At 41.4% G+C, this 128,526-nt stretch overlaps 3 protein-coding genes and 2 long non-coding RNA genes across 9 annotated transcripts; 3 read left to right on the top strand and 2 right to left on the bottom strand.

Moving 5' to 3' along the window:
- The first annotated feature begins 410 nt into the window (after nucleotides 1-410).
- LOC310836854 lies at nucleotides 411-3,729 on the top strand. The gene is made up of 2 exons (XR_014560270.1): nucleotides 411-1,638; nucleotides 1,761-3,729. It is a non-coding gene; the product is annotated as an uncharacterized lncRNA (long non-coding RNA).
- A 3,558-nt stretch (nucleotides 3,730-7,287) lies between these two features.
- On the bottom strand, nucleotides 7,288-13,051 carry LOC310836800. 2 transcript variants are annotated; one of them, XR_014560197.1, is made up of 3 exons: nucleotides 12,913-13,051; nucleotides 8,748-9,131; nucleotides 7,288-8,191 (listed from the first exon to the last, which is right to left on the bottom strand). It is a non-coding gene; the product is annotated as an uncharacterized lncRNA (long non-coding RNA). The 2 variants fall into 2 exon arrangements; XR_014560198.1 differs by having other exon boundaries at nucleotides 8,967-9,131.
- Nucleotides 13,052-13,238: 187 nt separating this feature from the next.
- Nucleotides 13,239-44,862, top strand: LOC310836770 (cysteine-rich hydrophobic domain-containing protein 2-like). 2 transcript variants are annotated; one of them, XM_083722629.1, is made up of 6 exons: nucleotides 13,239-13,409; nucleotides 32,336-32,390; nucleotides 34,556-34,711; nucleotides 37,329-37,385; nucleotides 37,669-37,728; nucleotides 39,764-44,862. In XM_083722629.1, exons 1-6 carry the CDS (start codon nucleotides 13,240-13,242, stop codon nucleotides 39,812-39,814), a joined length of 549 nt encoding a protein of 182 aa, XP_083578755.1. In that variant the 5' UTR covers nucleotide 13,239; the 3' UTR covers nucleotides 39,815-44,862. The 2 variants fall into 2 exon arrangements, with proteins under 2 accessions (XP_083578755.1, XP_083578756.1); XM_083722630.1 differs by lacking the exon at nucleotides 37,669-37,728.
- Nucleotides 44,863-50,629: 5,767 nt separating this feature from the next.
- Nucleotides 50,630-77,413, top strand: LOC310837135 (uncharacterized protein; the record flags this gene model as incomplete). Its single annotated transcript, XM_083723201.1, has 16 exons — nucleotides 50,630-50,818; nucleotides 55,813-55,916; nucleotides 57,400-57,458; nucleotides 58,900-59,010; nucleotides 63,257-63,387; nucleotides 65,458-65,561; nucleotides 65,619-65,942; nucleotides 66,926-67,031; nucleotides 67,796-67,974; nucleotides 68,496-68,522; nucleotides 69,719-69,776; nucleotides 70,546-70,603; nucleotides 71,274-71,387; nucleotides 73,680-73,824; nucleotides 76,450-76,551; nucleotides 77,271-77,413. Coding segments are annotated over 16 exons (1,878 nt in total), but the record flags the coding sequence as incomplete, so codon positions are not given.
- Nucleotides 77,414-77,652: 239 nt separating this feature from the next.
- On the bottom strand, nucleotides 77,653-119,942 carry LOC310836638 (ligand of Numb protein X 2-like). 3 transcript variants are annotated; one of them, XM_083722250.1, is made up of 10 exons: nucleotides 119,560-119,942; nucleotides 101,022-101,482; nucleotides 97,443-97,669; nucleotides 96,157-96,353; nucleotides 91,605-91,973; nucleotides 89,890-90,066; nucleotides 86,380-86,554; nucleotides 85,442-85,670; nucleotides 81,989-82,147; nucleotides 77,653-81,440 (listed from the first exon to the last, which is right to left on the bottom strand). In XM_083722250.1, the coding sequence occupies exons 2-10, from the start codon at nucleotides 101,420-101,422 to the stop codon at nucleotides 81,305-81,307; spliced, it is 2,070 nt and encodes a 689-aa protein (XP_083578376.1). In that variant the 5' UTR covers nucleotides 101,423-101,482; nucleotides 119,560-119,942; the 3' UTR covers nucleotides 77,653-81,304. The 3 variants fall into 3 exon arrangements, with proteins under 3 accessions (XP_083578376.1, XP_083578377.1, XP_083578375.1); XM_083722251.1 differs by lacking the exon at nucleotides 119,560-119,942 and adding an exon at nucleotides 103,481-103,530; XM_083722249.1 differs by lacking the exon at nucleotides 119,560-119,942 and adding an exon at nucleotides 102,197-102,215.
- Between the last annotated feature and the right edge of the window lie 8,584 nt (nucleotides 119,943-128,526).

The raw sequence follows: 128,526 nt of genomic DNA, 5'->3' as shown, positions 1-128,526 counted from the left end.
CTAAAATATGTCTAATCTATTGACAGCCGTGATTAAAATATATTGCTATAAAATTGAACAATGCCTTATCTATCATTAGCCTAGTAGTTATATAGTGTTATGAGTCTGTGGATGCCAGGTTCCTCTAAATCCCTGGAACCAGTAAGTGTTAGAATTTAATCAAATACTGCTAATTTCAGAAAACTACCAGACAACTACAATCCCCAGATCCAGCAAAGTATTAGAATCTAATTAAGGTTTGGGGTGCTAAGAGGTGTACTAGCCATCTCTAATCCTTGGATCAGTAAGTGTTAAAAGATAATTAAGCTTAGCTAGTTTCCTTTTGAGGTGATAGGCAGGTTATGGGCCATTCAGAAAACATGGGCTCCAAGGGACTTAGTGAGACAGCCAAATGGGTGAGGCCCCTCTCACAACCAATAAAGCCAGAATTTAAAATAAAGAGTTAGAAACAATGTGAGTTAGAAGTTTAGGGTAGAGGCAGTAATGTGACCTAGAAGTAAAGCAGGAACAGGAGATTCAGAGCAATTTTCTGAGAGCAAGGTTTGAGAGCTTATTTGCATTCAAGGCTTTGGCTGTGAGAAAAGCAAGGCCTGCTTGGAGTGTTAATGCTGTGAACACCTTCACTGGAGGCTCAGGTTGTATATATGTGTAAATACACTATATATCCTACGAATACCACAGTCTCTGATGTGCCACATTTCCAAAAGAAAATACGGACCCTGAGTGAGAGACTGAAACCCCTGGAATCTTACATTAGCTCAAAGACAGGAGTGGCATACAACAACAGTGATTATTTAACATCAGTTTGACTCATTTGAAACCATGCAGGAAGTTTGATTCAGTAAGTATTTTGTTAACTGTAACAAAGAAAAAGCTATTTTATGCAATAAATGTTTGTGAAATACATTTGTACAAGTGGAAAGCCAGAACATTTTGCAGGTGTGTTTTTACTTCACAACACTTTGTTTCCTTTCCCCCATTTGCACACATCCTTTCATAAACAAAGAGAACTCGAGCAGCAGCCAGAGTGGCCAGAGTGTTTGTACAAGAGTGGTCATTTTGTTGACTGAAATTCTTGCATTTCCTATGGAGAAAGAGATGGACCAGGGATCAGAGAAACTGTTGGCATGTGGGGAAAGAATGTATGTCCACCTGCCTGCCTTCCAGACATCTTGTCCCTGAATTTGGGAAAGAAGCCAATTATTCCTCATGCCCTCAACATTTCTTTCCTGAGTGCCAAACCTTCTTTCTTCCATGGAACAGAAGGCTTGACCAAGACATTTCGGTGGCTGAAATATCTAAACAACAATTATCCCATCTGTTAATATAGGGCACAATACATCATGAAAGATTCCTGCACATGCTCCATTACAATAATCAGAAACTACTGTACTCTTATGCAGTTTATTTTATTTCAATAAGGATTGTGCAGGAACTGATGGTGGATTGTGAGTGACAAGTCACTGGCCACTTCATTTTGCCTTTCCTTTCCAAACCTGGTATCCTTCTGGTGTTTTGGGGAACAGCCATGCAAGCTAGGGTTGATATGAGTCATAGTTCAAAATATCTGGAAGGGCAGCTTTTCCTGCATTTAGGTGAGATTCCTGGGTGTACCAGCGCCAGCTTCCATGCTGTTAGGTACCATCTATATATATATATATATATATATTTTAATAAATTTTTTATTACATTTTCAATTTACAAAAAAGGAAAAAAGAACAAACCAGAAAAAAGAAAGAAGAAAAATAATCCATCTATAGGTACCATCTATAGATAAGTTTCAGAATGAGTTCTCTTATGTACTTTTCCGTGTTTGTTTGTTTGTTTTGTAACACAAGAAAATCTTTAATAAAAACTACAGTGGTACCTCAGGTTACGTACTTAATTCGTTCTGGAGGTCCGTTCTTAACCTGAAACTGTTCTTAACCTGAAGCACCACTTTAGCCAATGGGGCCTCCTGCTGCTGCTGCGCCGCCACTGCACAATTTCTGTTCTCAACCTGAAGCAAAGTTCTTAACCCAAGGTAATATTTCTGGGTTAGCAGAGTCTGTAACCTGAAGCGTATGTAAGCTGAAGCGTATGTAACCTGAGGTACCACTGTAATAATAATAATAATAATAATAATAATAATAATAATAATAATAATAATACATCTGGAGGGAAACCAGGTTGGAGAAGGTTGCCTTACAGTTTGGAGCCGTCTCTGTTCCCAACTAATCCCCAGATACTGACTGAAATGTCCATTTCTTGCTTAATGCTATCAAAATCTGAACATATTACAAAGGAAATGAAACAAGTGAAGGAGTGAGGAACCTTTTCTATCCCAAGACTACATTGCCTGCTAGACAATCTTCTGAGGATGACATGTCATTTGTGGGGAGGGCCAGAGGCAAAGTGGGAAGAACAACAGCTGTAAATTTTACCCTTGTAGAGTAGCATCTACAATCAACTCCCACACCCCTCTCCATCTTTCATCCAGGAAACAAGAGGCATGGTCAGAGTTCAAGGGCACATTCCAGACAGGCAAAAACACTCAAAGAGGGTACAAGGCAGGGCTAGTGGGGATGTGTGGCCCGTGGAGACTTCTGAGGGCTAGATATGGGTCCTGGAGAGTCACATTTTGTCATTGTGCCTGAATTTCCCCACTTCTGAAAATGAGAGTTAAACTTTCCACTTCTAGATACTGAACTTTCCTTCACCTTCACTTGTTAGAGAAACTGTCTTGCTTGCCTTTTACCCATCTCTCTGATGGTCACAGCTTCCCTCTTTCCTGGAATTAGTATGGATGTACTAGTCTGAATGGTGTCAAGGTGTAAAGAGCTCTGAAAGAATCCACCTATCTGAAAAGCTAAAGGTCTCATAATATCTCATAATACGTCACATCTCTTTTGCAAGGACATCCTTTGACAAATACCTTAGTGTTTAGTTATATATGATCTAGGATTTTATTTTTATTTTTTAAATGTAAACAAAGAGAGCAAGACAGAGCTAGCAGAAAGGTGGGGTTGCTTGGATGTGTCAGCTCTTCATTTGAATGGACATGCACTTAGAGAATAGGCAGACCTTTTCCTAAACCATGACTACCAGAAGCATGGTAACACAATGACTGTTAATTCAAAATAGAGTAATAGATTCAATCAGATTGTGATGTGTTCCAAAGACCAGCAATAACTTATATTTCACCTTAAATAGGAAGAAAGTAACCAACAAGCAGGATGTCAAAAAAAATCCACCAGTCACTGATATCACATATGTAAGCCATCTTTTAGAAAGAAAAAGAAACCAGGATCCCTAAGGAGCAACAATAACCATCTAACAATACAAAACTCTGCCTCCACAGCACCATATACAGATTGCATGGCTTATTGTCATCTGCCAAGTATGGAAAACCATGGACTGGTAAACCAGTCTTTGGGGAGCTGGGGTTCTCATGATGACCTAGAAAGGGAAGATTGGCATTCTTACGACCAAGGACCCTCCAGGACAGATACTTGTTTACAAATGAATTCCTTATCTCCTAAAAGGGTTTCATACAGTGCTGCTAATCACAGCTCCCAAATCTTCTGTGCCTTCACCTTCTGTTACATAATTAATATGGATCAAGTCTCTCCCCATAGTCAAAGACAAAACTCATCTTATGAATGGATGAGAAAATGTATGTACTCTACTAATAAAGATAAGTGGACACTATTATATTTCCAACCTCGTAATCTGCCCCCCCCCCCCAAATCTTTTCTTCTCTAGTAGAACTCTTGGCATGATCCAGCTGAAGTTTCAAATCCCACACATATCTATTCCTCATTCCTCTCACAGAGTGAAAGTGCACTAAGCAAGTGCTTAACTTTCCTACTGAAATCAGTGGAGCTTAAAACTTCTTAACTCTTTGCTGGAACCTTTATTTAGAAATGAAAATTCTGTGCTTATGCAAATTAAATCTACATAATTTCAACTTCTAAAGGCTGAAATCTTGGTAGCTTGAAATAACTTCACCTTCGCAAAGTTGCAAGTTTCAAAGTTTTATACATTTGTTTAGGTTTGAAAGATGTTGAATCTATAGCACTTTGCAGCATGAGCCAGAGTATTATGAAAAAAATCTATTTTTCTTAATAGCATTTCTTTTTTTTACATTAGAATACAGTCTTTCCAATAAAGTTATCCTATGATATTCTTAATGTATGAAAAAATATTCATTATGAGAGCTTTTTTTTTTTTTGCTGCCCCCAAATGTTTAGTTGACTGATACAGCTGAGCTAAGTTTCATGATGCTCTAATGTTTAAGGAATCTCACCTCATATTAACATGCTTAAACTAAAAAGCATGCATTGGGTGCTATCCAGCATTAGTCATACCCAATGGATCAGCTCTATGACTTATCTAGGTATCACTCAGTAAGTACAATAAATTACTGACTTAGATGCAAATGAAAAGCATGTCTGCCTTCTGTAAGAAGTGCCTTAAGATCATTTGCCATAATTTGTAATTTTCCCCATTATAGTGTCCTGTTTATTTAATAAATGACTTATTGCTTTACAGAAGACATTTTGCCATCTGTTTTAAAAATATATTCCTGAAGGCCCAAATTAAAGCAGAAAGGGTTGTTGTGGTTGTTTTAATGGAAGCCTGTAAACCAGATTTAATCTCTTCTTTGTGTATGTTGAATTTAAGAATAATGGAACATTGGCAATTCTAGCAAGGTTAACAGCAAGGATAGAATTAAGCTGAAGTTACGCACTTTTTCATGCTGATTAATTTCAGTGGCAGAGTTCAGCACATGCTTAAATATCTCCCATTAAAACTTTTGAGACTTAAAGGTGCTTGAGTTTGGCAAAATTGTGCCTGAAGTGTGCCACTGAGTACCAAGGAGAAGGGTAATTACAGTAGACTAATCCTACAAGATGCTAAACCCATCAATTTAGCTTGTAAAACAACTCTGCTACTAATGGCTACTATCATTCAATGCTGAGATTCATTTGGTGATTGTTCTTGTGCCAAAACATTTGTACTTCTCGTTACTAGTTTTGCTTAAAACAATTAGGAGGCAATACAGATTCAAGTGAGTCTAAGTCCAGGTTCTTAAAATGCCTGTAAATAAAAGATAAAAATAAATAGTATAAAACATAAGCCAAAATACTATTGTGCTTGCATGGTTTAGACTGAAGATAGGATACTGAGCTTGGACCTGATAGAACTGGTTCACATCAGTTGTGGCACCCCAAGGAGACTTGTCTAATTTAACGTATTTTTAGTCCCAGGCAAACACTTATATTTCCAAACATCTATTGAGATTTTAATATCTATGGAATTTTAAATACTTGATATTTTTCTTTAGCTTTTTATTATTATTTAATTTTACAATGTATATAAAAGAGAGCAATTATAACAGACAAAAATTAAAAGAAGAACAAAACTATACAACAGGCATGTAGAATAAGCAGTTGCACATGAGTTAAAATAACAAAGTCTAAGTAAAGACTTATTAACTTTATCAGATCATCAAGTATAGTTCCAGATTTGAAGAATGCTGTTTTTACCTGCTGCTTTACTGGTGTAAAGAATAAAGTTATTTTTGCTACTTTAATTGTTTTCATTGTTCATTATTTCTTGCTGTAAAGTGCCCTGGAAATGTTTATTGAAAAACAGTGCAGAAACTCATGAAATACATAAAATTCATCTCTGTCATGGCTTCACTAAGAAAGTCTGAGAAATATGGATTATCATCATACATCAGTTTTCCTCAACCTGGTTTTGAACTATAGTTTTAATCAGCTGTGCTGGCTGGGGCTGATGGGAGGCCAAGAGAACTAGAGGGCACCAGGTTGGGGAAGACTTTCTTATGAAATATTTCCGGTGTGCGTTCTTTCAAAAGAATCACCAACAGAATTCCCATACAGAAAACAAGTTGGAAGACACTCTTAAAGGCCTCCTTCGATTGAGAAACAGAGGAATGTATCTTCATTATAAAATAATACTATTTAACTTTTATATAAGCAGAGATTTGAATCCATGTCTCCTCTAGGCAAATCTGACCACTCTATTTTCATTCACTTTATGTAAGATGTCATACATATTATAAACATGGTATAGCTCAACCAAAGGGCCCTTTGCTGCAGCAAAAAAAGTTCACACCTCCAGCTGCATGCCTTTGCTTTATCTGGTATTCATTTATTTTTCTGTATATTTGGAGGGGGACGTTTAGTGAGATGAGAGATTTTCCACGACAGTGGGTTCTGTTTATAATCTAAGATTCTGTGGCATTAGAACAGTTCAACCAATCACTACCAGACATTTTACTGCCATTATTAGATTATCTCTTAGTGCAGAGGTAGCCAACATAGTGGCCTTCAGCTGATTTGGACTACAGCTTCCCATCATCCTTGTCCATTGGTAATGCTAACTGACGCTGATGGGAGTTGGAGTCTAACAAAGGTTGGAGGGTATAATGTGCATTACAATACAGTGGTACCCTATGGTTACGAACACTTCTGGTTACAAATGCTTCAGGTTACGAGCTCCACTAACCCGAAAGTAGCTGCTCCTGGTTTCAAACTTTGCTCCAAGATGCAAATGGAAAGTGCGTGCCAGAGGCACACGCACAGCAAGAGGCCCCAGTAGCAAAAGCGGGCCTCAGGATAAGAATGGTTTCAGCTTAAGAATGGACCTCCGGAACGAATTAAGTTTGTAACTAGAGGTACCACCGTATAGAGCTTTGCATATTGCAATTAAGATGCAATACTAAATACAATCAACAACATACATTTTATAGACAAAAAGTCCTCTATGTTGGATACAACTTAATCTTTCTTTTCTTTTTTTAACGCAGGGGCATTTGCACAGGGCAGATTTATATGTTTCACATAACTACTGTGTAAGTAAACCCAATAACTGCTCCATTTAAGACAAAGCAAGCTGGGGTAGGGGATGAAGAAGGGCAAGGGGAGGAGGTGTCTAAGTTCTCCCCCTAGGGTCTGAGTGCCAGACATCTGTTTCCAAGGGTAACCATGCATGTGAAACCTGAAGGGTTTGGGTTGGTTTACTTTTTTAAACAGAGTTTTCCAAACTGTGTTTGTGCTACATGTTAGTGTGTCGCTTGCAGTGTGTAGGTGTGTTGCAAAAACACTCCCTAAACTCCTCTAGGGGCTGGAAAGGGGTTAGTTTAACCTCCAGTTTGCTAGTTAAATTGAATTACTGTGTCATGAAATGATGAATGTCTAAAAAGTGTGTCACTAACATGTAAAGTTTGGAAAGCTCTCTTTTAAAAGAAAGGCAGAATAGCAATTTTTTATAAAAAAAAATAATTTAAAAGAAGTTAGCATCAGGAGGGGAAAATATTTGCCCAATAAAAGAAGCTGCCAGGAATTGGTTAAGCAAGGATGTGTTGCATAGATTCTATATGGTCTGCAACAATAGTGTTTTAGAACCAGGAATCATCAGAAATCTACCGGTAGGTCTTCCTGAGGAATAAACACAGGTGATGGGAAGCTTGGTGAGAAACAAAACTCCTTACCTATGGTTTCTCTAAAAAAAAGCTACAAGACCATATACAATGGGTTGCTGAAAAGATGAAATAAAAGCCCCTCCCCTATTTTTTTTATAAAAATGCAAAGGCACAAGAAATAGGGGAAGGGCTATAGCTCAGTAGTACAACTGTTTTACATGCAAAAGGGCCAAGTCCCCAGCATTTATAGGTAGGGCTTAGAGAAATGCGTCTGAATCCCTAGAATGCCACTGCCAGTCAGTGCCAATACTGAGTTAAATTATGCAACAGTCTGAATCGGTATAAGACAGCTTCCTATATTCCTGTATGTTAAATGAAGGTCTATAGCTCAATGGTAGAGCACATGTTTTGCAGACAAAGGTCCCGGGTTCAGTCCCTAGCCTTTCCATTAAGGGCTGGGAAATATTCCTGGCTGAAACCCTAGACATTCCCTGCTAAATCAGCATAGATGGATCAATGGTCTGAACTGATATAACAGAACTTCCTATACTTCTAAAATGTGTATAATCTGAATATTAATTTCACAATGCAAGTGAGCTGTGCCAACTTTCTCTTAGCCAAGTGTGCCATTGGTTTTAAGACCTCTCATAGTGAGCCACAGACCTTTTTAACACTTCTTTTAAACAGCTTTGATATGCAGAACCGTGTCTTCCTTCTCTTTTCTTCAGCAGCTAAATTGCCTGAAAGGGTGCTAATCTTCACAGCAAATAAAAAAAAAAGTTTCTTTCAGCTTTATTGTCTTTAGAAGAAATGTTCTGTGAATTTTATGAGGGGGGAATAGGTTAAACTCCCCCTCCCTCATCTCTGTTATTCTTATTTACTAAAGAGGTGTTAGAATAAGAGCACTTAAATTTTATCTCTTGCATTTGCAATTTTAAGACTTTATACTGTACTTTGTAACTTGAAATGCAATTATCTGTCACAGAAAGGTTTTTCTTACTCAGAAATTATAGATATTTTAACAAATCTTATCCAATGCATAGGAACTGCTTTGAGCATTTGAAATGCCCTGTGAACATACTATGGGTTGTATCCAACTGAATCATACTCAGAGTAAACCAGCTGAAGCCTATATTTATTTGTATCCTTAATTTCAACTAGTTTGCTCTTCAGTATGAATAGCATTGGATGAAATATGACCCAAGTATACCAATTCTATGCATGCTTATGAAGAAGCCACACTCAATTCAAGGGGCTAAACCCCAATAAAATGTGCATAGCAGCCTTACAGACTGATCCTAGGTTTGCTTACCCTTAAGTAAGTCCTTGTGAGATCTGAAGAATCTACTTCTAAGTAACTGTGTGTATAAGTGAACACTTGTGCAGACTTGTTAAGGAGTCTTAACGAATTAAGTTCCAGTGATTTAAAAGTAAATATTCATATGACTGGTCTGCAAGTTATAATAATTAAATGAGCAATAACAAAAAAATTATACAGATTCAGGTAGGTAGCCGGAAATTATACAATCACCTTTAGGGATTTCACTCAAAAGGATTTAGCTATTTTAGCGAAATATGTCTCAGTGCACTATTTAAAGAAACCTTCCAGATTCAGTTGAACAGGGTTCCATTCTGAGATTTTGCAGAAATCAGTAAAAGAAATTAGGCATCCATCTATTTCTGTCCGCTTGTTTTCCTGGAGATGAAAGAGAAGTTGACATTTGTTTAGGGCTTGTAAATTCCAAACCAATTGGTTTGTGTGTCTGAATGTGAACTGAGGTCTCAATAAGAACTTCTTGCTGCTCTTTTGTGTGGCATGTGCTTCATCTTAACACCTCAATGGAGTTTAGGGAACTACTTTAAAGGATACTTTGCATTACAGTTTGTTCCAAAACTTTCACATCAAAACATCCTGGGAAGATCAGAAAGGTTTGTTAAGAACCCAAATCAACACTGTAGAAGTTACATGTGTTTTATTTATTTTTAGTCAGTGTTGATTTCAAAAAATTTTAAAATATGTTTAATATCTGCTTTTAACTTTTTATCAGAAATTTTAATGTTTTATTTTATACTGTTGTAAACCTCTTTTTCTTTAAAAAAAGTAAATGAATAAGGCCCCTAAACCCCTCCTCACACAATGCCAGGAACGTTGGGGACCAAATATTGCAGGCAGAATTTTTGTATGGATCCTACCCTTTTGAAATGTTGAGCATTGATGTGTTTAGGCAAATGTCTGAACAGTGACTTCTAAATACATGGAGCCAATCCACTGGAAATTTGTGTTGAAAAGGCTTTTCTCAAAAGAAGTAAAATAGTAGTAGTAGTAGTAGTAGTAGTAGTAGTAATAATAATAAATTTATTTATACCCCAGCCAGGGCCGGGTTCATGGTGGCTAACACCAGATATGAATTACAATAAAACGTAATAGAAAAAACAGAAACAAACAATTAATTAAAATATGGTTTAAAATAGAAGTACATTACACTCAGGCTGCAATCCAGCCACATTTATCTTGAGGTAAACCCCACTAAATTCAACAGGACTTATTTCTGAGCTAAGTATACATGTTTAGGATTACATTTTGATAAGATTGTACATGATCAAATGAAAGTACTTTTCCACACTGTAAGTAAGCATATGGAGATTATTAAAATCTTTTGAATACAATATTTTCTCAATCCTGCAGGACTGTATTTTCAACTGGCTTAACTTTTATTATAAATTTGTATCATGGATAAACTGATGAATTTCTGAGTTAATAATAGTTTTTTTAAATATGCAATTATGTTATTTCATTTGTGGTTCTTTGTGATTCTTCAGCAATGTCTTGGAGGATTACATACGTAACGGCAAGGAAATGTTTTATTTTTGTCAAAATAATTATGGTTGTAAAATATCATTTCAACACAATTATAAAATGCATACTATGTACCTTGGACTACCACAGGACGAAAGGGAGAAATGTGCTAAGAGGAAGGTACGCTTGGCAAACCCTCAATGTGATCAACTCCCAGCCGGAAACCTATTTCCCCACTGTGGAAGGATGTGTGGATCCAGAATTGGCCTCTACGGTCACTTTCGGTCTCAGTTAAAACGGTGTTCATGGAAGACAATCTTACTCAGCTATGAGTGATTGTCAAAGACGAAGACTACCACATGATTACAGATTTACAGCTATAGTGGTAAATAACATGTTCCTAAATAAATGCAGTCATTGTATTGAATTTTCTACTTCTGTCTGGAACAAGGGCTAACCAACTAGCAGCCTGGGGCCTGAACCTACCAATCTGGCACAAAATTAGACGGATCACCCTTATTATCCACTTTGACTGCTTTCCCCCTGCAGCTGCAATACAGGCAAAGGGCTCTTTACAGAGCAAACTCATCCATTCCCATGTGTTGTGAAGACCTTTCTCCCATTACCAAAGTTATCCCTAGTGAGGCCAGAGATGTAGCAATATGCAGTGGCTTAGCATGGGTTGTCAGCACCTGGGGCAAGGCAAGTAATTTGCGCCCCCTAACCCGTGGATTTGCGCCCCCTAACCCTAACCCCCAAATGTTGCGCCCGGTGCGGCCGGCCCCCCCTGCACCCCCCCACGCTACGCCACTGGCAATATGGCAGATGTCCTGTCACCTGAGTTTTAGTCTCCTTTTGTGGGGTTTTATATATTGGTGGCGTTGTGCTGCTCTTGAGTGCTGAATTACACCATATCCTATGCACTGTTATGCAACATTTTTAAGTCAATGGGAAAGAGCTTCCCTGTATAAAGTTATGCCATCCATAAAGGCATTATCAAGCAGTAAGGAGTGTAACATACATCAAATAGGAGTCACCAATGTTTGGAGGCCAATGGGTGTATTAGTGCAGTAGACCCTGGTCACATAACAGCTGTCGAGGGTGTGTGGCACAACTAACTGGCCGTTGTGGGATGTGTGACATCACACAAAATAGCTGCCACATCTAAAAGAGCAGAAAAGGGCCCACAAAATGGTGCAGCCATGTCCCCACACCATTAATGAAGGAAAGGCACCAGTGTCAGCCGCTGCTGCACTCAGAGGAAAGCTTTTTATACGCTTCTTCTGCCTAATGACACCTAATGAAATGTGGGCACGTTAAGGAAGTGTTCTTTGTAGAGGATGCTAAGCCAGTGCAAATATGAACCAAGCAAGAAGAGCAAACAGTGTCTTGTGCTCTATAGATTTTTGAGGTGATATTTATTGAGACATTTAGCAAGTGCCATAGGAGGTACTAGGGGGACGCAGGTGGCGCTGTGGGTTAAAGCCTCAGCGCCTAGGACTTGCCGATCGAAAGGTCGGCGGTTCGAATCCCTGCGGCGGGGTGCGCTCCCGCTGCTCGGTCCCAGCGCCTGCCAACCTAGCAGTTCGAAAGCACCTCCGGGTGCAAGTAGATAAATAGGGACCGCTTACCAGCGGGAAGGTAAACGGCATTTCCGTGTGCGGCTCTGGCTCGCCAGAGCAGCGATGTCACGCTGGCCACGTGACCCGGAAGTGTCTCCGGACAGCGCTGGCCCCTGGCCTCTTGAGTGAGATGGGCACACAACCCCAGAGTCTGTCAAGACTGGCCCGTATGGGCAGGGGTACCTTTACCTTTACCTTTATAGGAGGTACTGGCAAGCACACTGGTGCCTGCCGGGAATCACACTGGCAATCTCTTGGATGCAGAGTGTTTTTCTATGCTGCTGCTGACTTCCCTCTGTCAACATACCTTCACTGATGGAATGGTGCTGCCAATATATTCCACTGGTGGCAGACTACTGTTTTGCTGTCATAGCAGGGCTTTTGTCAAATCCTATAGCTCCACAACCAGTGGATCCTGCACAAAGGACTACACTCTATATTCTTCTCTCTCGTGAACAGTGAGGCATGTTTTGCCACAGCAGTCCACATTTGCACCTCAGTTGCTGCCAACTCTCTCTTTTGCATTTAACAAATAGTTAAATGAACCAAATAATAATAAAGATACAATAATTCAGTCAACATTTGTGGTTTCTATTTTTTTTTGGGGGGGGGGATAGTTTTATTGCTCATTGCTTTGTGAGAAGGTGGAGACCTTGAAGAGGATATTTATTCATTTTTTCCACAAGCCTTTCCTTTAGCAGTTGGGATTGTGCATTTACTTGCTTTTTATACAGATAGGTATAGTCTCTGTTTAATAATTTAAAGACCACTGCCTTTAGGGCAGCCTTTCTCAACCTGTGGGTCCCCAGATGTTGTTGAACTACAACTCCCATCACCCCTAGCTAGCAAGGCCAGAGCTCAGGGATGATGGGAGTTGTAGTCCAACATCTGGGGACCCACAAGTGGAGAACCGCTGCTTTTGGGGGTGTGGGTTTTACGAAGAAACTCCGTTCTTCCACGTGGCAAGGAGCTCAGTTTCTCACTTGGCTGCTTTTTACTTTCATCTGACGTGCCAGCCAACGATTTTTTTCCGCACTCCTTACCCCTTGTCAAACCACCTGCGTGTTTCCACTGCTGGGTGATGAAGACAACTTCTCAACCCAGAAAGCCGGGAAACCATTCACAGGACCAGGCTATGTGGGTCGTCGCAGCCGAAATCGCACCACCTCTTACTTCTTCAGGTGCTTCCCGGCCTCTGAACTGTCTTCAGCTTCGGTTTCGTCTCCAAAAGCCTCGACTGTAGCGGCGGCCCCACTCGGCGCATGCCTACAGGCCTCCCGCGAGCCAGCGACTAACTGCCGCCAACCTGGGCCACCCCCCCCCATCTCCCGCGAGCGGGGCGCACGCGCGTTTCTAGATCGCGAGCCGGAGAGGGAGGGGGGGCGATGAGCGTCCTGCTCCCCAACATGGCTGACTTTGACACTATCTATGAGCTGGAGGAGGAGGAAGACGAAGAGGAGGAGGAGTCCGAGACTGTGGTGAGGAGTCAGGAGCTGCCGCGGCTCCAGGACGCGCCTGAACCCGTGGCTGTGAGGGGCGCCGGGCAAATCACTGTGTAAGGAACCTGGGGAAGGGGTGACGGGGAGAGGGAGAGGGTGGCTGCTGGCTGACGGGACTGGGCAGGGGGCGGGGCGAAAGGGGGCGGGGCGAGGGAAGAAGGGGAGGGCGGCGGTGACGCGGGTGAGGGTTGTGGGGGAGGAGGGGTTTGGGCTCGCTGGCTACAGGCCTCCCTGGTGCCAAGAGTGCCTCTGAGGGAGTGCAGAGGATAGCTATCAAATTGAAAAGTTGAAAATAAGGGATTTGAAAATAAGGAATCAGCAGCCTCACCTGTCTATGGGATATCTAATAATCCGGGATAGCTGCGGGAAACGGCACTGGAATAAGAGAATTTCCCGCAAAAAAAAGGGAAGGTTGACAGCTATGGTGCAGAGAGCGCAGTTTCCTCATTCAACTCATCAGATGCTTCGGAACTCCGTGAAGCAGAGGGAGCCCCTGAGTGTGTGCAGAGAGCCATTCGTGCAGCCCTTTTCGTTTGCTTTCGTGGGGATGAGACCTTGCGAAGGAGGAGGTGCAGAGGTCCCTTCCTGCAGCACATTTCAATTCATTCTCGTTGGAAGTGCTTGCAGCTCGGGAGGGCTATGCGGGGGGTCCCTCCTGGAATATCTCACTCGGCACTAGGGCCCTGCGATCCACATGAGCAGCTTTGTACTGTGTTTTCATTTGTCGCCCTTTTTCTGGCAAATCCTCGTGCAGCAGAGGAGGCGGGCTGGGAACGGGAGAAGGGCTTTCAGATCAGAAGTTGTTTGGGGTACAGATTTATACGCGCACGTGTGGATAATGGATATATGACAAGTGCCCAATTTTATTGCTTGGAAGGGGGAAAAGAGGTTTGCTGCGGAATGAAGCAAATCTGGAGATAACACACTGAGGCTTAATTGAATGAGTTGTGGTCAACCTACAATAAATACTGTATAAAGCACAAGTCCACCCCACAACACAGACACCTGCCACATTCCCTTAGATGCCTTGGGATTCAGTTATGGCTCTCTCTCATTTGGTTGCATTAAAAAACAAAAACCCTGTTAATTTAAAACTTTTTCTAAAAAATTGCTAAGTTGGGCTGGGGAGAGGACCCATAATTATATTACTCCAATAAAACACTATTGAGGCAAGTAAAATTAGATTGATTTGAGGCCTGCAGGACTAGTAAACTGACAGCTCCAAACAATCTGGTCATGCTGTCATAAGAATCCTGGGTTTTTCTGAATGACTGCAAAATAGAATCAACCCCTCTAGGCTGGTTGGTTTGCTAACTTTTCGTCTAGCTTAATTTAGCCAGTTGAGTTCTGTACTGCAGTAAAGGCAAAAGGCACAGCTATATGGGTTTTGCATGTTTTATTCATAACAGCATTTTGATCCCACCTTTCCATTTTAATGTTAGCAGCATGTTTATTAAAAGCAACCAACATTTTAAAAGCAATATACAAATTAAAAATAGGTTGGAGCAGTACATAAAATTTATTGAAATATTGCAAAGTTTAGCAACTGAACAGGACTGATACTTTCAGTAAAGCAACAGTTCAGAAGTTGTTCTCTTTGGATCAGAACAAAAACTCTTGAGTCTCACATAACTGCTGATAGTTTACAAAAATGGGGTCATTTGAAAAAAAATACATGTATTGTTTATTTAATAAATATATTTTATGCTATGAAAACTACACTTCTTTGTTAATATTGCTCTTGAATTTTACTCTCACTTCTCCAAAAATGGTTCATGATAGTCAGTGTTGTATACTGTGCTACTGAATAGAAAAGGAACATCTTAATACAACAAGGGAACCATCTTTTATTTCTAAGAAATACAGTGGTACCTCGGGTTAAGTACTTAATTCGTTCCGGAAGTTTGTTCTTAACATGAAACTGTCTTAACCTGAAGCACCACTTTAGCCAATGGGGCCTCCTCCTGCTGCTGCTGCGCTGGCACTGCACGATTTCTGTTCTCAACCTGAAGCAAAGTTCTTAACCCGAAGCACTATTTCTGGGTTAGCAGAGTCTGTAACCTGAAGCGTATGTAACCTGAAGCGTGTGTAACCTGAGGTACCACTGTACTTTTGATTTTTACCATATCATTTTAAAAAGTATCTTCTAAACCTTTTATTAATCCTTAATAATTGTAGTCTTTTAAACACCATAAGCATTGTTTTATCATTTTATATTTATTGGATTTGCACTCAGACTCTTCGTAAGTAAGCGTACTTTGCACAGTATTTGCCAATTTGTTTCTCAGCTGTTTTCTTACAAACATCAGGTTGGATGTTTTGGATTGCACCCACTCTGTATTTCATTTTTTTCTACTCTATTTAATAAACCTTTATCACACATTATTGCTATATCTACTCCTTTTGGGAGTAGCGTTTGCATCTTGTATTTCTTGTTTTCCTACTGTCCTATATGTCATCTCAGTATATTTTCCTTCTTTCTTCTGTATTCCCATCCTGTTTGCTCAAGCCAGTGATGGTCAAACTCGGCCCTCCAGCGCTTTGGGAACTGCAATTCCCATCATATCCCTGACCACTAGTCCTGTTAGCTGGGGATGATGGGAGTTGTAGTCCAAAAACAGCTGGAGGGCCGAGTCTGGCCATCACTGGCTTAAGCTGTGCTTTGGTTCATTTTGAGAAATATGAATGCATTCAGTTCCCCATTATGCATCTCATTTCTTGTTAAATCACTGAATTATTTACAAAAAATGTTTAAATTAATACACTGGCTACATTAAATTTAATGTTTAAATTAATACACTAATTAATTCCTGTGGTTGTTTGGTGAATAGACTGTCTGCATGGTTAAGCCGTGGTTTGTTGAACAAATCATGAATTTTCCCACAGACAATCAAACAAATCATGGCTTGTTTTTCCCAAATTTGATTTATTGTCCAACCGCTCTTGCCTCGTGGCTTGTAGTTCAGTGAGTGTCTGAGGAAACCTTGGTTAAGGAAGAGTGCCAAGTTCACATGTAATCACACATAATGAAGCCATCATAGCTAATGTAAACCAAGATTCAAAAGCCATTCACAAACTGCATCTTCAAATTGTGGCCTGCTAGTAAACAAACCATTACTGAGGTGGGGAGCTTGATTCATAAATAATGCTTAACTGGGGTTTAATAAATCATAGTTTAATAACATCATCATCATCATCATCAAACCTTTATTAGCATCACTTACAAACATTCAGAATAAATAGGCCAGTGCAATCTCGTTGCCATTTCAGCAGTACAGTCATTTGCCAAAGGAAAGAAGAGGCAAGCAATCTATTTCACCTCTGTGGGTCTCCAGCAAGGGCAGGGTCCTGTAGCATAATACAGTGGTACCTTGGGTTAAGAACTTAATTTGTTCTGGAGGTCTGTTCTTAACCTGAAACTGTTCTTAACCTGAGGTACCACTTTAGCTAATGGGGCCTCATCCTGAAGCAAAGTCTTAACCCGAGGCACTATTTCTGGGTTAGCGGAGTCTGTATCCTGAAGCGTCTGTAACCTGAAGCATCTTTAACCCGAGATACCACTGTAGAGGAACTTAGCTACTGTCTTGGTGAGCTCCTGGTCTCTCGCCTGTAATAAGAAGCGAATGACCTCTGTCTCTGGTTTCCATATTGGGATACTTACATTGGAATACATAGTTGGTCTAAAAATTGTTGGTGGAGATCATCATACATTTTTAAGGACCATGTGAGCTAGAGTTTCCACCAGGTGGGCCTCACATGAGCAGACCCTATCTCCTTCTGCCATACCTGCAAACCTACCCCAAAGGAGGTTAGGATTAGAATTGAACCTAGCCAGCGAAAAAGCCCTTCTTTCTTGCGGGTTAAACAAAAATTGTAGATAATTGAGGTTAAATTCCTGCGCCCAAGAGAGTCGAAAATAAAGAAGGGAACATGTTTTTTCCACGGCTGAAATTGGTTCCTGGCGATCTATGTCCCACAGCCTAGTTTTTAACATGGCCTTGGCGATTGGAAAAGCCACAGCACCCAAGAGATCCTCTGAAAGCCCAAGTTGCCATATCTTTGTGCAAAACAATTGTAGCCCTGGGGAAGGGAAGGAGTCTGACAGAACTTTGCTAAGTAAAGTATCTTTGTCTGCTGAAAAACAAATGTTTAGCCAGCATAAAAGAAAACTCATCCAGGCAACGATCTCTAGCTTATGTTGGCCTCCCTCTAGACACAGGGCTGCGTAAGGTACACAGCGTGGGACAGCGAAAATCTTAAATAGATAGGCTGCCTGCACTCATTCCATTGACTGGGTAAACCCTGACATTTTTTTTGGGAAGCCGCCCAGAGTGGCTAGGGAAGCCCAGCCAGATGGGCAGGGTATAAATAATAAAATTATTATTATTATTATTATTATTATTATTATTATTATTATTATTATCCAGACTGAAATTCCATAGCGCAGTTGAGCTCTAACTTTGACATTAAAATGTGTTGGTTACCTCTTGTTGCAAAGAAGCGCATTATGGCCTGCATAGACAGCTTGCTGGCGTTTGCCGCCTCTGTGCAGTGCGAAGACCACCGGAGCATGTGATGGGAAAGTGATCCCCAAATAGTTGAATTCGAATACCTGCTGGATGTGTTTCCCACCAAAAACCCAACTATAGCTCTTATGATAATTCCTGAAAACCATTATTTTGCTTTTATCGAAGTTCATGCTCATTTTCATTCTAGACAGATAGTCGATACAGGCATTTAGCAGATGCTTTAAGCCAATTCCTGACCATGAGAGCAGAATCATATTATCTGCATATAGGAGAATGGGAATTTTTGATGCATTGAGTTTTGGGCTCTGAGCATCCACCAGTTTTAATGATGGGGCAAGGTCATTTAGGAAGAGATTAAAAAGAGAGGGAGCAAGAACACAGCCCTGTTTCACACCTTTATTTATAACAACAGGGTCTGACACCTTGTCCCCTGGGGTTATTCTTATACGACAGGTATTATTTGAGTAAAGGTTTTTAATCAAGTAAAGTAACCTAGGGTCTAGGCCCAATGACTCCAGTTTGGACCATAACAGCCCTCTATCAACTGAATCAAAAGCAGCCTTAAGATCTAAAAAGGCCACATATAGGCCTTCTTTATGGTCTTGCGTGTACAGTGGTACCTCGGGTTACATACGCTTCAGGTTACATACGCTTCAGGTTACAGCCTTCATTAACCCAGAAATAGTGCTTCAAGTTAAGAACTTTGCTTCAGGATAAGAACAGAAATCGTGCTCCGGTGGCGCAGCAGCAGCAGCAGGAGGCTCCATTAGCTAAAGTGGTGCTTCAGGTTAAGAACAGTTTTAGATTAAGTATGGACCTCCGGAATGAATTAAGTACTTAACCCGAGGTACCACTGTACTTGGCGGCTAAATGGGATAACACTATACAGTTATGTAAAGTGGATTTGCCTGGCCTAACCCTGCCTGCTCTGGGCCTATGATGTTGTTCACGTCAAGCCACGTGGTTAATTCGGATAATAGATGTTTTGCATACAATTTCCCAATATTTGACAATAGATTTATTGGTCGATAGTTGAACGGTATGTTTTTGTCCCCCTTTTTAAAGATTGGGATGATAATGGATTTCTGCCATGAATTAGGCATAATTCCAATTCTGTCCACCACAGTGAATAGTTCTGCTAGAATCGGAGCCCACCAGTCTGGCTTGGCTTTAATTAGTTCAGGCGGGACGGCATCAGGGCCTGCGGCTTTGCCTAGTTTCATCTGAGAAATTAAATTTTCGACTTCAGTAATGGAGACAGGGGGCCACTCAACCAGGGTCTTGGCTGTCTGATGGAATACAATCGTCGTAGAAGATCGCCTTAAAATGCTCTACCCATGGCATAGATGGAATCAATGTCAGTCGATGATCTTGGGTCTGTGGGGGGTCTGCAATAACCTTCCAAAATTTCTTATGATCATTGGTAAGAATGGCTGAAAGCAGTGAATCCCAGCAAGCCTGGTTGTATCGTATCTGGCTAAGCTGGATAGACTCCCTAACGAAATATGTGTCAGGCAATTGAGAGGTGCCTGCCTCTCTAGACTCTCAAATATTCTGCTAACCTCTACTATAATGCCTTTGATTTCGTTATCAGTCCACTCGCCAAACCCTGGTTTCTTAGGTGGCCTGTGCGAGTGTGAATGGGGCAATTTGATTATTAGAGTGTCCATAAGCTCCTCAAACCAAGTGACTCTAGCTATTGGGGAAAGTTCACCACTCCCAACCGAGATCAAGTGAATCACACGATCAGAATGCACCAAGGTTTGGAAAGACGATAGTGTATGCTCGTTAATTCGAATCCTTATGTACTGAGGACACTGTACCTGGGGGTGGGGTGGGGTGGGTTGATTATATATTCTGGCACTCTCGATGGAAAGACAAATTTACATTGAAGAGGGAGATGGTTACTAAGCATAGGATCACCTATGTGGAACTCAACCACTTGGGGCAGCAATTTAGTGGGGACCAGAATATAGTCTACCACACTATTTCCTTGTGAGGAGAGGAAGGTAAAGTTCCCAGAGCCTTTCTAGTCTGACAGCCCATTAAGCCACACCAAAACCCTGGTGGTAGTCAGCTTGGTGAGCTGTAATCCCGCCAGGTTGATTTCTAAGTCCTGTGCTTCTTGTTCCCATAAGCAGAAGTCAGGAAGAGCAGTAGAGTCCAAGATCTCCCAAGCTGTTGTATATACTTCCTTCCCTTGGCATTGGCGGGCATTAAAATCGCCTGTCAAGACAATGGGAAAATTGGGGCAAATAGTGTCCAGATTCTTGAGCACGTGTGCAAGGAGATCTCATTGATGGTTCTTGGCTATGACAGTAGAGGTGGGAGGATTATACACGTTGACTTGTAAGATTTCCTGGCTCTCCAGTTCTATATTTGTTGCTAAAATTGTGCAATTTGCATTAGTCAAGAGAATGTGTTCACATTTTATATGGGGGGCCACCAGGGTTAGCAAGCCACCCGAGGGCCTGCCTTTCTTGTGGAGTTTGACTGCCAGAACCGCAGAGGCGTTATAGTCGGCAAAGTCAATGTGCCGTGTCGACCAAGTTTCTTGTAAACAAACTATATTGTGCTCTCTTATTAACTTAACAAAGTCAGGATAGCACAACTTTGAGGATCATTCTGCCACGTTCCATGATAGCAACTTCAGGGAAGAGGGTTGCACTGGTTTCCCGCCTTGGCACAAAGTCAGTCTAAGTAGATGTCATTAGATTGGCTATCACTAGGGGCCACGGGCGGAACCTGTAGCATTTCCTCTAGTGCCTCAGGGGCGCCAGTTAGACCATGGTCCCTGGTGTCAACACTTCTTGAACTGTCTGCTGTCGACTCCTTGTTCGAAGTTGAGTAGCCAATTTTTTTGGGGGGGTGAGATCTCTAGGACTGAGAGCATCGACGGGAATATGCATCCCAGAAATCGTTCCTGGGGGTTCTTCTTCTGTTGAGGTGTCTTCTAGTGCCAGCATAACCCAAGTCAGCATTTGCGAGGCAAGATGAAGGTTGATGTACTAAGATATTAACTTTTTGCAGATGGGCTTTGAGGCAGTCCTGGAACACAGGTGGGAGAATAGGTTGCTTAGTAGTTTGTGATACATCCGGCAGGTTAGGCATTGTGTTACCTATCGGGGAGGTTTCTGGTTGGTCCTCAGCTAGGCAGAATCGTAACTCAGCGCTCGGGGTGACCAGCTTCCCAGTGTGCATCTCCTGATCGAGTTCAGATAATTCCCCAGACATCTGTGTAGTTTCTCACCTTGCTCGCTCATCCTCCTTAACTGGGGGCAAAGTCTGTTCTATTGCCAGAAGTGTGGATGAAATATCTATAGTGTCATACATGCTAATTCAGCATATAGTTGGGTCCAGTTCCTTGGTCTGCAAATGTCTGCCTTTCTTGGTTGGGTGAGTCCCTTACCGGGGATTCCTCCTGTAGAAAGGCCAGTATCTCCTCTTTTCCAGACCCATCATTATTCATATTCCTGCTGCCCACATGAGCAGGTTCATGGGGGTTTACCCTAGGCTTGTTGAGGTCATGCATCGAATCTTGAATACTGTTTGTTATTTCTTCAATTTCCTCTAATATAGAGTTAATTAGAGTTATGTTTATCGTTGCTCTTTCCTCGACATTCCTAAGGAGTGGAGATTTCTTTAGAGTCACTCTTTGAGGCCCTCCTCTATTAGCTGCAGCTGTGTTAGTATCAGTCAGAGGAACTGGAAGATTTCCACGTTGGCTTAACCTTGAAGGTGGTGCAAAGCTTGGGTTGGGGGATAGTTTAATAAGCCACGGTTTAGCATTATGTGGGAACCAGGCCAATATTCATTCAGACTAAGCAGAGTACTTGCTTTTCTTGCGTTCTGCTCAGCATACCTCCTTCCCTAGCCACCAATACATTCATAGTTACATTCTTATTTCAGACATTGTGCTATATTAGTTGCAGCCCTTTTCCTTTCTGACCTATGTTTATGTAGGATGCTCATTTCAGCCTGTCAATCTCTAAGCCTTTTCAAGGAGCAAAACCTCATATATTATATAATGCATCACATGCAGGACCTGCTTTTTCTGTAGGATTTTTTCCTCCCTGAGGTACTGTTTGCAAACAGTATCCATTACGTACTACTGTTCCCATTTTTACATAATACTATGCTATTTCATTCATCCAAAAGCCTGAGGTGGCACAAAATTGAGAAAATCACTTGGTGGTGCCAAGTATTGGTCTCCCACTGGGCACAATTATGTGAAAGATTACAAACTGCCTCCATTTTGTCCGGCTTTCAGAGGGCAAATCTATTTTATCCATCATTGGGTGGGGCATAGGGCCAGCCCTGGCACTGACCTCCGAAAGCCGGGAAATCTCTCTATGCATGGGAATAAATAAATAGAGATGGGGTTTACTTCACTCTCCATTTGTTTATTTACTTCCCTCTGCAGCTCTTGATACTCTAAGCCATTTCTACCCTGCCTCCCAAAAGCTGCACGTGTTGCTGCCTAACCCTGCCATTGAACGGCTGAGAGCAACCTGGCAGCTTGGATGCCCATGGAAAAACAGACTGGGGTCATTTACTTCTGAGTTAAAAGAAATAAAAATAAACCTTGCCATGTTGTTTAAGCCTATTTTCTACCTTCTCTCCTTCTGTGTGTGTGCATCTCTCTCCTGTCTGTTAGGGGATGTTTTTTCACCTCTCCTTTGATATCCATCCTGTACATCTATAGCTTTAATTTTAGAGAAAGTGTGCTAATTTAAATATTATCCCTACAGTAAAATAAAAGTTGTAACAATATGTTAAAGGTAAGAACGGTAAACATTTTAAAGTTTCAGATGCCAAAGTAGTAACAGTTGCTTGGACATTAGCCCATTCTCTGCCTCATAATTCTATCCTTATTTCAAACAATGTATTATACTGGTATATAATGATGTTTATCTGGTGACATGTCACATCTCCCACCCCTACTTGCAGCCCTTTCCCATTCTGACCTTTGTTTATGTAGGATGCTCATTTCAGTTTGTTAATCTGCAGGCCTTTTCAAGTAGCAGAAGCTCATAAATCATAGAATTGTAGAATTGTGGAGTTGGAAGGGACCCCAAGGGTCATCTAGTCCAACCTGCTGCAGTGCAGGAAGCTCAGCTAAACATCCATGACAGATGGTCATCATATAATACATTGCATGTAGGGCCTGCTTTTCTCATAGGGATTTTTCCTCTTGAGGTATTTACTCTGTTTCCAGTCCATTATTGCTGTTTTCATTTTTACACAGTGCTAAGCTTTTTCTTTCCACTATAAGTGCTAGCTGTGCAATATTAAGAAGATCCACTTGGTGGCACCACATATTAGCTTCGTATAATGCATTATTTTGTGAAAGATTACAAAAGTGCAGGCAGCGCAAGGGCTCTGTGCTTGCCCATCTTTGGGAAGCAGTGAATGTCTCCATGACTGTGCCAGAGTTCTAGATCTTCCTTCTCGAATCCTCACTCAGCCTGCGCAGGTGGGGCTTGCTTGGAAGTCAAAACTTGTCCCATATAAAAATAGGCTGGGATTATTTACTTCTAAAGTTAAAGATAAAAATAAACCTTGCCCTGTTGCTTTAGCCCCCTTCCTCCCTTCTTCCTTGCTGTGTATGTGTGCACACTTGTATGTATTCAGACATTGTGTTACATCAGATGTTTAGCTGGTGAGATATCACAATGTTGGAAACCAGACAGTGTCCAGACCTAGTTGCAGTCCTTTTCTTTTCTGGGTTTACCATATGCAGGATGCTCATTTCACTCTGTCTATCTCCAAACCTTTGCAAGGAGCAGAACCTCATATGTGATATCATACACTACATGCAGGACATGCTTGTATGGTTTTTTTTTCTCCTGTGGCACCGCCCTCCTAAAGCCAGCAGAAACCTTATGTGATCCTAGTTTATGCAGGTGTCTCTATGTGTGGGAATAAATAAATGGAGAGTGGGTGTCCTTCACTCTCAGTTTAGTGTTTGCTTCCCTCTGCAGCTCCTGACCTTTTGTGCTAAGCCTTCTGAAAGTCGCATACGTTGCAGTCAAACACTGCATTTTGAATGGCTGCTGCCCTGAACTAGGCTATATTACAAGCTGCCACTTGTCACATGGAAAAATAGGCAGGTTATTTACTACTGAGTTAAAAATAATAATAAACTTTGTTCTGTTCTTGAAGCCTAGTTTGTACCTTCTCCCCTTCTCTGTGTGTGTGTGCTCCTGTGTGTGTGTCTCTCTTGAGAAGATCCATTTTATGTGATGTTGGAGAGTGGCTGGTACCGCCCTCCGAAAGTCCAGAAACCTTATGCCTTTGCACAGATGTCTCTGCGCAAGGGGAATAAATAAATGGATAAACGGTTTCCTTTCTTCTCCATTTATCTATTTATTTCTCTCTGTAGTTCGAGAGACTCATAAGCCCTTTCTGTCTCACATGGCAAGAGATGCGAATGCTGCTGTCCAGTGCTGCTTTGAATAACTGCTGCCTTCAGTTGCTTAAGCCTTGTTTTTTCCTTCTCCCCTTCTGTATCTGTGTGTGTGTCTCTCTTGAGAAGATCCTTTTTATCTGACTTTGGGAGGGTGACTGGTACCACCCTCCCAAAGTCCAGAAACCTTATGCCTTTGCGTAGATGTCTCTGTGCACGGGGAATAAATAAATGGATAAACAGTTTCCTTTCTTCTCCATTTATCTATTTCTCTCTGTAGTTCCAGAGACTCATAAGCCCTTTCTGTCTCACATGGCAAGAGATGCGAATGCTGCTGTCCAGTGCTGCTTTGAATAACTGCTGCCTTCAGTTGCTTAAGCCTTGTTTCTTCCTTCTCCCCTTCTGTATCTGTGGGCATGCTTGTGTGTTTTTGTCTCCCTCATGTCTATCAGGGAACATTCTCTCACATTTCCTTTGATATCTATGCTAACAATTACATCTACAGCTTTAATTTTAGAGAAAGTGTGCTAATTAAAAAATTATCTGTATCAGAAATTAACAGTTATAACAATATGTTAAAGGTAAGTAAATATTTATGTTTCAGACCTCTAAATAGTAGCAGTAGCCGGGACATGGGTCCATTTGCCTTTACATAGTTTAATCCTAATTTCAGACACCGTGCTCTATCAGTATTTCTTGATGCACACCTACTGGTATACTACAGTGTTTAAAGCCAGACTTGATGTTGGATACTCATTTAAATCTATCAGTCTCTGTGCCTTTTCAAGGAGCAGAACCTCATCTTTCATATGATATATTGCATATAGAACCTGCTTTTCTTGTAGGGATTTGTCATCCCTCAGGTGCTTAATGCTCTTCACATGCCATTATTGCTGCTCTCATTTTTACACCGCGCTATGCTTTTTCATTCATCCAAAAGTCCTAAGTGGTGCAATATTATGAAGATCCGCTTGGGGTGCCAAATAGCACCCACAAACCGCCATTTTATAAAAAATAACAGTGCCTCCATTTTGTCTGGCTTTTGGAGGGTGGCGTAAGGGCTTGGTCGCCACCAGAGCCCTGGCACTGCCTTCCCAATGACGGAAGCATAGTAAGTGCTTGCCCATTTTTTGGAAGAAGGGAAGGGCTCTAGGACTATCCCTGAGCTAGAGGGAGATGGCACACCCTTGAAAAAATCTTTTGCAATCACAGCTTTGTACAGGTGCCTGTGCCCTTTCTGCCTTGCCTCCCAAAAGCAGCTCATGTTGCTGTCCAGCACTGCCTTCAGCCAGGGCTCGCTTCTGGTTATTTACATCTGAGTTAAAAATAATAATAAAAAGCTTGCTCTGTTGTTTAAGCCTCCTTCCTCCCTTCTCCCCTTCTCTCTCTGTGTGTGCTTCTGTATGTGTCTCCTTTGTGTCTGTAAGGGAACCCTCTCTCACCTTTCCTTTCATACCTGTGCTGTTAATTATTTCTACAGATTTAATATTTAAAAAGTGTGCTGATTTAAAATTTATCTGTGCTATAAAATAACAGTGGTAACAATAAGTTAAAGCTAAGTAAATATAAGAACTTTGAGGAGCAGCAGTTGCCAGGACATTGCCCCATTCATCTCTATATAGTTTCATCCTTATTTCAGACATAGTGTTATATTGGTATATTGCGATGTTTAGCTGGTGACATATCACAATGTTGAAAACCAGACATCGTCCAGACCTACTTAGTCTCTCAATCTCCATGCGTTTTGAAGGAGCAGAACCTCATTTATGATACATTGAATATAGGACCTGCTTTTCTTGTAGGGTTTTTTTTCTCCCCTGAGGTGCTTAACACTGTTTTTAACCCCATTATTGCTGTTCTCATTTTTAAACAGCACAGTGTTATTTCATTCATCCAAAAGTCATAGTTGATGCAATATTATGAAGATCCACTTGGTGGTACCACATATTAGCTTCACACAGGGTGCCATTTTGTAAAGATTACAAAGTGCCTCCATTTTGTCTGGCTTTTGGAGAGCGGGGTGGAGGCTCTGGGATACTGCCATAGTCCTTGCACTGCCTTCCTAATTACGGAAGCCTAAGAAGTGTTTGCCCATCTTTGGGAAGGGCTCTAGGACCATGCCAGAACCCTGAATCTTCCTTCCAGAGCCAGAGCAGTGCCGCAGATTTCCTGCACAGAACAATGACAGTCCTGTACAGGGGTTATTTACTTCTGAGTTAAAAATAATAATAAACCTTGCTTTTTGTTTAAGCCTCCTCCCTCCATTCTCCCATTTTGTATATGTGTGCAGGGTTGTGCGCCTGTGTCTCCCCTCATGTCTATTAGGTGATATTTTCTCACATTTCCATTGAAATCTATGCCACTAATTATATAGCTTTAATTTTAGGGAAAGTGTCCTAATTTAAAAATTACCATAAAACAACAGTTGGAACAATTTGTTAAAGGTAATACAGACCTCTAAGTAGCAGCAGTTTCCAGGACATTACCCCGTTTGTCTCTTCATAATTTCATCCTTATTCAAACATTGTGTTATATCAGTATATCACAATGTTTAACTGGTGACATATCGCGATGTTGAAAACCAGGCATCGTCCAGACCTAGCTGCAGCCATTTTCCTTTCTGTAGGATACCATTTCAGTGTGTCAATCTCCATGCATTTTCATTTATCAAAACATACATTACAGGTAGGACCTACATTTCTCAATGGGGGCAGAGGTTCCTCCCTGAGGTACTTAACACTGTTTCTAGTCCATTATTGTTGTTCCCATTTTTAAACAACACAGTGTTAAATCATTCATCCAAAAGTCCTAGGTGGAGCAATATTATGAAGATCCACTTGGGGGTGCCAAATAGCGGACTCACAAGCCGCCATTTTATAAAAGATAACAGAGCGCCTCCATTTTGTCTGGCTTTTGGAGGGTGGCGCAAGGACTTTGGCACAGCCTCCCCTAAGCCGGAAGCTCAAGAAGTGCTTGCCCATCTTTGGGAAGGAGGGAAGGGCGCTAGGACCACAACAGAGACCTGAATCTTCCTTCCCACAGCCAGAGCAGTGTTAGCATTACAGTTCCCTAAGCTGAGATGCCACAATTTTTGCAAGATCCATAACTGAGAAACTCCACTTGTGGGTGAGAAATATTGGCCTCAAAAGGTTTGGATGGACAGTATGAGGGTTCTGAGGTGCTGCCATGGCCCTGACACTGCCCTCCAAAGCTGGGAAAGCCTTATGAGATTGCAGTTTTGCACAGGTGTCTCTATGCGTGGGAATAAATAAATGGAGAGTGGGTTTCCTTTTATTTAAATTAATCTACTTACTCCCCCCCACACACACACCTCCTGACACCTGAGCCCTGCTGGGTCCCTCACATGGAAAAATAGATTGGGGTCATTTACTTCTGAGTTCAAAATAATAATAATAATAAACCTTACCCTGCTGTTTAAGCCTCATTCCTCCCTTCTCCCCTTCTCTCTGTGTGTTCCTTTTTCTGGGTTTCCTCAAATGTGCCTCTATTTTGTCTGACTTTGGGAGGGCAGGTGAAGTGATCTCTGAGAGCCCTGGATCTTTCTTCATAGACAGAAGAACAGCACAGAGAAATTGAGGTGGCAAAAATGTGAGAAGATCCATTTTATCTGACTTTGGGAGGGTGGCTGGTACCGCCCTCCCAAAGTCCAGAAACCTTATGCCTTTGCGTAGATGTCTCTGTGCACGGGGAATAAGTAAATGGATAACCGGTTTCCTTTCTTCTCCATTTATCTATTTATTTCTCTCTGTAGTTCCAGAGACTCATAAGCCCTTTCTGTCTCACATGGCAAGAGATGTGAATGCTGCTGTCCAGTGCTGCTTTGAATAACTGCTGCCTTCAGTTGCTTAAGCCTTGTTTCTTCCTTCTCCCCTTCTGTATCTGTGGGCATGCTTGTGTGTCTTTGTCTCCCTCATGTCTATCAGGGAACATTCTCTCACATTTCCTTTGACATCTATGCTACCAATTACATCTACAACTTTAATTTTAGAGAAAGTGTCTTAATTTAAATATTATCCTTACTATAAAATAACAGTTGTAACAATATGTTAAAGGCAAGAGATATTTATAAGTTTCAGATGCCTAAGTAGCAGTTGCTTCCATCCGTATTTCAGACATTGTGTTATGCTGGTATACCGCGATGTTTAGCTGGTGAGGTACCACGATGTTGAAAACCAGACATTGTCCAGCCCTAGCTGCAGCCATTTTCCTTTCTGGACTATGTTTATGTAGGATATTCATTTCAGTCTGTCAATCTCCATGCTTTTTCAAGGAGCAGAACCTCATATATGATACATTGCATATAGGACCTCCTTTTTTTGTAGGGATTTTTCATCCCTCAAGTGCTTAATGCTGTTTGCAGTCCATTATTGCTGTTCTCATTTTACGCAGCGCTATGCTATTTCATTAATGCAAAAGTCCTAAGTGGTGCAATATTATGAAGATCCACTTGGGGTGCCAAATAGTGGACTCACAAGCAGCCATTTTATAAAAGATAACAGTGCCTCCATTTTGTCTGGCTTTTGGAGGGTGGTGCAGGGGCTCTGGGATGCCAGAGCCCTGGCATTGCCTTCCCAATGACGGAAGCATAGTACTTGCTTGCCCATTTTTTGGAAGAAGGGAAGGGCTCTAGGACCCCGCAGTAGCCCTGGATCTTCCTTCCCTGAGCCAGAGCTGTGCCCAAGGTTTTCCTCCACAGTTATATCTTTCCAGTTGTATCTTTCAATAGATCGTCTATAGTCCACCTTTAGGAAATTGAGATAAGGGCTCTGGGATGCCCTCTAGCACCACCATCCCTAAACCCGGAAAACCTTATGGGATCACAGCTTTGTTCAGGTGTCTCTGTGAGTGGGAATGAGAGCAAAGGAGGGTTTCCTTTGTTCTCCATTTATCAATTTACTCTGTTCTGCAGCTCCTGACACTTGAAAGTGCTTTCTGCCTCATCTCTGAAATGATGCATGCTACCGCCCTCATCCGGGGCTCGCTTGGAAACAAAGTCTTGTCCTATGGAAAAATAGACTGGGGTTATTTTACATATGAATAAATAATAAGAATAGAAACCTTGTCCTGTTTAATCTTTCTTCCACTCTCTTGCATTCCTATTTCTGTGTCTGTTAGGGAACCTTCTCTCACCTTTCATTTCATATCTATGCCACGTATTACTTCTACAGCTTTAATTTTAGAAAAAGTGTAATAATTTTAAAATTATGTGTTCTACAGAATATTGGAACAATATGTTAAAGGTAAGTAGATATTTATGTTTCAGAACCTTAAGGAATAGCAGTTGCCGGGACATAGCCCCATAGTTCCATCCTCATTTCAGACATTGTGTTATATTGGTAATATCGCGATGTTTAGGTGGTGACATATCACAATGTTGTAAACCAGACATTGTCCAGCCCTAGCTGCAGCCATTTTCCTTTTTGTAGGATGCTCCATGTAGGATCTGCTTTGGGGAACGGGGCGGGGGGGGGTTCTTAACGTTTCCAGTCCATTATTGTCGTTCTTATTTTTACACAGTGCTATGCTATTTAATTAATCCAAAAGTCCTAGAAGGTTCAGAATTGAGAAGATCCACGTGGGGGCACCAGATATTAGCATTCCAAAGGCTCCATTTTGTGAAAGATTACAAACTGCCTCCATTTTGTCTGGCTTCCAGACCCCTGGCACTACCCCCTCCCACGAAGGATAGTAAGTGCTTGCCCATCTTTGGGAAGGAGGGAAGGGCTCTAGGACCATGCCAGAACCCTTCCTTCCCAGAGCCAGAGCAGTGCAGGCGGAACAATAGAACAAAGGCAGAAAAACAAAGCCGGGAAAACCTTATGCCGTGGTTCCGATGTTTCTCTGTGTTGGAGTAAATAGAGGGTTTCCTTCACTCTCCATTGCTCTGCAGCTCCTTAAACTTGAAAGTCTATTTTGCCTCGTTTCTCAAGAGCTGAGCTGTCCAGTGCTGCCTTTGAACTGCTGCTGGTCTCAGCTGGGATTGGCTTGGAAGTCACCACTTGTTCCATAGAAAAATAAATGGCGACTATTTACTTATAATAATAATAATAATAATAAAAAATATTGCTCTGTTGAATCTTCTCTCGTGCCTTCTCAGCTACTCTCTCTCTCTCTGTGTGTGTGTGTCTCCCTTGTGTCTGTAAGGGAACCTCCTCCCACCTTTCCTTTCATATCCATGCTACTAATTACTTCTACAACTTTAATTTTAGAGAAAGTGTCCTAATTTAAAAATTATTTGTATTTTAAAATAACAGTGGCAACAATATGTTAAAAGCATGGGGGGAATTAAGTTTCAGACCCCTAAGTAGCACCAGGTGCCAGGACATTACCCCGTTCACCTCTTCATAATTCCATCCTTATTTCAGGCATTGTGTTATATTGGTATATCGTGATGTTTTGCTGGTGATATACGACTATTTTTAAAACCAGACATCATCCAGCCCTAGTTACAGCCTGACCTATATTGATGTAGGGTGCTCATTTTAGTTTATCAGTCTCCATGTGTTTTCAAGGAGCAGAGCGTCATTTATCATATGATACATAGGACCTGCTTTTCTTACAGAGTTTTTTCTTCCTTGGGGTACTTAACACTGTTTGTAGTCCATTATTTCTGTTCTCGTTTTTACGTACGGTAGTTAATTTCATGCATTCAAAAATCTGAGGCGGTGCAAAATTGAGAAAATCCATCTGGTGGCGCCAAGTGCACAGTGCCACTTTATGAAAGGTTACTGTTTTTTTTTTACTGCAAAGTTTTCCTGCAATGGGGGCCAAGCCATGGTGGCTTGAGAAGAACCAAAATCTTTTCATGAATGTGTGCCTGTGTATCTCTCATGTCTTTGTCCCTTTCCTCTCTTCTCCGCTTCTGTGTGTACACACATGTATGCGTCTCCCTCTATGTTCCCCATTTTCTCCTCCTTACCATCGTACTCTCCCTAATATTCCCCTGACCCTTTGCTTTCTCACACATTCCCCTCCCACACCCCCTATGCTTCCTTATGTGCTTCTTCACCTTCCTTTTTGTTCCCTCTGGCCCACACCCACTGGTGAAAAAGGAGAGAAGTGTTTTCATTTCCATTTCCTGGAGTTTACGTTTTTGGTGCCCCATAAATAGCTTCCCTCCGTATTAAAAATACAGGTTGATGGTTTTTTTTTTTAAAGAAGGAGGTTATCTCTTTGCCACATAGTTTCATCTTTATTTCAGACATTGTGATACATTGTTTTATTGTGAAGTTTAGCTGGTGATATCTAACCTGATGTTGGAAACCAGACATCGCCTAGCCCTGGTGTATGCAAGGCAGGTAGCAAAGCCAAAATGACACTGCTGTGATTCCATCCTGTGAGGGACCCACTGGGATTACTGTTAAGATGTTGTGTCATTTTGTCATCCAAAGGGAGCTCAACAGTAAAGTGGGGGGGGTGTTCAAAGTGCAATAATTTTTGCATCGGTTTTGTTGAAAGGATTATGCCCCTAATTCCTAGAGTCATATTCAGCTGATGAGTCTCACTAGCAGAATCCCAAGAAAGGACTGCACAGCTTTAACCCTCTCCCCCCACATGCCCCCCCCAGATTGCCTCTATGAGGGTCACGAGAAGCTCTGGAATAGGATATGGGGAGAGAAGAGGGGGGATCATTCTGTCTGAAACAATTGTCAAGAGCTATGTTGAATTCCTCCTTTAGTTTTCAGGTTCTGCAATAATCTCAGCAAAGTACTCTTTACAGTTCATCTGGCTGTGGGCATAAGCAAGAAACAGATGAACTTTATAGTCACTACTTAATACAAATAGAAACATCAATTGCCCTAATAGTCTATAACCATGAAAGTGGGAGGAAGGTGCATGCCTTTGGATGTGGTTTTTAAATTAAGTGTTAATAAAAGGAGCTATGTTCTCTGCACGTTTTCAGTAGTACTTTAAAATGTACTATGAACACTTGAAAGCTGATGTGGAAAGTAGCAGCGATATATAACTTAATGGCGTTAGAAACAAGTTAGGTGGAAATACTTTTTCTCTTTTGTTTTTTAAGGTTTGGCTTAACCAACAAGTTTGACACCGAATTTCCCTCTGTTCTGACAGGGAAGGTAAGTCAGCACATGTACCCCGTGTAAATTGCAAAAATGCTTTTCTTTCAGTCGGCTGAATGTCTTAAATGTTGAAAGAACTGAAAGATCTGGTGATCCTGACCTGTACTCCTATATTTTGAGATCCAGCCACTGATTTTCATGGAATTTACATTCAAGTTAATGTGTAGTGGAGCAGAGTACCAGGTGTTGGTTCGTTGACATCTTAGTCACTTCATCTTATTGGATTCAAGATTCATTTAGCTCTTCCCAGAATCCTCATTTTGTTTTATTTCTTCTCTCTTACATCTATAATTTCCACAAATCTTGTTTCAGTTTTCTAATGTCCTGGCACACAACTAATACCTTGTGCAATAGGGATCTGTACATTTTTAAATGTAAAGTGCCTTGTACATTTTAAGCACTAACAAATTATAAATGATGCTGCTGTCTGGAACACATATTATCTTTGGTTCTGTAACTACCATCCATTTCATTTTCAACACAGGCATAATTTAAAATACTTAAGTTAATGTTAGTAGCAATTACCATGCAACACTTTTAATATCATGGAATTCTGGGTTATAACAATGCCAATACATACTAATTTTAGCAATAGTAAAATATTGCTGAGTTATAGCAAGTATTGTGAAGATATTCTGCTGAGTGTGGTTTGTTCCTTATACAGTATATTTAATCCTGTACCTTTACCTTTATATTTAAAAAAGATATTTGTAGGATTAAGATGCAACAGAACAATTACGTTTAAACTCCACATTTCAGATTGCTGGATTGCTTTTTAATATTTGAATTCTTATATTATTGATCATACATGTTGACATTACAAAGTATCTTCATAAATAAAGAATGTGAACATATTTTGTGTAATTATTTTTTTAACTGAGATAACTGGATTGAGATTTTGTTTTAATTTGTACAAAAGGAAGTTTGTAAGTAGGAAGCCTATGATAAACTTTAAAAAGACAAGATGAAGAATGGGGATAGGTCTCAAAATATAGTCCCTAACAATAAATTTTATTTCCCTCCTCTTCGACTTTACAATCATTCTTTTTCCTTGGTAAATCTTTGAGTTCACCCCGAACTCTTGTCCCCCTTTTTTTTGTTCAGTTAATTCTTTTAATGGATATGTTGGTAATCTTCTCAACATGCAACAGAATTGCATGTTCAGGCAAGAAGTCTCAGTCCTAGCTTTCAGTTCTTAGTTGATGGATGAAAATATTGGTTTGTGATATATGGCCTTAAATCTGCCACTTCCCTGTCACCTTGATCAATCAATAATCCTTTAGGGGGAAAGTCCAGTTTCCTGTCCTGATCTTAAAACAACAAGGACTTCTGTGGGGAAATTGGTGTCCAGTGCAAGGAAGTGTAAGTCATAAAACATTCCCTTCGTATTGTAATTTGGCACAAGGCGTGATTGATTGGGCTGTGATTATGATGGCCAAAGAAGGGAAAGGGAGCCTGCTGGTCATTGCTCCTTTCCTCTCTTGTATCCTGTTGTAAAATATTATGACCCTTCCCTTCACCTTTATTCCCCTTTATGGTGTACTGGGCCGAAAAGGAATCTCTTAGAATGCTGTCTGGGTGTTTGGGTTGTTTTTCCTCCAGAAAATTTCTAATTTCCTAAAACACTGTTTTACTGAGGACCACTATTGTGGTCACTTGCTCCTTGAGGACCATCACGTTTCCGTACCTTGCGACCTTTGTGTGAAAAGGATTCCATAATTCACACATTCAGCATTATCCTAAGGACTGTGGGGCTTACCGTAGCCTGCTAAAACTGTATTTGCAGAGAGAGTGGGGGAGAGAGAAAGAGCTCACTTTTTACTGTGTTTAACATTGATTATGATGATGATAATAAGAATAACTGATTTGGTATGAAGTTGATGTATTTAAATCTATTTATGCAGGTAAGAAACACAAGTAAGAATACCAAAAGTGTCTGTAGAGTAACTAAAACAAAAATTTCATCCTTAGTGATTACTGTATTTTCTCACACACAAACTGGCAGTAGAGTTCTAATTCCTGACAGCCTTTACAATATTTTTTTTACAATCAAGCAGCATATAAATTTTATGAAATAAATAAATCCCAGAATTATATTTTCTTTTTCTACTTCCTCTCTATATACGTGGCTCCCAGTATGGGTTTATCTCTTGTTTTTCCAGGTTGCTCCGGAAGAATTCAAGACAAGTATCAGTCGTGTAAATGTATGTTTAAAGAAGAATCTCCCTATCAGTGTAAAATGGCTTCTCTGTGGCTGTTTGTGCTGCTGCTGCACGCTTGGCTGCAGTCTGTGGCCTGCTGTCTGTCTGAACAAAAGAGTAAGTACACATACAAGGCTACTAGTGTTACCAGCAGCTACCTGAAGTTGCTTGACCTCTTAATTTCTTTATTGCTTTTAGATCATTAGTTGCACAAACCTTTGTTCTTGAATATATATCAAAATAATTCACATCTTTCTTGTACTGACCCTAGAACATCTGTGCTTTTCTGTCAGCATTTTTCTCATTATTTTTTCAAACAACAAGAACTCTATTACTCTGATTTATATCCAAATGATAAAAATTCATTACAACACCATGATATGCAGAATTTATTCTTTTAATTAATTGATTCATACATTATTTTCTTTTCTAAACAGTCCTGTGTGACTCATGGCCTTAAATTCTTTACTTGCCCATTAAGTTATTTCTGTAGAAATACAATCAATACTTCTAGATGCCTGAATTTGTTCAGTGTCCTTTCAATAAACCCTAAGTGCCTTGGTTTTGCCTTCTTGAGGCTTTCAAAGCTCTTGTCACCCAAACCTTAGCTAATTGGTCATAATGCATTCATTTTGATAGAGAGCAGAAGACAGCACAGGTTTGGAAAATAAGAAAGGTACAGAATTATGCCTGTTTTAGGCAGATCTCTAGGAACCTCTACTCACTTTAAATTAGAGAAATGAAGGTCATAGCTATTTCAGTAGGCCCAGTATTAAATCTGGTTGGTATATTCTTGCTTGAGTGTTAATTCACTTCAAACCAGTTGCCACCAAGATCACCCTGTGCACTTGTGCCAAAACTCCAATAGTGTTGCAACTGAATCCCATAGGACTATTCCATCAGGTCATAGAGCAGAGGGGCAGAAAAGAAGCAGGGCTATGATGGGAGTCTCAGGTGAGATACCCACACAGTGGAAGTTGCTTCCAGTACCAGTAACCACATGTAAGCTGAGAAAGGTTCAGATAGTTTACTATTGCAGAAGATAAGGCCCAGTAAAACAGTTATGGACGTAGATATATACAGCTTGTAGGTTTTTGCAGATAGATATATACAGATGCATACAACTACAAAGTACAGTATCTTGGTTGCTTTAAATAACTTGTATTTTGGTTGCTTTAAATAACTTATAACATGTAAAAATGTAACAGTGGACAGGTAACATCGACATACTAACCAACAGACAGACAGACAAACTGCAGACCTACTGGTTGACACATGGAGCTGCCATGACATATCACAGATATAGTCAGAACACTGGCTTGTCTGACCTTGTACCTGTGATTAGCTCATCCATGGAATAATTTACACTCATGAAGGAAATTAACCCATTCTCATTTCCAGTTACTCCACCAGGCTATTCCGTAGCCCCTGCTAACAGGCCTTTGGCCCTCCCATCAACTATCACTTGGTGGGAGCCCTTCTGTCAGGCTATCTGTACTGTTTCCATCACAGCTGGTCTTTATAAGAACTGTAACTTTAAGAACTGGTGCCTCACCTTCCTTTCCCCCCCTCCTCCTCCCTTTCCCCTTGTGTATTATGTCTTCAGACTGCAAGATTAGGATAGAAATACTTTACATAATATGGCATAAGCCATGGGTGGAAAACCTGTGACTCTCCAGATGTTGCTGGACTCCATCTCTCCTCAGCCCCATCCTGCATGGACAATGATCATGCAGTGATAGGAGTTGGAGTTAGCAATATCTGGAGGACTACAAGTTCCCCAGCACTGATATAAACTTATGACTCCTAATATGTTTCTTGGCTGAACTACTTCAGACTGCAGTTAGAGGTGGCATGAGTGAATGCTCCCTCCAGCAAAAAAATTAGTCCCTGTATATAGAAAATTTTCTGGAGAAGGCTTTGTTAAAAAGCTGCTCTCTTGTTTCATAGTGCTTCCTACACAGCCTAAGAACATCAGACCCCTGCTGGATCAGGCCCAAGGTGGATCTGGTCCAGCATTCTGCTCTCACAATGGCTAGCCATATTCCTATGGGAAGCCCACAAGCAAGATATGAGTGCAATAGCACTCTTCGGCTCTTGTTCCCCAGCAATATGACTAGGAACAAGTATATAGTGAACGTTCATAATATAGTTTCCCCACTGTCATCTATCTTGAATTGGAACAGTCCAGATATACTTTTTACTTTGAGGCTAGACACTAATGATTATCAAAATTCCTGACCCCTGTGCAACTTCTGTAAATACTGCAAGCAGTCTGGTCATATATTTCATTTTACATTAATTTTTATTGCTTGCTTGCTTGCTTGAATTTATATACCTTCCTATACCCAGAAGCCTCAGGATGGTTCACAGAACAAAATATATAAGAATGGCCTTGTTGGATGAGACCAAAGGCCGATATAGTCTTTCCCATAGTGACTAATCAGATGCCTTTAGGAAGCCCACAAACAGGGTATGAGCACAACACTTTCCGCTCTTGTTCTTCACAGCAAACAGTGTTCAATGTGGACTATATTGAAGCTGGAGAAGACTGTGTTTTTTATTCTGTTGTGTTTTCCTTCATTCTATCTTATTTGTGTAGAGCCAAAGAGATGAGAGATCCTTTGCAGAATTCCTTGTCAATTGCAACAGACACATGGGCCAGTTTTATGGGCCATATTTAAGGAAACTGATTGAATCCATATTCTAATGCTATTTTGGTCATCTTTCCTAGACTAGAAGATCAATTGAGAAGTTGTTAGAATGGGAAAATAACAGACTATATCATAAGGTAAGAAGGGAAGTGGCTGCTTTAATCATGGTGGAGTGTTTCAGGGGTTTTTTCAATTTTAGTGTGAATACATTTATTATAAGCAAATACTATGCAATTAGCAAAGACACATCGCTGGATTAAAGATGCTTCTGTATTGCTTATGTGCCCCAGTTGTAGCCTTACAAATGCTAATATCCCAAATGGACAGATAAAATAACTATACACAGAGATAGTCATGTTACATTATGCTAAATATTATGCTCCCATTAAGGTAATGCTAAACATTATATTACTTTCCTAGCTTGGTTTGCACTGGAAGTTGAGTAAAAGGAAATGCGAAACTAGCAATATGATGGAGTATGTAAGTACTTTATACTTCTCTGTTAACAGATTGTTGGTTACAAAGGTGTTTCCCTATTTTTCTGACTGATTTGTCAATTAATTGCTCTTACTTTGAACAAAACACTCTTGGCTTTTCTGTTCTGTGCATACTAATTTGGGAATAAGCCCCACTGAAATCTGTAGGAAATCCTTCTAAGTAAACCTGGATAGGATTGGTTATGTATCCGTCTGTTTAATTCACTGGGGCACTCTCTTTTCCAAAAAGTCTGCCTTATTTCAACATTTGAAGAAAGTTGGTAGCATTGAGATGAATGGTTAATATGATACAGTGGTACCTTGGGTTAAGAACTTAATTCGTTCTGGAGGTCCATTCTTAACCTGAAACTGTTCTTAACCTGAGGTACCACTTTTGCTAATGGGGCCTCCCACTGCCGCCGTGATTTCTGTTCTCATCCTGAGGTAAAGTTCTTAAGCCGAGGCACTACTTCTGGGTTAGCGGAATCTGTAACCTGAAGCGTCTGTAAAACGAGTTGCCACTGTATTGTGCTTCCAAGCTGTAGTTTCAGACCAGTTCCTTGCCTCCAGTTACTCATGTGGTGCAAATTAGATAGGTGGGAAAGAGCTGTCTCTCTCCTCTCCTCTCCTCCCTACCCCCCCCCCCCCGTCCCCTTTCCTTTCTGTTCATTCCATATATGTTGGTTTCACCAGTTACCGTACATGCTGTATTGGACTTCCACTTTTTTGGCACTGGGTCCTCATGCTGCTAATGGTGCAGATTGATTTTCTTCTGAAGTTGTCTGTTTGTCCTGTGGATATCATGAATCTACATTTACCTTTGTCGCCGTTGTCATCCCCCCTCCCATCATTAACCATTCTGGTTCATATATATATTTAAGTAAATGTGGTCATCTTAGGTCCTGAGGTGATGCAGACTGGCCCGTCAGACTTTTTTAAAATCACAGATTTCAGCTGTGGCTCTTAAGCAAGCTGGTTGTAGCAACAAGGTATTAGCCATGTACCTTCCATTACAAGGTCTATATCTTTTGAATTTTACAGAACCGTACTGAAATTTCTGAACATTTGAGATTGAGAGTGAAGGAATGGGTTTCTGTGTAGTAAGTTTAAAAACTGACTCAACCCCCCGCCCTTTTGGGGGTGCTGTGGCACTCAGGGAATTTTCAGTTACATGCATATATGTAGCCTTTAGTGCTGAATTATTCACCTCCTCCTGGATTAGTTAGGACCTCTGCATGTGTTTAGGGGCGTAACTTGTTCAGGAAAGTTTTCAGATTGGCAGAGTCACCTGTTGTAACCAGCCCTGTACTTGCTCACAGGTGTCATGCATGAGGAGGTTGTGCACGGTGCCACAGTGGCTGCCAAGTTTGTGAACAGGGAAGTTTCAAGCTTCCCTTTTTATGGACTTGCCACATTGTTGCAGAAGCTTCATTTCCCACATTGCACTGATCATTCAAGTGCTATATAAGGCAACAAAACTGCTGATAACTCTCCCTTTGTTGGTGGTGCCACTTGAGGAATAAACAACCGGAAAGCAGCTGTAACTCAGAAGATGAAAACTGCCAAGTTAGATTCAGTTAAAAAGCACCTTCAGGATCCACTAGGGGGAGCAAGGTCTGAAATACAGTAGTACCTCAGGTTAAGTACTTAATTCGTTCCGGAGGTCCGTTCTTAACCTGAAACTGTTCTTAACCTGAAGCACCACTTTAGCTAACGGGGCCTCCTGCTGCCGCTGCACTGCCCGAGCATGATTTCTGTTCTCATCCTAAAGCAAAGTTCTTAACCTGAAGCACTATGTAACCCGAGGTACCACTGTATTGTCAATTGGGTACACTTCACCATGGGCCTTAGCACCCAACAGCCTTAGCACAGTCAGTATAGAAGAGTTGAATTAAATGGGCCAGTGATTGATTTGGTATAAAGTACTGTCCGTGATTTTACCCAACATATTTAATTACTTGTAGCTTGACTAATATTCTGTACGCTAATGAGCTGAATGTATTGGTTAATATATGTTTGTGTTTTTTCCCCTTCTATAGGTAATACTAATAGAATTCTTACCAAAATATCCCATATTTCGACCTGACTGAGGAGCAGTATTACCTTTCATGTTATCTGTCGTTTCCTACCTGTAGTGCCTTGTAGGGGATGTTGGAGAGAAGATGGTCTACTATTCTGTGATTTTTAAACACAAAGGTGTTCTTTAGTAGAGAAGCTTTGTTGCTATGTTACTTTCTTTTGTTTTAAGAAGAAAACAATTTGCACATTTTTAATGTTAAATAATGAGGCTTCTGTGTGTACCCTGAATTATTATTTTAAACTTCTTTAATGATGCAGAGTTGTCACTACAGATATAATAGCCACTATTGATATAGAATCAGTGCTGCTTGTAGCCTTTTTTGACACAGTACATCAGTTTCACACTACCTTATATTCTTGACAGAAACAACCAAGGTTAGCTTTCAGTAACTATTAATACAGTTTTGATAATCCAGTTGTATAAGACTTGCAATGAACAGCTCACTGGTTTTGTCCTGCACTTGCAAAGTTGCTCATTTTACATTTTGGAAGCAAGGTGAGGGTTCATTTGCAATATAGACAATGGGTCTATAACTATTGCCTCATTGTATAATGTTAAGTGTGATACTACATGAAGGTTTACAAAATGTAATATAATTCCTATTGTTTTACATTTGTTCTACATAGATTTATTATGAATTATGTCTGTAAGCATTCTTCTGATTGTATGACCCATTAGTGTGCCATACTATGAAGCCAATAATGGGTTTGTGCTTACTACCAAAAGTCCCGCTCAGGTGCACTTTGTTAGTAAATGAATGCGAAAATGTATCACATTTATAAAGGTATTATTGCAACACCTGTATATCTCCAAGGTGTCACAAACCCAATGGGATTATTGGCTTGAAATTCTTACATCATGCCTCTTAGCTTCCATTGAAACTGGGGAAACTTTCAAATGCATTTTATGATATGGCACTGGGGTGAGTGTCTGCTTTCATGGAGAGAACATCAAAAATCCCCCTGAGTATGGTCTACTCTAAAGTTGCAATCCTAACTCCACTTACCATTGAAACCTCATTGGATTCAATGGGACTTATCTTTGAGTAGACATTGTAGTGAGTAGGATTGTAATCTACATTATGTTTTAAGGACTATGGCAGAACTGAAATACAGTAAAGAAAATAATTTTTTAGCAGAGTTGTACTTGGGTATTCTCTTATAATATTATTTTGTTCAACATGATTCATCCTTCTATGAAGACTATCCGTCTAAAAAAGTTCAAAGAATCTGGGTAAGCTGTACTACTGAAATAGCATGGCAGATCTGGAAGCTACCAGGTTCCTCTATTTCAATAACTTACTCTTTGAATAATTATATGTCAAGACATGCACTCAGCTTGGTGGCTCTTGCCTTGCTTGGTTTTCATTGACAAGTTGATTTTGGAGGTGAGGTGTTCATCTATGATTCCATGAATATCTCTGGATATCTCTCTGTCCAGTGGACTGAATATTATTGAACACAAAAGGCCACTTATACCCGAAAAGCCTCTAATGAGTGCAGGGTAGGATTCAAGAATTGGGAAGCCAAAAATTCATCAGAAATATTTCTTTGATGAATATGTTAGCTTTGACTCTGGAATGTTTGGTTTACATGTATTTTCACACTACATATTCCAGTTTTACCCCAGTATGTTGCTATAATTGTGACTAAAATGGGATCGGAAGGTGCCTGCAATTTTATGTTGCTTGCTTGTGGCTCTGCTGTAACAGTGGCGATGAAGAAAGCAAGCTACCACCATCATGAGCCTTGCATTGCAGCTTCTTGTGCAGACCAGAGCTCCTGTTTCATCAAGAACTTGCATGCATCTATGTATGCATATACCACTTGCATGCTTAGGGTTGCCCATTTAGTAGAATGGTGGAGCCATTGCTTACTTGGAGCTCTGTGCATGCACCAGAGTGCCTATGGAATCCTTAATATCATGGACTTGAATGGGGTGCTCCTTAGTATGCTTTACACTGCACAGCTGCGAAAGCAAAGGATTCTAAGGTATGTGGCATAACTTGAACCTTGAAATATTTAGTGATGCCCAGGCTTCTGGCTCCGGGAGGAAATTCCTGATGGCAAGAGCTATCCAGTTGGATTTTAAAATGGAACACTGAGTATTAAAAATGTAATATCAGTTAAATAGAACTTTTGAGGTGCTGCTTGCTACTTAGACATTTTTATTACTCAGTGTAGGTATTTCACATTCTGTTAAAATGTTCATGGTATTGAACAGAGGAGTATTGGAAAGCAGAATGAATATTTGAATAGCCAAATACTGTGGCACAGTGTGAAATGCAGTGTAGTGGTTTCCCATTCATTATAAAGGGTGTTGAGAGTTATGTACAGTATTGCCAAAAAGCGTAACTCTAAATATTGTTTCTTGCCTGATGTAGCTGAAGCTTCTTGTGTTACAGTGCATTAACTGTCACATTCAAATATCACAGAATAGCCCAAACCCCACAAATCTTACTATTATTCCCCTCCCCCTGTGAGTTTTTCTTTGGATAGTTTCTTAGCACTGAGCAGATTTGAGTGTGTGTTTGACACTCTTTGTAATGAATTCTGAATACTATCCATGTGTCTTTTTAGATGCATGTCATTTCTTTGCTCAGTAGTTATACTTTGCTCAGTAGTCTCAACCCACCCCATTCTTGCTTCAAATAATCATAACATTGTGCCAGGCTTGGAGCTTTTTCATTTTGGTAGTATGTCTTAAATTAAGACTTGTACAAAAACACCTCCACCTTCCCATTCTGCTCATATTATGTAGAAGCTAATTCCATAGACACTAGTGTGACTTGTTTCCAATTAATCTCTCTTTTCCTCTTTTGTAGGATTAGGTTACAAATCTTCCAAGTCTCAGACAGTTTAAAAGCTCAGTTGAATTCCAAAGTTTGTCTGACAAAGGGTCCATACGTGTTACCTGTTAGGTGTACAAGAGCCAAATGTTTGTTAATTCAATTTCTAATGAAAAAAAAATGGCCCAACAGTGTTACTACTAATAGTAGCATGCAGAATTTTGTTGATTCAAATAATGTAAGTATTGCATTTTTACAGATGTAAAATACTACCCAATTCATCCTATTCGGGGTAGTATTTGAGGCATGTGTACACAGTGTGAGCCTCCCCCCTTCCTCTTGTCCTCATACTGATTCAACAGCAGTGAAATGTTATGAGGAATGGGGATGTCAGCCCTTTCAGTTTTCAGTAAGCTGCAGGAGCTTTGTGTAAAGCTACAAAGATTGCCCCAAACCTGACTTCCTCTTCACCTTCAGATTGCTCTAGGATTGAGGGTTCCACATGGGGAGCCAAGATGCAGCCCGTGGATGATTTTCCCACCCCCATCCTTATTACTGTCCACCTCTCCCTTCCAACACTTGAGAACATTGTATTCAATACCCATGAATGTGGAAGACTTTACTTGGCTCATGATCTGGTCATCTTTTTCTTAATATCCAAATGTTTGTAAGATAGAACCACGTAGCCTTCAGTCTGAAAGTAAATTATATTTGGGGTAGAATTTAACTCCAGCCGTACACAGAGTAGACCCAGTGAAATTAGGGTAAGGGATATGACTAATGGGTTCATTAATTTCAGTGGGTCTACTTTGAGTAGGATTGTGAGGACAGAATACCACCCCAGAGTCTAATTCTGTAAAAACCCAAGTTCTGCTCAAGCTGTTCTGCTATTCTAAGTTAATGTACACACCACCTGAGAGGTGCATCCCAGTATACTTAATGGCTTTACAAATGATTCTGTGGAGCATCTCCTTGGTTTTCACATTCCCTACTGTGTTTTCAGCATTCCCTAGTGCTGTTTCGAGTGCTTTACATCTTGAATTGGTTGCTCCTTCCATGCTGCCTCTTTATTTGATTTTTTGTGTGCGGTTGGGCCATTCCCACAACAGAAGCTCCTCTTTTCTTTTTCATAACCTGTAACAGTCAAGTAGATCTACAGCAGAGGTGGGAAACTTGTAGGCCTTCAGAAGTTGGACTCCCAACACCTGTTAGTCCCAGCCAGCATGGCCAATGATGGGAGCTGTGGTCCCAGTAACATATGGAAGGCTGCAGGCTTACCCATCTCTGATCTATAGTAACATGCCCAAGTAGTGGAAGAGGAAGTGCCTTGAACATTTCAGATGTACAGAGCTGTATACATAAAGCTATGGAATTTCATTGGCAAACTGGAAAACCCAAGCCAAACGCTGTCACTGATTTTATGCTGTTGTTCCCTACAAGGTTTAAAGCCATTTTGTATGGTATAGGAGAGGTGGTAGAATTCCATAGGTGAGGAGTGTCCTACATATGTTCCAAATTATAAGTAACAAAGCTTTCTGCATGTACTAAACTAGAACCACAGGGGGTGGGCCACACTATCTCCTTGATGCACTATTTTACTACATGTATGGTTTTTTTTTAATTTGGGAGAGCATTCATATATTGGATACTGCACACCTGCAGACTTCTGGTACAGTCCAGAAGTGTACCACCTTATTTTGTATATAATATGTATACTGGTTGTTCAATTTGCATCAGTATTGCAGAACTGGGAGGCTCTGCCCCACCCCAAACTGTGGAATGTATTATAGATATCCTATGTTAAGTCACACTTGAAACCGACCCATTGAAAAACCCATTGATTTCAGTGGGTCTGTTCCTGAATATGACTAACACTGATAAATTCAAAAATCCATTTTCTTGTCCTGATTTAAGATTCAGAACTCTACATGCTCAACTGTGAATATTGCATTTTAATTTCCTGACAATGACTGATCACTTTCACTTGAAAACACTAGAATTGAGCAATAAGGGGAAGGGGTCAGTGGGTTGATACATGGTGTAAATAATTGTACCATTTTAGTAAACAACATTGCATTAAAATATGTTCACATTCTGTAATCTTGTGAATTTTTTGTTTATAATTATTCGTAACTCATGAAACTTGTTAAACTGTATGCATTTTAATTAAGTCCTCAATACTTCTATTCAGTTTACGAATTAACGGCCACTTTTTAAATAGGATGATCTCATGCCTTGAAGTTTTTAAAATAAAAAACTAATTAAGCTTTGTGTCTGTGACTTCCTGCATTGCCCTATGTCTCCTTTAGCCAACATATGGATGCTAAGTATTTCCAGTGTGAATTGCTTTTGGAAATAATTTACTGGTGAACCATTTTTTTGCGATGAGAGCTTTTCTGTTGCTTTGGTTTCTTTATAGGATCCAACCAGACAACAGTCCGTAAACAGGCTGTGTTCACAAGTGCTGCATCCATGTATACGGTACTTAATATGCACTAAGGGGAAAGTCAACTTGCAGTCTTAACATAGCCCTGAAGCAACTGCCCCCTGCTGGTCAGACTGTTTATTTTTGTACATTTCTATTCTGCCTATCTTCTATCATCAAAGCTCAGTGAACGTGTGGTTCCTAGGCAGCCTCCCATTCAAGTATTGACCAGACCTGGATCTCCTTGAGCAGTAGCTTCATGTGCCTTCAGGTCATGCCCTAATCTACCTCTTGAATAAAATGCTTCAGTCTTTCCATCCATAATATTGAGATCATTCATTGATCCATACAAGTGATAACCTTATTTTTCAGGATTGTCAACCAGCACTTTGAAGTCTGATCAGCCACAAGGTGAGGTGTTGGGATTGTTCTGGCCTCCAGACTAATGCTTGGAGGATATAGAGGCCCTTGAAAACTGATGGTGACTCTGGTGAACCGGGTTCACGTCTCCGCTCCTCCACATGCAGCTGCTGGGTGACCTTGGGCCAGTCACACTTCTCTGAAGTCTTTCAGCCTCACTCAGCTCACAGAGTGTTTATTGTGGGGGAGGAAGGGAAAGGAGATTTTTAGTTGCTTTGAGACTCCTTATGGTAGTGATAAAGTGGGATATCAAATCCAAATGCTGCTGCTGCTTCTTCTTCCTCCTCCTCCTCTTCCTCTCAGTCATTTCTGAATGCTTGCTTTAACCTTGACATTGAAGACCTAAAAATGGCTGTGCTTAGTCAAGTCAGACCAAAGGCCAAATTAGCCTAACAGTCAAACTTTCCTGGCCATCTATATGGAGCACAACTAATACAAATTTGCTGCTGTGGGATGTAGTAGGTATAGGAGGGGTAGACACTGGATGTGTCCACCTTTGATCCCCACCCTGCACTCAGCTCTCAGCTCTGGCTCCTAGAAGCTGTCAGCATGCCATACCATAGGAAATAATTTCAGCTGGCCAGCTAAGCCAGGTGAGGGTAGCCAATGGGTCTCAAACCCTCAAGAGAGTTAGGAACTACCCCTGCATGCAAAGACAGGCTCAGCAGATTGAACGGACCCAGTAGTGGGTCCAACATTCAAGGAGGCAGTTTCTGCATCTGCTGCAGATGGAAGTGAGGGGCAGATGGGGCTCATCAGCCTGGGAAGGTAGCCCATCTAGGAAAAGGAAAACTCTAATCTTAAACCTCCACTGCCATACGGCTATACTCATTTGTGAAAGGCTTCAGGAGTGCACCCAAGGAAAAATCAATACCCGCTGCCTTGCAGGACATTTTGGGAGAAGAAAAGGCTAAGCAGTAAACCCTACACAAACCTGTCCCTAAGGTGTTTGGATGGCGCCTTGTACACTTCCTTCCAGCAACTCCTCCAACAAAGCTGGTGCCAAACATATTGCTCTGCTTTTCTTTGGACTACATCAGTGAGGCCGAGAGGGTGGTCTTGTCATCTGGGAAGCCCAGGACCTCCACACACTGCCCAGGCTTGGTCACTGCTCTGGAGAGGTCACTTAGGTACCAACACCATGGTTTGACTTCACCCCTGGGAGCACAATCCACTATCTTGAGATTGATGCCGACAACAACTGTTGCTGTATAAAACTACTTTAACCTATTTTAATTTGGAACACAGTTTCTGCAATGTAGTTTCCTTCATTTATATCCTGGCGTAAGGCAACAAAAATGGTGTTCTATCACGTACAGCAACCCTGTGAGGTAGGTTAGGCTGATACTGATGGGCTGAAGGTTCATGGCTAAGTGGGACCTTGAATCTTCTCGCGTCCTAGCCTGACGGAACCTCTATAAAACACACTGGTATCAAGAATCACACTGGCTTCAGTGATTCTACTGATACTAAATGGAAAGGCTTTCCCACAATTACTACTTTTTTGTGTACAGTATAAGGCATTTTCTTAATGGGCGGTTGTCTTGTACATGGGTGATCAACAACTTTGGCAACCCAAAAATACTGATTTGGGGTAAAAAAAAAAAGAGAGGTCGTCTTATACATGGAAAAATATGATATTTAAAACATTTCTACACCACCTGCCTGGTTTTCCAATGACATTATTTTAGACTGTAAAAGCCCTTGGTATAATGACCAGTCAAATCTGCACCATTGGCATAGATTGCACAATACTAATCTTGTCCTGCGTGTTCCCAGTAGCTGGCCATTCATGATTTTTTCAGGCATTGTGCTCCTAATTCTTGATGGGATAATGTTGTATTTGTGTGTGCAATATCAGGCTGGCATGTAATGAGAAGGGTATGTTTACTATGCAAGGTAAGGATAAGTTATACTGAAGGCTCTTCCCCTTTTAGGAAAATGCTGAGTATTTTTATTTCAGCACCTGAAAGATTAGCATATAACGAGGGCACAAAACAGCCTAGACAGATAGGGCTGGACAGATGTTACAAAGCTTGCTCAGTCTACTTGTGGCAGACAGGGATATCAAAGGAGATCTTGCATTGTGCACAAGTGTTGGGAGTTACGTGATTTGGTTGCTTGGTGGCTGCAGTCATACAGGCTGCTGCCATACTGAGTGTGCTTAATTTCAACTTTACTGTACATAACAGTACATTATTAATCTAAAGCTCCTTGCCCGGAGCAGGGGGGCTTCTGCCTTGTCACTGATACAAGGCTGGCTCCAAACTTTTGTGTGGCCTTTGCCAAGATAGCTGCCTTCCCTCTGGCTGTGAGCAGAGCAGGCTGGCTAACATTTATTTCATTTATGAATCATTTCCTAAGGAACATCCATCACAAAGTAATTTACAATGCAATAAAAACATAATTGAATTGCACGCAAAACAACTGCAACAACAACGATTACACACACACACATATATATTCAATTTCAAATCCAATTCCAATATTCATTTAGAAGGGACTGTTAAGAAAGGAACATCTGCAACAGGTGTGGAAAGAACAAATAAAGTCTGTATCTGATATTTAAAGGGAGTGGGTTCCAAAGATGCCTCCCCCCACTGAAGGCCTAATTCCGGCCTATTCAATACTGCCTACCTACACTGACTAACTGTGGCTCTCCTGGGCTTCAGATAAGAGGCTTTCCTAGCTGGAGATGCCAAGGATTGAACCTGGGACCTTTGGTATGCAATGCTGGTGATCTTCCACAGCGTGAAGCTTCCAGAAGGGCACCACTGAGACTCCTAGTGTGTGTGTGTGTGTGTGTGTGTGTGTGTGTGTGTGTAAATGTGCATGGGGTGTGTGTGCCAAACTGGATCTTTGACCTAGGCAAAAATGAGCCTTGTTTTACCACTGCAATAATGAACTTGCATTCAAGTTCTGCTTATCTGTGCCTGTTTTGTCTTTTAAAGAGAAGGGTACCCACTTCTTTTCAATAATGTACACAACTATTCATGTATGTAAACTGGAAGACAAAAAGACAAGGCATACCAATGCAGCAGAATGAGGCAGGGGACGGTTGGCAGGCTGTGCTACTTCAGCCAGCAGGAGGTGAGGCATACCAATGTTGAATGTTCCCCTATGGTTTCAAAATGAAACACACACACACTCACACACTAGTCCCAAACCAGCAATGCAAGTAGAAAACCCATCACTGAAGCTGTTTCTGGCATAGCATTCTCCTTTCTGTGCATATTTTCTTCTTGCAATGTTTGTGTGTTTGTTTTACATATACAGTGGTACCTCGGGTTAAGTACTTAATTCGTTCTGGAGGTCCATACTTAACCTGAAACTGTTCTTAACCTGAAGCACCACTTTAGCTAATCCCCCCCCCTGCTGCCGCCGCACCGCTAAAGCACGATTTCTGTTCTCATCCAGAAGCAAAGTTCTTAAGCTGAAGCACTATTTCTGGGTTAGCGGAGTCTGTAACCTGAAGCGTATGTAACCTGAAGCGTATGTAACCCGAGGCACCACTGTAAACTAGATGGGCACATCAGCTGGGCAGCCAGATTAGCTGTGTGTTTCCCAGCTGCACACCCAGCCATTTACAGAGTCGGTGAGCTTCATTAATGTGTGAGCCAGAAATTCCAGACCCCCCTCCAATCCGATGCCAAAGATTACTGCTAAAGCATTTGTACAACTTTTGCATTAGTTTGCAGTCAGTCAGACAAGGTTGGGTTTTGGGGTGTCCCTGCGGCCCCCAGTCTGAGTGTCAATTACTCAGTTTAGGAGGCAGCACAAAATGTGGGGTTTGGGGCACAAAATGTTGGCACCTGTTTGGAGTCAATTAGAAAAGGTTGGATTTTTTGGCATTACAGCACCAAATTATAGCACCAAACCAGTGCACTACTTTGGCACCAGTTTGGAATCAATCGTCAAGGTTGGATTTTGGGACATTTACTTGCAACCCCAGTTTGAGTGTCAGTTATTCAGTTTGAGGGGCGGCACAAAACGGGTTCGCGACACAAATTAGCACTGAACTTAGGCATCAATGGGGGGGGGATCTGGAATTTCGGGGTCACACGTTAATGAAGCTGAGCCAGCGTACTGCAGTAGCTGCCACATTGCGCTAGGAATAGAAAGACCCTGCTCCAAATTTCCCGCCTGCCAGGGGCGCTTTAAGCAAGATTTATTTTTCACTCTCTGCCTTCTGAACTGGAAAAGTGGGGCTGACACTGGATAACCTTCCTGGGGCTGTTGTATGAGAAGTACCTTGATCGTTGACTGGTTCAAAAGCCCCATATAAATTCTAAAGATTAAAAGAGCCATAGGTCCGCGAACGCATACACTTCGCTTCATCATGTCCTCATGGAGGAACGCGGCGGTGCATATACAGTACGTCGGGTTAAGTACTTAATTCGTTCCGGAGGTCCGTTCTTAACCTGAAACTGTTCTTAACCTGAAGCACCACTTTAGCCTATGGGGCCTCCTGCTGCCGCCGCGCCCAATGGAGCACGATTTCTGTTCTCATCCTGAAGCAAAGTTCTTAACCTGAAGTACTATTTCTGGGTTAGCGTAACCTGAAGCGTATGTAACCCGAGGTACCACGTATGTAAGTCGCGCGAACGCTCCCCGCGCTCTTATAACAGGTTAGTTTAACCTCTGTTTTGCTAGTAAAACTGAATTTACTGGGCCATGAAACTGTGCTTGTCTAAAAAGCGTGTCACCAGCTTGAAAAGTTTGGAAAGCTCTGACTTCAGAGAGCAGCAGCCTGTCACGCTACTTTTCCTTTCTTACGGGACCATCTTTTCCCATGCAAATCCACCTACCCAGCAACCAGCCTTCTTGGGAGGAAACACGCTTGTGATCAGACTCACTAGCCCCGGGTTATCTTAAATTTTAATTTCGTTTGAAAAGCTGGCCCAAAGTCAAGTAGAGATATTCCCGGCTGGGCGCTAGGACCTGGACGCTCCTCCCGCAACAGCAGCCGCAACCACCTCTCTGTCTCCCCTGCTCCGACGTTGAGAGGTGTCCCCCCCCTCCACTTTTCCCCACCCCCTCTCCTTCCGGGGTTAGAAGCCCAAGAAAGGGCGATGGATGACGGCACTTTGGCCCAGCAGCCCCGGTGGGGGGGGGGGCTACTGCTCCAATAGCTCCGCGCGGAGGATAGAGCCGGTTGAGGCGCACCTCCCTCTCTGAACCCCGCCCCCCCCCGCAGTCCTCTGCTGCGCTTGCTGAGAGGCCTCGCTCGCTGGATCCCTTCCTTCCCTTCTTGTGCAACCTCTTCCCGGCCCGCTTCCCTTCCTGGGCTCCGCCGCCAAGTGCCTCCGGCTCCGCCATGGCCACGAATCTGGGAAGCAGTGCCATGCAGACGGAGGACGAGGAGCAATGGCTCTACGGAGGTAGGCAGGCAGCCCCGACCCCATCCTTCCCCCTTTTCCCTTTCTGTTTCTTGCTGCTCTGGAGGGTGGGAAAGGTGCGCGCGCGCGCGGTGGAACGAAGGAGGATGCCATGCCGACCTAGCGGCGCCTTTGCAAACTTCTACCCGCCGCGCCGCGTTCAATTCTCCTCCGGCCCCTCCCACACCGCCCCTTTGGGCCGGAGAGCTGAGACTGCTGCCTGGAGAGTAGAGCCGCTGCGCCGCCGCCAGGGTGCAGCTCGTGGCAAAACCCACCGGTCCGCAGGCTCCCGACGCCGCTGCCCTACCTGCACTAGGGAAGGAGAGGAAAAGAAGGAGGAGGCGGCGGCGGGGACGTCTGCCTAGGGTCGCTTTGGACTTCAACTCGGAGGGAGAGCATCTTTCCCTCGCTATCCGGTTCCCTCACGGAGTCGTAGGTAGCTTCCTGCCGTGTAGTAACTATTTAATGCCGTGTAGTAACTATTTAATGCCTGAGCGTCATAATCAAAAATTATAATATTTTTTTAAAAAATAGAGGTCTCGTTCCCCGAGGAGCTTGCACATTTGTTACAGGGCGATCCTGGAAGTAAGCCGGGCAGAGTTCAGTGGGACTTAGACTCCCAGGTAAGGCTGAGTACAGGGGATGCAACTTCATTCGTTTAAAGTTCGCAGTATTCAGCCAAAGCTCTTGCAGCACCTTGCAAACCAAAATAGCAAATTAGTAAGGCTTTAAAATAACAGGAGCTGTAATGGCTTTTGTATGCTGCCCCATAATGCAAAGTTTCATGGGTGTATTACAATTGACAAGTAAGTAACCAGTTTAAGTATCAAATATGTCCTAAAACTTTAAAATCAAAAGCAACATAAACACACATAACCCTCAAATTCACTGCACCCCCAAAGTTAAAACATAGGTTTAAAAACTGATAGATCCAGACCACATTGATTTAAAAGGCGCAGTTTTTTAAAATCAACTTGGTTCCAAGTTGTTCAGGGTTTTAAAGGTTAGACCTTGCACTTTTAATTGGGCATGGGAAGACACCCCTGAAAGCAGCAGGGTGGGTTAAATTAGATTAAGAAGACAGAGACTGCAGGAGATGGGACCTGTGTTCAAATCCTGCTTGAGGGTTTCCTTCTCGGGCATCTGAGTAGCCACAGTGAGAACAGGATGTTGGACTAGATGAGCCATTGGCCTCATCCAGCAGGCACTGCTTATGGTCTTGGTAGAATCATAGAATTGTAGAGTTAGAGTTACAAGCTTGGTGGATCTTTTCCATTTTAAAAAAAGGAAAAGTTTCATCAGACGTGACTTGTTTTCGAGAAACTCATGCTGGGTTTCTTTTCCAAGTGCTCACAGACTGTTGAATTATCTATTCTAGGATCTTTCCTGGCATTGGTGTCAAGCTCACTGGTTGGTAGTTACATGGGTCTTCTCCCCCCCCCCCCCCCTGAAAACGGGGACAACATTTGCCTGCCTCCTGTCTGCAGGGACCTCAGCTCCAAGAATTCTCAAAGATTACTGTGTAGACAAAGGTTCTGATATTGCATCCACAAGCTCCTTTGGTACCCTTGGGTGCAGCTCAACAGGCCCTGAAGATTTGAATTTAAAGCAGCTAGGTGTTCCCTTACCATCTCTTTTTCTATCATGGGCTGCAGCTCCCTCCTTGCATCATTTATTATGTTATCACCAGGTTGCATATCACCAGGTTGCTATATAGCTGGGGGGGGGGCAGGGAGGGACAGCCTCCCAGCAAAATGCCTGCCCCCCAACAAAAATTCTAGCTACGCCCATTTTGAGTATTGCTTTCCATTTGGGTGAAAACGGGCAAAGCAGGTGTCGAGCCGTTCCACCTTCTCTGTCACTCAATAGTATTGCTCCTTCTTCTCCACTAGGGGGCTTACTAGTTGCTTGTTCTGCTTCTTGCTTTGAACAAAGCAGAACAAACCTTTTAAAGTTATTTTTAACCTCTTTCCTTCTGAGCTTTGGCTTGCCTGCCTTCCTCCCTGCAACTGTTGACTACTCGTGCATATTCCTCATTTGTGATTTTCCCTTTCCTTCATTTCTTATACTTTTCCTTCTTAAATCTCAGCTCATCTCTGAGCCGGTTTCTTTAAACGCCTCCCACTTTTTTCCTTCTTGTTGGGATTGTCTGCATTTGTGCCTTCAGTATTTCACCTTTAAGATATGCAATAACAGATGAATTGAGCTATACATCAGAAAAAGCCTGTATAAGCAGAAGGGTCTGAAGCAAAGTACTGATGACCCCTGCTTAATATTAACAGCCAAGGAGTTGGACAGCCTAGGTGATTGTGTACCAAAGACTTTCCCTTGTATCCAGTGTGCTGCATGCTGTCAGTGCAAGGATTCCACCACTAAATAGATGTGAGAGTGAGTTATGCTGTGCAAGAAGGAATCCTTGCACCAGCAGGACACTTACTTTGCACAGCATTGAATATGAGTCCCTATTTCTCATAGAAGGTGAACGTCATGTTCAGGGGATGTATGCTAAGAGAAGGCAGTAGGTGAACATTCTTGTCTGGAGGCTTAGTAAGGGCAGCCAGCTAGGCAGAGTGGCATTCTTGAAACTCCCCACTGGCTCTGTATTCCTGCAGGTTTAGACACCACTAATGGGGAAGGAAAAAGTTAGACAGCAGGATTTCTATATGACCAACTGGGAGCTTTTAATGGTATGCAACAGGTGCTGCGGTGGCCAAAGTGAAGATAAAAGAGTCATGGTAGCCAAGAGAAAGCAAAAGGGATGACAGGAGTTTGTGTGTGCCCTAGAGCGAGGGACAGCCCTGGGAAATGAAAGTGAGGCAAAGCATGAAGCGAATCCAGAGTTAGTGCTGCTTCTTTGTGTTTCCGGACACATCTCCCCTCCATTGGGCAGGGTGTCTCATTAGCATACTACAGCGGCAATTATTATTTTTTTGTACTGAATTTTTCAAAGGGGAAAAGTAACATAAGCATCTTGCATGATTTGTTAGGGAGGAATGTATGCAAATGTAGTGGTATGTTCTCTCTCTCTCTAAATGTTTCTGAAGCTTTGATAAAATTTTCCTCCTCTTGATATATTTGCAGTTGACATTGGTAATCAAGATGATGGACCAATTCCTGGGTAAATTTTATTTTATTTTTGTAATTCAGAGTCAAATGCATTTTTTTGGGGGGGGGGCAGTTGCAGTACATTTGCCAGGATGGCTTACATACTGTTACATACCCCTTTGGAATGAGATACATCGGAGACTGTAGTATCTTTTAGAAATATGGTTTATTTATACATATTTACACCTGAGTTTAGGTGGAGGGAATGCAGAAAATTACATCCCTGTAGTGTATCTTGTTGCTCATTTCATAGCTTCAGAAAGCTTTGGTCCAGAGCAGAAGCCAGGCATGACCCCCGGTCTCTTGGTTCTGCCTCCTCCAGCCAACACCACATGGAGTTCTACTCCTCCATACTTCTTCCCCAAAACCTTGCTCAAAAAAACCTCTGTATAAAAGGACACCCCACCCCCCTGTATGGACATCACACCCCCTGTAACCCTGGCAACCTCCCCTACTCAACATTGCTAGTGTCTTTTGCTAACTAACACACAGCTGCATGGGAGAATAGAAAATGGAAAACAGTATGTATGTATGTATGTATGTATGTATGTATGTATGTATTTGGTCTTTTTTGCTGATTGTGGTTACCAATCACTACTCTGTTGCCTTGCCAGACTGGCTGATCATTGTGACTGAGATGTGTTTTGAGAAGGAGCCAACATAGGTTCTAGTCTGTGGGTGTGTGTTCTGTGTTTATCAGGGACACAGGACCTCATCCTTTAAAATACATTCCCAAGGAGAAAAAGATTGTCAGTGATGAAGAATGAGAATTATTACAGCAAGTAAGTAGTACGGTATAATCAACCTGAGATCTCTACTCCAGTGCTCCTCTGTTGTTTAGATCTCCCAACTCCTATCAGCCCCGGACAACAACATACAGGTGTGCTACCCAGGGCTGATGGGACTTGGAGTCCAAAACATCTGGAAGGCACCAGGTTGGAGATGGCTGGCTTAGAAGAATGGTTTAGCTCTTTGCCAAGCTTAACAGAAGTAGAGGAGACCCAGAATGGTTGGGCAGTTGTTCAGTTTGCTGGCCAAATACAGTCATCTATCCCATAAAAGTAGAGTGCTTTTGCATTGCATTGCATTTATTTATTTAAATCAGGGGGTTGGGGAACCTCAGGGCAGAGGCCCAAATGCAGCCCTCTAAGCCTCAATACTCTCCCTAGCCCATATCTCTTGCCTAGCTGCAAACACATATCAGCTTACCAACCATGCTTTGCCCTTTATTGCTTCTTCCTTGCTGGGATGGGTTCTTGAACTTGGATTAATGTCTCTTGCTTGCCTGGATGGAGAATATAGAGCGGTGAGTGTGTATAGAAAGTAGCAAATGGTAAAAAAAAAAATCTGCATTTGTTGCTATTCTTCTGGTCACCCGGAAGTAAATGTGGCTTTTCGATCAAAAAGGACTCTCTTTCCTAGATTTGAATCAACAGATAAATAAATAGCTGCCCATCTTCTCAACTCACTCATCATCCATGATTGCTGGCACAAATAAATTAAAATAAATTACATACTTACAGCACAAGTAACCAAGAAGGGAGGGGGATGGTACCTCTTGAGCATTCCTATTTTAAAGTTTTATGTAACTAACTAAAAAAAAAAGCCTCTGAATGTTTATTTCTCAGGCTTAAGGCTGCAGTCCTAACCTCACTTCCATAGGAGTGATCCCCATTGAGTTACAGGAGAGTTACTTTTTGTAGGCATGGTTGAGATTTCACTGTGAACAAAGTCCAACAGGACTTAAAAGTAATGTCATGCCTAACTTATCAAATTTATTGCAATTGAAGTTGAGCTAACTTTATTGGGAACAAGCTAACTTGTGCTGCCACTTAGGTATGTATTTTTAAAAACTGTCTTCTCATTGTGCATGTCTTCTGTCTCCTTCCTAGACTCTTTCAGATAGAGAAGACAATGAGGAAGACAGTGATAGTGACAGTGACGACTACATCCAAGTAATGATTGGCAATATCACAACAAGAAGGCCATCTTTCAGGTGTCAGAATTCTGCTCTTGGTTTTATCTGTGGTTTTGTTTTCTGCTATATTTAGAAAGGAAAGGGGAAGAAAGGGGAAGAAAGACTAAATAGAGTTGTATAGCAAAAATTAAAAGATTTACCGGTAGTAGTGGACCTTAGTCTGAAAAGTTGGAAGACTCCTGCCATTGATGGTCCATGAGAATACCATGGCTGATGGTATCAAAGCCAATGAGAGATCCAGCAAGAACTTAGCCACACTCGCCCCATCCATTTCCTGATAGAGGTCAAACATCAGGGTGATCAAGATGAATTCTGTCCCAAACCCAGGTCTGACCCTAGATTGGAACAGGTAATGGGAACCTTTAGCTCTCCAGATGGAGCTGAACTAGAACTCCCATCATTCCTAGCAAGTATGAAAGTCATAGTTCAGTAAGATCTGTAATGCAAAAGGTTCTCCACGCCTGGTCTAGATAATCAGTTTCCTTCAGGACTCCCTGCAGCTGCATTGTCTCAACCTTCTCTAATATTTTGCCCAAAAGGAGAGGGAAATCTGTGACTTGATGATAGTTGTTAAATGCCATCAGGTCCAGGTTTTCCAGGAGTATCCACACCACTACATCAAACGAAGACACGCTCACCAGATCTTGAACCCATCCCTCTGGCTAACTTTAGTAAGCCATGAAGCGCAAATGAATTATAGCTGGAAGGGAAAAATTTGAAGCACACTTTGAGTACTCTCTGAATTTTCCCTTTGCAGGCCAGCTTAAATTCAAGATGGGCTACAAAGGAAACATCTTCCTTAGTAAGTGTGGCTTAAACTTAAGAGTATGCTCTCGAGTCTACCTTTGAAGTTTGAAGTTTAATCACCTGGTGCCAGGTGACTGACAAGTGGGTGGTCCTGCCCACCTGTCAAAGTGATCCACAGTGAGTGGGGAGCTGGATACAGTCCCCCACCCCAGCTTCAGTGCAAGTTTGAAGGGCTTGCTTGAACTGCAGTTGCCAGTTCAGACATCAACATGGTTTGGTGAAAATTAGGAAGTGTTTGATTAAGCTGGGCCTGCAAAGAAAGGAGGGAGGACATAAGCTCATCACCATTCACCATGGTTTGGACAATGCTCTTCATAACTGTTCAACTGGCTTTTAGTGAATGTGAAGTTATAAAGACGTCATATGCCTTGTAATATGTCAGAACTAGGAAGTGATCAGACTTGCTACGTTTCTTGGCTGCCTTCTGCTTCTCTCCTTCACATCTTAGCCTGTCCATTTATTGTAGCTGCTCACTGAAGCCAAACCACAGTGCAATTCAGCAGAAGCCTGTTCCAGCTGTCTGATGCAGGCATGAAGGTAGCCAGGATTTTTGTTTGGGGGGCAGGCTTTTTGTTGGGGAGGGGGGCAGAATCTCAGTTATATATTTTTATTGATTTCTGGGGGGCAGCTGGCTCTCTCTCTCTCGGCTATGCCCATGGATGCAGATGTGTTTTGGTCCTTTCTCTCTCCCTAGGGAGCGCCCCAGGAATATGAGTCTAAAAAACAGCCAAGGTTATGAAGCAACCACAACTGGTACTGGTCTTCCTATTACTCCCTCTGTGGCTTTTCCTCCTCTGAAGCAGTTAGTCAAGATGGGTCCTGCATAGCAGGGATGGAGAACCTCAGGCCTGCAGGCTGAATTCTGCCTGCCCTCCAGACCTTTCTGTTTGGCCATCAGGACTCACTCCAAGCTACATTCCTGCTCCTCGGGCCCCACTTCTGACTGGTTCTGCTTAGCCCCTGCTAGAGTGCTTTGGTCTGACTTTGAGAGGGCCTCTTTCTTGGCTGGATGAAAGAGTGTGTAGAGAACCCCCGTGACTACTGCATGTCTGGACTGTATCCTCCATCGCTCAGTGCACCTTGTCTCTATTGCCTTGCCATTACTTGTATGCAAAGCCCAGAGAAATCTGAGGCAAAAGTGGATAGCGGAGGCCCAAATGTTATACTGTTCATCCCTTGTGTGATAACCATACATTGCTGAGGAAGATTAGAAGAAGGAAGCCAGTGGCTGTGTTAGACTAATAGGCTTCCCTGTCCTGCCAGAAGATTGTACAAGTGAGGTTTTTCAAAGTCACTAAACTGTCAAAGCAACCCGGAAGTACAACTGGAGGAAGTCTGGGATCACAGGCAGATTGTCCCCACTAGCTAGACCTGAGTGCTAAATGAATAAAGGTGGAGGTTTAGGGAATTTGTAGCAGCTTTTTAGAGGCTGATGTCAGCAACAGCTTCTCTTGAGCACATGGAAGACCTCAGAATAAATTACCAGTATTCCCTCTAGTAGTTAATAGTTTAACTCTAACATAACAATCAATATAATAATTTCACAGCTAAGCCTATTATGCCTAACTACTAAGGAAATTTAAAGGCATTCTAAGCATCTAAGAGAGTGGGCAGCAGCAGGAAAGTATCCTATGGCGTAAATCTGTGTTATTGTGGGAGGGAATTCCATCGACCCTGCAATATTAAAAGCAAGGTAGCACAAATACCTGAATTTGTGTTTATACAAAGTGGGATCGGCGAAACTGTTTCCCTTTACAACTATAGTTAAGACTAACCATAGTTTAGTATTTGAATGTAATGGAATGCAAAAGCATTCCTGCTGCATAGGAGAGCGGTAGGTTGTCTGCATGAACCTGAGGCTCATTCAATTCATGATATAGTTTATCCCTGCATATGAATGCAGTCTTAAGATGTCTTAAGTTTTTCTGTCTTTCCCCCCTTATCTGTTTCTTTAGCTAAGTAGCTGAAACCCATTAATTTTTTTAAAGAAGGGGAAACAGAATAATTTTGACAAAAGCAACAACTTGTGATTGAACTCACAGATGGGAATAATTAATGTAACTGAACCTAAATCCATTGAGGATTTTTAAAAAAGGAGGGGAGAGAAAAAAGAAACCTTGATCAATTTGCTCAGCAAATGAATGGATCAACAACAGAGTCTTGGCACTAAACATCTGTTTCCCTCCTTTCAAAGCCAAGTTGCAACCCAAAGGTAATGATTTAGATGCTCCTGGGAATATATATGGCTTACCTGAAGCAGACATGGATTTGGATTCAGCTGATGACAAACCATGGAGGAAACCAGGTGGGGCCTCAAAGTTTATTGTGGTCAATACTATCAGTTGATTTATTTTTTGCTTTGCATTTCACATCATGGGCCTGTGTGCAGCAGGAGTTACGGGGTAGATGGGAGGAGAGCATGATGTGTGATTTATAAGTGTGCTTCTTAATCAGACATTAAAAAATTACCCAGCTGCAAACATTTGGCTCATACTTCATTTTATTTATTGCCTCGTCTGATGTCTTCAGATTCATTCAGTTCTTGTCCAAGTGCTTTTAAGCATCTCTCAACCATTTGTAAGGAAATCTGTTTGCTTGTTTTTAATTTAAAAATGAAATTGAACCCGAGATTGTCAGGAAGCAGAATTCCGAATCCAGTGCCAAGTTCTGTGTCCCTCATGGAATCTTGGCAATGGATGCAGCTCTCTCATTGGAATGTATTCTGCAGCTTCCATGTGTTCTCGTTCCTCTGGGCCAAGTTGCATAAGTCCTTTGGGGTCCCCAGAACATGTCTCTGCTGTGTGCTCACCCCCATTTCATTGATTGTCAGGGCCAAGAACCAATCGGTGCCAAGCTAGAGTCATTCTGTTCTTGTAGTTGAATGTTGGGCTAGTACCTGGGAGACCAGGGTTCAAATCTCCTCCCAGCCACATGAAGGCTCACTGGGTAACCTTGGGCCAGTCACTACTCTTAGCCTAAGCTATTTTACTGGATTGTTGTGGGGATTGGATGAGGAGGAGATTTATGCAGATTTATGGGAGATTTATGCAGCCAAACATAACTGTATAATTACCAGTAAGAAAGGGGTTAAGATCACAGAGTTCTTAATTGCTAGAGAAGACTCAGATTGGTCATGACCCCTCACCATTGGGGAGGGAGGATGCAAGGGTTATTTCCTGTTCTTCTCTCTCTCTGCCTTCTCTTTGAACCATGTAACTGAGCAAACATCTGAGGCTGGGGCTCCAGACTCAGTCTGTGTGTTTGAGGTCAACTTCTGTATTTTGTAACCAAGAATACACCACCTGTGTTGTTTCTGCTGTAGCATTGAACGATGCATGAGTGAGACCTCTGATTACTGTAAGTAAAACATTTAAACTTACTTAAGGTTGTGGTCTCTTCACTCCTAGAGGGGTAGAGGTTGGGGAGCACAATTGTCAGTGCTTAATACTGGTACATTTAAAGGTCTAACAGCCTTTATTGCCCATCCTTTGCAAACACTGCACATATATTTTAGTTTTAAATTCTACTGGGGGCTCTTTGGGCTAGACAGTGAGTCAAGCCCTATGCTTTTTTTGAATTTAGGTAGTCAGCTATTGGGACTTCAGGATTAACTGTTATTCCCTAGTTATTTTCCAACACCATGTACAACATACATTGAGCTCCTTGGAGAAAAAATGTGGGATATAAATGCAATAAATAAGTAAAATTGTCGCAAGCATATTGGCTGTTGAAGTGCTCCCAATTTACTAATTAAATATACTCATGTGCTTGGGACAAACTTTCAGGAAGTAGTTTCCTAGCCCTGGCAAGACCATTGGGAGAGACAACAGAAAGTGGTCTTTCCCCCTATGAATCTCTCTCAAATTTGCCTTTGCCTGGTGTAGGCTCAAATAAGTGAAACATTTTGCAGAGGATAGCAGGGATAAGGGAAAAGAGAAAGTGGGGGAATTCTATCAGATGGTTGTGAAACTGGATTTTTTAAGTGAAAAGTTAAAGATGAGCCTCTTGGACAATTGCTGGGTGGGAAACTTGGCTGGCTGAATCATTAAAATCCCAGAACTAGAATGGCACCATTGTATAATAAACTGAAGCTCCGCTCTGAATTTCCCCTCTCTTCACTGGATTTAAGTGTGAAAGGTACAGACCAGGGATCTGAGCAAGTTAATTAACCTTGAAAGGCTGGTGAAAGGGTTAAATTTGGTAGACAGTGTAACTGGTGAAACTCATCTGCCAAAGCGTAGCAGTATCAGATATGATCTTGAAGTAGCTTGAACACATTTTTAAAGCTTCCACTTACTTTAATTTATGGAAGTCTTGACTAAATCAAAAGACCCCCCAGGAATATTTGCTCCTGAGGAGAATGTTTCGCTGATGTGTGTTGCAGAAAACATTGCAGCAGCAGTGTTATAACTGGATAATTGATTAGGCGTCCAAGCTCTAATCATTACATCAAATCAACGAAACCTTTAGTTGATTAATGAGGGGAAACCAGTTTTAATCAGTGGAACTTTTAAGGACATACATATTTCCTTATGCAGGCTGTTTTGGTTCTGGTGTGTTTCTAGACTAGAGGATGAAAAAGTTGTAATCGAAGCAAGAGGCTCAGGAAAGTTTGTTTCTGCCCTTCCTTGCACAACTGTCTTGTAGAGTAGGCCAGTTATGGCTCAGCTGTCTGGTTTTTGCTGCCACCCCTCCTCCATAACATAAGTCAGGAGGGAGATCTTGGGACCCTCACTCAAACACCTATGTGGGGATTGCACAGATGTCTTCTAAAAGTCAGATAGGGAAATGAAGATGTCAACAGGACCCAGAAGAACAAGGAAAACTAAAAGGAGCACCTGTGGTTCTAATTTATCTCATCCTAAACTTTCTACTTGGGATCAGGTGAGTAGCAAGGATGGTCAGTTGCAGGATTATCTGATGGGGGTGGGATGGATCCTGATGTGAGAGAACAAAGGCTACATAGCACAGTCCATTTATAAGGGGCTCAGGACCCCCATTTGGCAGGCAGTTTCCAGCAAATCAGGAGTCTGGCATGCTTGCCAGGCAAAGATTAACACTCCACTGAGATCAGATGAAGGTGGACAGTTACTGCCCAGATTCCTACCCCCACCCCAATCTTTCTGTGACACAGTCTGAATCATTTTGTTCACGTAGGTTGTGTTTTGGCTCCCGCAAGGCAAATGGAGCAGCAAGAAACCAGGCTTTTCCCTCACAGAAGCAAATATTAGAGATGGCTTTTCCTTGTGACACTGACTGATTGGTTTGTCTTTCACTTCCTAACTTATATCAGAAAGACATCTAAATTGGGGCTACACTAGTGTACAAAATATATTCAAGTGTAGTTGGCTATTACCAATTCCTTAAATCAGTTGGCAGCCCTGGCGTTTTACATTGCAGCTTGGATTTTCTCCCTTCCTTTTTAACTGAACAACACCAAAAATATAATTCTGGCACAATAATAGATCAGGCAATGCTGTGAAACTGAAATGCTATTTAATTCCTTCTGTGTGATTTGCTTATATAAGAGAAGTTAGATACTTTAGGCATTGATTTCTATAGTCAAACATTAGGATGGCAATGTTCACATGCTGATGATCCCAGACTGATTTGGTTAATGCCCCCAAATTAAAGTGTTCCTCCTTTTTTTTAGACAAATGCAATTAAATCATGACAGGGCCATTCACTGATGTGCCTTGGAGCTTGTTACAAATACAATTGTGGTTTAGTGGACTCAAAAACTCCCTCCCATCAGCATGGATTTATTCTGTTTTTTCGAAGTTTGCTTTAGGTAGGATTGTCTCATTACCATGGTTTCCAAATCTACTTCAGTCCATAGTTAAGAGGCTAGTCCTGGTCAACCCAGTACTTTTTTCAGGTGAAACTCAGTTCCAGCCCCTCTCAGCCATTGCCATTATAAGAGAACAAGGGAGACGTTCATGGTGAGTTCCATCACCTCATTTTCTAGAAAATTAGCTCAGGTCAACCACTAACTGTGGAATGTTGTGCCTTGGTTCTCAGAAATTCACCCGTTTTTGTCTGGGATTATGACTGTTAATGAGAATGCTGATATTTACTGTAATGAAATACATTTTGTCTCAGAGGTTGCTAGATTGTTCCAGACTTTGATACTTCCTTTGTATCCCACCACAACATATAATAGCACCACAGCTGTGTTAACCCCAGAGCTAATTTTTTTGAGGATGTTTTAATTTTTCTATGACTCAAAGTCTGAAATGATCTACATATGCAGGAGAATGAAGTGGTAAAGTAGACAATACAACTTTGGACAGCAAGTGAGCATTTATGAATGCTCCTCTGTAAGTAGAAAATTAAGTAGAAAATTAATGTATCAGCAGCTTCTGTCTATGCTAGTTTTCTCTCTGTGTGTAGATTGCTCTGCTGTTTTTAAAACATAGGAACACATTTTAAAATGAGGTCCTCCACTGCAGACTGAAGTGGGATGACGCATTCTCCCACCTCGAGATTCTGCCATCTCGTTCTACTAGGTATATGGAACCTGCCTCATTCATTCATTCATTTCCTCCCAGGTGCTGACCTTTCTGATTACTTCAATTATGGATTCAATGAGGAAACATGGAAAGCCTATTGTGAAAAGCAGTGCTGGTTTCAACTTGGCTTGAAGTCATCCGCCTCTGTCAGTGCTGAAAACCAGATCAAGGTAAGTGGTGGAACTCGGGTGTACTGGAGGTGGTTGGAGGATGGATGACAGCTAACAGACTGAGGTTGAATCCTGACAATACAGAAGTACTGTTTTTTGGGGGGGCAGGTGTGGGGGACATCCTGGTTCTGAATAGGGTAACTGTGCCCCTGAAGGACCAGGTGTGCATCCTAGGAGTCATTTTGGACTCGCAGCTGTCCATGGAGGCGCAGGTCAATTCTGTGTCCAGGGCAGCTGTCTACCAGCTCCACCTACTTGCCTGCAGGGTGTCTCACCAGAGTGGTGCATGCTCTGGTTATCTCCCTCTTGGACTACTACAATGCGCTCTATGTGGGGCTACCTTTGAAGGTGACTTGGAAACTGCAATTAATCCAGAATGCGGCAGCTAGACTAGTGACTGGGAGTGGCCGCCGAGACCATATAGCACCAGTCCTGAAAGATCTTCATTGGCTCCCAGTACGTTTCCGAGCACAATTCAAAGTGTTGGTGCTGACCTTTAAAGCCCTAAACGGCCTCGCCTCGGTCCTGTATACCTGAAGGAGTGTCTCCACCCCCATCATCCAGCCCGGCCACTGAGGTCCAGCGCCAAGGGCATTATGGCGGTTCCCTCGCTGTGAGAAGCCAAGTTACAGGGTACCAGGCAGAGGGCCTTCTCAGTAGTGGCAGACTTCCTGTGGAACACCCTCCCATCAGATGTCAAGGAAATAAACAACTATGTGACTTTTAGAAGACATTTGAAGGCAGCCTTGTATCTGGAAGTTTTTAATGTTTGAAGTTTTAGTATGCTTTGATATATGCTGTAAGCTGCCCAGAGTGGCTGAGGAAACACAGCCAGATGGGTGGGGTATAAATAATAAAATTATTACTATTATTAATATTACTTGGAGGTACACACACACATACACACAGAGCTCAGGTGTACTTAGCTTATTCATATATGCACGTGTGTGTGTGTGTGTGTGTATACACACACATATATTTAAATGAAATGTATTAATTTTATTAATCTTAAATAAAAAAATCATTGTGCCACAATTCTGTAAATAAATATAATATGTATATATACAAATGATGGTAACATCAAGCAACAAAAAACTATTGCAGAGTTTGCTTCCAGCCACTTCCTCAATCAGTCAACTAATATATGTAGAAATTCATTTCCGCTGCCAGGATGAGTTTCCGTACATGGTGTAGTAGCCACTTGGTAAAAGCAGTTTGGAGAGAATTTCATGCTAAAAAAATAATTGGGAGGAGAATGGTTAAGTACTCTTTATATTCCCATCTCTTTCCTAGTGCAGATTCTCTCCCCACACCACACCCTGAGAAGGCTTTGCAATTGTGAAGGGGTCATTGCAGGGAGGGGAGTTTAGTTACAGGCATGCTCAGATCAGTGACTCATGCAGCAACACTCGGAATGTTGAGTTTCTGCACTGTGTGTGTGTGGTTACTTTTGACTCTTAAACACACTCTGAAATAGCCTCCCCCAACCTGAGGCCCTCCAGATGTTGCTGGACAGCAACAGAGGCTGATGAGAGCTGTGCTTCAAACCATTTGGAGAGTCTCCAGATTGGTGAAAGTTTCCCTGCAGGTAACCGCCATCTTGGGACGCGGGTGGCGCTGTGGGTTAAACCACAGAGCCTAGGACTTGCCGATCAGAAGGTCAGTGGTTCTAACCCCCACGATGGGGTGAGCTCCCATTGCTCGGTCCCTGCTCCTACCAACCTAGCAGTTCAAAAGCACGTCAAAGTGCAAGTAGATAAATAGATACCACTCTGGGAAGGTAAACAGCATTTCTGTGCGCTGCGCTGGTTCGCCAGAAGCGGCTTAGTCATGCTGGCCACATGACCCAGAAGCTGTACGCCGGCTCCCTCAGCCAATAAAGCGAGATGAGCGCAGCAACCTCAGAGTCGATCACGACTGGACCTAATGGTCAGGGGTCCCTTTACCTTTACCTTAACCACCACCTTTGGTTATATAAACAAAACAAACTTCCAACCTCAATTTTTTTGTGCCTTGTTTAACAAAGGCTGTATTATGCTATTGGTTTTAATTTTTTTTTGTTTCGTTTAGGTTCAACAAGGAAGAATTAGAAATTCAGAAAAAGAACTAGATTTTAAAGCAGATCTTATGGCCCGAGTAGATGGGCAGGTGAAAGTCGGGTCTCCCCCAAACAGGTACACCAACCACTTTTTTTGTTTTTGTTTTTAAGCTTCTTGTATTAATTAAATGCTATGTTACGCCAGGTCGGCTCCAAGCTGTTCTTGTGTAGGCTTGATCCTGTTGCAGGGGCAGGGAACCTTTTTAGGCTCCATGGGCCAGATCCATTTTGGGATCCGCCTCACAGGCCAAATTTGGCAGGTGGGTGGCCGCAACCTGTGGGATGTTGGTATCCAAAATGCATATAGTAAAGGGATCGTTGCAAGAGCTGTAGAACTCTGTGATGTCATACGTCTGAGGCAGTTATGGCAGTTGGTACAGTTGGTTCAGTCAGTTGAACAGTCTTCACAGAGCAGCAGGTTATGTTTTGATGTGTTGCTGTCTGCCTCAGAGTCAGAGTTAGTTAGTCTGCAATAGTTTAATCTGGGCAGGGCATGAAGAGAAGAGTGATATTCAGATGAGGGGGAGGAAAAGAAAGCGCCCAGAGGAGGATTTAGAAAACCCCAACCCCTCAAGTCACCAGGGTTCCTGAGGGTTGACCTGAGTTGCACAATGTCCAGCCTGGAAGTGAAGGGGTGGAGCTCCTGAGTTAATGATGGGGGAGGATAAGAACATAGCCATCATGGCAAGTAGCTATTGATAGCCTCCATGAATTTACCCATTCCTGGGAATTCCTAAGGAATTTACCCATTCCTTATCCTCCATGAATTTACCCATTCCTGGGAAAGGAATGTAGCCTAATGCCGCACGTACTGTGCCAAGACACATCATGCCCTTTGCCTCTGGGTGGAGCCAAGTGGATGTAGTTGTGGGGGACATAGTAAAATAACAAAAGTTCCCAAGCCAAGCAGGAAATGCCTGTCTACTTGTTCCTGACCTTGTGCCTTAAAGTGTTATTCTGTCCCCTGGAGACCCCAAGAAAAGGCAGTGAAAACCCTACAACATTCAGCAAAAGCTTTAGGTGTGGGAAAACCTTAACCCTTGTTATTAGATGAGGTGCTCGTGTGTCTGGGCCAGTGAATACTTTGCAGTTAAGTCTTTGGGCCTCCCTAATTGGCTGCTAGGGATGCCATGCTCCCTCCATGAATCTTACTGTGCACTTGAATTCATTCATTCGTTCGTTCGTTCGTTCGTTCGTTCGTTCGTTTAGACTGGGTAAGAATGCCCAAGTCCTTCCTGTGGAAGATCTAAGGGCCAAGGGTCTATACAGTGGAGCTTGGTGCAGTATATGACCTACATGTTGGTAAATCTCAAAGCTTTCCATCTCTTCCCTGTTTGCATAGCTGAATGAGGGGGAGAGTGCAAGTGTGCACCCGGACCATCTGTCTGTCACCTGCTTATGCTGAATCTGAGATGTTGCTTCTCTCCCTTTTCTAACCAGGAAGCTAAGTATGACCATTGATGTGATAGGTGGAGAGCCAGGCACTATTAGAAGAGTGGAAGGAAGGCGTCGTGATAAGCATGGCTCAGAGGAAAACTCAATTCAGGTAAGAAATCTGTCCAGACTGCATGAACTTCGCTTTCTTATCTAACTCACTTTTGAGTACAAGTGGATTCGTTTGTTTATATATTTCTTGTATTTATATCCCACCTTTTTCTCCAAGGAACTCAAAGTGGTGCATTCTTTCTCATTTAATCCCCATAACAGCTCCGTGAGGTAGGGGGGCTGAGAGGCAGTGACTGGCCCCCACAGTCACCTTGTGAGAGCTTCATGGCCAAGTGGGAGGATTTGAACCCTGGTCTTTCCCAGGTCCTAGTCCAACCACTCCACCACACTGGTTCTCAAATTTATATCACACCCTTCGTCTAAAGGAGCCTCCTTTGGGGCTGATTGCATACCCTTTTTATTACCGTATTTTTCCGTGTACAAGACTAGGTTTTTCCCCTTTTGAAAAATGTCAAAAATTAGGGGGCGTCTTATGCATGGGGCCATCTCCCCCCATTTTCTTAAATCCGAGTCCCCAAAACTAGGGGGCGTCTTATAGATGGAAAGATACGGTAAATTCAGTCCGCATACTCAAAAGCAAAGTAAGCAGAAGTTCAGAATTCCATTTAAACTCAACTCCACATCCAGGACCACATTCTGCCATTTTTCTGTGCTCCAATGGCACAGTGCAGTCCTCCCATGTGGGATATGTGCTTTGTGTAAGGCCTGGTACAGGAATCGGTTTGGTTGCAATTAACGGGGAGGTCAGGTGTTTTCTTTTTTCTTTTTAACTAATCCCTTTTCTGTTTTATGTTCCTTTTAAAGTTACTTGGTGACAATGGGAGCAAGGCACACCCCACAAAGTCACTGCAGCAACCAGGGCCACAACAGCCATTGGTGTCACCCACGGGTCCTCCACCATCAGTAGGTGGTTCACCTCCATCTTGTTTTTTTCCTTCCTTGGATGCCAGTTACTTCTTCCCCACCACCTTGTCATCATCCAGGTAGGTGCCTGCCAATATAGAAGGCTGCTCCAGAAAGCTAGGTAGACCCTACCATCACGGTCTGAAACCCGCTTTGCCATAGGCAGTTGATTATAGGAAATGCCTGAAAGAGCACTCACTGGTTGTCCTGTGTCTACAGTAGCAAAGTGAAAGGACTGGGCCACAGACGGAAGGTCAGAATCCTTTCTTTAAAGATTATAAAGCTTCTAATAATCTCAGGATTATACCACTTCGATCTCACCTTGTTCTGCAGCATGTGCAGAGCTATGCCCAATGGTTCTTTGGTGGTGTAGATACTTACAGTGCTTTCTGTTCTATTCTTCACATTAGCTACAGTGGGGCTGAGGAATACGTGGCCCTCAATAGGTTACTGGACTACAATTCCCATCACTCCTGACTGCTGGTGGCATTTGCTGGGGTTGATGGGAGTTGATGGGTCCAGCAATAGGGCCACATATTCTCCACCCCTGCTCTAAACCATATTTGTAAACCTGCTTAACAAGTATTCTGTTATTGCCTAGGTATGCCACCCCCAGCTCCCGTTTCAGGTAAGTACTTCTGTTTAAGCATAAGAGTAGCAAATTCAATCCAGCCTACTGGAGAATGGAGCACTTCAAATTAAAGCCTTTGAAGAGAAATCTGGGTAGCATTTAATTGGATGAACACATGTAGCTAATCAAACATGGTCTTGTCAACATGTTTCTTGACTAAGTCTTCTGTCATCTCTGACCATTAGTCATTCTAGGTCAGGCTGATAGGAGCTGGAATCAAGAACCATCTAGAGGGGACTGTTCTGTGACCATTATACATCAGAGAAGTTACAGATTTAATTGGGCACCAACCTATGAAATCTTTAACTTCTCTGGTGTGTAATGGCTATGGGGTGGGGAAACACCTTAAAGAGTAATGGAATAGGCAAGGCTGAGGTCTGAAAGTGTCTAAGTTCCTGAGACAGAAGTAGATGTGGTAGACACCTGAAGGAAAGCTACCTGGGAACTGCAGGTGGGATAGCAGAATTGCACAGTATGGGTAGGACATGAGTCCATTGTTGAGTCCCGTCTCTCTTCCTTCACTAATATGTAGTGAATATATGCTGATATTATCACATTGTGTGTTTCCTGCCTTGCATTATTGACAGCAGCTGGTTGGGGTGCAGGGAGATGAAACATGAAGTTCAGAGACAGGTGTATGCTTTATGGCACATTACCAAACAGGATGGAAATGGTACCAGGGTTTTAATTGGCATAGTGAAGTTCTAGGAAGAGCCTGCCGGATCAGGCCAGTGGCCCATCTTGTCTGGCATCCTGTTCTCACAGTGGCCAACCAGGTTCCTGTAAGAAAACCACAAGAAGGATCTGAGCACAAGAACATGCTCAAGGGACATGCTCTGTCCCCATTCTGTGGCCAAAGAAACAATATTATATGCTTCTGAAGAAAAAACACCAGTGAGGAAAGAGAAGGCTTCAGTGGCAGTTGAAGGGTCTTCCTTTAGAGGCAGCAAGTGAGCTCACTAAAAGTGCTGCTCCTTCTTCATCTGAGAAATGAGGCCAGGGTGGCCTCCACTTTGGTGTTATGTTCTTTTGGGGAGCAGGAGGAACAGCTTTCCCACAGCTCTTGACTGATGGGAGAGGCTGAAGCATACCGCCCTTCAGCTCTGCCAGGCTTTGTAGCAACATTTGCAAGGGGGCTGAGAGCTTCCCTTCCCCTTCTCCACACATTTAAATTAGTATGACTTTGTCTACAGGTCTGTTTCCTCCACCTCATGTTTCACCGCCACCCCTTTTGATTCCAACACATGGTGGGTAAGTGACTCTATTTGTTGCATTTATATCCTAACTTTTTTGAGCTCAAGGTGGCAAACGTGGATCTTCCCTTCCTCAGTTAATCCCCGCAACAACCCTGTGAGGTAGGTTAGGCTGAGAGACCAGTGACTGGCCGAGGGTCACCAACTGAGCTTCACAGCTGAGTGGAGAGTTGAACCCTGGTCTCCCAGGTCCTAGTCTGACACTCTAACCACTATGCCACACTGACATCTCTCTTAATATTGTCTCATCTGTAGGCTGCAAAAGGCTAGCAGAATTGTGGTTGTGGTTTTGCATTACTTTGTGGTTGAGAAAGAGCTCTTTGAATATGATTGTGGACATTAGCAGAATCACCATTCAAATGCACATCAACACTTTTTTTTAACCTTAGGCTGAGATTGGTCACCATTGTCTTTTGTCAGTTTATTGATCCACTGTGATTGCACTACTTGTAAATTATAATATTAGTGAGGGTTCTTGGAGATAGGGCTAGGGCTGTTTGGTGTCCCCCCCTTTTTTTATTTGCCATCTCCATTCCACCTGGAAGGTTGTAATCCCAGTTTTGTAGATTACCAGATCAAGCCATAGCTGAGGGCAGTAGTGGGAGGCAAAAGCAGATGGAGAGAGCCAGCTGATCTGTAGCTTCTCTGGTGATAGATTCCAGATTGCTCAGACCATGTGAGCCAATCTGACCCGAAAGCTTTCATAGGGGCCAGCAACTATCAACTGAACTGCTCATGCCTATTCAGTGTGCCTTATCTCCCAGCAGTTTGTACCTCCAGCTACTGCTGAGCAGTGGCATTCAGACTGCCAGTTCATGAGTTGCTAAGAGCAGAACCCTTGGGATGATTTGTGGCTCTTTCCAGTGGTGTGCAGAGAATGTGGTGATGTTCTTGAAGAGGCATCTGAAACTGCAGAAAAATACAGCAGCCACAGTGTTTCATGGTGAGCACTTTTCCAGCCACATTACACTAGTCTTATATCAATTGCACTGGCTTCTGGTTTTCTCTTTCTCCCACTCCACTTTCCTGGTCCTAGTTCTAGATGCTGGTTGTTACCTGTCCAGGAATATCTGAAACGCAGCCTCAGCTCACCATAGGTTACTGTCATCTTGTGATGTCCTGATTTGTGTCCCATCAGCAGAAGAGGTTAGTTTAGTAGGAAGGCAGATTGGGCCTTTTCTGTGACAGCCCCCCTCCCCAAAGATATGGAATTCCCTTCCACAATAAGTTAGACTGGCCTGCCCCTAACAGCTTTTAGGCAGGCATTTTAATGGTGTTTAATTATGAGATTTAAGGATTTAGCTTTTCTCTGTTTTCCTGGGTTTTAGATATTTGGATTTTATTTTGTGTACACTGGTTTCATTGGTTTTAATGTGCTGCAAATGGCCTTGGGGGGGGGGAGGAGAAAGGTTTTTCATGAGCAAAAATGTTTGTACAAAGAAAAGACAGGAGCTTAGATTAAGAACTCTTACACACTCATTCCCCACATTGTCAGTTTATGGAGTTCATCTGGCAAAATGTGGAGATGGCTTTACAATGGGACTATATCTTCCCCAACCTGGTGCAACCTTCAACAGCCAACCACTTCCATTTGGCTACAACTCCACAGGTGAGCCCCTTAGACATGCTGCCTGAAATCAGTTAGTGTCCTGTGCTACCCATTATGGGTTATGTGGATTTCCCGGCTCGCTTCTTGTTGGGCAGCCTTAGACCATTCTATTTAATTATTGTTATATTTACTGTATTGGCCTGAATATAAGCCTCACATTCCCCCCAAATTCCGACCGTGAAAAGTTAAAGTGAGGCTTATATTCATAACTTTACGGTATGCAGCCAGGAGTGCAGGGCAAACAGCATCAGGAGTGCGGCAAAGCAGCGCCCACCCCACATGTAGTCCCCCGTCCTCTCCCCCAAGGCCAGAAAGGGAGAGAGCAATGCAGCACGGCTCCGCCCCCCATATGCAGCCAGGAGCAACGAGGAATGGAGTGGCTTTTATTCAAATATTTTTTTTTCATTTTTTTTCTTCCCCCCTCCAATTTCAAAGGTGCTGCTTATATTCAGGTGCGGCTTGTATTTGGGCCAATACAGTATTTATATCCCGCATGTTTCCCTGGCAGGACTCAAGGCAGCTTACAACTAAAATAGAAGCAGCTAAAAACATATATAAAAAAGAAATCTGTTTTTTAAAAAACAATTTTACATTAGTAGAATTAAAATATAAAATATAAAACATAAAACAAGCATGCCTGTGAGGGTGGCAGGCCTGAGAATGGCCTCCCTTGAAGATCTCAGAGCCCAGGCAGGTCCATCTTCTATGACTGGCAACAGGTTGTCTACTCTTGGATATGAGCTGCCACTAAATGCTAACCTCTGCAAACTGGCAGGTGTAGAAGAGCTGGAGTGCCACTATGCCCCATGATGTGCCTTCTATGCTAGCCATGTTTGAGCTGCCCCTTCCTGTGTGACTCCCTGCATTGCAGCATTTGCCTTGTTCATTCTCCCACCAACTGCTAAAGCCTGGAGTGGGTAGGGTGGATGTCATGTATGTTACAATATTCCTGAGATTTCTCTCCTGCTTATCCCTGCCTGATCTTCTTGGCCTTAACATGTTCCCAAATTCACTTGAAAAATACCAGCACTAGTCAGTGTAATCACCCTTTTAACATGTTGCCCATGCTTAATTTTATTAGCCAGTTACTGCTTCCAGGTATGTTTGCCAGGAACATGCCAAAGCACCTGCCATCCTTCATGAAGACATAATGCTTGCTTCTTTCCTTACTTTGTAGGAAGTGGATGGCTTAAGCACAGTTCTGTATCTGCTGCTGAGGAACTCCATATTAATACTGCTCTATATCTACATCTGAATAATTTGCTGAGCTCTTCCACACCACACCACACCCCATATATTTCTAGGCAGTGGCCTTATATGCAAAGCCTAACAGGGTTTCAAACACTTGGTTGCAGATTTCACTGTGGTTACTCTTCCCTCTGTACCCATAAGACAGTTTCATGTTAGCCACATTTTGATGCTACTTGAATCACTCACTTTATGTTTCAAATGCAAGCCTTGATTTTAACAAGTGGAAGATACTGATACTTTCTCTGAGCTAACATGGAGGTAAGAGTCGTGTAGGAAGCTGGGCAATGCTGATGAGAAAGGAGACTGTGTTCATTTCAGTCAAATAGGTGGGGTCCACCCAATCTTTTGGGCTACAATTCCCATCATTCCCAACCATTGGCCACACTGGTTCTAGATTTTAAAGTGCTTTGCGTTGTCAGTCCCCTATACCTTAGATATAGTCAGACAGTCAGTCAAGTTTATTGCTTATAGCCAAAGGCTGCTGCAGTACTTAGATATAATCTATTAGCCCAGCCATGCTTTTATTTTCTGCTCTGTGTGTCCACTTCATAAGGGGCAAAGACTTCTGGAACATGAAGCAGGCCTTTTACCACCATTGGGACACAAAACACAAAATCTACATCTTTTAAAACGGTTGTGTCAGATGAGTGCCTTTTTCTGGAACTGCACTTCTGTACAGTCCATTTCTTTTAGCACTTATTGAGTAAGCTTCAAGGGTGGATTCTTAGAATCTTCCAGTTTCCTTAGGGTTAGGGAAGCAGTTCCTGAGAGTTTCCAAATCAGCATTGTTCGTCAGCTACTCCACTGAAGCACCAGTTAACTTTTGCAATAGATATGACTTGGACAGCTTACACAGTTGTGTCTAGTTCTCTTTCAAGAGATAGACAGAAAGCAAGCAAGGAAGGACTTTCTCTTGGCTATATCTATGTGGAGAGTTTGTTGCAAGTTCCATTATGGATGTTGTGGAGGACCAAGGCACATGCCAGCTCCATCATACAGTTGTTTGAACTGGGTAGTGAAAGACTGTTTCCTTTTCCACAGCTTCGGGTTTTATAAGCTACCCACTCATTTCTACATCTCACAAGCCATGGATGACTACAACCTCCAATATTTCCAGTCACTGGGAACATTCTGGCTCAAGAGGGGAAAGAGATTGTGACTGGACATCTGCCACCAGTGAATACAAGTAAGTGCTGGTGTTTCTTATGTTGGAATGGAACTGGAGCTACAGGTACAGCAGACTTCTGAAGCATGAAACTGGGCACAAAACTCAACACCCAGAAGACTGTCTGACTCCGAAACACCCTCTCTGATTGCATGGAGCCCGAACAGCCCTGTGGTTTTCCCCAGAGCTGAGGGTGATGAAACAATCACTGAGACGGCTAAAGCGCTGGTGGTGGAAAACTCATTCTGAATCTGACCAGACACAGGTAAGAGCTCAACGTCGACGCTACCAAGTGGCAATAGCGACCACGAAGAGGAAGTTTTCACCACCTCAGTGGCATCTGCAGAAAACAGCAGCAGGAGATTCTTTCAGGTGGTTCACAATCTAATGCCATCAGGGCTGGTAAGGTCCCTAAAATCTCCTGCAATGATTTTGCAGTTTTTTGCAGATAAAGTCGCTCAGATTTGGAAAGAGGTGGACTCCACCGTGGGAGCAGGGCCGGGGCGGGAGAGTGCTAGAGTCCTGTCTAGTCAGGTTGCATGGGATCGGTTCCAATCTTTTACCTCCAAGGATGTGGACAGGCTGCTTGGATGAGTGAAACCGACCACCTGTCTCCTTGATCCCTGCCTATCTTAGCTCATAAAAGCTCTGTAGGATGGTGAATGCTTTAATGTTATTAAACCACTTCTCAAAAAAGCATATGTAGACCCAGTCACTATGGTCAAATATTGCCCAGTCTCAAATCTTCCATTCTTGGGCAAGGTGATTGAGCGGGCAGTTGCTGAAAAACTCCAGGCATGCCTGGAGGATGTGGACCATTTGGATCCCTTCCAGTCAGGATTCAGGCCTCATCATGGAACTGAAACTGCCTTGGTCGCACTGGTTGATGATCTCCAGTAGGCTAGGGACAAAGGTAAAAGCTGTTTCCTAGTTCTGCTGGATCTCTCAGTGGCTTTCGGTACCATTGACCATGGTATTCTTCTGGATCAGCTAGAGGGGTTGCACTGGCCCCATGAGGCGAAACCACCTCAGGTCCCTCAGCAACAGTTTCACCCTAGGCAGGAACTACATTAGAACTACGACTACACTACTCAGGCAAGACTTATTGGCCATGCTCCTGTGAAAGACTGTGGGTTTTGCCTGCCAGGCTCATGTGAACATTTCTGGAAGAATTTATTGGCTTCACTTTTCTGACTTGGGTTTGTTTTGGTTTAGCCATTTTACCACGTGGTTTTTTCCCCTGTGTCATTGTCCATCCATTTTGGGGGGAGGGGAGGGGAAGGTTGGGGCAGGAGCTCTTTTTGTAAACCCTATCACTGGAATTGCCCATATCTGTTAAAACAGTAAAGCAGTTTTTAAAAAGGTGGGTTCTGGGGTTTCCACATGGTTTGTGATCAACTTTCCATGTGTTTTCATTTCTTGTTACATTTCTTGAAGCAAGTTTGTGTATGATGAGGTTCCAATAGGTAAATCTTGTGACCTACTTATGAAACTGAAAAGAGAACAGTATTTGAAATTTTCTTCTTGTTAGACAAAGCCTCTTCTCTAACTCACTATTATTTCCTTTCAGTGATGATGAAAGGGATCATTACTATAGCAGAGAAGGCAGCTACAATTTTGAGCAGGACTATCACAGTAGAGATAATAGTTGGGAGTGAGAATATCATCATTGGGAGCAAAGGCACAGAGACAAAGAGGAAGCAGGCAAACACCAATCATGGTGGTAAGGCTTTTCCCAATGGTAGGTTGGAGCTTCTAGCTGGGATCAGGCCAAGGAACATTAAATTATGTAGGGGTAAACTGTGTTCCAATCTGGTCTTTATAATTTAGAATGGACAAAGGCTGTAATAGGTGTAGGAGGGATGGCTGGATCTCTCTACCACATGTGGTAGACCTACCCAAAGGTCCTTATAGACCAAAATAATTAAAGATATTGGTTGGTTATAGAATCAATTATTGACTCCCAACCCCAGATTGGTCCTGCTGTATATTTTAGAAATGGACACTGAGGTTTTAACACCCTAAGACTTAAGCCTATTTCTCTTGGCAGTGGCTAAACTTATGATAGTAAAACATTAGAGGTCACTATATAGGAATTTCATGTTGGAATGGACAACTATAATATCAATTTGGTTTTAACTGAATGTTTACAGACAAATTTTATACAAGGGCAAGATTTATTGACTATGCTTCTGTAAAGGAATAGGCTTTGCCTGCCAGGCTTGCATGGACGTTTCTGGAAGCCCTCCTTGGCTTCACCTTTCCTGACTTAGGTTTGTTCTGACTTGGTTCAGCCATTGGTCATCCATCTTTGGGGGAGGGTTGGGGCAGGAGCTCTTTTTGTATACCCTTCCTATCATTGGAATGCCCATACCTGCTAAAACAATGGAAGAAATTTTAAAATTGTTGGTTCTGGTGTTTTCACATGGTTTGTGATCAACTTTCCAACTGTTTACATTTCTTGAAACAACTGAGTTTATGATGATGTTCCAGTAGGTAAATATTGTGACCTATTTATGAAACTGAAGAGAGAAGAGTGTTTGAAACCTTTTTCTTGTTAGAGTAAGTCTCTTCTCCAAGTGACTATTCCTCATTCTTTCCTTTCAGTGAAGATGAAAGGGATGGTTACTATAGCCAATAATGTAGTTATGATTTTGTGTGGTGCTTTCACAGTAGAGAGCAAGAAGACCATCATCGGGAGCAAAGGCACAGAAACAAAGAGGAAGCAGGCAAACACAAATCATGGTGGCAAGAGGCTTCCCATTGGTAGTTTGGAGCCTCTAGCTGGGATCAGGCCAAATAGCATTAAATTATGTAGGGTTAAACTGTGGTCCAGTCTGATTCATACTAATATATATATTTTCAGTCTCCTTCCTGCACTAGCTGAAGTTTCCAGGCACTAGAGGACAGCCCCATAGAGGTTGTTAGCTGTAGCCTAGCCTTGGGAATACAAAGATGTGGAGCATACCTGACAGCTACTGCATCATTCAGGTGCAGCAATGGTTGTGAGAGCCCCACAGCTGTGATAAAATTGACTTGGGTATGTGTGTGTTGCATTCCCATCAGTTTCCCCCTTGAGGTAGAAATTCACTGATCAGTGTTATGTCAGTCTGTTATTGATTGATCCTCCTGAAATACCATGTGTTTCAGGTTCCTACTGGAACATTTCCCCAGTATATGGAAAAGGCCCCTTGATGTTAGAGCTCTAAGACCAGTTTTTCTGTAAAAGGATGGCTGTAGTCCAGAGCTGATGCATAACATTGCTTTGCATCCAATCACCTGCCTCTCCATTTTTAAACTACTTTTTCACTATAATATTATCTGTTGCATTGAGATGTTGGCAGTACAATATTAGAAAATCTGACAGATAAGTTTAGAGTTTTGCTTAAAAGCCACCAAGGATTCTGTTGTATTTCTATGATAAGGAGCAAAGCATTAATTCTTCTTGTATTTTTGTCCAATCCTAGTAAGCAGCATGAGAGCAAAGAATGTGAAAACCACAAGCATCACAAGCACAAGAAAGAGAAGTCATGAGGAAGGTGTACTGGAGAGAAATGGACAGGATTCATGAAGGAGCAAATCTGTGGTCCAAAAAGAATAGTGACACTTTTACAGCCAGATTGTCTGTAGCGACTTTCTTCCCCTGAGACATTAAACGGCTGAAATGATTAGCAACCAAACATGCGCACAAGCTTCCTCTTTGTGAAAGAAGACCACATTCACAGATTTTTGGAGAGAGAAAACTGGCAGCAAAAAAAAAGCAGTTATTTACCAACATGTGAGATCCCATGGCTTCTTATGGGAGATAGCTTCCGTGCAAACTAATGCATTTAGAATATAGGACAATACTTGGCAAATCATTGACTTTTTATTTTTTAGAACAGTAACAGCCACATGAAGCTTTGTCCAAAAAAGGAAAATATTATGACAAAATTATCACAATAAGCTACCTGACAGCTAGCTTAGAGTCTGACTTCTAAAAGCTAGAAGCTAGTTGTAGGGATGCTGCATGCTAGGAGAGCCAATATGATCAGAATAACACATCATCAAAACAGCTTCAATAACTTCAGAATAATTTATAAATGCATCAAAATAATAACAGTTGTTAACAATGTACCATAATCTCTTTGGTGCAAAACAATGTAGATTTACTGGTGATTGTTAAAGGCACCTTGAAATAAGACAACATAGTGAAATAGTGCTGCTGAGGCAGCACATACCCTTCATTTGGAAAAAGCATACAATTTCCTCTCTACAGTCATTGCAAGAGGCAAATATTACTCCTGGCTTCCGCCTTGGGTCTTGTGGATTCTGTAATCACCCCTTGCAAGGAGATGTAAATGGTGATTCCTTTTAATACCACATTTACATGAAGGCATTAACACTCAGTATTGATGCTGTGACTTGCAGGAACACCTCACCCACATGAAAATTGCATGCCCTGTTAGATCAATGTCCTCTCACACATGGCAATAACAACAGCTTGCAACACCCAAATGAGGCAGTGAAGACATTTAAATCAGAGATGGCAATTTGAATCATTCCTCGGGTCCTTTTGGATTCTTTAAACATGTAGATTTGATGGACTGCTCCTCCTGAAAGCTGACCACTGAATTTGTATTTCACACATAGATGTTAGTCTGATTTCAACCTGCATTTTATACAAGTTACATATACTAGTGCAGTGGTACCTCGGGTTACAGACGCTTCAGGTTACAGACTCCGCTAACCCAGAAATAGTACCTCGGATTAAGAACTTTGCTTCAGGATGAGAACAGAAATCACGCGGCAGCAGTGGGAGGCCCCATTAGCTAAAGTGGTACCTCAGGTTAAGAACAGTTTCAGGTTAAGAATGGACCTCCAGAATGAATTAAGTTCTTAACCCGAGGTACCACTGTATACAGAAATGCTGGACCAAAAGTTATTTTAAGCATTACACTTGCCCTATAGAATGCAGGTAAAGCAAGCAGTTTTCACAGGGGCAGAGACTCACATTAAGCAAACCACAATCTTAGAACAACAAAGGAGCACCCCACACTGCCATCCTTATGGAAGTTTCCTCAAACTTACTGTCTGTAGTCTACAATCAAGCTAGCAGAATCATGGAAATGAGCCTCACTTGGAGACCAGCTTAGAACTGTGGTTGCCCAGGGAAGAAGAGTATATCTTTACTAAGTTTGAAATCAACAGTCCTGTCAACATCAGGGGTTCCATTCCCACCCCCCCACCCCGCAAGGTGTACTTGGTAACTGCGTAGCTGAATTTTACCTGCAGATGCCACACTTCTGTATCAACTGTCTGGCCCAGCAATTTCTACATGCCATCCAACTATTAACAGCAGGCCTCTGGCAAAAAAAGGAATGTTATACCTAATTGCAGGGAAGGGCTACGGCTTAGTGCTAGAGCATCTGCCTTGCAGGCAGAAGTCTCCAAGTTCAATCCCCAGCACTTCAGGTTTGGGAGCGACTCCTCCCTGAAACCCTGGAGAACTGCTGCCGGTCAGTGTAGACAATAATAAGCCAGATGGACCAATGTTCTGACTTGGTAGAATGCTGCTTCCAATGTCCCTTCCTACTTGGATCTTAAACACTAAAACATTGAAGCAGGAGAGCCCCAATACTGAGAAAAGTAATGCCATTTAAAAATCACATTGTGGGGTGGGAAAAGGACAATAGCAGAATGGATAGGCTTTGATGGGGTTTCCACCCCAAGCTACACAAAATTGCCATGACAGCTATTTGTCTCCCCTTCCACAAGGACACAACTAGATAATACAGTGGCAAGATCCCTTACAAAGTTGAGAGTAGGGGATGCAGAGGAGACAATTTAAAACACAGCATTTCTGGATGGATATGCATGCTTTCCAGCAACCATACATTTCCCTCCATATTATTTTTAAGCCATTTTTGCCCTGCTAGTTATGTGACCGGAAGTATAAGCATGGCCACAATTTTTTGAAGAAGTATGTTGTGAGAAGGGGTGTTGGGGTTTAAATTTACACATACAGTATTTTACAGTTCTGCAGCAGGCCTAATTCTGCACATGTGTCTGCTGCCATTACATTTATTTTGGTTCTATGATATGTTCACTGAAAGTCCTGTCAGATTTCTCTTACATTCAGTCTTTGCACACAGTCTCTGTTCTTGGTACAGGCGCCATCCATTCAAATTTCTTCAAGTTGCAGAATTTTCCCATCACTGGCTTTAGATGCCAATCCCCAACTCTTTCAGAGAGACAGTGGGAATGAGATGCAACTTGCCACCCAGCGCCTGAATTGCAACAAGCAGCGGTAACACAAATAAATGTTGAGAGATCTCTACTTGCTAATGCATCAACAGGAACATTATTCCATTGGTCCTTCAGTTCATTTTCATCAGCAATAAAGATCCTGTCTTCAAGCAGAAGAAGGCTGGTGCAGTAGGCATCACACTAGTGCATCATGTCCTCACACAAAAAACACAAATGCTCAGAGACAAGCTTTACATTGCAAATGGTCTCAAGTTCAACAAGGCACAGAAGAGCAGAAAAAAGGAGGAAGAACATCTTGTGAGTCTTACCCAAAAGTTGGCATTCACATATCCTTTCTACTAAGCATGAAAAGGAGATGATAGTTTTGGTAAGGCAGACCTTAACAATGACTTGCAGGATTTATTTATCAACATCTTTAAAGCTACCAAAGTTAAAAGGTAAAGGGACCCCTGACCATTAGGTCCAGTCGTGACCGACTCTGGGGTTGCAGCGCTCATCTCGCTTTATTGGCCGAGGGAGCCGGCGTACAGCTTCCGGATCATGTGGCTAGCATGACTAAGCCGCTTCTGGCGAACCAGAGCAGCGCACGGAAATGCTGTTTACCTTCCTGTTGGAGCGGTACCTATTTATCTACTTGCACTCTGATGTGCTTTCGAACTGCTAGGTTGGCAGGAGTAGGGACCGAGCAATGGGAGCTCACCCCGTCGCGGGGATTCCAACCCGCCGACCTTCTGATCAGCAAGTCTTAGGCTCTGTGGTTTAACCTGCAGTGCCACCTGCGACATTAGCCAATGTTTACTGAATTTACCAGGAGCCATAAGTAATCATGAAAACCTTTTTTACAGGTTTCTCTTGTACTCATATATATATATATTATTTTTATTTCATAAAATTTATATACCCCTTGATTCTAAAAACAAACTCCAAAGCAGTTTATCGGGGGATTAAAATGTGAGTTGAGGAGAAACAGGCTGTAGTTTAGATTTCATATGTTCAACGTCCAATAGTTACATAACAAAAACATTAACTGATCACTGAAGCATGGCTTCTGTCTGCCAGGAAGCTGGGTAAAAAAATAAAATAAAAAATAAAATAAAATAAGCAGTTTGCCTTTGGCATAGGAATAGGATTCCAGGTGACAGTCTTGAGAAAAGCCATCTTAAATCAGTTCACTGTTTCTTTGGTTGGTTCATCACTCAAAGCCTTGAAATCTGGTACCAAAGTAGTCCCAAAATTATACTGAGTTTATGTCTTAAACAAGGCTTCCAGGCCAGGACACCACAGTAAGAGTTACTTTATTCCGTTGTTCCTTCAGCATGGGAATCAATTCAGCATTGCTCATTCCCATGGCAGACACTCCATTTACAGCCACAATTTCATCTCCACATCTAGTCAAAGAAAAAGGCAAATGTACTGTTAGTAATGCTCTTGATATATGTCCCTATTGGTACAGCAGCAATTGGTCTGCACTGATTGTGTTAAAACATCAGGTACATTGCTTAGCAAAAAATGACAGACTTGCTAGTTAACCTTTTTAAATAATTAGAAATGCTCATGAGCCCAAAGAACTTGCCCATTGTGAGGTAGCTGTCCCACTGCATAATTCAGAAATCTGTCCATACCTCTAAGCAGCCTTCATTACAGTAATTAGGGAGAAATTAGATAATTCAACGCAGTACAGGAGCACAACAGAGTTACCAAACCTCAGAGAGATTTATTTCTCTGGCTTTGTATACTTCTGCTAAAAATTGGTAATTTCTCTGTTTCTGCAACAGCTGTTATGGGATAAAATGCCCTCACCAGTCACTCTTATGAAAAACCCATCTCACTCTGAGTAACCGGGGCAGTAGTTTTATCAAAATGAGTCATTACATTGCAACACCAGATATTTCATAAAGAATGCAAAAGTAATAGAAACAATAGTGTATGTACATACTTCAGTCTTCTGTCCCAGAAAGCAGGTGTTCCAGGCACAATGGTTTTAATGAAGAATGGATGGTTCCCTTTGTTTTCTTCAAACCCACCAACTATGCTGAATCCCCAGCTCTCAGAGTTGCTTTTACGCAGGATAATGTCTTGACAGCAATGGAGGTGACTGAAATAGAAAACAGAGAGCACTCATTGGCTTCCATATAGAATTCCCACTTTCGATTTTTATGTGAAGACTGTATTAACTTTCACCTTTATGGCATTCCTGGCTTAACCCCGTCTAGTGTTAGAGGAAGCTAAGCAGGAAATGCCAAGTCTGTGCTACATTTGAGCATTCCTTGAAATCAATACAATTATGAGATCATTGTCAGTAGCAGCACTGCTGGTTGAGAATCAATATCTGGTTTCTGGTGGATCATGCACCAGAAACAAAGACTGCATTCAGCATGCAGGTTCTTTGATCAAAAGCAAATACGATGTTGGAAAAGGCCACCTTGATCAAACACCCAAATCAGGACCTTTCTTTGAAATGGAGTTTTGTACTAAACTTTAAATATATATATATTATATGTGTAACAATATGGGCTGGAGTGGATTTTCAGAATTATAAAATGCCCCCCAAAGTCACAAAATTCCCAGCATTTGAGAATAAATTTTGGGTCCCTTTCACCATAACAATATACTGTGACAAGTGAAGATGTAACACTGACCTACAAACTGCACTTTCTAAACAAATGCTCCCTCCTCCCCCCTTTGAAGCAATTTCCCCATACCTTAGTTCCGTCATAATACATGCAGATCCCACTATCAGAATGCTCATCTGAAATCTCAGTTATCTGAACACAAAGAATTATACCCAAACCTCACTACACAAACAGCTGATTCAGATATCCAAAAAGTTGGAGTTTGTCCACTTCCTTAATTGTGCTGGTTGGCAGCAGCCATTTCATGCAGAAACCAGGGAGGGAAGGAGGCAGAACAGACAAATCATGGATTAGAAATGTTCTCATAGGGTATAATGGAAATAGTCAGCTTGCTATGTGAATGCTCACATAACAAACAATTGACTGGCAACACATTGTGTTTGGAAAGTGATGCCTGAGTGTAATGGTTTGCAAACACATCTCAAACAACAGCTACAGTCACTGGTTTATAAGAGCACTATAGTTTGTGTCAGTGCCCATGTTACATGAAGCTATGGTTAATGACCATAAAGGAGGTGAGAAAGGAACACACATCCAGGAAGCGTGCTCTAGCTTTGAAAACTATGTTATGCAGTGCTATGCCTGTAAAATGCTTAATTGTGACCTTGGTTGGAAAAGAACTTGTCCATTCTTTTCTCCATATAAGATTTTTAAAAATATTGTAAAAAAGTTGGGGCCAATCCAAAAGGAGAGGACATTTTTTCTAAACATTTTGGAACTACCAAAAAAAAAAAATAATTATTGGTGATTTCTTCATAATGGGTTGAAAGCCTTGCCCCCACACTATATGAACAACTTGCTTGTTGTCTATGCCTTCTAAAATAGAAAAGGTATAAACAGTCCTCAAATCAACAGTCAAAGAGAGGCTGGCTATTGTTTCCAAATCAACACTCTCTACAGTCACTCGTTCTAATGCCACCCAACACTCCACTCCATTCCCCTTCTGTCAATCATGCCTCCACTATCTCTTCTGCTGCAACTATGCTGTGTATTTTTGAAGCCCCGACCTGGCCACAGTGATCCATGCGACGGTTACCTCCAGGCTTGACTACTGTAATTCGCTCTACGCGGGGCTGCCCTTGAAGCTGTCCCAGAAACTCCAGCGGGTGCAGAATGCTGCAGCGAGGCTCCTCACAGGGTCTCTGCCATGGCAGCATATTCACCCAGTGCTTTTCAAACTGCACTGGCTCCCGGTAGAGTACAGGGTCAGATTTAAGGTGCTGCTTTTGACCTTTAAAGCCCTTCATGGCCTAGGACCCTTGTACCTATGGGACTGCCTCTCCCGGTATGCCCCACGGAGAGCCTCAAGGTCCATAAATAGCAACACCCTAGTGGTCCCAGGCCCTAAGGAAGTTAGATTGGCTTCAACCAGAGCCAGGGCCTTTTCAACTCTGGCTCCAGCCTGGTGGAACGCTCTGCCTCATGAGACCAGGGCCCTGCGAGATCTGATTTCTTTCCACAGGGCCTGTAAGACAGAGTTGTTCCGCCTGGCCTTTGGCTTGGAGCCAATTTGATTTCCTCCCTCCCTCCCTTCCTCCCTCTCTTTCTTTTTTCCTTTCCTTCTCCTCTGCGATGAGGCTACATTTTAATATTTTATTGTTTCAATATTTTAATGTTTTATTTTAATTTTGTTTTTAAGTTGTATTCATTCAACTTGTTTTTATTATTGCTTGTAAGCCACTCTGAGCTCGGCCTTGGCTGGGGAGGGAGGGGTATAAATAAAAATTATTATTATTACAATGGAGTGGTATCACATATTATGGACAAAGGAGAGATGCAGGAGTCTTTGATGGCAAACTCACTTTTGTCTTCACATCTGGCAGCATCTTCCTGGAGTATATTTTATAGCCTGAATCCACAAAGGCCACATCAACCTGATGTTGATTCTGCCTTCTAAGACAGAGTGGATCAGTTCAATCAAGCTATGATTTCTAATAATTGGTAAACATAGGTTAGAACTCAAACCATGGTTTCAAAACATCTGAGAGGTAGGAAAATAAGGTTTATTTTAATAACTTTTTAAAAAGACATATTTAAAAGGCTTTTAGACCATTTTTTTTAGCAAAGATGCCACTCAAACAGGTTTGCAGCTACATACAAATATAAATCCCTAAACTTCAATTTTTAAACCAGTTAAAAGTAATATCCAATTCCATCTCACAAATATGCAAGTCAGTGTACCAACAAAAAGCCCATCTAGCACATTAAAAAAGCCAGCATTTGGCAACACAAATTAGCCTCCCAAAGCCATGATAAGAAAATGGATATTTAAGGCCCATTTAAATGAGCAAAGGGAGGTGATTTGCTTTACATCAGTTGAATTCCTTAACTGGGGGATGGGCTGACTTGTTTGTCTTCCTTTGCATTCTGTGCTCTAAATTTTATAAATTTACTCTCGCCTGCAGTTTCTGGGAAAAAGCAGGGCAATGGCCCTAATCATGGTTTGTTAATTCAGACATCAGGCCAAACCATAGTTAAGCTAATTTTGGTTCAATCTCTTAGTCACTGATTTCTCAGTACATTTTAGAATTCTTTTCTTTTAAAAATACTTTCAAGCATCACTTTCCAAAGGCACGACTGGGAGTACTGAAAGCTTTGGTTTTCTTATGTGTTTTAGTTTCATAGGCAAGACTAATTGATCAAAGCAAGTCATACTTTCGTTTACAATATGTTAACCAAAATAGATCAACTAAAATGTAACTAACATACCGTTATTGGGAAAATTTCCCAGAGTGACATCAAGCAGAAAGACTTACCTAGGCAATCCAAGCCACATGATCCAGAGAGGAGCCCAGCTAGCCCAGCTAAACCCACTTTCCCTGGTATCTGGTGCCTCAGTAAATTCAGATGTCTTTTCCGTTACCACAATTTCCAAGGCTTTCAATGTCACTGTGTGCAGTGCTGCATTTGATTTCAGCGCAGAGACTGCTTCACTGTAGTTAAGATGAGTCAGATCAACATTGTTTATACTCAACAGTACATCTCCTGTTTTGTGGAAAAAAAAGAGGACGAGTTATAATATATAACATTATATTTATAGGTAAAAAGGTAAAGGACCCCTGGATGGTTAAGTCCAGTCAAAGGCGACTATGGAGTTGTGGTGCTCATCTCGCTTTCAGGCCAAGGGAGATGGCATTTGTCCACAGACAGCTTTCCGGGTCATGTGGCCAGCATGACTAAACTGCTTCTGGCGCTACAGAACACTGACAGAAACCAGAGCGCACGGAAATGCTGTTTACCTTCCCACCGCAGTGGCACCAATTTATCTACTTGCATTGGTGTGCTTTTGAACTGCTAGATTGGCAGAAGCTGGGACAGAGCAACAGGAGCTCACCCCGTGGGGATATATATGAATATATATAAAAACACCATTTCTTCGTACAGTCATACCTCATGTTGTGTCCGCTTCAGATTACGTGCTTTTATGTTGCATCCTGCGGCAACCCGGAAGTACCGGAATGGGTTACTTCCAGGTTTCGCCACTCGTGCATGCGCAGAAGCACTAAATCGCACCATGCATGTGTGCAGATGCAGCACTTTGGTTTGTGCCAGTTCCATGTTACGGGCGGGCCTCTGGAACAGATCCCGTCTGTAACACGAGGTTCCACTGTATAGCTATTTAAACCTTTGCAATTTCCTTAGTACAAAATGACATGTACCAAATTTAAAAAGCAGGCACTCCAAAGCATCTTACCTCTCTTAATTCTACCATCTCTGAAGAGGCATCCAACAGGCTGCACGCTAGTTACATAAATAGGGAGTTTATTTTTACTGTCTCTTCCACCTCCAATAGTTATTCCCAGAGATTCTTTTGGCTCCTTCTTTATGTTAACTAACTTCTCCTGGCTGAGGTAACCTTGAGGGAGTGCCTGAAAGAAGAGAATGGAGAGAAATAACAGCATGTATATTAATAAGATAGCAAAAAACAGGATGTGGGGGGAAATAACTCCATGAAGCTAGTGTTTTAAAACCCTGATATTTTAGGATAAGGAATCACCACTTTTAGCTATTTTTGCTCTATCTCTCTCCCTCTCTCCCCGCCCCCCGCCCTTAAGGGATTAAGGGCTGTGTGATGATCATATATTTAGAAATGGCTAAAGAGAATGGGAAATGGATGGGAAGAAACCACTGGGGATGCACACTTTGTTTCCAACTTTAGCACCTCTTTCACAGAAACCAGGCTTGTCTGAATTGCAAAAGGACCCCATGTGACCCCGATGATACTACATATGGTTATTCAATATTTTAATACACTGAATGACTAGATCATATTTGCCCTTGTTGTGTGCACAGCATGGAGTAGTAACTGGCTATAGTATTTCCGCAGCATACACATGATTTTTGTGGTGTTATTTAATGGATATGTGCTTCAAGTTATAAGAGTTTTAGCAGTCAGGCAGTGTGGATCCAACATGAATGAACAATAATCATAAACTGATAATATATATGAAAAGCAATAGAATATGACAACTATATCAATCACATAGTGATTAAACTGCAACTGCTTTTGGCTCACATTCTACAGGGAAGTCTGTAGATTCCTACTAATAATTTCAAATTACAAAACCAATTAGTGCCTTTCTGCCTAACAGTGAAGCCCTCCCACTTACTCTCCCATGCAGTGGAAAGTACTTGGCTGGCATTTAGCCATGTTTTGAAGTTGGCTTGTTAAGAAGCTGACCAGCTTGTTTTTAAACCAAAAGCTTTGGTTCGTTAATTGGGATTCTGTGAAAATAAAACTAAATGCTAGTATTAACTCAAGGTTTTCATGGTTTTGTTCCTGCTTGCACACACAGCACTAAACTACTGCTGTGTGAACAAATCCAATTACTACCAAGTTCCAATTAACATTTTCAGTTCACCTTTCTCAACATAAAGGTAAAGGGACCCCTGAACATTAGATCCAGTTGTGGCTGACTCTGGGGTTGCGGCGTTCATCTCGCTTTATTGGCCAAGGGAGCTGGCGTACAGCTTCCGGATCATGTGGCCAGCATGACTAAGTCACTTCTGGAGAACCAGAGCAGCGCACGGAAATGCTGTTTACCTTCCCGTTGGAGCGGTACCTATTTATCTACTTGCACTTTGATGTGCTTTCGAACTGCTAGGTTGGCAGGAGCAGGGACCGAGCAACGGGAGCTCACCCTGTCGCAGGGATTTGAACCGCCACCATCAGCAAGTCCTAGGCTCTGTGATTTAACCCACAGCGCCACCTGCGTCCCTCCAATGATTCTAATGGTAATGATAGTTATAACCAATATAACGAGGGCAGGTCAGTATGGAGCACAATTGAAAATCTTACCTCTAACCCCAAATTAACCAACACCACCCTATAAAACTCAAGAAAAAAGTGTTTTTAAAAGTCCAGTCATCCTGTCAGGCCATGAGGAAGGAATGTAATAAAATGAATATAGGAGAGATAAATTTCTTGCACAAACAGCTTTATGACAGCATCAAACTATAAAGCACTTGACTGAAAAATTAAAACACCACATGAAAGGTTCTCAACCAGTTCAATAAGATTTTTTTCACACATAAGGCAATTTAAACAAACAACAATCTGCAAGGGACTGGCATCAGAATGACTCTCTGTTCAAGTTCCCCTTACAAGAGGAGGGGAGAGCATCTGGTTATGTTTCTATAAAAGTTGTCAGGATGGCAGGTTTCAAGATTAATGTATTAATCTTCTACTCTCAAAGCATAATCACAAAGTACAATTATTGTGGTGTGGGGAGCCTGAAACCTATAGAGAACAATGAAATTTAGCATTTCTTCCTTTTAGAAATTTACTTTGCTCTTTGGAACAACTAAAACATCTTGAAAATCCTTCTTAGAATGCATTTTAGCAATGTGGAATAGCATTAGAGGTTTTTACAATCTGGATTTCCACATTTAAAAGATTGAATAATCAGGGGTTTACCAATTTGTTTTGTGGGTATTTACAACAGTTAACCAACAACAAAAATACAGTAAGTGTAACAGATCTTTTTACACACTCCAAAATTAATGAAGGTATTGAGGCCAACAGCTACATGATATTAAACAGGTGATAATAAACACAACCTGTTCTAGTCCTACTTATGCTATTGAACCCTATTCTCACTTATTATTCCAAAACTTACTACCTACATAGGCTACTTTAGAGGAAGAAGCCATTTTCCCATCAGGATCTCTTCTCTCCCCTACCTTCACCAATTCCAGACACCTTCCACTAGCTTTTAACTGAAGAAGAATCTTCATTTGCTCCACATCCATCCCGATGGAGAAACTTCATTTTGGTAAAGAACAGGCACCCCCAAACCTGGCCCTCCAGCTGTTTTCAGACAGCAGCTCCCATCATCCCTAGCTAACAGGACCAGTGGGCAGGGATGATGGGAATTGTAGTCCCAAAACAGCTGGAGGGCCAAGTTTGGGGGTGCCTTCACACTCCCCCTGACTGGTAGTTGTCATCTAACCTAATCTAAACACTCTCAGTCCTCCTCAAGCAAAAAACAACAACTTCAAGCCAAATTATACTCCTATTCAGGTGTGCTTGGGGAAGAGGTAGGGGCGCATGTGCCAGTCCCACCCCCAACATCCCATTCCTATGTTCAATGATTTATTATTAATTATTTTTATTATTACAATTAATTCATTAATCACCTTCTAAACCACCATCTCAAGGTGATTTATACATAACCTTTCTGTATTGATCAGGAACCCTGATAAAATTTTATTGCCCATTTTACTAGTGTTGAAGACCATACTCTCAGTTAAAACTGAACAGCAGCATGCCCCAACAACAACAACAGCCATGTGACCTTCATGAACCAAGCATGTCCTCTAAAATATGCTCTGGAATTTTCTGCAATGGAACACTGAGATGCCATGGCAAACACACAGCGGTTTCATCAATAATGAGTCTATGGGTTGTTGTTGTTTAAAGGATTTCTTGAGTGTAGAAAGCTGGGGGGGGGGGGCGGGAGAGACCCTGTTCAGAAGACAGTTTCTTTTCCCGTAAAAAATATTCGACCTGTAAGCAAAATCTACATCATTTGCTCAGGAGATCATGAATGTGGAGTTGTTTTTAATATAAACCCATATTTTATCACTCACTGTCTGGCCTTTTTTCATATCCGGAGGTGCTATTTGCATAATACCCAGTACTCAAGGAGGAAAGGAATCAAGCTAATCCCTACCCAAAACCAGAACTTAAAATCACCAATACCTTCTGGTAATTGGACTTCCATCGATAATGATTCTGTTCAGGTCTTCTGCGTCGATGCACTGGGCTTCCTCCACTGCTACTGCTGCTGGTGTTTGATGCGCTGCCATCTTCAACAGTTTCTGGGAGTTGCACACCAGACTGATGGAGAACAACAAAGTTTACTCTCGCTTCACAAGTCTGTCAAAAAAGCCAAAAAGGAAGGAAGCTTAAAATGATAATGTTCAAGCATGCAAATTTGCAGGATCTCTCCAGTGTGTCACTAGAAAAATTATAATAGGCGATTTGTATATTATAATGTACATATTAAGTTATATATATTGAGACAGAGTCTCAAACAAATAAGTGCTTTTCTAAGCCCACATTCCCAGATCTACACTGGCTTGGTCATGTACATAGAATGGAAGATGGCAGGATCTCCAATGGTATGCTCAGTGCTTTTTCTCTAGAAAACTAGTTGCCGGTACTCATCATGAAATTGTTACTCTAAGTGTCACACTTTTTAACACCCCCTCCCTACAAAAGAGGTGCCGGTACATGAAGCAGTTACATAAGTGCCACACTTTTTAACAACAAAAATAGAAGTGCTGGTACTGCGTACGCTTGAGTGCCCCTGGGGGGGGGGGGGAAGCACTGGCTAAATGCGATCTGACATGAAGGCTGGCAACATTAATCCCACCATATGGGAATCCCTTGCAGATGACCGTAGTGCCTGGAGACGACAGCAAAAACCAAAGGAGAAATGACTGCTGGGAGGAGCACAGAGAGAAGAAACATCATGGTGTATCTGCCCCAGCAAAACCAGACACCTTCATCTGCCCCAGCTGAAATAAAACATGTCTCTTCTATGCTAGTCTCTACATCCACAACAGGAGCTGTAACTCTCCAACGGTTTGACTTTACCCCCGATGGCACACACTTCCACTGTCTCTTGAGAAAGATGCCAACAATATTATAATATAATTATAATATGAATGCTGAAGTTAGTTCAGCACTTGGCTGCCAGGTTCTTTTAAAGTTCCAGTGCAGATACAAGACTGCCTCCCTCCAAATTATGGTTTACAAACCAGGAGACAACCCTTGCTTACTCATATTTCAATCAATGCCTATCTAATTCTAAAACTTGACATATCAAGCACGGGACAGCACTGCAACGAAGTGGGCAAACAGAGTGGATTGATTTAAATATTCAACAGGAAGCACTAATTTAAACTCTTCACTTGTATAGCTTACAGGCATATTGCATTAAAACAGAAATGAGAGGGGCAAACTGTGAAATCAATTTATTTTTGTTTGTGTGTCTATACAAAGACAACGAGCTGAAGACTGAACTTCCAAGTTTGCAAAAGGAAGAGACAGATCACTGCTTTGTTGTGAGAGTTAAAAATAAATAGTAAATAAACCAGGTTCAATTATCATCAATAAAAAGATCCCACTTGCAGGTCTGGGAAAGAGATCTCTTCATATTACCAAGGCTTCCCTCTTGCAACATTTGAAAATTCAAATAAGTTTAATTAGAGTGTTGACTGTGGCACTCCTTAAAGCAAGTGGTGAGGAATCTTTTTCAGCCAGAGTGCTGAATTCCCTCATGGCTAACATTCTGGGGGCCAAAGGCAAAAAGTGCCCATAGCAACAAATACAACACTTACCTTTGTAAAGCAATCTGGAGAGCCATATTCAACCACAGGCCCAAAATTCCCCACCTGTGACTTAGTTACCTGGATTATCTGTGCAGCTGCTTCAGGAGTTCCCTGTCTTAGATCCTGGCCATTTATAGAGAGAACTTTATCATTCCGACTAAGTTTCCCATTTTTGGCTGCCAAGCCTCCATCTAGAAGGTCCAGAATGAAAATCCCAGGCTCATCTGTTTTTCTGATCAATTTGATGCCAAGAGGTTCAGATCGGTCTCTCTTTACAAGGGTAACATGGATCACTTCCTGGTTTACTGAACGGCTGGAATCCAGTTGCCCAGTTCTGGTGGTAAACCCTTTCTCTTGCAGTACTATGAAGTGAAACACAGCACAGCGCTGACGCAGTAAGGAGATAGCTTGAGCATGGGTCACACTGCTGATGTTGACGCCATTCACCTTGGAAGAAAATAAAAACAAAGAGTTGATCACTATACTACCTGGTACAGAGCCTTGTACTATGATACCCTGTCCCTCCCTTCTTCCAGGAAAAAAAAGAAAAAGAAAATATAGAATAAGAGCAATGAAGGGAGATAGATCACCCTTCACAGGAGCAGTTCATTTCCTCAAGAATTTCTTTCAATTTTTTAAAAATCATTTCTCTTTTTACAACTGAAGCAATAAGAATAATCCAAATATAAAACACACAATTATTTTCAACTTCCCTTCCCCCCTTCCATGGTTCATTTTATTAATTTCTTTTCCATTGCATATTCTAATTTTCCCAACATTTTCTTTTTCTCAATTTTATATCTCAATAATTCTTACTGCTGAATTTACTTTTCTACTGTTAACTTTTTAATATGTTTACATTAATTTTTCAAATAGTCTACAAAACATTTCCATTCTTCTTTAAATTCTTTTTCATCCTGGTCTCTTATTCTGTTTGTCAATCTTGCCATATCTATCTATATACTCTATTAACTTCCTCTGCCATTCTTCCTTTGTTAGTATTGTATCTTCTTTCCACTTCAGAGCATATACCATTCATGCTGCTGCTGTTGTATACATAAAAAGTGATTTCTGGTCTTTAAATACACTTATGTCTATTATACCTAAAAGAAACATTTCTGGGCTTTTAACAAATGTCTTTTGAAACATTTTCTCCCAGTTCATTATTTATAATATCCCAGTAAGTCTTAACTTTTTGCATGTCTACCACAGATGATAAAATGTACCTTCTTTTTCTTTACATTTCCAACAGATATGTGATTCAGATTTATACATCTTAGCTAATTAACTCTGTGTCAGATACCACCTGTAAATCATTTTCATAAAGTTCACCCTTAATGTGTAACATGCTGTAAATTTTTTTTAAAGAATCCATAGTTTCTCCCATGCACGCATATCTATATCTCTTGCCCAGTGAATCATAGCTGATTTTACCAGTTCATCTTTTGTTTCCCATTCTAATAATAACTTGTACATTTTGAAAACCACTTTTCCTTTACTCTCAATAATCTTTCTTTCAAAATGTGAGCTTTGGGTCATAAAACCCCTCCACCTGTCCTATCTAAACAAATCATTTATCTGATGATACTGCAACCAGTCCGTTACTGCCTCTCGAATTTCCTCAGCAATTTTTATTTCTCTATTACATCTTAATCAGGAGAGGCTGTGCATGTTTTATACTGGAGCTTGGACGCAGTCATAGGCTGGATGAGGGCAAAGAAGCACACAGACTGAATCCTGCTAAAACAAAAGCCCTTTGGGTGATAGGCATGGGTGATGTCTGGTTTTCAAAAGCACGATATATCACCAGCTACACATAATGATATACAAATATATCACAATGCCTAAAAATTAAGAATAACAATTTATTATTTTTACCCCAGCCACTCTGGGCAGCTTACAGCATATATAAAACATAGTAAAATATCAAACATTTAAAACTTCCCAATACAGGGCTAACTTCAGATGTCTTCTAAAAGTTATGTAGTTCATCATCTCCTTGACATCTGAAGGGTGGGTGTTCCACAGGGAGAGCTCCACTACCAAGAAGGCCCTCTGCCTGGTTCCCTGTAACTTTGCTTCTCACAGTGAGGGAACCACCAGAAGGCCTTCGGAGGATGGAACTATGTAGAGGCAAACAGGGCAATGTCCTGGCAACTGCTACTATAACTTAAAGGTATAAAACTGATAAATGTTTGCCTTAATATATTGTTACAATTGTTATTTTATAGTACATATTATTTTTAAATTAGCACATTTTCTATAAAATGTAGAGGGAAACTTTTTAGGGGGAACCACATCTTCAGCATCTTGCAATCTTGGCAAATCCTTTTTTTAATACAGACATGAAGGAGTCCAATAGATTCTAAATATTATTTTCTGCTGTATTAGTCTTAATATAAGATTAAGACTCAGAAACTGCTGGGCTAGGAGATGTTGTAACTGAAGGCACTGCCACTGGGCCCCATCTGGAAGATGATATTTTTTTCTTAAAACAATATAACTGTAAAACTTATCTTCCTCATCTATCAGTTTTCCTAAACAGGAAGTTTATCTTTTGGAAATATGATCCTGACATAAAAACTGGAAGTCCTCTCAAAATATATATTAATATGGTCTGGGAATAATACAGTGGTACCTCGGGTTACATACACTTCAGATTACAGACGCTTCAGGTTACAGACTCCGATAACCCAGAAATAGTACCTCGGGTTAAGAACTTTGCTTCAGGATGAGAACAGAAATCGTGCTCCGGCGGCACGGCGGTAGCGGGAGGCCCCATTAGCTAAAGTGGTGCTTGAGATTAAGAACAGTTTCAGGTTAAGAATGGACCTACGGAACGAATTAAGTACTTAACCCGAGGTACCACTGTATTTATTTTAAGAGCATTAACCCTTCCCCAAAGGGTAAGGTTCAATGACCCCCATTTATCTAGATCTGAATAAACCTATTTTATTAATTTATTTATATTAAGTTTAACTATCTGTGTTATATCTCTTGGTATTAGGATGCCTAGATATTTAATATATTCAGAACAAATCCAGAACTGATAAATCGTACCTTGTTTTGCGTCTGGCATCCATTCCGGAGCCCTGGCCACTAGCCGAAAAGGACGCAGGGCAAAGCACCACGTCTGCGCACGCACACGGAGCGGTTTGTGCTTCTGCGCATGTGTGATTTAGTGCTTCTGCACATGCGGCAAACCCAGAGGTAACCCGTTCTGGTACTTCCGGGTTTGCCGTGGATGTTCGCCAGAATGGACGCTAGACAAGGCAGACGTTCACGGAGGTATTACTGTACTTCTTGAAAGAATGTGTAATCAGATTTTGACCTACTGGCATCAATTCCAATATGGACCAATTAATAGAATAACCATATATTTTACCAAAAGCATCAATCATTTGCATCAAAATGGGAATGCTAGTCTGAGGTTTCAAAATAAACAAAATATTGTCAGCAAATAAAACTAATTTATATTTGAATGTATTATGAACTACACTGTAAATCTCACAATGCAACCCTGAGGAAAAGTGGCAGACATAATACCATTCACTTTGACTCTTGATGCAGGTGCATCATACGTTACTTTAATCTATTTTATAAAATCCAATGAAAATCCAAATTTAAGTAAAGCTACTTAACGCAGGTAGCGCTGTGGTCTAAACCACAGAGCCTATGGCTTGCCGATCAGAAGGTTGGTGGTTCGAATCCCCGCAACAGGGTGAGCTCCCGTTGTTCGGTCCCTGCTCTTGCCCACCTAGCAGTTCGAAAGCACATCAAGTGCAAGTAGATAAATAGGTACCGCTCCAGCGGGAAGGTAAATGGCATTTCCATGCGCTGCTCTGGTTCATCAGAAGTGGCTTAGTCATGCTGGCCACATGACCCGGAAGCTGTCTGTGGACAAGCGCCAGCTCCCTCGGCCTATAGAGCGAGATGAGCGCTGCAACCCCAGAGTCGTCCGCGACTGGACCTAATGGTCAGGGGTACCTTTATCTTTACTTCCATATACTGTTTATAGATTTTTGTCAAAAGCCTTTTCAGCATCTAGCGATGTGATTACAAATGGTCTTTATTTTTATTTAGAGCTACAAAATCCACCACTAATATCATCTGCAGCTTATCTTGTTTTTATAAAGCCAGTCTGGTCACTCTTGATAATCGCTGCTATTACCTGCTGAATTCTATTTGCTAGAATCAATGTTAGGATCCTTATATCAACATTGATCAAGGATATAGAGCAATAGTTTGCGCACTGTGTATGGTATTTATCTGGTTTGGGAATAACTGTAATGTAAGCTTGATTAAATATTGTTGACAAAATAACTTCATGAAGTTTTTGGTGCCAATATATCTATATATGACTTACACCATTCAGTGGGGAATCCATCCAATCCTAGTGTTTTGTCACTTCGTCATTTTAAGGATAGTTTGATATTCACTTAAATGAATAGATTCTTATTATAGTGGATATTCTTTTCTTCCAAATCTTTACACCAGTTTAAATACTTTCAAAATGCTCCCATATATCTCCTCCCCTTGCAAACTAATTTTCAAACATGATTTTGCATTTTAGTGTCTTGGAATTGATTTGTAATTTTACTCTGAAGCCTTTTAATTATATCAAACCTACTTCCAGGATATGGTCTCCAGGCGCTATTTTTCCATCTGCAGCAACAACTGAATCCCGTAGAACTTCTTGGACAACAATGTTGCCTAGTGGGGTGTCTTTACCCCCAACTATCCGCATCCCAAGTTCTTCCTCAGGGTCTTCTCGGTGAATTTCAATTGTAGTTGTCTCTGCTAAAAGACTGGCTCTTTGGGGTAAATCTGAAAGTGAGAATCAGAGATGGGAGAGGGAAGACAAAGGAGACACACTTGCAGATCACATCTAGAAATTTTAAATACTGGTGACCTATTTCACTGATTCTGAACAGCTCAGTATGCAAAGTAAATATAACTTTCCATTTCCTAAGACTTACCGGTAATTTTCCTTTATTCCTAGCAAAACAGAAACAAAAGTGTACTATACAGAATGTTTCCAAAAGTGCACTTTTGTCCCCTCTCCTTGGTTCATCTATGGATATGTATTGTACAAATACAGTACAATCAACAGCACCTGTGCTTATTATGGACAGAAATAAATAAACTGAAATAAAAACAGGGCTATGTATTCTACACTTCTTAAAAACTTAAATACTGCTCCAATGGAACTCCTGCACTGAGAAAATCTGAACTATGCAATCTATATAAACAATGCAAATGACTATTTGACTATTTCCTCTTATTTAGGTTTTATTATTCATAGGAGAGTAAAAAATCTATGCAAGACACTGAATCCCTGCTTACAAACTACTAGAAATCCTACAAAGCTACTTATTTGGTTTCTGAGATTTCAAATGCATTGTTCACACACTTTCAAACATGTATCTTTGCAACTTACCTTTAAAAAAATTAAAAAAATAAAGTCAAGATTCTTAGAAAATTGGGTTCTGCCCCCAGTACAGCAAAACCTCAGCTTCTGAACGCCTCCATTTTGGAACTTTCGGCTCCCCAACGCTGAAAACCCGGAAGTAAATGTTCGGGTTTTTGAATGTTTTTCGGAAACCGAACGTCCAGCACAGCTTCCGCTTGAGTGCAGGAAGCTCCTGCAACCAATCACAAGCCGTGCCTCGGTTGTTGAACATTTCGGAAGCTAAACAGGCTTTTGGAATGGGTTACGTTCGACAACTGAGGTCTGACTGTACCACAATTTGAGCAGCCTTGCTTATAAAACTGTAGCTTTCAACTCTTTTACCACAAACTACTGGTAATGCATTTTTGTAAACTTATCAGATGGAATGAAAACTAAAATAATTTTTGCAAAGGCAGACTTGCTTTCTCTGACCATAGAATTCATTCTGAGAGATGAATGCATACCTTCTTCACTCCCATCAAAGGCTGGATTAATCAATCCGGGTTCCGGTGTCTCCAGGGAAACCACTGCAGCTATTGAACTTCCAGAAACAAGGGACGGCACTGCGTTCAATATCTCAGGCTCCTTTACAGTACTCGCTTCCTGTCTGGAAAGAGAATCTGCCTTCAACCTGAAGCGAGGATTCTTTTTCCTTTCAAGATGAGCTTTGAACTTCTTGAACCCAGGACACCTGCACGAGAAGGCAAACATCTATGAAAGGAGATGTATCTTTCATTACACACCATTATGATAGGGACATGAAAGTACTTCACAAAGCAACACAAGTTTTGACAACCACAGTTTCCACCGACAGGATGTTTTCTTTCACGTAGTTTGCCTATCCAACATGCAGATGTCATTGTCAGCTTAAATAAATCAGTAAGTTTAAGAAATCAGAGAGGAGAGAAAGGCATTACTTTCATTTGCTATGGAGTAACTCTCATTTGCTCCCTTGTTTGCTAATCAAGCACTGTATGTTATTTACAATATATGCATCTTTTAATGCATAAGCAAATATTTGGGACTGAAGAAGAGCAAAAGAATTGCTGTGAATTAGGCATATTGGTAGTCCACACCTTTAGTTTTCAAGAGGTGCCCATATATTTTCTAATGATTTCTGTCAAGTCAATTTACAGTGATTCATTTATTTAAGTTTGCTTAGCTCAAATAATTTTTTTCAACTGTTACGCTTTGTCTAGGGCTGCCAAGGAATGAACAAGACAGCAAATTTAGACTCCCAGATGCATTAGAGCTTAGGGGTATTTTGGGGGGGTGCACATTGATGAGTCAAAATGAGGACTTGTTGGCACTAAGTTCACATTTATGTTAATAAGGATTCCCCTTTTTTCTTTGGTTTATCAGTGATGCTGCCAAGCATTATCATTAGTGTGTATTTCAGTTTTGACAATTAGGGCAAAAATTAACTAGGAAGCATCTCATCTTCTAAATTAAAAAAAATCCATCAGCAAGTGGTGAACTACTATATCTCCAGTGTAGCTTTATATTTGACTTGGCATCCATATTCCTCAGCTCAAAAGTTTCCATACAACCCACCAAAGCACTATGACCAAAATCCTCAAGCCATATACTTCAGAAATACTCCTCAATGATACTGATTCAGAAGGACATTAGAACTACACTCTATTTAGTTAGGAGAACCACGTTTCAGAGGAAGCGTAACTATTCATGTTTATTTGAGACACTGTACCAGGTGTTACCAGGTGGGTTTAAGTCTTAAATGTAGATAGATTATCCATTTATAACCCATTGGCTCAATTGAAAAGCCAAATTAGCAGCAGTCTCACATATTCTCTTCCATTCTACTCTCTCTGCTTCACTTTCAGTTTGCAGAGATGGCAAATGTTCAAACTACTGTTTGTGTTCAATAAGATAAGAGTCAAGCCAACTGAAAAGGAAGGAGGGAAGTCACAAATCCATGGCCCATTTCCAAGATAGTCTGACTTGAACTACCGTTTCTTTTTATTAATTTATTAGATGTATATCCTGCTCATCCTTTCAAAGGTGCCTAGGGTGGTAACCAAACAAACAATAAATCAAAACATCTAAAAAATGTTTGGTTTTTTTCAGAATAACAAGCTGTTCACACACCAGCTTGAGGAAGGGTGAGTTGTACCCAATGCACATCCTACTCAGAGCAGAAAAATCCTACTCAAAATAATTAACGTGACTAATTTAGGTCCATTAGGTCTACTCTGAGTAAAAAATAGTTGGAGACAACTTAATCATTTTTGGATCAGTTAAGGAGTGATACAGGGCTCATTAAATACATAGCCTAATTAGAAACAGTTAATAAGGTCTTAGTTCGCCAAAACATTATAAAATTAAGAGATTGAGGACAAAATATTAGAATATTTTAAATTTTTGGACTTTGTTTGCAATGCTGTTTTACAAATTATGAATTGTTTTGGTATTTTTTTAAAAAAATATTTTTTAGTGTGCACTATATCAGAAAAAATAACTTTTTAAAAAACATTCAGACATACCCAAATTCTAATTCAATTGCCCTCTGGACAGTCTTCAGTCAGTCTGGCTGTATCAGCACCAGTCTGCTATGTTACACCTTAATGGCTAATTTATAGGATGATTTGTCTTCAGATCCATTATAAACAGTAGTTAACTAGGAGCAAAGGTATTTACAGCTACAGAAAAAAAGTGTGTTGTTCTGCTAGAAGCAAACACGCAGCCTTCAAATTACTGAAACATGTTTGCTCTTTTTATTAGCTCAAGATATGTATGATAGGTTCTGTTTACAGTCTAGTACTGAAATAAATGTTATAGGCACACCACAACCTACAGTGGAAAGGCTGTAATACATGCAGGTGCCACTACTGGAAAGCTCGGTATCTGAAATCTCAGTTATCTGAACACAAAGAATTCAAATAACCAATCAGCTAGAGTTTGCCACTTCTTTCTTGTGTTTTGCTGGTTGATGGAAACTATTTCAAGGGGGCAGGGAGAGAGATTGGAGAATCAGGGAGGAAAGATGTTTTCCCTTTGTTTGGTCTTTCCTGATTGGCTGCAGCGATCTCAGGCAGAAACCAGGGAGGGATAGAGAAGAGACATCTCATGGATTAGAAATGTTCCCATAGGAAATAATTCAAATTATCAGCTTGCTGTGTGAATGCTTGCCAAATGAACAATTAAAGTACAATTAGACCAGCAGCTCTTCAAATGCAGGTGCTTGTGAGAGCCATCAGCAGCTTTGCAACTTAACAGTACAATCCTAACCTTGTCTACTCAGAAGTGAGGCTAAGATTGTAGTAAAAAACTTCCTATGTTTGACAATGTAAAAACATTTTTGTTGAAACTATCCATATAGCTTTCTTCACTAGTCAAAATTTTAATTTAGAGAAAGATGGCTTACATTAGCACATACACATAACATAAGACTATGATTATGTCAGGAAAGGAAAGGGGAATTAAAATTACTCCAGAAAGAGGAAGGATGGCACTTTAATAAGACTGGCCCGCTATTTAAAACACCCACACAGAAACATACTATATTGGTCTAACCTGCTTGCCAGACGAACTCAGAGGCTGTTAAAAATAAATGAAGGATTAACATCGGATTGTTTTATTGGAACTACCTGGACTAATTAAGAGAAGCAGTATAAATGTGAGATCATCATCACCCCCCGAACCTCAGGGCATGGAAAGCTAACCAGAGACTTATAATTTGGCATAAAATTTGGATTGTTTGATTATTGTATAATTTGGAATGTTATTAATGTGGTTTTTATTGGATTGTTAAAATAGAAAATTTAATAAATATTTTTATAAAAAAAGAAACAGAAAACTTCCACATTCCACATTCGAAAAATGGGAACTAGCAGATTAACATATTTTAGCAGTCAAGCGATCTATTTCTTAACTAAGAATGCTGCCCAGTTGCCCTCTATTGTTAATATATGCAATATTCAGGCCAAAAATAAACAGAAATTATAAGTTACTAATAAAGGTGAAGGAGCCAGAGAGGATAAGATGCAAGTATAGTTAATGGCACTACTGAACCATATACACACCTGTTTTGCAAGTGAGCCTCTAACTCACACCGTTGCATAGTGTGCTTACAATCTTCTTGAAAGGGGCAGAGGACAATGAGCTTATCAAGTAAATTCCGCACTAAAAGGGAAGACTTCCGGCACTGCTGGAAGGACAGCTTTTTCCGATCCATAGGGCAGAAGTCATACTCCTGCATGAAGTTTTCAAGGCACTTAAAACAGTATGTGTGTCCACAAGGTGTGTCCATAGGCTGCAGCAAAGGCTGAAGGCAAATATGGCAAGTGAGCTCATCATCCACTTCATCCTGGAAGTTATAAAGATGATTGTCCAGCAACAAGTGGAGCTGCCCACACTCATGGCACCGTTCTCCAAGTTTGAAGACCGGTTCTTCTCCTGCAGTCTCAGCCATGGCACCCAACATCTGGCGTGTTTACAATCAGGGGGCAAGGCAGGTCTTTTGGCGGTAGTGAAGAGAAGATACCTAAAATGAAGAAACGAATGCTTATCAGAATGTTACACCAGCAGACTGATCCAAGTCCGGTCTTCTGGGAGAAAGCTGTGATGTCACAGCTCACTCTTTTCCTTGCCTATTTTGTTTAACTACACTTTTAAAAGTTTATCGTTGATGAAATAAGGGCCAATATGTTTAACAAAAAAGTGGTAGGCAGTATCTTTCAAATTTTATCCATGAAATTCTCACCAGGGCAGCCTCAATAAGAAAATGATTGAGGGCAAACGATAGTGCTTTTCTATGGTTAGAGATCTTCCCCTGCAATGTGCACTTCACGTGAGGTCATTAATTAGTCTGACTTTACATTCTCTGCCATGTGGCTTGGGTTGGTAAACCTTTACTGATGTGAATAAGAACTATGAATCACTGTTCAGTAACAGTGGCAGGAGTTGTGTGAAATGTGTTAAGTCAACAAATTATCCCAATATTTCCAACTATGGGAGGTGCTGCAAAGGATCTTTACAGAACAAATTCTGCCCCTTCCTACTTGATAAGGTAGAAAGGAAAAATTTAAAATTAGGTAATATTTCAAACCATCAAATCAATTTTTAATTAAAAAGATGAGATCACTACTTTACTCTGCAATGTATACAAATTTCATGTAGTAAAAGATACAATATTTACATATAAGTAATGTACTTTAGATAACTAAAGACATTTGTTTGTAAGGCCATTTAAAATTACCTGCAATTGATCCACTCTCCACCCACCCAGTTAAGACTGATGTCATTGGGTACATTAATGCTACTTTTGCAACTTATGATCCAATTCAAAACTCATTTTCAGTCTGCTGACAGATTTATTGCTTGACATTGACAAAGCTGTCTGAGAAGAGATGCTTTTAAGCTGTGCAGTTTTGCAACTATAAACAGATACAGATATTTGTGTCACTTCCTTAGACAATTTCTAATACAAACTTATAAGAGAATATTTTTGTTATCACCCAAGCATCTTATAATACACATTCAAGAAGATTATTAACTTTGCAAGCAGTTAACACCCTTCATTAAGTAACTAAAGTCATATTCAGCAAATATTCACTGTGACCCTTGCAGATGGTAATTATAAACAAAGTACAAACTCTCAGTAAAATATCTAACTAGTGTATTTATGTAACTTTATTTTACATTTCCAACCTAGCCCATTTCATAATCACATAATAAAGATATATTTTACATCTGTTTTTAATATTTGTTATGATAGAGACTCATAACAATTTAAGAGGAAAGAGACTGGTCAACAGGGCAGAGATGCAATGAAAATGGACAAAAAATATGTTGTGGGAGAAACTGACATTATAGAATTGAAATGTGTGAGAGAAGGGTTGAGGAAATGAATGTGAATATTGTGTTTGCAGGAGAAACTGCTGGAAGAAGGAGGTAAGGCTGAAATCTGTTGCTATGTCAGTTGATATGCCACATGACTTAGCCAGACACATAGCTGTTGTTTAGGAATTCTTAAAGTATAAATATTGCTGTATCTTCTATCCAATGAGGCACTTTCCTCTCGGCCTAATTAGTGTCCCTTGCAATGCTAAATAATGACCTCCTGTTTGACTGATAATTAGTGTATGAATTCTATTGGCTGTTCCAGGCAGTCCAGGGTATCGGTCTGGAACCCCAGTATTTCCCCAACACAACAAAATGAAATATCAGAGTAATGGAAGGCCAGTCTCTATACTACTCCAACTCCCACCAGTGTCAATCTATGGGTTAGGCACAAAGGGAGTTGTAATCTGGCAACCTCTGGAGGGCCACATGTTCCCCATCCCTGCTTTATGCCCTCAGATTTCTACATATTTAACACAGCCCTGGACACCTTGTGACCCATCAAGCCAATCACAACTTACTACCACTTCAAGCAACCCATCTAGATTGGCCAAGGTCTGCATTCAATGGGGTAAAAATTATGCTGGCTCATCATAATGTACAGAAAAAAGGGGGAAGGACTGTAAGTTGCCCAACATACAATTTCAGCTTCTGTTTAAATACTTCATTGTTGTCAGCCACCTTGAAGTCCTGACAGGAAAAAAAAATAGAGTAAAATAAACTTTCTTTCAAATACTGATGTTTTACTCCATTACTGCCCAGGTTTTCAACAAAATTCTTGGAGATCAAATCAAAGTAGCTCTTAACCACTGAGGCTCAGATTTCTAACATCCAAGAAAGTGTTGAATGTACCTCATTACTTCTCTTAAGTCCATAAAAGGAAGCTGCTCAGACTGTTAAAAACTCAGACCTGACCTTAGCGATGAAAGACAATCCACACCTGTCTGCACGATGGTAAAGTGAAAAGCCCTCCTAAGCATGGCAAGCTGGAACTAGTCTGTTGAGTCCTCAGTGACTGAATCAGAAAGCAGATGTTTCATGTGGTGTTATTCAATAAGAGTTTCTGTATTGGTTCTTTACTACCATATGTGTAAAACTGGGCATTATTTTAGGCTTGTAAATGAACCCACAAAAGTTATTGCCCCACAAAAAAAATGCTTCTTAGGCTAAAAAGAGTTCTGATTCTCCTTTAGCAGCTACCTGCAATTTCTATGACGAATGAGGAAGGGCTTTGCCTCCTCTGGCAGCCCAACTGGTTTCTGTAGTAATGGGTAATGATACAAGTTAAACATTGTCTCCAGGTATTATAGGTTGGAGCCAAGACTCCACCCATTAGTGTTCTTGTGGTTACTTTCATTTTCCTATGCAGTTGCATAAAGCTGATAATCAATAAAAAGCAACTTGTTCTGGGTCTACAAAAGTGAATAGGCCTATGCTGGGCACAGGTAGGAGATGCAGCACCCTGTCTCTCCTTCGCCAGTGTGCATGAAATTCCATGGCAAGCTTTTTAAGCTGCTTCAACAACCCTCTGGAGCAACCTCTTAAAAGAGATTCCTGAAGCCCCATCTACTTAATGTTTCACACATTGTGTTTTTTGATGTTTAGGAGAGTTAAACTGTTCTGTTACTGGTGGTGTTAATGTATTTTTAATTATGGAAGTTCTGCAATGTATTTATAATTTTTGATTTTTATCTCTAATATTTTATAGCAATTTTTGTACTTTGTGATATTTGTGAACTGCTTAGGTGTTTCTTTTAAAAATGTGAAGAACAATATAAATTATATATGCTACAGTTATCAGGCTAGAACTTAAGTATTCACAGTACTTTAATACTCTAAACCAAGGTTTCCCAAACTTGGGTCTCTAGTTGTTTTTGGACTAAAATTCCCATCATATTTGACCACTGGTCCTGCTAGCTAGGGATGATGGAACTTGTAGTCCCAACAACTGGTTTGGAAGACCCTGCTCTAAAGTTTAAAGAAACTCAGCTTTTAAAAGTTCCCTGATTACTGACAGAGGAAATGAGGCTTTATTCAGCTCACTGGTTTTCAAGCTGTGTTCCAAGAGAGCTTGGCATTCTATGCAAGCCTGAGTGTTTGGTAACAAGATTGGTAACAAGGGGGAAATTCCTCTAAAAGCTTGTCCACTACTTGTTCTTCCCAAGCAATGTGCAGCAGCTAGAGTGTGTTGGATACATCCTAGGATACACTGATGAGACCCAACAGGACTGGCCAGTGTTCCATGCGAGCTACCTACACCCTCGGATTTGTTTCAGTATCATGAATTCCACAGCAGACACTTGAGGATTCCCAGTCAATATGGAATGGATTCCTGACGGAAGAACCTTTGAAAACCTGCCCATGCTGTGCTATAACATAAAAAGCAAAGATATTTTTTTAAGTAGCATTAACAGTGGCTATACAAAGGCTGCTACAGAAGCCAACCTGACCAGTTAAAGGCTTGAACGATTCCTCAGCAAAGTCCTGTCTCTTGGGGCTATTCCTATATGGATTTTCCATAGAGGGCTTACCTGGTGGTGGTTGCAGAGACTGTCTGGCAGGCAGAAGTGCCATGATAAGAGCTAGGCAGTTGGGAGCCATCACTTTCCACAATAACCTTGATGTAGTAGAGTTCCACAGCATTGTAATAAATTTAAACAGTGAGCCCTGACCAACAACAGTCAGAGCTTAAGGGTGGTGGTAGGAATTAAAGGATGTCCCTAAGCATGCATCAGTGGTGGAGAGTGCCGTGTGCAGACTCCAGGCATTTTTACCTTCTCAGTCCTTAGCCATATTGTTACTTTCAAGCAGCAGGGTTCTCTCCCCACTCCAGGGGCCAGTTTACATTATCATTACCACTGTTCTAATAACCCTGATGCTTGAAATAAAAGAACAATTGCATGCTGCTGGTTTCTAGCTATAAAAAGCCAAATGAGGCACACATTATGGTTTATAGTCTTGCTAATTTAAAATTATTCCCTACAATAGCAGCAAGTTGTCTGCTCTTGCCTCTAATCATGTCAAATTACAGTGCTTTCACCATTTGCTGAATCACACATATTCTCTTTGTATTTACACATCTATGGCATTATAGAATACTAATAACTTAGTTATGCCAAATAAAAAGACAACTATGAGTCTTTCAGTTCATTTTGCATTTTATTTAATCTTCAAATCTAGGAAGAAATCCAAGGAATGAAATGCTGACTAAAGCAGTGTTTTTCAACTTTTGCTGGCTCAACTGTAAAACACCTAGCTATTAAGATCCTACAGGCAAAATCATATTCTGTTCTTCCTATCAAACAAAATAATATACCTCAAGGAAAAGTAAAATAGAATCCTGGCCTCAGGGAGTAAAAACAAACAAACCAGAAATTTCAAGGTGGGAGGTGTTAGTACTAGGCTGCTACAAAGCAGAATAAGCCTGTTTAGTAGGAGCATGTATAATGGGCACCTCATTTTTTATACTTGAAATAAATGCTTAGGGAACCATGGAACTAACAATGTAACTTAGGTGGATTTGTAGCTGGTTGACCGACCAAACCCAAGATGGCTCACTAACAATTTCTCACCTCCCCAGAAAAAAAGCAAGTGCAGTGTCATAGGGTTCTGAATGACTTAGATGAAGGAACGGAGGGGATACCCAACAAATCTGAAGATGGCACAAAACTGGGAGGGGTAGCTAATACTGCAGAAGACAGGATTCAATATGACTTTATAACAGATTGGAGAAGTGGACAAAAACTAACAAGATGAATTTCAATACACTCATTTTTAGACCCTGGAGCACCGACGCCTCTCACTCTCCAGGCTTCAGCGAAAGCCTGCATTCGCCCCATAAGACGCACACACATTTCCCCTTCATTTTTGGAGGGGAAAAAGTGCGTCTTATAGGGCGAAAAATACGGTAAGTTAACTGTATAATAGAATAGTACATTGCATAAGCAGCATGGACCTCATCCTAGAAGACAGGATATGCAACATTCCAGTTCCTTGCCTAGTAAATAAACAAGTGTAGCAGTCCTTGTGTGCTTTTGTGCGTAGATCAAAAGATAAGCCCAGTGTTAAGGGTTAACTAGTTGATAAGAACATGAGAAGGTCATATGTCTCGAGCCTTTTCACAGTCCAGGTGGCAAAAATATTGACAAATAGATTAGACATGGCAACAGAATTTATGTGCAACAAACCCAGTGTCCTACAGGAACTAGAAAAACCAGTGGAAGTATGCATATAATGTAATCAGCATCATCCCAAAAGAGTAAACCACTGCACTATTCTGCCATCACTTTTTCCTATCCATAATCATGCAATCTTGCAAAACCAGCCTACAGATATTGCTAACTACCAGTAATAAAAAATGTATTCCAGGCAACCTGCCAACTCCTATCTTTGACAGTCAGACAAAAGGCCAAGACTGTCACTGTCACTATTTACGTCAGCTTGGTTATTTGTAGTCAAAATTTTGGAACCCTAGGGTTGGAAAGATGGAGAACTTAAGCCTGTGGCTCATTCCTCATTATCAAAACTAGGACTTGAGAGACTTGGTTTGGAGGATTATCTGAATTCTGATAAAGTGTTAAGCAAAATATTTACTAAAACAGTTTCATTGCTATTTGGTTTAAGCTTTTCAATGCATACCCATATGAATATACAGTGGTACCTCAGGTTACATACACTTTAGGTTACAGACTTCACTAACCCATAAATAGTACCTCGGGTTAAGAACTTTGCTTCAGGATGAGAACAGAAATCGTGCTCTGGCAGCAGTGCGGCGGCAGCAGGAGGCCCCATTAGCTAAAGTGGTGCTTCAGGTTAAGAACAGTTTTAGGTTAAGAACGGACCTCCGGAACAAATTAAGTACTTAACCCGAGGTACTACTGTATATATAACACATTTTTCACACCATAGGACGCACTTTTTCCCCTCCAAAAATGAAGGGGAAATGTGTGTGCGTCCTATGGGGCGAATGCAGGCTTTCGCTGAAGCCTGGAGAGCGAGAGGGGTCGGTGCGCACCGACCCCTCTCGCTCTCCAGGCTTCAGGAGAGCCCCACCGCCAGCCCTGCAAACTCGGGGGACAGCGGGAGAGGCGCAGCGCGCCCTTCCCGCTGTCCCCCAACTTGGCTAGAAGGCTGGCGGGGGGAGAAGCCTGCTCCTCCCCGTCGCCAACCCCGCAAAGTCGGGAGACAGCGGGAGAGGCGCAGCGCGCCCTTCCCGCTGTCCGCCGACTTGGCTAGAAGGCTAGCGGGGGGAGAAGCCTGCTCCTCCCCGTCGCCAGCCCCGCAAACTCGGGGGACAGCGCTGGGCTCCTGCTGCTTGCGGAGAGTTGCCTGCATGCTGAAGCCTGTGCGCGCTGAGCTCAGCGCGTCCAGGCTTCGCGGACCTCTCAGCAAGCAGTGGGAGCGCTCCCACGGCTTGCGGAGGCTTGCCTGTTTGGGGGCTGCGGTCGGGGGAAGCTCGAGCTTCCCCCGTCCCAGCCCCGCACCTGGGGAAAAAATAATTTCCCCCCTTTATTTCCCCCCCAAAAAACTGGGTGCGCCCTATGGTGCGGTGCACCCTATGGTGCGAAAAATACGGTATACTTGCCAACCTAGGATAACATTTCTTGTATCTGATGAGGTTGACTCTAGTCTGTGAAAGCTTACACCGTAATACATTTGTTCAGTCTTGTAAAGAAGTATGTGAGCATGATCCTTCTGCCATTAACTTTCCTACATATCCACCTGCATGAAATTCTTGGTTGCTCATGACTAGCATTACCTTGTTAAGTACAACACCGAATTTGTTAAACTTCCTAGATAGAATAAAAACTGACAAATAGCCAGGTCCAGATGGTACCCACCTTAGTTTTCTCAAAGAACTCAAATGTGAGATTGCTGATCTTCTAAACAAAAATATGTAACTTGCCCCTCAAATCAACCTCCATACTTCAGGACTGGAAAGTTGTCAATGTAATATCAATATTTAAAAAGTAACCTGTTCATAAACTATCTAAAATGAGGTGCAAGTAGTGAGGCAGCCAGGTTTGCTGATGGTGTTGAGAGTCATTTAAAAAAAGAATCATAGAATCATAGAATTGCAGAGTTGGAAGGGACCACAACGATTATCTAGTCCAGCCTCCTGCAATGCAGGAATCTTTTGCCCAAAATTGTGAAGAGCTCTAAAGGGACTTCTCCAAACTGAAAATGTTCAGAAAAGGGCAACCAAAATGATCAAGGGATTGCAGCAACTATGGTTCATATGTGTGCAGCTGACTCTTCCCAACCTCTAGTCTCCCCCCAGCCAAACACTTTTTGAGGCTGAGGCCCTTAGGTCAAGAACAAAGGAAATTTTATATGGAGTGTTAATGTGGAGGAAAGATGCTATTTTCTTGATCACTGTCATTTAAAACAGACAAACTCTCCAAGAGTCTTTTAATAACCATGAAATTTGGAGGAAGCATAAGGTATTTGCCCCATTTCACAGCCTTAAAACACTAAGTGGTGCCAAAACCCCCTGCTACCTTGTTCCTGGGTAGCAAAACCTTGCCTGCCAGCAATCAAATTTGTTTCTCAGCCACAATACTTGTGCGACCAGTTCTGAGAGTTTAGCTCCCAGAAACTCTATTTCCCATCCCCAACACAATCATATTTCTCTGCTCTTTCTTTTGGTGGGTTAAGAGATGAATCAATACCAGAGTAATAACTATTCTGTTCTCTCCTAAAATGTGGGTGCTCACCAGGAACACAGTGGGGCAGGGGTGGGGCAAGAAAAGACTAACAACTTCTGGTAGGAATTTGTCACCCAGCCTGCCTCAACAGAAGCAGTACTCTAGTTCTTACAGTCTTCTTTTGGAAACAAAATAGGACATAGACTACATCTTTAGCTATCTCAGAATGGCTACATTGTGAAAGGACATAAACATGTGGTCCTATGAAGGTACAAGAAGGGGCTTTTCCTGTCAACTACTCTCATGCTGGATTGTTTTCACTATTAAGCTGTGTTACAAGCTGATAAATCAACCTCTCCCAAGGTGTTGGGGTCTTTAAACAGAGGCATTGCCATCTCTTCTGCTATTTTCAAATGGTTTTCTTTCCAGAACTCTTCAAAGCAGTTTCCTGGTCTAACTATATTCATGAAGCACTGTTTCAGGTGTTACAGCAACATATGAAGCAGTCTTCACTATAGCCTCCTGCTATTTTCCTGTGGATGCCAGTCTTCCATATGCATGCCTTCACAAAGCCCACAATTAACACCACCACCACCACCAATTCTTTAAATATACTAGGAGTAGGAAACCAGCTAAGGAGGTGGTTGAACTTTTGGTATAGAAGGGACTTAAAATGTTGAGTAAAAGGGGATTGGCAAGAAGCTGAAATCTTTTGTTTTTCTCTTCACTGTGGAAGATGTAGGGCAGATCCTTGTGCATGAGCTAACTTATCTGGAAGTCCTAGACCTAGAGAGTCTTGGAAGCCGGGGCAAAGCATAATTACAGGAGATCCCTAAGGCCAGCACTTGCCTAACTCTACCCAACTGACCCAACTGGCATGTGAAAGTGCAGATCTTCTAACAAAACTATGAAAAGTATCCATAAGATCAGCCTCCATACCCAAGAACGAGAACGTGGTCAGTGTAACATCAGCTCTTAAAAAGGCATTCAGAGAGGATCCAGGAAATTACAGACCAGTTATATTAACATCTGTTCAAGGGAATAATAAATTTATCAAGTAAAAAGAAAAATAAGTCTTGCTCAACGTTCCCTGGACAAAACACCAGTGTATAAAAATATACATGGTGTGGATGAAGAGAGGCTTTGCTGCCCACTGTCATAATACTAGAACCCATGGTCATCCAAGGAAGCATAATGTTGGACAAATCAGGAAAGACAAAAGGAAACACTTGTATTTTTTTAGCTTCACATATTATCATTTTCTTGGCATTTATCTTCAAAGCCTCAAACTGCAAGGGTCCAGCATACCTCAAGTGGCAGCTTACCAACCAGTTGGCTCCTTCTGGCTCCCCTCTTGTCTAGCTTGAACCAAGCTGCTTCAGTCTCTACATTCTGAGGGAGCTGAGCAGCCTCTCACAGGGCACTCTGAACACTGGAAATTCACTTTAATGATAGTAATGTAAGTGTTCCTCTTGTCCCTTGTTGCCTCTCCATTTCTACAGAAGCCTTTTCCTTGAAGTAAGAAAGATTCAACAAGATACTCTAATGCTATTCTGCATAATCATGGTCAAATAGATGTCAGTACCGACAAATACTATTCAGGTATGTGCAGCTTCAAATTGAGAAATGAGGTGGTTTTAACCACCCACATTTTGTTACCACACATATAGGAGGACACAACAACACAATCATGTAACCTTTAATGGTTTACTAACCAGGTAAACAACCTGCCCAGTCTCGATCTTCTACTTTTCCCAGCAAGGAGTTATTTCAGCCTAGAAATAAATTAAAGTTATTGTGGATTTTCTCCTTTCCCAGTTATTAATGCCTATAAATAAATTTCTGCCTAGCCACCTAAATTTATCTACCCTAAAGATCTAAACAGGAATTTTGTGAGTCAGGTTACACAGGAATGTAGTCATGGCATAAGTTTAGAAAGAGGTCAAAGGGAAGAACTAAAGCAGTTCAGCATATGCTTATCTGACATATTGTGGGTGGAAGCGTATAAAAAGCCAATAGATAATAAACAGAGTAAATTTAGGAAGAATAGTAGCTATCCACAATGGAAGCTGCCTTATAAAGTCAGACCATTTGTCCTACGTTAAGTGTTGCCTACCCTGATTAGCGTTTCAGACAGGAAGCTTTATTCACCCATCTGGAGATGCCTGGGATTTTTTGCATCTGCTCTACAACCAAGCTATGGCCATCACCCTGAGGATGGCACACAATTGCTCATATACTGGTGATTTGCACATTTGTTACAAGAAAACCTTTGACTCTATGAGAATTTATTCCAAGAAAACCTTGGAAGTCTATGAGGAGTTCCTCGGTGTGAAGTAATAATGCACAAGCTCTCTTGAGAGACAGCTTGCCCACCATTACTAATATTTGTGTCGAGCTGTGGACATGTTCTAGCATGCACACTTCATACTGTACAATGAGGACACCCAGGGAAACTTACCTGTGAATTTACTGTCTACCCTGAATCATGACCTAGAGTGCTCTGAAATGTTTAAGTGTTTCCTCGGAAGATGAGTCTATGGAGAAATGGTTCCCTGAAGGTCAAAATGTCTCCCATATTCTTTATGAGTTCACCCTTATTAAGAACTTTCTTTTTCATATGCTTCTTATAATTCCCATTCTTCCTATATAACATGCAAATTCTGATACTGTTGCCTAGGCTATTTAATATCTGCAGTGGAGGTGAGGATCAATCCTGTGGCCTACAGTTGCGATTAGACAACAATTTCCATGATCCCTACCTCTGACCATGTTGGTTGGGACTGATGGGAGTTGTAATCCAGTAATATTTGGAGGTCAATAGGTTCTCCTTCTCTGAACTATGTGAAACCACTGAACAAGCTCATCTAGATATCTGAGGTGAGATGTCATCAATATGTAGATGTACAACTCTATTTTGCTTTTTCTTAGATTGAAGCTGTGAAAGTGCTGAACTGGTCCCTGAGTTGGTAATGGACTGGATAAGGACCAATAAACTGAAGTTGGATTAAGATGGAGGAAGTTCTGGTGAGTGGTTCATCTGGCTTCAGAGGTGGATCCCTTTCTACTTGGACTGCTCTCTCCCTAATGAATCAGAACCAGATGTTGAGCTGCCCTTATACCCAGCCTTAAATTTAGAGACCCAAGTAGTTTCTGTATCATAAAGAACATTTGACTAACTAATGATGATACTAAACATGCCCAGAAAGAGATAGTGTGACTAGCTTACACATGCTCTGGTAAAAGCTCACTTAAGAGTACTATATAATGCATTGTACAAGGGCTGCCTTTTAAGACAACATGGAAACCTCAGTTGGTACAAAAGAAAGAAACTAGATTTGTGATTAGCATGTGAAGCACATCTCAGCATCAGTGAAATATTGGCACCAATTCCCAGTCCATTTTCAGGAGCAATTCAAATTGCTAGTTCTCATCTTACCAGGCTAGGACCCAGATATGTGAAGGACAATCTTCTCCTGCACAAACTTGACTTCCTCAAGGACCATTCTCTGGGTCCCTACACCTCCAAAAGTAAGAAGACAAATGGCCAATGAGAGGACCTTTTCTGAAGAGGTATCCAAGTTATGGAACACTTAATGTGGGAAGGCTTCCAGCACCGATTTATTTTTTGCATACATGGTAAGAACTATTTATTTGCCCAAGTCTTTCAGATTTTTAGTCTTCTAGGCTTTTATGCTGTGTTTACTGTACTGTTGGGTTTTGTAATGTTAAAGATGTTGTTTATGGTGTTTTTAAGAATTCTGTAAAACACTCAGAATGTCTTCAGACTAAGGAGTGAGGTATACAGCTATGTTCAATGAAACTTCTTTCCAGTATGTATATATAGGATGTATGCATACAGTATGTATGTATACATACATACATACAGTAAGTACCGTATGTATAGGATGGAAGCCTGAGTGAATATATTAGAAAATGACCCTATTAAAACTTCACAATCAGCAGCTAAAAAATGTTTCTACTCTGTCTTCCAAACTAAACAACTTTTCCTTTTGAAAAATATTGTCCTCCATTGCCAAATGTGCTTTGAACTAACAAGCTGTTTTTATATATCATACTTCATTAAGTGTCGTCAAGACTCTTCATTCTTTTTATTGATATTAGTGACTTCACAAAGAAAGCAACCAAACTTAAGGCTCAAGACTGAACAAATAATGTCTCTTGCAATTAACATACAAAATCCAAACTAAAAGCAAAAGTTAAAACCTAGGATTTATCCACGTAACTGCAGCTAAAAGAAGAGTTGCCAACAGAATGGTTACCTTCCAAGGATGTGGTAAAGTGTTAATAAATGGAGACCGTATGTCTACTACCTAATTTCTTTGAAAAGCCCACTTCAAAACACATATCATCCTATATGTTTATCAGAAAAATCCACTTTACTTAATTTTAAGAGAGATAATGCTAAGTAATTACCTTACCTTATGAAGCTTTAGCAAATTATAATGCCTACAGCCACATTTCTAGCATGTTCTTTCACTCCTGTCCAATCATGCTACACTAGATAGCGTCAGCAGCCTCAGACGTGTACTTCCAACAGCATTGGGAAACTGTCCATTTAAACAGATCACAGGCACACACTTTTTGTCACCTATCACATTTAGTCATTCATGAAGACTGCCTAGTAAGAAATATTCCTTATCTAACACAATTTGAAAATGTTAATCAGAATGTCTAGCCAAACAGTCATAATTGTACACTTCCCTCACCTATCTTTCTTCAAGACAGCAGAGTAAGAAATGTTCCTTATCTAATATAATTTGAAAATGTTAATCAGAATGTCTAGCCAGACATTCATTAACGTAACAAAGCAGAAATAGATAGTGCATGCCAGGAACAGAACAATGAGAAGAAATAACACTGTGAATGATACTGTGAATTTTCTTCTTCCCCCTTACAGTTTCTCAAGTTCCATGCTAATTGGGCAAGGTATCAACACCCCACACAACTCCATACACAGCTATACTATCATGCACAATTCCATATGCCATTCACACAATCACTATTATATGTCTTCATTCCACTGTACTATGGACATTAGTTCCATAAGATGTGGTGATGATGTCGAAAGAGAGTAAGACAGATTGATGTCTACTAGACATATTAGCAATATGTTACTTTCTGGAAGAGTACCGTATTTTTCGGTCTATAAGACACACCAGACCATAAGATGCACCTAGTTTTTGGAGGAGGAAAACAAGAAAAAAAATATTCTGAATCCCAGAAGCCAGAACAGCAAGAGGGATCGCTGTGCAGCGAAAGCAGCGATCCCTCTTGCTGTTCTGGCTTCTGGGATAGCTGCGCAGCCTGCATTCGCTCCATAAGACGCACACACATTTCCCCTTACTTTTTAGGAGGGAAAAAGCGAGTCTTATAGAGCAAAAAATACGGTACCTTTGCTTCCCTGTCCGGCTGTTGACTTCTCATAAGAATCTGATTGGCTGCTGTGAGAAACAATAACTGGACTAGATAAGCCAGTGGTAGATCCAGCAGAATGGCTCTTACTTAAATGTGTAAGAACAAAATTATGGGTTGAAATGCTTAAAAAATGGTTATATAGTGGTACCTCGGGTTACAGGCGCTTCAGGTTACAGACTTCGCTAATCCAGAAATAGTACCTTGGGTTAAAAACATTGCTTCAGGATGAGAAAAGTAATGGCGGGGTGGCGGCCGGGCAGCAGCGGGAGGCCCCATTAGCTAAAGTGATACCTCAGGTTCACAGTTTCAGGTTAAGAACGGACCTCCAGAATGAATTAAGTTCTTAACCCGAGGTACCACTACATAGGTAAACAGTGTGGATTGCAACAGCCACAGCAGTTTCAAGATAATTCCTAAGGCCCAGTCTAAGGTTTAAGCCTAGGTATTAAAAATTACTGGATTTATACAATTTCAGTAATCAGTAAACTTTCATTACACTAGCCAAAGGCCATGGCATCATCTAAGCAGAAGAAAAGAAAAAAATATCAGCAATCACCACAATTTCACAGTCCTAAACTTGGCTATGTCATAGGTGTAAGCGACTACATATTAGAGCTTTTAGGTAGTAATACTCTCAACAGTTTTCAGGTTCTATGTTGGATCACTCCATAGTTCCATATACTGAGATGGTCCTGACATTGTTCACCGAGCCAACCTTGACCAAACAGACAACATCTGACAAACAATGGGCTGAGAGCAGCTGTTAAACCAAACCTTAAATGAGGCTTTGGGCAAACTGTTGCTTGGCATGATGTTCAACCAACAAACCAGACTTTGGTATCCCATACATCAGAATTCACTTTTTCTCTCTACAAACAATGGATTATTAGGCACTCCCTTATTTGTTCTAGGATACACAAAGAGCACCAAGAATTATACAGTTAGAAAAGCAAGCACGATTGCTCCCCTTAACATTATCTTTACAGAACTCTCACGCTAACATTTCAATAAAAATGCTATGGATAGTATATAAAGTGGTGTTTGTTACCATCAAGAAGACACCTCCCAAGTGACTAAAAAAATTACCGGTATGTACAGTACTCTGCTCCTGCGATGCCCACAGGATAGCTCAGTCAGTACAGCACAAGACTCTTAATCTCAGGGTCATGGGTTCAAGTCCCACATTTGGCAAAATGATTCCTATATTGCAGGGGACTGGACTAGATGACCCCTGTGGTTCCTTTCAACTCTACAATTCTGTTATTCTATATTTCTCTGTGGTTAATCCACATAATATGTAGGTAAGGCTCTATTTAATTTTCTTCCTCAACCATCCTTTTCAGTGAAGAAACATAGTTATTATATTGCCTCAAAAGGCAAAGTCAGGGGTTTAACCAGCAATTTCCTCTGTAAGACTTGGGCTTTTGGAAGATGAGGTCTTTGAAAGCACAAAGCCATCTTTATCTGCAATATATGTAGAGCTCTACAATCCTTCTCTTTCATTTATCACTAGCTGGAAGCTGAAATGAGAGAATCATATTTATGTCTCTCATCTTTTGACTATGAATTACAAAAGTAGGCTTTGGACAGGAGATATATTCATCACAACTTCAAGCAGCTCACAGAAAAATAAACTGATGAACTGTTCATAAGAAAGGAAGCAATACATGACACTTAAGAGACTGGATGTATCTCATTAGTCCTACCCTAGTAAAACAGCATAAGAAAAACATTTCTTCTTCCTTGTATTTACATTTTTCATGCATCTTTCACTTTGTTATTCATTGTCCAGAGACATTACCATGTTTGTCTGTTGCAGCAAAAACAACAAAATGAATCTTGTGGCATTTTAATGACTAACAGATTTATTATGGCATAAGCTGTCATGGTCCACAATACAATTCATCAGATGCATGAAGTTTTATCCTGAACTCTTGATCTGACTGTTTATAATTCCAACATGCCACCCCATGGGTATATATATACCTGCAACTCAGGATAACACCTCATACATCTGATTAAATGGCTGTATTATACAAAAGCAAATGCCATAATAAATGTGTGTGTCATTAAGGTGCCAAAACACATTGTTCTTTTTGTTATTGTGTCGCTATTTATTTTCTCACTTGCGTATTTCGAAAACAAAGGCCATTGAAATTGGCCCCATTTGAACATCACATCTTGGTTAATGACTTACCATGCTCATGCCTAAGAGGTCACAGAGTAAGCAAATCATGATCCCTGGCTCAGATGTAATGCAGTGCCAGGGATGCTTGTTTGTTTCCCCCCAGCACTAGCAAGGAGCATACAGAGCAAACCATTAATTATGGCTTACCATGATGTGTGAATTGGATCACTGTGTTTATTGCACAAATGTGTAATTGCTCATTTAAAAATCAAGACAAACTGTGCAAGCCACCAAATTCCCTTTCTGCCAGGCTAGAAGAGGGTTAGATTGAGTGGAGGCACAGTCCTGTTCTTCTGCACTTGTGGAATGACACCAACATCACTCTGCTGGCACAGAATAGTCTCTTCTGCCTGCTTGCAGTGGATAGCCCTGAAACATGGCATTTTGAGATGCAGGGAGAGGCCACTTCAAAAAGCCCATTGGGTAGCAGCCAGGTTTTGGATTGTACCTGGAGTGAAGTAATGCTTACATAGCAGTAGGTTTTGTACAGAGGCTCCAAAAACTCCACAAAAGAAAGCCAATTCAATTATTACCTGTTTCACGAAACTGAAGGCAAACAAGATTACCTAATCAAAAAGGGCAAAGTCCAAACTAAGATTTACATAGAAAAGGGCAATTGTGAATCACATTATTTCAGAATACTATTTATTCTATATTTGCTTTGCAACTAGGTTTTTTCCTTTTTTTGGCACTACAAAAAAGGGAAAATGGTAAATTAGGAAGGAGTAAATATATCGTGTAGTTAGTCAGAAAAGCACATGGGGTGGGCGTGTTGTGATACTGCATTTTCAGAAGTAACTGTTAGATTTTAATACATAACATCACAATTAATCAGGATCTAGACTGCAATATTATACGCATTTCTCTAAACAGGAAAAACCACTGAGTAGGCTTGCATATGACTCCTAAATAGGATGAAAGACTAAACACTTACTAGAAGGTAAACAAATCCCAGTGACCTTGATGTGATTTGCTTCTCCGGAAACGCTCACTGCATAACTAAAAACTGCTATCTCCTAGTTCTATAGCAACAGCATACCAACTTAGAAGTTCAATGGGACTAACGCTTAGTTAAGCCTAATTAGCTCTAAATCTTTTTTTTTTTTTTTACATGTTTGTGGGTGCTTGTCTTAAAAAGCTGGATAGAAATATACCAAACACATTCATCAGTGTTTGTGATAGCCATGGGTTAGGCTGCACAAACTGTGAGGCACCAAATATGACCATACCAGTCTGTATGTATTTATTTTAGCCTGACAAACCCATCCCCATCACCCAGTATTTAATAGGCAGGTAAGAAAAAAACAGAGAATAACTCGCCAGTGACTGGCGGGGTTGCTTGCAGTTTTGGGAGATCACAAGTTGGCCTCCTTGATCTGTACAATCTAAACTATTGCTATTGCAGCAAACGACGGAATAAACCCACTTCTTACGTCACAAGGCAAAAAGAGCACCTAAAACTTATTAAGAAGTCACTAATCCATAATAATTGCTCTTGCACTGCTGCTGGGTGGTTCAAAACATGGTTTGGTTTCTGTGTTGATCACAACCATTCCAATAAGATTAATATTAATAATATAATATATATGTATTATAAATACACCTGAATCTCTACTGAGTTCCACCCTTCCCATTCATGTTTGCTCATGAACTGAGGACATAGTTTCTAAACCCTGTTGAACAATTCTGACTACTTGCATTTTTATCTTGCCCCACCTCCATGGGGGATCAGGACCACATAAGTGATGGAACTTCTCTCCCCAATTTATCTTCACAACCACCACCCTGTGAGATGGGACAATTGCTAACTCTTAGCTCGACCTAAAGACACTGAGGGTGACAAACACGTCACAGAGCTCTGAACTATAAATTCACCTATACAATTATTAACATATGTATCATGAAGGGAATTATTGGGGGGGAGACATCAGGGAAATAATAATCCCCCCAAACATAGACCCCCTATTCATATTAACCTCCCCTACTAAGCCAATTTTTTAATCCGAGGAGTTTTGCAAATCGCCTAGTTGATTTTTCTCAAAACAGAACTCAGCGAATAATTAAAACAACACAGAACAGAACTCATCTTCACCAAGTAACATTTTGAAGCTCTTCCTGACCACATGAGTCATTTTTTATGCCTTGTTACTGCTGTTGTTACTATTATGATTGGTTCCACACCCCTCTTAGGGCACGGAAGTCATCCTGAGGTGGTCAAAGGAGAGCGAGAGAACTCGGCGATCCTCTCTGAAAGAAGCCGCAACACTTCCCATCCAAACCCCGAAACTTTTAAACTCTAACGTGCGGGGTGTTTGTGTGTGTGTGTGTTGTGGTAAGAATTAACGATGTTGGGTGCGTCTCCCCCTCCGCGCTTGACCCGGTCTCAATCCCACGGCAGCTCGGGAGAAGGAGGAGGAGGGAGGAGGAGGAGGGAGGCGGACTCACCTGGTGGAGGTAAGGCGCGGGGGAGAGGGCTCCTCAGACCCGCGGGAGGGCGGGAAAGGCGCCAAGGAAAAGCGCGGGCTCCCGGCTCTCCTCAGGGGACCCGCTGCCGCTGCCGCCGAACCCGGCCCAGGTCGGTAGGACTGAGGCAACGTGGCTGCTTCTCTTGTGAGTTTCCGGGCGGAGGAAAGAAAGAAAGAAAGACGAAACCACTGAGAGGGCGGAGAGAGGGAGGAGAAAGAGGAGGCGGATGCCGCTCAGGTGCCTCAGCTTGCCCGCCTCCACCCCTCGAAACAGCCGCTGCGGCCGCCTCTTTCCCCGCCTGTCTTTGCCTTTGCCGCCGCCCCTCAAAACAACGCCTCACACGCGCGCCCGGCTGGTTGTCCTCCAGGTGCCCCCCCCCCGATAAGTTCCCTTTCTCTCTGTATCATACACGCAAAAGATGTATAAAATGAATGGCTGGCTCAGATGACGCCGCCCTTGGCCAAAATGTTGCCCCAAATCGCAGGCTACAGCGCGGTGCAGACGCGGTTCGAGCGACCTGGGAGACCAGGGTTCAAGCCGCGGGGAATGACCCCCTGGTCGTCTTTGCCTGCTCTCAACCTAACCTACCTGGCAGAGTTGTTGTGAGGCCACCTTATGCTCCTTGCAGGTGAAGGGGGAGAGTTATTTATTTCATATAATTTATACACCGCTTGACTGTAACACAAGCTGTTTATGAAAAGATAAAAAAATTAAATTGGGTGGGCAAAATCCGCAACGCTACTTTAAAACATACAAAAGTTAAAACACTAAAACCTCCTGATGGGTTCCTGCACTTAAACTTGTAGCCCAATCCTAAACACACATCCTAGGGAGTCAGACCCATTGAACACAATGCACTTTTGTTTTTCTTGTCTACACAGTTTCTCCATCAGTCCTAAAAAGTGATGGGGTGTTACATAAACTGTGCCCATTTTATATTTGTTTATTATCATTTATTAAGTTTGCATCACACATTTATATGTAACTCTAGAAAGTATTGTTGCATGTCACCCCAGTCTCCAAGTGGTGTGAGATTCCATGGGTTCCAATCACTTCCTTAAGAATGAGGCACAGCGGAGACTGGTATCTCTATGTTATATGGTTTATTTACACACATATATACAGTGGTACCTCAGGTTAAGAACTTAATTCGTTCCGGAGGGCCGTTCTTAACCTGAAACTGTTCTTAATCTGAGGTACCACTTTAGCTAATGGAGCCTCCTGCTGCTGCCATGCTGCCGCCACACAATTTCTGTTCTCATCCTGAAGCAAAGTTCTTAACCTGAGGTACTATTTCTGAGTTAGCGGAGTCTGTAACCTGAAGCGTCTGTAACCTGAAGCGTCTGTAACCTGAGGTACCACTGTACAACAAAGGAGGCAGTGTCGGATTAAAGCCTATTGAAGCCCCTAGGCTGTCCAAATATCCAGGCCCCTCTTGCAAATTATCTCCTAATACGTTTTTTATTTTACCAACCAATAATTCTAATAAACCCATTTTGATCCATTGTCGTGGGGCTCCTAAAAGGCCACCTGGCATTGGATGGAGGGGTTCACAGCATTAACACTCCAAGAGGGCTTTGCTTCCCCCATAGCCACAGCCTTGGATTTAAACACAAATCACGCAACTCTCTGGCTTTCCAACCTGTTGCTTTCTGCTCCTAGCTCCTAGCTCACATCTCCCAACTCTCTAGCCTTTGTCTTTCTAACTAACAGCCAGTTGAGGGTAGGGCTCAACCCATTTATTGTCTGGCACAGATTCACTTCTTTTGTTCACTTAATGGCCCATTAATTAGGCTTTCATCTCACCAGGAATTTGAACCCTTGTTTACATTTTAACACTTGGGTCTTGCATACAGCCTACTCCTCTGCACCAAACTCATAAAAGTATTCTGTGAGGTGACCTAAACGGAGAAAAACAGCAGCTGGTCCACTGTCAGAGAACTGACCTTGAAGTCAAACTGTCCAGCCAGTGTTTTATGGTGTTCAGATTTGCAAGCTTATCTAGATTTCCATTTTTCCTCTGGGTGCCTTTTCATCAAGAGGCCTCTGAGCAGTAATATTACAGTAAGACAAAAATATTAAAATATAAGCCAATATACATAAAAAGAATTAGCATAAATCCAAGGAGCAAACAAAATTCATAGTGCTGTTATAACAAGAACAGCAAACTAAGAGAAAATGAAACTCCCAGCCGAAGAGTGTGATGAAACAAAGCCCCTATCAGAAAGGATGAAAAGGAGTTTTAACCTTTTTTTAGCCCATTGGACTTTGAATTGCTCAAGAACATATAACAATAATCTTGAACTTACATTAGGTCATATATTTACCTTTGATTGACGCATGGCTCTGTTCAATCTTGCTTAGCAATGTTCATTCTTGGCAGAGATAATGTGAGAGAGCTTCAGAGTCATTGCTCCTGTCACGGAGAAAAACAATTTAAAATGAATGCACATTCTGACCAACTTGGAGGAGTAAACTGCAGTCTTAAGAAATACTGTACAAAAACCAATTTCAACATCTTCTATGAGATGCTACCTGAGAGGAATTCTTAGAACTTTCTAGCCCTTTTCTTGCCAGTAATTTCATATTTTGTAGGATTTTTTAGGATCCTTGTGCTATTCTTGTTGGCAAACATATCTGTTCACTACCCCAGGCACTGTACTACAGAAAACATTTGGCATTTCATAGTTTCATTACCTCACCAGCCTCTAGCAATATATTGGATGCATACCCATTACCTAGCACTACTCTGTTCCCCTTTTAATCCATGTATAACATTTGTATGTCATCCTCCCCAACAACAGGCATTTCTCTCTGCCTAGCATTTATTTGCACTATATCCCACACTATCTTCCCCTTGATGCACAAGGGCCCCAGTTAAGGATACCCAAATATTCCTTTTATGCCATTCAGTCCCAGCTATCCCTCATTCTTGGTAGTTTATTTAAAAATAAAAGATACAAGATCAATCATATAATTAAAAATGTTCTTCATTATTTTAGACATATTGATCAATATCATTCATTCTTATAGCTATCATCTGGAATTCATCTTAACCCAAGCAGTCACTGGTATTGTGATTTTCAGACTCACTTGCTGGATCATCACCTCATCGTGGTGAGTAGGCTTATATATTCCTATGACCCTTGTGAGCAAAGCTGCTGGGAGTCTTCCAGTGGGGTATTCCCAGTAGGGTCACGCAAGGCAGTAAGGTCAAAGGGGAGGAGCTAGACAAAGAAGGATCCAAGAAGTCCTCAACGGCAGAACAGGCAGAAGAATCTACCAGTCTTCGTGATACTCATGCCATCGGAGATTGTGCATTGGTGTCTTCCAAAACCAAATCCCAAACCCAAAAAAGTCCCATGGTGGCAGGACCATGAAATCTGGAAGCCCCTAGTTATGAACTGGCACATGGACGGTGGATACATATTCAGTCACTCTGACCCAAGGAATGAGGCAGTTGAGCAGCTCGGCAGCTGTGTCCATGACTGAGCAGCCCTATTTAGGATCTACTCTGCTCATCCCAAAAAGGCAGAGGGGCTAGAAAAGGTTCCCTAAACATAGTCTACCCTTCTTTCCCCCTGAATGGATTACCACGCCCAGTGGGGCTACCACCCAGTGGTCGTAAGACAATTGAACTTTGGAAGATGGAATATACGGACTTTGTTGGATAACACAGATAACGAACATCCCGAACACAGAACTGCCATCATTGCAAGAGATTTGCGACGTTTTAACATCGATATTGCAGCGCTTCAAGAAACTCGAAGAGCAGGAGAGGGACAACTGAAGGAAGAAAAAGGAGGCTACACATTCTTCTGGAATACATGAACAAGAACGTTGAATACATGGAGTAGGCTTTGCTATCAAAAATGATCTTGTGAAGCTCTTGTCAGAAGTCCATACTGGCATTAATGAGTGCAGTGTGGTGTAGTGGTTAAGAGCAGTGGACTCATAATTTGGTGAACCGGGTTCGATTCCCCACTCCTCCACGTGCAGCTGCTGGGTGACCTTGGGCTAGTCACACTTCTCTGAAGTCTCTCGACCTCACCTCACAGAGTGTTTGTTGTGGGGGAAGAAGGGAAAGGAGATTGTTAGCCGCTTTGAGACTCCTTAAGGGGGGTGAAAAGCGGGATATCAAGTCCAAACTACTACTACTCTTCTTCTTCTTCTTCTTCTTCTTCTTCTTCTTCTTCTTCTTCTTCCTCTGCAGTCATAAATACATAATACTGAGTTTATTGGAGCTTACTCCCTGGTGACTGGCTATGCATAAGATGGCAGTCATGCTTTTTTCTAATAAATGGAGTATTATGCCACATAGAACTGGTCTTTATTGTGTGTGCATGTTTGTGTGTAAATATTAGATCAATACATCTGCATTTTTAACTCTCCCAAGGGAAATTGCTATTGGAGCTGTCATGATGAACTGCTGCACTTCAAAATTTACCATAAAACATCACTGCAACTGAAAACCTTTAAATAGGTTCTCTAGAATTCTTCTTCTTCTTCTTCTTCTTCTTCTTCTTCTTCTTCTTCTTCTTCTTCTTCTTCCTCCTCCTCCTCCTCCTCCTCCTCCTCCTCCTCCTCCTCCTCCTCCTCCTCGATTTGCTCACCATTTCCCCACATAAATATATCCAAGATGTCCTACAGCATAATAGAAAAATGGATAAAAATAACATCAGTACAAGTACAATCGCTTCATTTCAAAACATATAACAATCCAATTCATTTTGTTATAATATTTTTGACATAATATTTTAAATTCCTCAAAACCTCACAGACAACTTTCAAAATTTTACTCAGCTGAAAACCTCAGCAGAAGCCCTTACCCTCTGCTTTTCTTCAGTACCTGCCCATTTCTCAGCATTAGATCCTGTGTCTCTGCATCGCTTAACATGTAGATGGGTAGGTTTGTCTTTCATTTTTCTTCCTGTTCTGTGGTGTCATATGTCTCTATATGTCTGAAACAAATGGACACACCCTACTGAATAAGATGAGACACCTGCACTGTTTATGAAACAGTTTGCTCTGAGCTAAAACCACAGGATACAGAGCCAAATAAAAAAATCCCCCCAGGTTCACTAAGATACTTATGTTGGTAGAGTACAATAATGGTTTCTAAATTAAGCTTATTCATAAGATACTGTTTGTTTTTGAAATTAGAAATATACCTACAGATAAAACTGTACCTGTACAACCTCACAGTTGTGTTTTTGGTTTTGTTTTAAAGAATACCTAAAGAATATTTCCCTTCTTATCAGGATAAGAGCTAAGAGGTTCATTTCCACTAGAACTATGTTACTTGTTCACCTTAAGAATGCATGCATAGTTTTGGAGAAGCTTCAGCTCATTGCACCACAGAGCAATTCCCTAATTATTCAGCCACAGCAGTAGATAATATGCAGACGCAAAATGGGGCATTTTCTTTTGCCTCCATCCTCAAGACATAACAACATACACCAAGAGCTACAGGAGGAGTCCTTTTTTATATAATGATTTTTATTGATTTTCCAACACAAATTAGAAAACAAAACAACACACAGTACATAGACAAACAAAACATATAAACATGTATAATTTCAAAACCTCCTTTTCATAAACCTTACTTCCCAGACTTCCCCTTACCTCCCCTTTTCTGCATCCCTGTTTTAAAATTTCTTCAACAACCCCTCACTCCAGTTTAACTAATTGCTCATTTTCTTTTTTTTTAGCTTCTTCTCAAGCTTAGTCGATTACAGCTGTAATTCTATATTTTTCCTTTCCCTTGACATTTTAGCACTCATTAATTTTACAACAGTTCTTAAGATATACTTTAAATTTCTTCCAATCTTCTTCCACCGTCTCTTTTTCTTGGTCACGGATTCTGCCCGTCATCTCCGCCAGTCCCATGTAGTCAATCACCTTCGTCTGCCATTCTTCCAGTGTGGGTAGTTCTTGTAGGAGTTCTTGTTAGGAGGAGTCCTAACTGGGTGGAATAGTTTTAAATCCAGGGTATGTCCCCACACCAGGATATGGGTGGGCTCCATACCCAGGCACATCTGAGCCACTAAGGAGGGGTACTGCAGGAGAAGTAGGCCAATGCTGGGCCAACCAACACTTTTGCATACTGTTGGTTAGTTAAGTCCTCCAATAATGCAATTTGCCCAACCTTATTATGCCAGTTATCCTTGGTGGCTCCAGTGTCATCCTTCAAGTATCAAGCGATAACCAACTGAGCTGGCACAAATAAGCGTCCAATAAGAGGTTTAAACAGCAGTCCCACATTTGTTCCCTGGAAAAGGCCAAAAGTATGCCAAATCAAAGGATTCCCACACTTCCTTCAGTTTGTCCACTGTGCTAAAGTCTTTATTGATCAGTTGTTACCTTACTAAGGATAGTGGCTCAAAGACCGGGCATTTGCTTACACTCTCCTTTAAATTATATACCGTAATTTATAGATTTGGGCAAATCCCTAGCTAAGGCAAGTGAAATTTGGATGAAATATCTAAATCTGTAAAGACCTCCCTGTTCAAAGTTTATAATATTAAATTGCCTATCACATGAGGCAGAGTCCAGGTAATAGTGTAGCATGATTTAGAAGGATATGTTAGGTAAAAGCCTTTATTTTCTGTGTTTCCAAAGTTGTAGAGTCCCTGCCAAAGTGCAGTCTGTTTCTTTTCAGAGAACTGACATAACACCATTTTAACAAAATGAATGCTGTCTGTATAATCCAACCTAAGATTCCCTTTTCCACCTACACCTACTGATTTATTTGCCTTCTTGCCATGAAATAAATTGGATGTTGAATCTGGTTTGACTCATAATAAATCTTAAATAGAGGAATGTCCCAGCCTTCTTCAGAGGCAGGTCTGTATCTATGAACGTTAGAGGTTCTTGATCTCTACTTTTAAAAGTTAAGAATTCAACTATACTCTGCCAGCAGCTTAGTATCAAGGACAGAATCACTGTTGTTAAAAACAAAAATATACAGGCAGGACAGCTCGGGAAGATTACTTTCTTTATAGCTGCCAGACAGCTGGAATTTTTTTAATTTAGTCTGTTCCATGTGCGTAGGAGGGGCAGCTGACCCCTTCAAACAAGTTAATTAAAAAAAACCTTAAGCTGACCGACTGAGTCACAGATAGCTCAGTTCTGCCCCCGAAACAAAAGTCCTCCTCTCCCCAAAAACCCTGGCTGCACCCATGGTCTGTTCCACTGGAAGTATTTTCTGCCATATGACACAATAATTTGCTCTAAAAGATTTATGCAGATGTTTATATACCCAAAAGTATTAATTATAGAGAGAAGAATACCTAATATCTGGAATAAGGAAATTTGGGTACCTGGGTATATATTCAAAGACATCCTATGTCTTTCCAAAATTCACTCAAAAGCCTGCTCTCATTACAAGTTTCCAACTCATATATGAGGTAGGGGAACAACTGTCTGGAGGCCTTGCAGGATGAGCAGAATGTCATCAGCATAAAAGTTTAACAGCTGTTCTGTGCCATTAGCATTAATGCCTGTGATACTAAGGTTGGACCAAAGAGTGTTAGCCAAAAATTCAAAGACTAATATGAAAAGTTGGGGGACAGTGGGCAGCCCTGTTTGGTACCCCCCCCTCTCTCTCCATACACACACACGCACACACACACACACAAACCTAGATCATTAGCTCATATCTATGCAGTGGTAGGTTGAATAAATAGCATGTGGCAGTAAATTTGAGGCCAAACCTATAACAAGAAAGAGAGCTTAATGAAAAATTACAATTAGGGTCAAAAACTTTTTATACATCCAGGGCCCCTAGAATTAGGGGTGTTTTGTGTATTTTATGGAACTTCATGAAACTAAAGACCTTTCAGATCAGCTATATATCTTTGAGGGAACAGGTTATGATTCATGTTCTTTCCAATATGTTAAGTCTGGTAGGAAATAATTTATAATTTATATACCTTTTAAAGTGCTGAACATAATATGGATATAGTATGTTTCCTTCTCAGTGCTTTGTTTTTAGAAAGGCAAATATTCATATCTAGGAGGAAAGCTTAATACTTTTTCTCAGTAGGAAGGTAACCCGTAATACTGAGGCTTGCATGCCAAGTATAAAGATTAGTAGTATAAGGTTATGATCTGGGCAGCATGAGTAGTAATTGCAACTCAGTGGAATACTGCCCCAAATCTTACATTGGATGCTTGGTATCAATCACTCTGGAATATAGCTATAATGGAAAAAAATTACAAATAATTTGAGATTTTGACAAGAGCTAGAACCGCCACACACTTTTTCTATGATTTGGCATTCCTTTATGGCATATACAGTGGAACCATCATTTTCAAGGCAGCCCTCATTGCAATTCTGGCAAATCTGGAAGCAGATTTGATAGTATGATAACTTTGATAGATGGTTGGATAGTGTTTTCAAAGCTACCAGCATGAGTCTGATCAAACTACTGGAGGCAGTGGAAGACAGAAGTGCCTGGCGTGCTCTGGTCCATGGGGTCACGAAGAGTCGGACACAACTAAACGACTAAACAACAACAAACGTGGACTTTGTTTTTTTTAACCCATTTGCAACCTTACTCATTATTCATTCCTGTTTTATAACTTTGTTTTTCATCTTTTTAATTTTTATCTGTATAATAATTGTTCTCTCTGTTTTATATACATCATAACATATAATAATAGAAAACTTTACAAAAAAGAAAATAGCATAAGATTAATAATGTACCAGGCTTTTTTAAGGTTATTCAGTTTAATAATATTCATGTCCACTTAATAATCTTTTAAATGAAACCCGATGCTATAATTGCTGTAGTTATGCAGTCATCATGATCTCATGGCAAGCTTAAATTTAATTCTGGAAATATGGCAATTATTTTAAATTAATATTTAATTTCCTCTCATTTTGTTCCACTACGAAACATTATTCACTTCTTTAAAATAGGGAGCCACTATGATATAGTT

The sequence above is a fragment of the Podarcis gaigeae genome (assembly GCF_964106915.1).
Source record: "Podarcis gaigeae genome assembly, chromosome: Z".
Taxonomy (NCBI): Eukaryota; Metazoa; Chordata; class Lepidosauria; order Squamata; family Lacertidae; genus Podarcis; species Podarcis gaigeae.
Note: the sequence above shows the minus strand (reverse complement) of the source record. Positions and strands in the feature narration are given on the sequence as shown.

Excerpts from the sequence above, each read along its gene's own strand:
- LOC310836770 (XM_083722629.1), top strand. The coding sequence starts at position 13,240 with ATGAGCGTCCTGCTCCCCAACATGGCTGACTTTGACACTATCTATGAG. Across the intron at positions 13,410-32,335 it reads GGCGCCGGGCAAATCACTGT|GTTTGGCTTAACCAACAAGT; the intron begins GTAAGGAACCTG and ends TTGTTTTTTAAG. Across the intron at positions 37,729-39,763 it reads CTAGCAATATGATGGAGTAT|GTAATACTAATAGAATTCTT; the intron begins GTAAGTACTTTA and ends CCCCTTCTATAG.
- LOC310836638 (XM_083722250.1), bottom strand. The coding sequence starts at position 101,422 with ATGTTGGGTGCCATGGCTGAGACTGCAGGAGAAGAACCGGTCTTCAAA. Across the intron at positions 96,354-97,442 it reads CTTTGATGGGAGTGAAGAAG|ATTTACCCCAAAGAGCCAGT; the intron begins GTATGCATTCAT and ends TCTCACTTTCAG. Across the intron at positions 86,555-89,889 it reads GGAAGTCCAATTACCAGAAG|GCACTCCCTCAAGGTTACCT; the intron begins GTATTGGTGATT and ends CTCTTCTTTCAG.